The sequence below is a fragment of the Hordeum vulgare genome, chromosome 6H (genome assembly GCF_904849725.1).
Source record: "Hordeum vulgare subsp. vulgare chromosome 6H, MorexV3_pseudomolecules_assembly, whole genome shotgun sequence".
Classification (NCBI taxonomy): domain Eukaryota; kingdom Viridiplantae; phylum Streptophyta; class Magnoliopsida; order Poales; family Poaceae; genus Hordeum; species Hordeum vulgare.
Genome location: NC_058523.1, coordinates 219851321 through 219995499, shown reverse-complemented (window position 1 = coordinate 219995499; position 144179 = coordinate 219851321).

Below are 144179 nucleotides of genomic sequence, written 5' to 3'. Positions count from 1 at the left end.
TCTTTACTTCTTCTCCTTCTTATATTTTTTCTTCTCTTCTTCTTCTTCTTCTTCTTCTTCTTCTTCTTCTTCTTCTCCTTCTTATTTTTTTCTTCTCCTCTTCTTCTTCTTCTTCTTCTTCTTCTTCCTATTTTTCTTCTCCTCCTCCTCCTCCTCCTACTCCTCTGCTTCTTCTCCTCTTCTCGTCCTCCTCCTCCTCCTCTTCTCCTCTTCTCCTCCTCCACCGAACTAACCAAGCTAACTAACTAACCTAACTAATTTAACAAGCTACCACTAATTAACAAAACAAAATCTACCACTAAACTACCTAATAAATCTACCAACTAACTAAATCTACCACTAAAACTACTAACAATAACAACTACTAAAACTACTAAAAAAATAATGCGGGTGCGGGGTGGGGCTGGGGGTGGGGGTGTGGGGGCTCACCGGGAGGGGCGGTTGTTGTGGAGGGGCCGGGGTGTTGGGGGTGGCGGGGCGGCGCCGGGGCGCCAGGGGTGGCGGCGCGACGGTGGTGGGGCAGCGGTAGCGCGGGCGAGGTGGGGCAGCGGTGGGACGGTGGTGGTGGCGCGACGGTGGCGGCGAGGGCGAGAGGGGCGGTGGTTGGGGCGAGAGGGGTGACGGCGGGGGCGACCGTGGCGGCGGCGCGACGGTGGTGGTGGCGGCCGGTGGGCGTCGGGAATTGGGAGATAGAGAGAGGGGCGTGCGGGGTGCGCCGTTACAGAGAGAGAGGGGCAGGGTGGGGGGGAGGAGCCGTTAACGGAGTTAGCGCTTTGTCGTCTGCCGGCGGACGGCAAAGAGTCTAGACTCTTTGCCGTTTGCCTCTGGACACTTTTTCGTCCGCTAGCAGATGACAAAGAAGGGACTCCAGTTTGACCTAACCACCCCGCGGTCAGGTGGGCCCATATACACCTTTGCTATCTGCTAGCTGGCGGCAAAGATGTAACTGATGGCAAAACAGTCTATGCCATCAGCCAGTGCTCTGCCGTCTGCTTTGTTGAAGCTGACGGCAAAGACACTCTTTGCCATCAGCTAGCAAACGGCAAATACTAGGCGGATGGCAAAAACCTGTTTTCCAGTAGTGTGGTGATGTCGAGGGCCAGCGCACCGGGAGGATGGTTCTTTCCAAGGTGATGTGGTATGCTCCTATAATACCATGGTTGAAACGTATGTTCAAAAACAAAAAGGATGCCTTGTTGATGCAATGGCACATTAAAGACCGTAAGAAAGACGGTAAGTTGAGAGCACCCGTTACGTGTCGCACTTGAGAAAGATCGAGAGGAAGTGGAGCGACTTTACACGTGACCAAAGGAACATATGGTTTGGTTTAAGTGCAGATGGCGTTAATCCTTTTGTGGAGCAGAGCAGCAAGCATAGCACATGGCCTGTGACTCTATGTATGTATAACCTTCCTCCTTGGTTGTGCATGAAGCAGAAGTTCATTATGATGCTAGTGTTGTGCTACTTCTTGAGCTTGCGTTGGTTTTTCGCTTGAAGAAGAAAGGGTGATGCGGGAAAGTAGAGATAAGTATTTCCCTCGGTTTGAGAACCAAGGTATCAAGAGAAAGTAGAGATAAGTATTTCCCTCGGTTTGAGTACCAAGACACCTGCGCAAAAACAAACAATCTTGCACCCAACGCGATAAAGGGGTTGTTAATCCCTTTACGATTCCTTGCAAAGTGAGATCTGATAGTCATAATAGGTAAATATAAATAAATTAATAAAAGTGCAACAAGGTATTTTTGGTCTTTTTGTATGTAGATCTGAATATATAATGTGTAAAATAGACCCAGGGGCCATAGTGTTCACCAGAGGCTTCACTCATGATACCAAGTATTATGGTGACTGAACGAATTACTATCGAGCAATTTATAGAATCGCGCAAAGTCTCGATGATATCTAAGGCAATGATCAAACATATAGGCATCACGTCCGAGACAAGTAGACCGATACTTTCTGCATCTACTACTATTACTCCACACATCGAGCGCTATCCAGCATGCATCTAGTGCATTAAGTTCATAACAAACAGAGTAACGCCTTAAGCAAGATGACATGATGTAGAGGGATAAATTCATGCAATATGATTTAAACCCCATCTTTTTACCCTTGATGGCAACAACATGATGCATGCCTTGCTACCCGTTCTTTCACTAGGTGAGGACACCGCACGGTATGAACCCAAAACCAAGCACTTCTCCCATTGCAAGAATTATAGATCAAATTAGCCAAACGAAACCCATAACTCGAAGAGAATTACAAGGATACGAAATCATGCATATAAGAAATCAGAGGAGACTCAAATAATATGCATAGATAATCTAATCATTGATACATCCATTTTGCCTCATGCTTTTATGTTGATATTTTCCGATTGATCGGTTGTTATTACACTTCACGCTACAATACTTATGCCTTTTCTCTCTTATTTTATAAGGTTTACATGAAGACGGAGAATGCCGACAGCTGGAATTCTGGCCTCAAAAAGGAGCAAGTTTGAGATACCTATTCTTCGCAACTCCAAAAGCCGTGAAAATCAACGAGGAATTATTTTGGAATTTATAAAAAATATTGGGCGGAAGAAGTACCAAAGGGGAGTCACCAGGAGGCCACAATCCTGCTAGGCGCGGCCTACCCCCCTAGGTGTGCGTAGGTGGCTTGTGGGCTCCCTGTTAGCCCTCTAGCTCCCATCTTTCGCTATAAGGAGGGTTTCATTGTAGAAAAATTAGGATTAGTCTTTCTGGAGGAATCGTCGCCGCCACGAGGCGGAAGTTGAGCAGAACCAATCTAGAGGTCCGGCAGGGTCGTCCTGCCAGGGAAACTTCCCTCCCGGAGGGGGAAATCGTCGCCATCGTCATCACCAACACTACTCTCATCGGAGGGGACTCATCACCATCAACATCTTCATCAGCACCATCTCATCTCCAAACCCTAGTTGATCTCTTGTAACCAATCTCCGTCTCGCGACTCTGATTGGTACTTGTAAGGTTCCTAGTAGTGTTAATTACTCTCTGTAGTTGATGCTAGTTGGATTACTCGGTGGAAGATCATATGTCCATATCCTTGATGCTATTCAATACATATTTGGTCATGAACATAATTATGCTTTGTGAGTAGTCACTTTGTTCCTGAGGACATGGGATAAGTCTTTCTATAAGTAGTCATGTGAATTTGGTATTCGTTCGATTTTTTGATGCGTTGTATGGTGTTTTTCCTCTAGTGGTGTTATGTGAACGCCGACAACATAACACTTCACCATTATTTGGGCCTAGAGAAAGGCATTGGGAACTAGTAAGTAGATGATGGGTTGCTAGAGTGACAGAAGCTTAAACCCTAGTTTATGTGTTACTTCGTAAGGGGCTGATTTGGATCCACTAGTTTAATGCTATGGTTAGACTTTGTCTTAATTCTTCTTTCGTAGTTGCGGATGCTTGCGAGAGGGGTTAATCATAAGTGGTATGTTTGTCCAAGTAAGGGAAGCACCCAAGCACCGGTCCACACACATATCAAACTATCAAAGTAGCGAACGTGAATCATATGAACATGATGAAAACTAGCTTGACAGAAATTCCCATGTGTCCTCGGGAGCGCTTTACCGCCTATAAGAGTTTGTCCAGGCTTGTCCCTTGCTACAAAAGGAATTGGGCCACTTTTCTGCACCGTTGTTACTATTGTTACTTGCTACTTGTTGCGAATCATCTTATCACACAACTATCTGTTACCGATAATTTTAGTGCTTGCAGAGAATACCTTGCTGAAAACCATTTGTCAGATCCTTCTGCTCCTCGTTGGGTTCGACACTCTTAGTTATCAAAAGGACTACGATAGATCCCCTACACTCGTGGGTCGTCAAGACTCTTTTCTAGCGCCGTTGTCGGGGAGTGAAGCGCCTTTGGTAAGTGGAATTTGGTAAGGAAACATTTATATAGTGTGCTGAAATTTATTGTCACTTGTCACTATGGAAACTAATGCTTTGAGGAGCTTGTTCGGGGTATTTTCACCTCAAACGGAAGCACAAGGAGTTGCTCCTCAATTTTTTGTACCTACTAAAAATATTTGTTATGAAATTCCTTCGGATATGCTTAAGAAACTGCTGGCTAATCCTTTTACTGGAGATGGAACATCACATTCCGACTTGCATCTAATCTATGTAGATGAACTTTGTGGTTTATTTAAGCTTGCAGGTTTGCCCGAGGATGAGGTCAAGAAGAAGGTATTTCGCTTATCTTTGGGGGATAAAAGCATTGACATGGTATAGGCTATCTGATGATACTGGATCATGGAACTACAACCGATTGACATTGGAATTTCATCAAAAGTTTTATCCTATGCATCTAGTACATCATGATCGGAATTATATTTATAATTTTTGGCCTCGTGACAGGGAAATCATCACTCAAGCTTGGTGGAGGCTTAAATCAATGTTATATTCATGCCCCAACCATGAGCTCTCGAGAGAAATTATTATTCATAACTTTTATGGTTGGCTTTCTCATGATAATCGCACCATGCTTGACACTTCTTGTACTAGCTCTTTTATGAACAGAGATATGGACTTCAAATGGAATTTATTGGAAAGAATTAAACGCAACTCTAAAGATTGGGAGTTTTATGAAGGTAAGGTGTTAGGTATGAATCTCAAGTTTGATTGCGTTAAATCCTTTGTTGAAACAAATACTTTTTGTGATTTTAGCGCTAAATATGGACTTGACTCTGAGATAGTAGCTTCATTGTGTTAATCTTTTGCTGCTCATATTAATCTCCCTAAAGAGAAGTGGTTTAAATATCATCCTCCCTTAGAAGTCAATGTGGTTAAATCCAATCCAATTGAAGAGAAAGTCATTGCTTATAATGATCCTATTGGCTTACATTGAGAAACCACCTTTCCCTGTTACAATAAAGGATCATGCTAAAGCTCCAACTGTGATAGGTAAGGGCTACATTAGAACACCTACACCCCCTGAGGAAATTAAAGTTGAACCTAGCATTCCTATTATCAAAGATCTCCTGTCCGACAATGTTGATGGGCATGATATTCACTTCTGTGAAGATGCTGCTAGAATTGCTAAACCATATACTAGAGACAAAGGTAGGCCTGTTGTTGGCACGCCTGTTGTTTCTGTTAAGATAGGAGATCATTGTTATCATGGTTTATGTGACGTGGGTGCTAGTGTTAGTGCAATACCTCAATCTTTATATGATGAAATTAAAGACGAGATTGCACCTGTCGAGATGGAACCTATTGATGTCACTATTCAGCTTGCCAATAGAGATACTATCTGCCCTTTGGGAATTGTTAGAGATGTTGATGTCTTGTGTGGTAAAACTAAGTATCCTGCTGATTTTCTCGTTCTTGTTACCACCCAAGATCGCTTTTGTCCCATCATATTTGGCAGGCCGTTCCTCAATACTGTCAATGCTCATATTAACTGTGAGATGCAAACTGTGACTGTTGGCTTTGAAGGTCTGTCACATGAATTCAATTTCTCCATGTTTGGTAGACATAGTCATAAAAAAGAATTGTCTAGTAAGGATGAAATTATTTCCCTAGCTTCGATTGTTGTGCCTCCTACTGATCCTTTAGAGCAAAACTTGCTTGAGCATGAAAATGATATGCATATGGATGAAAGGAATGAGATAGATAGAGTTATATTTGAACAACATCCTATCCTTAAGAATAATTTGCCTGCTGAACTGCTTGGAGATCCACCCCCACCAAAGTTGATACTGTGTTTGAGCTTAAACAGTTACTTGATACTCTTAAGTATGCTTATCTTGATGAAAAAGAAATATATCCTGTTATTATTAGTGCTACCCTTTTAAAGTATGAAGAAAAGAAATTATTGAAAACTATGAGGAAGCACCGTGTTGCTATTGGATATACTCTTGATGATCTTCAGGGTATTAGTCCCATTCTATGCCAGCACAAAATTAAAACCAATCCTGATTCCAAACCAGTTTCCGATCATCAACGGAGATTAAATCCTAAGATGAAAGAGGTAGTAAGAAAATAACTTCTAAAGCTCCTGGATGCAGGTATTATCTATCATGTTGCTCATAGTGATTGGGTAAGTCCGGTGCATTGCTTCCCTAAGAAGGGAGGTATTACCGTTCTCCCTAATGATAAAGACGAATTCATCCCACACACGATTATTACGGGCTATAGGATGGTGATTGATTTTAGGAAATTGAAAAAAGCCACTAGGAAAGATCATTACTCTTTGCCTTTTATTGACCAAATGCTAGAAAGATTGTCTAAACACACACACTTCTGCTTTCTAGATGGTTATTCTTGTTTCTCCCAAATACTGTTGCACAATATGAGCAGGTGAAAACCACTTTTACCTGCCCTTTCGGTACCTTTGCATACAGACGTATGCCTTTTGGCTTATGTAATGCACCTGCTACCTTTCAAAGATGTATGATGGCTATATTCTCTGACTTTTGTGAAAAGATTGTTGAGGTTTTCATGGATGAATTCTCCGTTTACGGGTCTTCTTTTAATGATTACCTCAGCAACCTTGATCGAGTTTTGTAGAGATGTAAAGATACCAATCTTGTCTTGAATTGGGAGAAGTGCCACTTTATGGTTAATGAAGGCATCATCTTAGGACATAAAATTTCTGAAAAAGGTATTGAAGTCTATAAGACTAAGGTTGATGCGATCGAGAAAATGCCGTGCCCTACAGACATTAAAGGTATAAGAAGTTTCCTTGGTCATGTTGTTTCTATAGAAGGTTCATTAAGGAATTTTCTAAGATTTCTAGGCCTCTTACCAATCTCTTGTAAAAAGATATTCCTTATGTTTTTGACGATGATTGTGAGGAAGCCTTTGAAATACTTAAGAAGGCCTTGATAACTGCACCTATTGTTCAACCACCTGATTGGAACCTACCTTTTGAAACTATGTGTGATGCTAGCGATTATGTTGTTGGTGTTGTTCTAGGACAAAGAGTTGATAATAAATTGAATGTTATTCATTATGTTAGTAAAACTCTAGGCAGTGCCCAAATAAACTATGCTACTAGTGAAAAGGAATTTTTAGCAGTCGTGTTTGCATGTGAAATGTTCAGATCTTACATTGTTGATTCCAAGGTTACTATTCACAATGATCATGTTGCTATTAAGTATCACACGGAAAAGAAAGATGCTAAACCTAGACCTATCGGATGGGTTCTCTTGCTAGAAGAATTTGATTTGAATGTTGTTAATAGGAAGGGTGCTGAGAACCCCGTAGCAGATAACTTGTCTAGGTTGGAGAATGTTCTTGATAACCCACAACCTATTGATGATAGCTTTCCTCATGAGCAATCGAATGTCATCAATGCTTCACATAGTACACCATGGTATGCTGATCATGCAAACTATATTGTTGCCAAATATATACCATCTTGTTTCACATACCAGCAAAAGAACAAATTCTTCTTTGATTTGAGACATTACTTTTGGGATGATCCTCGCCTTTATAAGGAAGGAGTAGACGGTGTTATTAGACGTTGTGTACCTGAGCAGGAACAGTGACAGATCCTACAGAAGTGTCACTCCGAGGCTTACAAAGGAAACCATGCGGCAGATAGAACTGCACAGAAGGTATTGCAATCCGATTTCTATTGGCCTACGCTCTTCAAGGATGCACGTAAGTTTGTCTTGTCTTGTGATGAATGTCAAAGAATAGGTAATATTAGTAAACGTCAGGAAATGCCTATGAATTATTCACTTGTTATTGAACCATTTGATGTTTGGGGTTTTGATTATATGGGACCTTTTCCAAAGTCCAATGGGTATACTCATATCCTAGTTGTTGTTGATTACGTTACTAAGTGGGTAGAAGCTAGCCCAACTAGTAGTGCTGATCATAACACCTCTACTAGGATGCTTAAAGAAGTCATTTTCCCTAGATTTGGAGTCCCTAGATATCTAATGATTGATGGTGGTTCACATTTTATTCATGGTGCTTTCGGTAAAACGCTTGCTGAGTATGATGTCAACCATAGAATTGCATCTCCCTATCATCCTCAATCCAGTGGTCAAGTAGAGCTAAGTACTAGAGAAATTAAACTAATTCTGCAAAAGACTGTTAATAAGTCTAGAAAGAATTGGTCTAAGAAGCTTGATGATGCACTGTGGGCTTATAGAACTGCTTATAAGAATCCCATGGGCATGTCTCCGTACAAAATGGTTTACGGTAAAGCATGTCATTTACCTCTTGATCTAGAGCATAAGGCTTATTGGGCAATCAAAGAGATCAACTTTGATTTCAAACTTGCTGGTGAGAACAGGTTATTTGATATTAGCTCACTTGATCAATGTAGAACTCAGGCATATGAAAATGCCAAGTTGTTTAAATAAAAGGTTAAGAGGTGGCATGATAAAAGGATACAAAAACGTGAGATCAATGTAGGTGATTATGTCTTGCTATACAATTCTCGTTTAAGATTTTTTGCAGGCAAGCTTCTCTCTAAATGGGAAGGTCCTTACATTGTTGAGGAAGTATATCGTTCCGGTGCCATCAACATCAACAACACTGAAGGTAACTTTCCGAGAGTGGAAAATGGGAAAAGAATCAAGCATTATATCTCACGTACTCCCATAAATGTTGAAAGCAATATTATTAATACCATAACTCTGGAGGAGTACATAAGGGCTATTTATCACCATGTTTCACACTCCAAAAACGAAGAGGTATGTGATTCGGTAAGTAAACCGACTCCAAAACTTTTCCAGTAGCAATTTTTCCCCGTTTTGGAATTTTTAGAAAAATAGAATAATTTAAAGTAGTCCGGAAAGCGCACGAGGAGGCGACAAGCGTGCCAGGCGCGGCCTACCCCCTCGTCGCGCCTGGGTGGCTTGTGGGCACCTCGTGTGCCTCCCATACTCCGTTTTCTTGCGTACTTCTCCTTTTGGTTGCGAAACAATCATTATATATTCTCCCGAAAGGTCTGACCCTCGTATCACGCAATTATCCTCTATTTTCGTTTCGAGCTAATGTGCAGACAGATCTAGATTGCTATGGCGTCCCCAAAAGTTCCGAAGGACAAGTTCATCGAGAAGGTGATCAATCCCTACCTCGCGGGAGTGCTTCAACACCCTCATTCTACCGAGATGCATGAGGGGGTGTTGCACGTCCCTGATGTTGAGGGGCCCAAGAAGACCGAAAGCGTGGAGGCGAGGCACGAAGCAATGGAGCAGCAAGTCTTCGAGTGCCAAGGGATGGTGGAACGCGGACTCAATGCCAACCACATGATGATCACGGAGTTCACCAACAAGCACAAGATCGATGCCAATGACATTGGGAAGCACATCTCGAGGCTCTATGTGTCACATCCCTGACACCTTAATCAAGTTAGCACTGTGCAGATATCTTCTTTGCATTGCATCTAGGAAATTTTCAACAAGAACAAAGTAAGTGGTGAAGGAAAACTCAAAACCCCTAGCCACTTCTCAAATTAAAGGAAATTTCAAACTAGTTAAAATCAATGAACCCAAAATGGCCTTAAGAAAAGTTCAACTTTTCTGATAAATGATGGAAGCAAATAAGCAATGAAGAAAACCATGTTCATAACACTTTGGCATTTTAAATAAATGCAAAAAGCTACTGGTTTCATGTTTAAAATTTGAGTTCAAAAACTTTAAGTTTTCAAAAATATTGAAAACTTTAGGAAGGGTTGGATATATTCTAACAAATATTCTGGTGTGTTCAAAATAGTTTTTACAAACTATTTTGGAGCTGAAACAAATAGCAAATCAATTAGTTAGCAAATCAGAAAAAAACAAAACAGAAAAGAAATAAGAGAAAGAAGAGCATACCTCTATCTGTCGCCTGGCCCAGCCCACCAGGGGCTCAGGCGTCTTCTTCCTCCTGCCAGAAGGCAGAGCAGAAGCTCGCCACGGCGCATGGCCAGGGGCGCCACGCCTCCTGCCTGCCTGGCCTCCCCGCCGACCTGGTGGCTAGGATAAGCTCGGGAGAGCCGTCCCAATCCTCTCCTCCTCATTCCTTCCCCCGGATCTTTCTCTCACGTCTGTCTCCCCATGCCAAGACCACCGAAGGCCGCCGGAAGTCGACGTCGATCCGCCGGCCACAGGTCGTCCTTAAGCCATCCGCCTATCTCCCTGGATCCACCGTGATCTCTTCTTCCTTTCCCCCCTCTTTCCGTCGAGCCCCCTTCCTCTAGCCTCCTCCCGCCATGGAGCCCGAGCTCCTGCCATCGGCCATGGCGCCCCCGCGGCTACCCCCCCCCCCCCGAGCGTCGCTGCTGAGCACATCAGCGTGCTCAGGGAGCTCCCAGGAACCCGTAGCCACCCCCAATTCTTCCCCCTCGCATCCCTGGCCTCGACCCCCATCTTGCCGAGCACGGGCCGCCGCTTCGTCGCTGCTCCTGTCGTCTCCGGCGACCCCCTCGCCCTCAAACCCACGGGAATGGATGCGACCCAACGCGAGCTACCTCCTGGTGGTCTCCGCGCGTCCAACCGTTGCCCTTTGCCGATTCCGACGAGATGCTGCCGTCAGATGTGGTCGTCGCCGGGAGCTCTCCGGCAGGATGACGTGGCCGTCATTAGCGCTAACCTCCCTGTCTAACTAGCCTAATGAGGCACTGATATGAGGCCCCACGCGTTTAATTAGTAAGTTTTAAATCTGAAACAAAGTCAGTAACCCAGAGTCACTTACATGTGGGGCCCAGCCGCCAGGTTTGATCTGGGCTGGCGCCTTTGACCTGTTGAGGTCATGCTGACGTATGGCTAATGCAGTAAATGCATTTCTGGATTTTAAATAATTCCAGAAAATGCCTAAAACTTCTAAAAATCATAGAAAATAACCTGTAAGTCCAATGAAAATAATTTATATAAGAAAAAGTATCAGAAAAATTCAAGGAATCTGAATATGTCAATTTCAAACATGTTTGAAAATATTACTGAACCCAAACATGTAGATTAATGAATAAGTTAATTCTTATAAATACTTTGGATATGGAATTTGGAAAATAATTAAATTTCACTACAAACGATATGATCAAACACTGTCCAAATCACAAACCAGCAACCTAACATGTCATTGCATGCATGATAATAGCAAGTTGATCTGAGCATCAGGTCGAATCAATTAAAATGGTATCCGAGAATACCTCGTTGAAGTGATATTTGAATTTGATTCAAATCAACTTCAAACCTAATACATGTTAGTTACAATAGTATACCACCTTGCATCCTCAAGCCATGCTCATGCATCATCCTGTTGCACATGATTGTTATTGATTGTTGTCATTTCTTTCGGTAGGCTCCGATCCCCCGGATTCCCCGGAATATCCGTCTGACGGATATTGTCACTCCTCTGAGCAACAAGGCAAGCAACCATTTTGATCATCCCGATAAATCCCATGTTCCTGCTCCTGCACTTACTTATTGCATTAGGATCAAATGCTTCAAATGTATTTGCCACGTTAGTTGAACCCACTTCCTTTGCATGACCTATCCTTGTCACAGTAAATAGCTGAACCTTGCAACCTAGCATACCTGGTAGTTGCTTGAGCCATGATGTGCCCTATCCTGCTATGCTTAGAGTTGTGTATGGTCTGTCATCTGGGAGATGAACAGAATTGTGAGAATGTGTTCGGTAAGCAAAGGTTGTGTGTTGAACCTGAATTGGTAAACGTACCGGTCAAAGGCTGTGTAGGAGTACATGGCGGGTTGTTTCATTGGAACCGTCCTTAGGAACTGAATTCCGTGTATGTAATCCAAGACTAGATACTATCACACGCTGGGCCCTGAAATATGACCCTCCTCGACTTATTAATCGCTTAGTACTCGGTCCAAGAGTTGCAAGTAGTTTCTGGTGTTTATAGTCATGCTGGAGGCCATGCATGGTGCTGACCTAAGAGGTGGGCTGTGATGCGGTAGGCAGTGGCACGGTGTACCAAGTGGCACCTGGATGGTGGGCTTGGGAACCCTTCACACATCGTTTGGGGCCGTGGCGGAAACCTCGGCCGGACTTCCGTGCGGGTTACCCTCAGATAGGCGATAGACCTGGACTAGGTACTAATGTGGTTAACGGTCGTGGTCGACTCCCTCGCTGGGCTTCCGCTTGAAGGTTGCCGAGGTGCATGACGTGCACGTGGCGATAAGTGGCGAGAGCGTGTGTGACGAAGTACACCCCTGCAGGGTTATGATCTATTCGAATAGCCGCGTCCGCGGATATGGACTACTTGGAGACATATGTTGTTCATAGATAACATCAATGGCTACTCATAAAATTGTCAAGATAAGCGTGAGTGTCATGGATGGCATTTCCGTATGGAGACGGAATGATTCCACGATGGAGTATTGTTGAGGTGTTAGTGGACTCGTGTGCGAGAAATCAAGTTGTCAAAATTATTTAAAAATGCAAGTTTTCTAGCCACGAGTCAAATGCTGGCTTTCCGCATGAAACCCCACAATACCTTATTGATACATTGCATGAGTAGATAGTTATCCTAAAGTCTTGCTGAGTACCTCCGTACTCATGTTTGCTTAATAAATGTTGCAGAGGTGGCTAATCACCCTAATGGAGGGTTCTTCATAGACATCGACGACGAAGAGTAGCTGTTGTCCCAGTTACGATATGGCCCTAGGTTGGGTCTGTAGTATAGTCAGGCCATGTGCCTTCTAGTTTCTCCTGTCTGTACTCAGACAGTTTTAAACACTTCCGCTGGCTTGTAACTGAATGACTGCTTTGATGGGTCGTGAGACCCTTATCGTGTAATATTATGTGTGTGGCTCTTTCGAGCCTTTTAAGTAAAGCTTGTATGTTTATGGTTATGTTGTGGTGCCATCATGTATCTATACATATCGGTATGCCATGCGTACGTGTGTCATGCTTGATATGTATGGGGTTCGATTACCTAGCCGTAAACTTTAGTAGCACTCCTTACAGGGAAATGCCCCTTTGTGATCCAACGAGCCATGGTAGCTCGCTACTGCTCCGGACACATTGGTTGACCGGCGTGTGTCGTTCTTAGCTGCCGTGTCTGTCCCCTTTGGGGAAATGTCACGCGATGTAATGGAGTCCTTGTAGCTGGCTACGACTCGTCTACATTCGCTGGTGACCGACACCTGCTTTGCTGGGTCATGGATGCATGTCCCTATGCGGAATTGCCACTTTGGTTTATGACTAGACATGTCGATCCGGGTTCTTTGTCATTGGACTGCTAGCGACACAATTGCATACGTGAGTCAAAAGGCGCAAACGGTCCCGGCTAAGGTAAGGCTGTAGCCGTGGGGTTAACCGTCCGTGAGACCGCAAAGGGATGCGATGTGTTACAGGCTGGATTCCTATGGCTTAGGATCGGGGTCCCGACAGCGTTGGTATCAGAGCCTGACTGACTGTAGGACTACTAAGCCAAACTGGTCGAAGTTGAGTCTAGAATTTCTTTAGTTATACCTAAGAGAATTTTTTGTGGAAGGGAACGTAAGACTCTTGTTCTCTTCTCAGGTTATTCTATTCTGGTCATCCTCGTCTTTTCTGCGGGAATTAAGGACTAGGTTACTCATCTTCTTCTAGGTCGTGATTTTGATTGGTAGATTATAGGACTACGGGTCGAGATATTTGGGTTTCTTTCATTCCTAGGAAAAGGGAAGTAAGTTTGATGATCAGAGAATTGAACTTGATAGTTGAGTGGTTACGCTATTCCATTTTGGGTTATCTCAAAATTTGTTTTGAGCATTTACAGCCGTTATGCTGCCCAATTTTGCATTCAGAGCTCTAATGCTTTTGCATTACTCTCTATATCAGATGCCTGTCCGTCCTTCTCGTTAGGTGGTACGTCTGACCAGGTGCATTGATGTGTCGGGTCATACGGCCATGCTGGTCAGGGTGATGTCGGTGTGCGGTTACCGCTGGTACCCCGAGTACACAGTGGAGGAACAGTACCGAGACTTCAACCAGAGCCAGTATATCTGCACTGTTAGGGTATTTCCAGACTACCCTGGAGCTGAGAAGCCAATCCATTGGTCCTATGGGTTGGGAGTCACTGTTGACATGGCAGTACAAGATGCTCCCTATTAATTGCTGACCATTATGAGGGCGAGACATGCACTGCTGTAGAATTCAGAGTTCTGCTATGTTCCGGCCTATTAGCCTGGTGAAGAGGGATACCTCAGTAGAGTCTATTTTGATTCTTCTATGGAGGATCCACTACTTCAGTCCACTGTTGAGATGCTAGAGAACAGAGACAGGGATGCTCGTGCTCTCCGCATGGAGCTTTAGGCTACCCGTGCCCGTCTGTGGACGGCTTTGACGCAGATGGCACCGGTAGTCCAGACAGGGTACGGAGATATGGAGATGCTGAACCCTATTAGGACCCATCTTCCGGCCCACGTTGACTGGACAGCTATAGGAGGAGTCACCCCTCTTCGGGGACCCCTATTACCACCAGTCAGGGGACCAAGGCCACATCCGTGTCCTTATGGATCCCAGGGATCTCAGGCCAGAGTGTTTCCTGATCCACAGGTTGAGCTTCCAGGCCATGGAGGTAATCTCTGTGAGATGTTCTATGTAGATGCCCGAGCTGTGAGCGGAATGATAGTATGGTAGTAGCCGTACGTTCACAGTCCTGCGTGACTTGTGAAGTATGCCTGTGATGTGAAATGAATTCCGGAGGCCTATATAAATAATGTATAGGAAGCTTGTAAGCCTCTGATGTGTAGTTTCATAATTTTAGTAGTTTGCTCTTCGGTTAAGGTTGTACTGAACTATGTAACGGTGTGTATGAACCATGGTGTATATATAGCAGTTGCTTGTTACCATGTTGTTCGGATATTCATTTCCGCATTCCGTGTGTTCAGTACATTCTTAATCCGTAGCTAGTATTGATATGATGTTGGTCTAAGCTGTGAGTTTGTTTGTCAGGATGGTGTTCACCAGGTTGAACCATGCCCCCGCTCATGAGCAAGGCGAGGGTAGTCAAGCGTCGTAGGAAGACCTGCCTCACCCGCCCTCTCTGGCGGAAGTTATGCTTGAGACAGAGAGGAACAAAAGGGAGACCAACCGACTGTTAGAGCGTATTGAGGAGAATAGGACTCGTCAGCCTAGGAATGCTGCAGTGTCCCTCAACGACTTTGTGAAGCTGAATCCTCCAAAGTTTCAACACTCCGTCAATCCCCTCGACGTTGATGACTGGCTGTGCAGCATTTCATGCAAGATTCGCTCTGCGAATGTTTCTGAGGCCGACAAGGTGACCTTTGCGGCGTATTTCCTGGAAGGACCCGCCAATCTGTGGTGGGAGAACCTGGAAGTGTTGCGCCTGCTGAACCAGCAGCCACATGGGCAGACTTCAGTGCAGCTTTCTGTCTGCACCATATTCCAGAGGGCCTGATGGATAGAAAAAGAGAGGAGTTATGTGCTTTCACCCAGGGCAAGTTGACCGTGGATGCCTATAGCCGCGAGTTCCGTAACCTCGCCCGCTATGCAATAAAGGAGGTGTCTACTGACGCCAAGAAGCAAGCAAGATTCCGTAAGGGTCTGAGCCCTAAGCTTCATCGTGATTTGCGCCTCCACGAGCGTGCAAGTTTCCAAGCCCTGGTCAACAAGGCGATCAGTGCCGAGACTGGCCATACCGTCTTTGAAGCCACAAGGAAGCACTCCCGTGACTTTGGCTCGTCATCTGGTTCCGCGTTTCCAAAACACAGGCTGTGGGTTCCGAAAAGTTCTCTGCCGCCAAGATACACTCCGAGGCCATCCTACATGGCGCCTCAGACGAATCAGACCAACCCTCCAGCAAAAAATTATAGTGGTCCAGCTAGCAATGCTGCACCACGTGCCAACCAAGTGATATGCTACAAGTGTGGAGAACTAGGGCACTATTCCCGTGAGTGTCCACAAAATGTGGGTGCCAAGCAACCCGGTAAGTCCGTTGGGAAAGGCAAGTCGGGCAAAGCATTCTATGTGAAGCCAACTCCTGCACGTGGCCGTGTGAACTATGTATCAGCAGAAGAAGCTGTCGAGGATCCCGACGTCATACTGGGTACGCTTCTTGTTAATCATCACCCAGCGTCTGTTCTCTTTGACACTGGGTCTTCTCATTCCTTCATTTCAGAAAGTTATGCACAGTTGCATAACATGTCTTTTTGTGATATGCCAATTCCATTGGTTGTCCAAACTTCTGGTAGTAAATGGCAAACCTCTAGGATAACCTATGACAATGAAATTCTAGTAGACAGGCTAGTTTTTCTAGCCTCATTGATAGCCCGGAAATCTTCGGATATTAATATCATCTTGGGTATGGACTGGATGTCAGCTCACTATGCCAAGATTGATACTCATTCCAGAAATGTTCAGCTTACCCATCCCTCGGGTGAGATAGTCAATGTCTCTACTCGACTTGCCAAATGCCAACTCTATTCCCTAAATGCCAACCCTCTTCCGGAACTTGAAGACATCCCGATTGTCCGTGACTTGCCAGATGTTTTTCCAGACGAACTGCCAGGAATTCCACCTGACAAAGATGTAGAGTTCGTGATAGATCTTGTTCCGGGAACTGTTCCAATAGCCAGAAGACCATATAAGATGGCACCCCCGGAGCTAGCCGAACTTAAGAAGCAACTAGATGAGGCCTTTAATAAAGGTTTCATTCGTCCTAGCTCTTTTCCTTGGGCTTTCCCCGTCCTCTTCGTCAAGAAGAAAGACGGAACGGATCGGATGGTTGTAGATTACTGACCAGTTAATCTGCTCACCATAAAGAACAAGTATCCGCTCCCCAGGATCAATGGTCTGTACGATCTGCTCGCTAGATTCTCTGTCTTCTCCAAAATGGATTTGAGGTTGGGTTACCATCAAATCAAGTTCAAGAACGGGGACATTCCAAAAACGGCTTTTCTTACTCGTTATGGCCAATACGAGTACACCGTCATGTCCTTCGGTTTAACCAATACCCCAGCCACCTTCTCTCGTCTGATCAATTCAATCTTCATGGAGTATTTGGATAAATTCGTCGTGGTATACCTCGATGATATTCTCATCTACTCGAAGAAAGAACAAGAACATGCCGAGCATCTAAGGCTGGTATTGATGAAACTTCGAGAGCATCGCCTTTATGCCAAGTTTTCAAAATGTGAATTTTGGTTACCACAAGTGAGCTATCTAGGTCACGTAATCTCTGGTAAGGGTATTGTTGTCAATCCCGAGAGAGTTCAAGCCGTCCTTGATTGGACTCAGCCTGAATCGGTTAAGCAAGTTAGGAGTTTTCTTGGTCTAGCGAGCTATTGTCGCCTCTTTGTCGAGAATTTCCCCAAGGTTGCAAAGCCTCTAACTGAACTTCCCAAGAAGGATAAAAAGTTCGAGTGGACACCACAGTGTGAGCATAGTTTACAGGAACTGAAAAGACGCCCGACTTCCGCACCTGTATTGCTACCACCAGATTTTTCTAAGGACTTTGTTATCTATTGCGACGCCTCGCGGCAAGGATTAGGTTGCATTCTAATGCAAGATCGTCATGTGATCGCATACACATCTCGACAGTTGCGTCCACATGAGGATAATTATCCCACACATGACCTTGAGCTTGCAGCTGTGGTCTATGCACTAAAAACCCGGCGACATTACCTTCTGGGTAATCGTTGCGAAATATTCACTGATCACCAAAGTCTGAAATATATCTTCACCCAGCAAGATTTGAATCTCGGGCAAAGACGGTGGGTTGAGTTGATCTCGGATTATGACTTAGGGATAACTTACACCCCGGGGAAGGCCAATGTTATGGCTGATGCACTAAGTCGTAAATCTTATTGTAACAATTTGATGCTACAACAAGGTCAACCACATCTCTATGAGGACTTTCGGAAGTTGAATCTTCATATTGTTCCTCAAGGATTCCTTTCTACCCTGGTGGCGAAGCCTACCCTTAAGGATCAAATTATAGCTGGCCAGAAGCGTGACAAGGATATATCACGGATCAAGGAGAATATTTTTAGCGGAAACGCTAAAGAATTTTCCATGAATGATCAAGGGTTCGTGGTCTTCCAGAATCGTCTAGTGGTTCCTAAGAACCTACATCTAAGGCAGTTAATCCTTAAGGAGGCCCATGATTCTCCTCTCACCATTCATCCCGGTAGTACTAAGATGTATCAAGACCTACGCCAGAGGTTCTGGTGGACTAGGATGAAGAGAGAAATTGCTGAGTTCGTTGCTAACTGCGACGTTTGTCGTCGAGTTAAGGCAGAACATCAAAGGTCTGCTGGCACCCTCCAACCTTTCGCTATTCCTGAATGGAAATGGGATAAAGTTAGTATGGATTTCATTACCGGATTTCCCAAGACCAAGAAAGGAAATAATGCTAGCCTTGTGGTCATTGATCGACTCTCCAAAGTAGCTCATTTTCTTCCCGTTCGTGAGAGTATAACAGCTAGCCAGCTAGCGGAGTTATATATCTCTCGAATAGTGTCTTTTCATGGTGTTCCCCTGGAGATTAACTCGGAGCGTGGGAGTATCTTTACTTCTCTCTTCTGGGAAATTTTTCAGAATGCCATGGGGACTCACTTATCTTTTAGCATTGCTTTCCATCCTCAATCAAGTGGTCAAGTGGAAAGAGTGAATCAAATCCTAGAAGATATGCTCCGAGCTTGTGTTATATCGTTCGATATGAATTGCGAGAAGTGCCTTCCATTCGCCGAATTCTCTTATAACAATAGTTATAAATCAAGCTTGGGCAAAGCTCCTTTTGAAGTTCTCTATGGACGAAGATGTCGAACACCTCTTAATTGGTCAGAAACCGGAGAGAGGCAACTCTTTGGCCCGGATATGATCCAGGATGCAGAAGAGGAGGTTCGCATTATTCTTGAAAATTTGAAAACAGCCCAGTCTCGTCAAAAGAGCCAATATGATCGTCATCATAAGGATGTGACCTTTGAAGTTAACGAGAAGGCTTACCTTTGGGTTACACCTTTGAAGGGTACCCATCGCTTCGGTATCAAGGGCAAGTTGGCTCCTCGTTACATTGGTCCTTTTCGCATGCTTACCAAACGAGGAGAAGTTGCCTACCAGTTGGAACTTCCTCCGCATATTTCCAAGGTTCATGATGTCTTCCACGTCTCGCAACTCACGCGTTGCTTTCCGGATCCTATCCGTGAAGTGGACCATGAAACGCTTGATCTCCAAGATAACATTTCTTATCGAGAATACCCTGTTCGTATTCTCGACCAAGCTGAGCGGACTATTAGATGTCGGAACATTAAGTTTCTTAAAGTTCAATGGTCAAATCATTCTGAGAAAGACGCAACATGGGAAAGAGAGGATCGTCTTCGACAAGAGTATCCCGCGCTATTCCCGACGACTTCTAAATCTCGGGAGGATACTCTTTTGAGTGGGGTGAGTTGTCACATCCCTAGAACCCACCAAGCTGAGCGGACTATTGTGCTCATATCTTCTTTGCATTGCATCCAAGAAAATTGCAACAAGATCAAAGTAAGTGGTGAAGGAAAACTCAAAAAACCTAGCCACTTCTCAAATTCAAAGGAATTATAAACTTATTCAAATCAATGAACCCAAAATGGCCTCAAGAAAAGTTAAACTTTTCTGATAACTCTTGAAAACAAATAAGCAATGAAGGAAACTATTTCCTTAATACTTTTGGCATTTTAAATAAATGCAAAAGACTACTGGTTTCAAGTTTTAAATTTGAATTCAAAGATTTATAACTTTCAAAAATGCTGAAAACTTTATGGGTGATTGGAAATATTCCAACTAACACCCCAACATTTTTCAAACTATTTATAGTTTGTTTGTGAAGCCAAAATAGTCAGTAAATGAAACAGAAACAAAATAGAAGAAAAAGAGAAAAGAAAGGCTTACCTTCTATCTGTCGCCGGCCCAGCCCACGAGGGGCTCCCTGGTCATCTTCCTCCTCCTGCTAGTAGGCAGAGGGGAAGATGAGCACGGCGGCCAGCCCCGGCCACGTCCTACCTGCCTGCTCACCGCTGGAGGCCTCCAGGAGCGCCAGCGCGATGCCCTGTGCCTTCTTCTCCTCCTCTCTCCCTCTCGTTCCCCTCCCCCTCTCGGATCTCTCTCTCCCCGAAGCTCCAGTCGCCGCAGATTCATCGCCTCCCGGTCCTCCCCGACCCTGCCGTCAGCCTCAAAAGAACCGCCGTGAGCTCCTCTTCCCATTCCTCCTCTTCCCGATGCCATTCCCCTCCTCTAACCCCGTTAGCCGCCGGAGCCCGAAGGTCCTCGTCGCCGGCCATGTCGTTGCCGTCGTTGTGGTACCCCGTTCGCGAGACCGAGCTCAGAAATGAGCTCCTGGAGCTCTGTAGATGCCGTAGAGCCCCTCTCCCAGCTCGCTAGTGTCCCGCAACGCCACTCCCGACGATGCCCGAGCCGCAGCCGCCGCTGACCTCGTCGCAGGCGTGGATTCCGGTGACCACTTGGTCCAGCTCCTTCCCCTTTGGATGCGGTCCTTCGCTAGCTAGCCGTAGAACTAAACCACGCCCAAAACCGATGCCTATAGCGTCGTTTTGATCAACTCCGGCGAGTCCTCCGCCGCGCCCGTGGTCGCCGCCGGCCATATTCCGGTGGGGGCCGACGTGGTCAGTTAATTAACCCACTAAACACCCCCCTAGCCACTGACAGTGGGCCCCAGGGTGGGTCAAACCCTAGTTAGGGGCTGGTCAACTCGGGGATTAGCCCCTGGTCACTGACCAGTGGACCCCACTGGTCAGGTTTGACCTGGCCCGGCCCCTGTTGACCAGAGACGTCACTCTGACGCAATAAAGGATTTTCTAATATAAAAATAATTCCAGAAATGTCTAAAACTTCTAAAAATCATAGAAAATAATCTGTATGTCCAATGAAAATAATTTATATATGAAAAAGTATAAGAAAAATTCAAGGAATCTGAATATGTCATTTTCAAACATGTTTGAAAATGTTACTGAACCCAAACATATAGACTAATGAATAAGTTAACTCTTATAAATACTTTGGAGATGGAATTTGGAAATTATTTAAAATCCACTTCAAATGATATGATCAAACACTATACAAATCACAAACCAGCAACCTAACATGTCATTTGCATGCATGTTAAAAGCAAGTTGATCTGAGCATCAGGTCGAATCAAATAAAATGGTATCCGAGAATACCTCGTTTGAAGTGATATTGGAATTTGATTCAAATCAACTTCAAACCTAATAAATGTTAGCTATAATAGTATACCACTTTGCATCCTCATGCCATGCTCATGCATCATCTTTGTTGCATATGCTTGTTATTGATTGTTGTCACTCCTTTCGGTAGGCTCCGCTCCTCCGGATTCCACCGAATATCTGACTGACGGATATTGTCCCTCCTCTGAGCAACAAGGCAAGCAACCATTTTGATCATCCCGATAAATCCCATGTTCTCGCTCCTGCACTTACTTATTGCATTAGGATCAAATGCTTCAAATGCTTTTGCCACGTTAGTTGAACCCACTTCCTTTGCATGACCTATCCTTGTCACAGTAAATAGTTGAACCTTGCAACATAGCATACCTGGTAGCTGCTTGAGCCATGATGTGCCTTATCCTGCTATGCATGCTATGCTTAGAGTTGTGTGTGGTCTTTCTTCTGGGAGATGAACAGAATTGTGTGAATGTGTTCAGTAAGTAAAGGTTGTGTGTTGAACCTGATTTGGTAAAGGTACCGGTGAAAGGCTGTGTAGGAGTACATGGCGGGTTGTTTCATTGGAACCGTCCTTAGGAACTGAGTTCTGTGTATGTAATCCAAGACGAGATACTACCACATGCTGGGCCCTGAAATATGACCCCACTCGACTTATTAATCGCCTAGTACTCGGTCCAGGAGATGCAAGTCGTTTCTGGTGTTTATAGTCATGCTGGAGGCCGTGCATAGTGCTGACCTTAGAGGTGGGCTGTGATGCGGTAGGCGGTGGCACGGTGTACCAAGTGGCACCCGGATGGTGGGCTTGGGAACCCTGTGCACATCATTTGGGGCCGTGGCGGAAACCTCGGCCGGACTTCCGTGTGGGTTACCCTCACATAGGCGATAGACCTGGACTAGGTACTAGTGTGGTTAACGGTCGTGGCCGACTCCCTCGCTGGGCTTCCGCATGAAGGTTGCCGAGGTGCATGACGTGCACATGGCGATAAGCGGCGAGAGCGTGTGTGACGAAGTACACCCCTGCAGGGTTATGATCTATTTGAATAGCCGCGTCTGCGGATATGGACTACTTGGAGACATATGTTGTTCATAGATAATTTGAATGGCTACTCATAAAATTGTCAAGATAAGCGTGAGTGTCGTGGACGACATTTCCGTATGGAGATGGAATGATTCCACGATGGAGTATTGTTGTGGTTTTAGTGGACTCGTGTGCGAGAAATCAAATTGTTAAAAATTGTTTTAAAATGTAAGTTGTCTAACCACGAGTCAAATGCTGGCTTTCCGCATGAAACCCCACAATTCCTTATTGATACATTGCATGAGTAGATAGTTATCCTAAAGTCTTGCTGAGTACCTCCGTACTCATGTTTGCTTAATAATTGTTGCAGAGATTGTTAATGACCCTAACGGAGGGTTCTTCCTAGACATCGACGACGACGAGTAGCTTGTGTCCCAGCTACGATCTGGCCCTAGGATGGGTCTGTAGTATAGTCAGGCCATGTGCCTTCTAGTTTCACCTGTCTGTACTCAGACAGTTTTAAACACTTCCGCTGGCTTGTAACTGAATGACTGCTATGATGGGTCGTGAGACCTTTCTGTGTAATATTATGTGTGTGGCTCTTCCGAGCCTTTTAAATAAAGCTTGTTTGTTTATGGTTGTGTTGTGATGCCATCGATGTATCTATACATATCGGTATGCCATGCGTACGTGTGTCGTACTTGATATGTATGGGGTTCGATTACCTAGCCGTAAACTTTAGTAACACTCCTTACAGGGAAATGCCCCTTTGTGATCCAACGAGCCATTGTAGTTCGCTACTGCTCTGGACACATTGGTTGACCGGCGTGTGTCCTTCTTAGCTGTTGTGTCTGTCCCCTCTGGGGAAATGTCACGCGATGTAATGGAGTCCTTGTAGGTTGCTACGACTCGTCTACATTCACTGGTGACCGACACCTGCTTTGCTGGGTCATGTATGCATGTCCCTGTGCGGAACTGCCACTTTGGTTTATGACTAGACATGTCGATCCGGGTTCTTTGTCATTGGATTGCTAGCGACACAATTGCATACGTGAGTCAAAAGGCGCAAACGGTCCCGGCTAAGGTAAGGCTACAGCCGTGGGGTTAACCGTGCGTGAGACCGCAAAGGGATGCAGTGTGTTACAGGCTGGATTCCTATGGCTTAGGATCCGGGTCCCGACATAGTTCTTTCAGGGAAAAGATACATCGTGGGATTGGAGGGCAAGACAGACATGTGTGAAGATTATGAAAAGTTTCATGAAATTCCTCCCTTCAAAGTCAAGGCTGACCCAAGCACCCTGTTAAACGATGTAGATTATCCATGGTTACGGTGCAATAAGCACGGAACACAAGCGAAGAAGAAGTGAAGAAATGAAATGCCCTTTGTATGTGTTTTCGTATGAAATCCTCATACTTCAAAAGAGATTGTCCGTTTTGTACACGAAGTGCATCCAGTTTTTGCCGCAACCCTATCAACTTTTTAGCACATGTTATGTGGTTGAAATGATGATACCATGCGAAATTTCAACCATTTCGAAGTTCATTTCTAGTGCTTTTCAATTTAAGGTTCGTTTAGTTAAAAAACACTAAATACATGAAAAATACCAAATGAAGTTAGAAATAGTTAATAATTGATGATGTGTCTTTGAATGGTGCATTTTGAACACACAAAAAGTCTGGAGTACAGATAAGTTCAAAGAAATGAAATCTTATGTAAGAGGTGAGTTTTCGTATGAAACCTTGATACTTCGAAAGAGATTGTCCGTTTTGTACAGGAAGTGCATCGAGTTTTTTCTGCAACCCTCTCAACTTTTTAGCACTTGCTATGTGGGTGAAATGATGATACCATGCCAACTTTCAACCTTTTCAGAATTCATTTGTAGTGCTTTTCAATTTAAGGGTCATTTTGCTCAAACAAAATCAGTAAATGCATGAAAAATACCAAATGAAGTCAGAAATAGTTAAAAATTGATGATGTGTCATTGAATGGTGCACTTTGAACATACAAAATATCTGGAGATCAAATAAGTTCAAAAAAATGAAATCCCTTTGTAACAGATGAGTTTTCGTATGAAACCGTGATAAATCGAAAAAGATTGTCCGTTTTGTACACGAAGTGCATCAAGTTTTTGCCTCAATTCTCTCAACTTTTTAGCACATTCTATGTGGGCAAAATGATAATACCATGCCAACTTTCAACATTTTCAGAGTTCGTTTGTACTGCTTTTCAATTTAAGGGTCATTTAGCTAAAAAAAATAGTAAATGCATGAAAAATACCAAATGAAGTCAGAAATAGTTGAAAATTGATGGTGTGTCTTTGAATGGTGCATTTTGAACACACAAAAAGTCTGTAGTTCAAATAAGTTCAAAAAAAAAGGAAATCTCTTTATAACAGATAAGTTTTCGTACGAAACCCTAATACTTCGAAAATGATTGTCTGTTTTGTACACGATGTGCATCCCGTTTTTGCTGCAACCCTCTCAACTTTTTACCATATGCTATGTGCGTGAAATGATTATACCATGCCAACTTTCAACATTTTCAGAGTTCATTTGTAGTGATTTTCAATTTAAGCGTCATTTAGGTCAAAACAAAAATCAGTAAATGTATGAAAAATATCAAATGGGAGTCACACTTCGTCTCTGTCGCACCCGAGCCCGTCGCCGTCACCGTCGCTGTCGCCATCACCGTCGCCCCCGAGCCCATCGTCGTCCCCGATACCATCATCGACTCCGTCATCCCCGAGCCCATCACCGTCGCCCCCGAGCCCATCACCGTCGTCGTCATCGCCCGTCGTTCCCGTAGCCCCCGAGCCCATCACTTTTGTCGTCGTCGCCCGTCGCCCGTCGTCGTTCCGTAGCCCTCTGTCGTCGCCCATCGACGCACCGGTAGCACGTCCATCGATCTCTCCATCTCGCAATTTATGAATCCGTGTGTGTGAGAAGACGTAGTCTAACTTTGATTCCATGTGTGTGTATTACAGTCATATTAGAATATGTTGGGTACATTATTGAACTCCCCACAGTGACACAAGTTACAAAAATTATAAAAATATTTAGATTAGATTCAGTTTCAGTAGCAAATAAAGTTATAAAAATCATGAAAATATTTAGATTAGATTAAGTTACATACTCAGTTTTTTTGTTAATATTTGGGATTATGTATAAAGGGATTCCCCCACTTTGTAATATTTGCAGGAACAATGGATATTCCAAGAGACATGGAAAAAGAAGAAATTTTGGGGGATATAATCCACGACGATGGTAGTAATGTCGATTTTTTGCTCAGCGACATCGATGACTACCGAATCCCAGAGGAAGTACATTATCATGATGGCTTCGGTGATCGAATAATGCAGGAGGAAGGACATTATCATGATGTCTTCGGTGACTACCGAATCCCGGAGGATGGAGACCATGATGACGGCACCAGTGACCGAACGGAGGAAGGATCTATTGAAAAGTCCGGATCGAGCCAAACTTCGGTAACGAGACGAGGCCCGACGAGAAGGTTGGGCATGGATCAAAAGTTCACGGTCACAGAACTGTTGAACGATGGCCAACTGATTGAACCCAAGCGGACCAGGGACGCATTTTCTGCTCAGTGCGGAGCTATTGTGAGGGACAACATCCCGATCAGCATCAAGCAATGGAATAAGCCTAAGAGCGACAACGTCCCGGAAGGTGATTATGTCACCGATAGGCTGAAAGATGATCTTTGGACCGCGTTGAAGGAAACTTTCTCCCTACAGCCATAGGAGGATCCGAATAAGCCAGCTATTGAGCCACTGGTCAAGGCGTGTGCTCTTAAGAAGATGGCAGAACTATTCAGGAGGTGGAAGAAAGAGTTGAACCCAAAGTACGTCGACCAAGGGAAGACTCCAGAATTCGTCGGCCGATTTGAGAAGATTAGAGATCACTGGCCCGCATTTGTGGCCTACAAGTAATCGGACAAGAGTAAGGAAATGTTAGAGAGAAACAAGAACAATGTTGCAAAGAAGCAGTATCACCATCACACGGGGTCAGGTGGCTACCTCAAAGGCCGTCCGTTGTGGGACAAAGCTGAGAATGACCTGATTGCTAAAGGGGTCCAACCACAAACATTGAACCGGCCTGACAGTTCAAGGAATTGGTTCTCCGGAGTTGGCGAGCTATCGACCAACCATCTCAGCGGCACGAAACTACCCCAAAATTTACCCTGCCATCTGAGCGGAGAAGAAGTGTGGCTTCCACGGAGCTCGTTCAGCCTGACTTCACGGCTCCTAGCTACCCCGTGGACACTATCACAGAGTCTCAACCTTGCGAGCTTCTGACGAAATGCCGGAACCTCACTTTCAAGGCTGCTATCGGTGTTGTTTCACTACCGTATGATTCCACGTGGTTATAATGTTGTGATGGTGGATGAAGTAAAGAAGGATTTTGAGCAGCTCAAGCTTGACCACCCTACAGGTGAAGATGAGAATAAGTTGGTTCATGCTTTGAGGAGTACCTGTCTATGGCGAAACTGGACACCTCCTCCTCGTCCTCCGGCGAGTGATCTGGGCACTCCTCATCATCCTCCGGCGACTAATCAGGGTACTCCACATCCTCCTCCGACGAATGATGAGGGCACTCTGGCTCCTCCAACGCGTCGGGGCACTCCGCCTTCTTCTTCGGCTCCTCCTCCGGCGCGTGAGGGCACTCCGCCTCCTTATTCGACTCCTCCTCCGGCGCGTCGGAGGAGTCCGCCTCCTTCTTCGGCTCCTCCTCCGGAGCGTCGGAGCACTCCACCTCCTTCTTTGACTCCTCCTCCAGCGCGTCGGAGCAGTCCTCCTCCTTCGGCTCCTCCTTCGGTGCGTCTGAGCACTCCGCCTCCTTATTCGGCTCCTCCACCAGCGCGTCGGAGCAGTCCGCCTACTTCTGCGGCTCGTCCTCCGGTGCGTCGGAGCACTCGGCCTCCTTCTTCGGCTCCTCCTCCAACGTGTCGGTGTAGTCCTCCTCCTTCGAATCCTCCTCACGCGCGTCCGAGCAGCCCGCCTCCTCCGCAAAAGTGGAAGACAGACGTTGATGCCGCTCCACGGAAAATTACACAAGTAAGAAAGATATCGCCTCCTCCTCCTTCTCTCAAGCGGAAGATAGACTCCATCGCCGCTCTAGCGCTAGCAGTGATCCAATGTTAGCAAAACGAAGAAGTGGGAAAAAAAATCCCCAACTCGGCCAATAGAAGAAGCAGTCGTGCCCCCCGCTCAAGGTGTCTAGCGATATCGGCGTCGCTAATGATTCAGGGTTGCTGCCCGGTACCTATCCTGGTGATTACGTGAATGATTCAGTAATTTTTGAGATGGCTAAGGTAACAAAGGAAGAAAATATAATTACGTGCTCGGGAAGCCTCTCATCAAACCTGGTCATCCTCCTCTAACACCGAGGATGCACGAATTGCATGAGTGGTACATTAACATCTTCAGGGAGAAAACATCTGTGTATGTGAGAATGAAAAAGATAATGAATTTATTTGAGCTGAAGTGTTGTTTGTTGAATTTGAGGAGTTATTTCAGTTATACAATGACCTGGCCCTCAACAAACAACTCATGACTTCCTACTATTTGTAAGTATTACTTCTATAGTTAAGTCTCTAGCTCAGCTTGTTCATTGCATGTATCTATAATTATCCTCACTATAAATACTATGCAGATTGAAGATCATCGAATTAAAAAAAGGAGGAATCTTTGAAGTTGGGTTCATTAGCCCAGAATCGGCATGTCGGGACCGCGATCCTGAGTCATAAGAACCTAGCCTGTAACACATCACATCAATTTGCGGCCTCAGGCACGGTAAACTCCACGGCTGCCACCTTACCTTTGCCGGGACCGTTTGCGTCTTTTGGCTCACGTATATGAATATGTTGCTAGCGTTCAAACGACAAAGAACCCGGGTCGACATGACTAGTTATAAACCCCAGCGGTACAACCGTACAAGGATAGGCATACATAACCCAGCAAAGCAGGTGTCGGTCATCAGCGTGTGTAGACGAGTCGTAGTAAGCTACAAGGACTCCATTACACCGCGTGACATTTCCCCGAGGGGACAGACACAGTAGCAAAGAAGGATACATGCCGGTCAATCAATGTATTCCGAGCAGTAGCAAACTACCAAGGCTGGATGGAATCACAAAGAGGCATTTCCCTGTAAAGAGTACTACTAAGGGCAAACAACTAGGTGTCGAATCCCACACATATAATGCATTTCAAACATACACACATTATGCACGATATGTGTAGATACAACATGGCATCACAACATAACTCTATGACTCAAGCATTTATTTAAGACTCATAAGAGTCAACATAGTATGATATTACAAACATGGGTATCGTGACCAGACACTCAAGTCATACAAACCACAAGCGGAAGCAAATCATGTCTGGGTACAGACATCTACTAAAAGTGGCTGGAAGAGCCTGAAAAGCTACTACGACCCTACCAAAGGAGCCAGACATCTGTCTGGGATTCCCAAGCTATTCCGGTCAACATCGAACATATCGCGTAGAACCCTTTAATGAGTCTAAGTCTTCTCTGCAAAAACATAAATAAAGCAACCGTGAGTACAAAGGTACTCAACAAGTCTTTCATCAGAACTATCTACATATGCATCATGTTTCAATGAAATGATTGTGGGGTTTGATTGCAGCAAGCCAGCTTTGACTCTTGGCTAACCTGTACTACGACTACAAGTTCTTTCTTTGAGGTGGGATAACGCACACGAGTCCACATATTCACCAATTCAATACGCCACTATGGATCCACTCTCGTCTCCCTACGAGAAGGCCTTCCATAGCACTCACACTTATCTTGCATGTTTTAGAGTATCCATTTAAATTGTCTATGTACCACATAATGTTTCCAAGTAGCCCATAACCGAGGACGCGGCTATTCGAACAGATTGTATCACCCTACAGGGGTATACTTCTTCACACATGCTACCACCACTTAGCACCATATGCACGTCATGCATCTCCGCAACCTTCAAGCGGAAGCACTGGCGTGGGTGTCGGCCACGACCGTTAACCACACAAGACCCTAGTCCAGGTTTATCGCCTATCTGAGACTGAACCCGCAAGGAAGTCCGGCCAAGGTTTCCTCCACGGCCCCAAACAATGCGCACAGGGTTCCCAAGCCCACCATCCGGGTGCCACTTGGTACACCGTGCCACTGTGTATCTACCGTAGTGAAGCCTACCCTGTCGAGCAGAGCCAAACACGGCCGCCAACACTTTTCCTGCAAATACCAGAAACTAATTGCAACTCCTGGACAGAGATCTAGGCGATTAATAAGACGAGAGGGTCAATTAAGTATCCAAATGTGTGGTAGTATCTTATCTTGGATAACACACACAGAACTCAGTTCTTAAGGACGGTCCCAATGAGACAACCCGCCATGTACTCCTACATGGCCTCTCATCGCTACCTTTACTCTCACACTCTAGGACATGAACACAACCATTCCGATTCGTCATCCAATATGGATCAGACCCGACACGACTCTAAGCATAGCAGGCATTGTAAACAAGCATGGATGAGTAAGCACATAATGGCTCAAGCAGTTGCTACTCATGCTAAATGGTTTCAACTATTTACTGTGACAAAATCAGGTCATGCAGGGGAATGGGTTCAACATCCGATAACATGTACGGTTGAATCATGTTTGTCCTAATGCAGTAAAAGAGAGCAGGAGTGAGAGAGTGGGTTTATTTCAATATGCTCAAGCGGGGTTTGCTTGCCTGACACGTTTGAAGATAGCAATGAGTCTTCATCAACGTCAACGATCACATCGTCGGAAACATCGTTTACCGAGGGGGAACAACACCGGCAAACAAGAAGGAACAACATTACTTCATGGAAATGCAACACTATGATGCATGCTCAAGACATGAAATGAAAAGTGGCAGGGCTAATGTGGCTATCATTTCTTAAGTTGAAGTTAGTTTGAACTAGGATTCAGACATCACTTCAAGCCGGGTATCTTTCCAAGTACCCATATAATTGATTCGACACGATGCTCATAACAAATTGTTCGAACATGCATGGGGTTAGTAATTGGAGGTACTGATTTGCATTGACCAATGTTTGGTCATAACAATTGAAGTGGAATTCAAATAAGTATCAAATTCCATCTCCAAACTAATTATGAAATTTATCCTATTCACCATTTTGCCTATTTGGTGATGTTAACTTTTTCAAACATGCATGAAAATGCCATAATCAGATTCCTTGGATTTTTCTAATACTTGTTCATATATAAATTATTTTCATCCGAGTTATATTTTAATTTCTATGATTTTTACAAGTTTTAGCAATTTCCTGGATTTATTTTATAAACAGAAATACTATTATTGCATCAGGCTGATGTCATCCCTGCGTCAGCAGGTCAACCAGCCGGTTCAGGTCAAACCTGACCAGTGGGGCCCACTGGTCAGTGACCCAGAGGCTAACCCCGCGCTGACCAACCCCTAATTGGGGTTTGACCAGGCGTGGGGCCCTCTGGCAGTGGCACTAAGGCCTGATTAGAGGCGGGTTAAGGTGGCCACGTCGGCCCCCACCGGAGGGTGGTCGCCGGCGACCATAGCCACGGCGGAGGGCTCGCCGGAGATGACCTAAACGGCGCTACAGGGCACCAAATCGGGCGCGGTTGGGTTCTACAGGAAGATGGCAGAGCGCAGCATCCATTCCGACGGGTTTGAGGCACTGGGGTGGCCGGAGGTGACGACAACGATGACAGAGGCGGCGGCTGAAGCTCGGCCTTGTGTGGGTGGTGGCTGCAGGGCACGGGATGGGCATGTGAGGGGCTTGAAATCATCCACAGAGCTCCAGGAGCTCATTCCAGGGCTCAAATGCGTCGGTGGCGGACCACATCGACGGCAACGACGGTAACGGCAGCGAGGGGATCTCGGCCATGGTGGGGATGGAGGCTATGGGGCACGGAAGAGCGTGGGGTGAGAGGGGAAACGAAGACGAGCTCACGACGGTTCCGATGGTGTTGTAGGAGGGCTCGGGGGTGCGCCGGAGGGAGCGAATCGACGGGAGAGGTCCGGCGGCCGGAGGTGAAGACGACGACGGTGGCAACTCGATTATGGGGCTTCGGCTCGATTCTCTCGACGGGAAGGTCCGGGACGTCGCGGCTGATCTCCTGAGCTTCTCGGAGAGGCGAGGGGAGGTCGGGGCTGCGTGGACTGCGGCGGCCAGCTCGGGCCAAGCTCGGCCATGGCGAGACAGGGCGAGAGAGAGATGGAGGGGAGGAAGAAGATGAGGTAGAGGGGGCGGGGGCGGCTCAGCGGCGCGAAGATAAGGGAGAGGAGGCAAGGCAGGCACGCAGGGAGGAGGTGGAAGCACAAGGTTGCGAGGCACGATGGGGAGCTCGCCACGGCTCTGTCCGTCCTCCTCGCAGAGGAGGAAGATGACCTCCTCGCCCCTAGTGGACAGGGCATGGAGGGGCGAGAGGTTAGTTTCCTTTTTTTTTCTTTTCCTGTTTTGTTTTCTTTCTTTCATTTGTTTTTATTTTATTTTGGCTCCAAACTAAAACAAGAAAAAGTGAAAATATTGTTGGGGTTTTAGTTGTAATATTTTCTACCACATATAAAATATTCAACTTTTTTGAGAATCTGAATTATTTGAAATCAAATATATAGTTGATTTTAGTGACTTTTATGTTTAAAATAAAATGCCCAAAAGTATTTTGAAAATATATAGCACCCATGATATTTTCTTTCCAACATTTATCAATCATGATGGACTTTTATGAGAACCATTTTGTTTCATTAATTTGTCACCACTTTGAATTGTTTTTAAATATAGACTTGTTGGGGTTTTGCTTTGATTTCATTTCTTTCTTGGGTTTAATTCATTTCCTTAGAATGCAAATAAAGAAAAACCTGAGCTCAAACTTGCTAAGCTCTACTAGGGATTTCAGGGATGTGACACGGTAAATGTATTGTCGGTACGAAATGAAACCAAAGAGATCGAGGTTAAGTTGCTAAATTCGTTGCTTGTAAATCAAAACGAAAGGGAAATACTCTTTCCTTACCACTTCCAGTGAGTGTTGCCGTCTTCTCTCTATATACTGGGTTTCTCTTATTCGAGGTTAATTAGTAAATGTAATTGATGAGTTATATATGTGTGCGTAGTTACCACTGGATTCTGCTATATATTAAGCTTGACGCGGCAAAAGTAATTGTCTTAGACTCGAGACGTAAAGATCCCGAGGATTACGTGGACATGACTGCAATGCTCAAGAAGTAAGTTCACTCAATACCGGGACCATACCGGCATGCAACTTTCGTTAATTTCCTGATATCAAGTAATCATTTTCTTTCCGTGGCAGGATTTGGAAGAAGTTCATGAATAAGGTTCGCAGTATACCCAAAGAGTTGCAATTTACGCACCCCCTAGTAAGTAGTACTACCTAGTTCCACACATCTCTAATTGATTCATACTTTCATCAATATATCATTACGATGGTTGCTTATCAGTTTGATTGAACTCTATATACTCTCTTAAAGTGCTTGTACCAGGTTGTTGGGATTGAAAAATGTGCATACTACGTATGTGAGTTCATTCGTCTCTCGACGTTTGGGCGGGGCATCTCTGACGAACAATTTGAAGTACGTAATATATTATTTTATATATGCATGTATTAACCCCCTTCTTTAAATTAGATCTGGAAGAAGTGGGATGAACCCCTATTAGATGATGGCATATGAGCAATTAAAGAGGAATTGGCGGGATTCTTTCTTGACCACGTCATACCTAGTGACAAAGAATACCATGTGAGCTGTTTGGTATTGGATCTTAGGTAGATGATGTTTGGAATTGTAAAAGATATTATATTGTAAAATTTGTTAAGTATTGTAAATGGTTTCCTTCATTTTCCTATTAGCTAGCGTCATGTTCTCTATATATGTATAATAGCTAGCGTCGACCAAGCATGGAGAAAGAGAGGACACTTCTCTCTATTAGCTAGCTAACACAATATGAAACCACTAAATTAACCCTACACCCCCCCCCCCCCCCCCCCGCCCCCGTGTTAAAAAAAACAAAAACCCCAGCTCCGTCCATATGCTGATGTGTGGATGCCATGTTGGCCTGGTTGGTGTAACCTACCGGGACTAACGAACATCCTGCCCGGGCTCGCCGCAGCGGCCACGTGGAGACCATTCGGTCCTGGTTCATAAGCGAACCGGGACTAAAGGTTGTGGGCTTTAGTCCCGACCATTTAGTCCCAGTTCAAGAACCGGGGCTAATGGGCCTCTGGAACCGGGACAAATGGGCCATTTTCTACTAGTGCATGAAGTTTGGTTGATTTTTATGTAATTGAAGTTTTCATGTTTTGTGTATTATCCCAATGGACAAAGGATTGAGGAGAAGAAAAATCCTAAGCTTGTTGATTACCGACGAACCCCAAGGTAATATTCTAGGATGTCTCAAACGTCTGAGCCAGGGGATGCCCCGAAAGGCATCCCTCTTTTCGTCTCAATCCATCGGCATGTCACTTGGAGCTATATTTTTATTCATCACATGATATGAGTTTTTCTTGGAGCTTCATTTTATTTTACTTTCATTTTTCCACAATCATCATTTTCCGTACACACCTATTTGAGAGAGATACCACATGATCATAATTTCTTAGAATACTGCATGTGCTTCACTTATATCTTTTGAGCTTAGAAGTTGTTGTACTACTTCACTTATATCTTTTTGAGCATGGTGGTGGTGTGTAGATTTTATATAAATATTGTGCTCTCATTCTTCACTTATATTTGTTCGTGAGCTGGTAAAATAGTGATGCTAATTTTCATGGTTCATAAGACTAGATCAAAAATAATGGGTATTCAATCAGTGATAATTAAAATCATTATGTAGCACATATAGATAAATAGTTTGTTAATGATATTGATGTGGTGATATAAAAAAAGGTGTGAGTGCATTATTATTAATTGAGAGAGGTGTCGATATTAAGTGATGCTAAAGTTCTTCTTCATAAAAAAAGGGCATGGTGATGATGTGTGAGCATTTCTATTCCTCGTTGAAATCCTAGTGTTGTTTTGAGTCGGAGTCGCACGATGGTTAATTCATACCATCCCTCTCCGTCGCGGCATGGGAGTAGTACTTTGATTTTGGTTAAAACTAATAAAACTTTTTAATAAGTATATGAGTTCTTCATGACTCATGTGATATCGGGGATATACGCAAGCTCACCTCCTCATATTTGCTAGCCTCTTCGGTATATGCATCACCCATTCTCACCTTGAAGATCGGTGCAACTTTTGCCGGTGCATCCAAACACCATGACATGACACCCTGTATTGCACATAAAACTTTTTATATCCTCTTCAAAACAGACACCACACCTACCTAGCATGGCATTCCCACATCCATTCCGATATATATTGCCATGCAAATACTATCGCCACTTCACATGACTAGTTTGTTCATCGTCACAATGCTTTGCATGATAATATAGAGGTGAGATAGTATTTGTGGCAATGCCACCGCTCATCATATTTTTAATACTTGTCATATTGAGTTGTAAGTAAATAAAAATGTGATGATCATCATTATTAGAGCATTGTCCGAGTGAGCAAATAAAAATGGGGGAGGCCAAATGGGCGCACCACAAAAAAGAAAAAAATGAATGAGAGAAAAAGAGAGAAGGGACTTTGCAGCTATCATTTACCACACATGTGCCTCAAAGTGGCACCTTTTTCTTCATATAGAGAGTCTCATGTTATGTCATTTCTATGCTAGTGGGAACCACTTTTTTATAAACTTGGCTTGTATATTCCGATGATGGGCTTCCTGAAATGCCCAAGGTCTTCATGAGTAAGCAAGTTGGATACACACACAACTTAAATTCAGTGGAGCTTTAATACACTTATAGCTCTTGTGCATCATTTCCATGGAAATCCCTACTCCTTACATCGATATTATCGACAAGGATCTCCATAGCCCGTTGGTACGCCTAGTTGATGTGCGACTATCTTGTCCACTTTTACCCATTTGAAACCTACCACCATATTATATTCAACCATTATGCTATGTCCAATGGTTCTTTCTCATGTATTGCATGAAGAATAAAAAGTTGATGCATATTGAAAAACTACGATCCAATTGCTTGACTTGGACACCGTGGTGCTTGACATTTGTATTAATTTGGTGAAGGTGGAGCCATGCCTTGCTAATATAATAAGATGAATAGGGTATAACAATCTGTCAGGATCGTATGCTTTGAAAGATTAATGATTTTTCTGCTTATACTTATAAGTATTGCTATGTTAAAATTTATTATTTCATCATTTCTCAATGAGTATAGATGCATACGGTTAGAACATGGATAGCATGTCACATCCAAAATTATGTTTTTATCATTTACCTACTCGAGGACGAGTTGGAATTAAGCTTGTGTATGCTTCATATGTCTGCAATGTATCAATATATTTTTATTGTTCCATGCTGATATATTATCATTCTAGAATAGTTTTGGGCTATTTGTTTACCAACTTATATTATTTTTAGTAGTAACCTACTCACCAGTGCCCAGTACGAGTTATTATTGTCTGCATGTTTTTCACTTTTTAGGTTTTCCATGCCAAAATAAGACCGACTGACGTGAAACTTTTTGGTGATATTTTTTGGACCAAAAGAAAACCTAGGAGTATCGAAAGAAGGCTCGAGGTGCACGAGGGGCCCACAAGCCAACTAAGCATGGCCTGAGTGGGCCCTAATGACTTGTGCCTCCCTCATGGCCCACCCGACTCCATTCTCTGGCTTATAAAAAATCTTATACCCTAAAAACATCAAAAGGAGTCCCGAAACACTTTTTACTCCACCAGAAGTCCCTATTCCGACTGGGGGCTATCTACAGCTCTATTCCGGCACTCTGCCAGAGGGGGGATAGATCATGGAGGGCGTCTTCATCAACCTTTCTGACCTCACGATGATGTGTGAGGAGTTCACCATAGACCTACGGGTCCATGGCTAGTGCCTAGATGGCAATCTCTTTCTTTTTGTTCTTCACTACAATGATCATCGTATCTTTCCTCTGGTCCACACGATGTAATTCCTTTTCTGTAGCGTGCTTGTTGGAATATGATGAATTGTCGGTTTATGTCCAGATTATTCATGATAAATATTTGAGTCTGCTCTAAATACTTCTATGATTGTTATGTGCATGGTTATGATAGATTCATAATTCTCTCTGATCTATTAAACTAGTTTGGCCAACTCGATCGATATTTATTTGGTGGGAGAGGTGCATTGTGGTATGTTCAACCTGGCGAATTTCTATATCCTAGTGACAGAAGGGGACAAGATGCATCTTTTGGTTGTTGCTACTAAGGATAAAATGATGGGGTTTATTCATATTGCTTGAGTTTTCTTTGTTTACATCATGGCATTGTCCTCCATGCATTACTCTATTTCACTTAATACACTAGATGCATGCTGGATAGCGGTCGATGAGTGGAGTAATATTAATAGGTGCAGGCAGGAGTCACCCTATTTGTTTAAGGACATGATGCCTATATAAACATGATCATTGTCGTGAATATTGCATAACAATTCGGTTTTATGATGAGAAAACAATAAAAGAAAAAAGAATCGGGGTCAAGCACCACCGTCTCGAGGCGGAAACTTGGGCAGAGGCCCTTTTGCTCTCCGGCAGAGCGATTCTTCCAGGAAACTTCTCTTCTGGAGCGATTCTTCCAGGAAACTTCACTCGGAATGCGCTGGAACTCGGGGGCGGTGGCACTATGGCAAGGGCGGTCGCCCTCTGGTGCCTTGCCATGTCATCCCGGCAAGGGTGCTTGCCAGGGCCTTGCGTCTTCGCCCCGGCAAGGAAGCTTGCCAGGGGCTTTTGCTGTCTTGCCGACGAGGGAGGCTCGCCGGGCCTTGTGCTTGGTGCATTCAACACGTCCATTAAAAGGACGTGGCCTTGGGCGTCTTCTTGACAAGGCAGGCTTGCCGGGGCCTTGGATATCTTGGGGGTGCGTCTTGTCTGGACTCTGCCACGCCCTGCCGTCAGGGGCTCTTCGCACGCGTGCACAAGTCTGGGGCACTAGAGACCCCAGTCTTTAGTGCACTAACAGAGATACTATGAAAGAGATTGTCCGATTTGTACACGAAGTGCATCCACTTTTTGCCGCAACCCTCTCAACTTTTTAGCGCGTGTTATGTGCGTGAAATGATGATACCATGCCAACTTTCAACCTATTCAGAGTACATTTGTAGTGCTTTTCAATTTTTGGGCCATTTAGCTCACAAAATCAGTAAATGCATGAAAAATTCCAAATGAAGTCGGAAAGTGTTGAAAATTAATGATGTGGCCTGTATAGTGAATTTTGAACGCACCAAAAGTCTTGAGTTCAAATAAGTTCAAAAAAATGAAATCCCTTTTGCAACAGATAAGTTTTCATAAGAAACCCCTGATAGTTCGAAAGAGATTGTCCGATTTGTACACGAAGTGCATCCAGTTTTTGCCGCAACCCTCTCAACTTTTTAGCACATCGTATGTGGGTGAAATGATGATACCATGCCAATTCGACCTATTCAGATTTGATTTGTAGTGCTTATCAATTTCTGGGCCATTTAGATCAAACCAATCAGTAAATGCATGAAAAATACCAAATGAACTCGAAAAGTGTTGAAAATTGATGATGTGGCCTTGAATGGTGCATTTTGAACACACAAAAAGTCCCGAGTTTAAATAAGTTCAAAAAAATCCCTTTTGTAATAGATCAGTTTTCGTAAGAAACCCTGATACTTCGAAAGACATTGTCCGATTTGTACACAAAGTGGATCAAGTTTTTGCCGCAACCCTGATACTTCAAAAGAGATTGTCCGATTTGTACACGAAGTGGATCCAGTTTTGTCACAACCCTCTCAACTTTTTAGGACATGCTATGTGGGTGAAATGATGATATCATGCCAACTTTAAACCTATACAGAGTTCATTTTTAGTGCTGTTCAATTTCTGGGCCATTTTGCTCACAAAAATCAGTAAATCCATGAAAAATACCAAATGAACTCGGAAAGTGTTGCAAATTGATGATGTGACCTTAAATGGTGCAGTTTGAACACACAAAAAGCCTTGAGTTCAAATAAGTTCAAAAAAATGAAATCCCTTCAGTAACAGATGACTTTTCGTAAGAAACCGTGATACTTCGAAAGACATTGTCCGATTTGTACACGAAGTGCATCCAGTTTTTGCCGCACCCCTCTCAACAATTTAGCACATGCTATGTGGGTGAAATGCTGATACCATGCCAAATTTCAACCTATTCAAAGTTCATTTGTAGTGCTTTTCAATTTCTAGGCAAATTAGCTTAATAAAATTAGTAAATGCATGAAAAATACCAAATGAACTCGGAAAGTGTTGAAAATTGATGATGTGGCCTTGAATGGTGCATTTTGAACACACAAAAGGTCTTGAGTTCAAATAAGTTCAAAAAAGAGAGATCTATTTTGCAACAAACGAGTATTCGTAAGAAACCCTCATACTTCGAATGAGATTGTTCGATTCTTACACGAAGTGTATCCAGTTTTTGCCGCAACCCTCTCAACTTTTTAGCACATGCTATGTGGATGAAATGATGAGACCATGCCAACATTCAACCTAATCAGAGTTCATTTGTAGTACTTTTCAATTTATGGGCCATATAGCTCAAAAACAAATCAGTAAATGCATGAAAAATATCAAATGAACTCGGGAAGTGTTGAAAATTGATGATGTGTCCCTGAATGGTGCATTTTGAACACACAAAAGTATTGCGTTCAAATAATTTCAAAAAAATGAAATACCTTTTTTAACAGATGAGTATTTGTAAGAAACCCTCATAGTTCAAAAGAGATTGTCCGATTCGTACACGAAATGGATCCAGTTTTTGCCGCAACCCTGATACTTGGAAAGAGATTTTCCGATTTCTACACGAAGTGGATCCAGTTTTATCACAACCCTCTCAACTTTTTAGGACATGCTATACGCGTGAAATGATGATATCATGCCAACTTTAAACCTATTTAGAGTTCATTTGTAGTGCTTTTCAATTTCTGGGCCATTTAGCTCAAAAAATCAGTAAATGCATGAAAAATACCAAATGAACTCATGAATTGTTGAAAGTTGATGATGTGGCCTTGAATGGTGCATTTTGAACACACAAAAAGTCTCGAGTTTAAATAAGTTCGAACAAATGAAATCCCTTTTGTAGCAATTGAGTTTTCGTAAGAAACCCTAGTACTTCGAAAGAGATCGTCCGATTTGTACACGAAGTGCATCCTTTTTTTTCCGCAACCGTCTCAACTTTTTATCACATGCTATGTGGGTGAAATTATCCTACCATGCCAACTTTCAACCTATTCAGAGTTCATTTGTAGTGCTTTTCAATTTATGGGCCATTTAGCCCAAAACAATCAGTAAATGCATGAAAAATACCAAATGAACTCGGAAAGTGTTGAAAATTGATGATATGGCCTTAAATGGTTCATTTTGAACACACAAAAAGTCTTGAGTTCATATAAGTTCAAACAAATGAAATCCCTTCTGTAACAGATGAGTTCTCGTAAGAAACCCTCATACTTCGAAAGAGATTGTCTGATTTGTACATGAAGTGCGTCCGGTTTTTGCCGCAACCCTCTCAAATTTTTAGCACATGCTATGTGGGTGAAATGATGATACCATGCCAACTTTCAACCTATTTAGATTTCATTTGTAGTGCTTTTCAATTTCTGGGCCATTTAGCTCAAACCAATCAGTAAATGCATGAAAAATACCAAATGAACTCGGAAAGTGTTGAAAATTGATGATGTGGCCTTGAATGGTGCATTTTCAACACACAAAATGTCTCGAGTTTAAATGAGTTCAAAAATAAATAAATCCCTTTTGTAATAGATCAGTTTTCGTAAGAAACACTCATACTTCGAAAGAGATTGTCCGATTTGTACACGAAGTGGATCCAGTTTTTGCCGCAACCGTGATACTTCGAAAGAGATTGTCCAATTTGTACACGAAGTGGATCCAGTTTGGCCACAACCCTCTCAACTTTTCAGGACATGCTATGTGGGTGAAATGATGATATCATTCCAACTTCAAACCTATTTAAAGTTCATTTGTAGTGCTTTTCATTTTCTGGGCCATTTTGCTCAAAAAATCAGTAAATGCATGAAAAATACCAAATGAACTCAGACAGTGTTGCAAATTGATGATGTGGCCTTAAATGGTGTATTTTGAACACACAAAAAGTCTTGAGTTCAAATAAGTTCAAAAAAATGAAATCCCTTTTGTAACAAATGAGTTTTCGTAAGAAACCGTGATACTTCGGAAGAGATTGTCCGATTTGTACACGAAGTGCATCCAAATTTTGCCTCAACCCCCTCAACAATTTAGCACATGCTATTCGGGTGAAATGAATATACCATGCCAAATTTCAACCTATTCAAAGTTCATTTGTAGTGCTTTTCAATTTCTAGGCAAATTAGCTAAAAAAATCAGTAAATGCATGAAAAATACCAAATGAACTTGGAAAGTGTTGAAAATTGATGATGTGGCCTTTAATGGTGAATTTTGAACACACATAAAGTCTTGAGTTCAAAAAAGACAAATCCATTTTGCAACACACGAGTATTCGTAAGAAACCCTAATACTTCGAATGAGATTGTTCGATTCTTACACGAAGTGCATCCAGTTTTTGCCGCAACCCTCTCAACTTTTTAGCACATGCTATGTGGATGAAATGACGATACCATGCCAACATTCAACCTATTCAGAGTTCATTTGTAGTGTTTCTCAATTTATGGGCCATTTAGCTCAAAAAACTCAGTAAATGCATGAAAAATACCAAATGAACTCGGGAAGTGTTGAAAATTGATGATGTGTCCTTGAATGGTGCATTTTGAATACACAAAAGTATTGCGTTCAAATAATTCGAAAAAAATGAAATCCCTTTTGTAATAGATGAGTTTTTGTATGAAACCCGGATACTTCAAAAGAGATTGTCCGATTTGTACACGAAATGGGTACAGTTTTTGCCGGAACCCTGATACTTCGAAAGAGATTTTCCGATTTGTACACAAAGTGGATGCAGTTTTATTACAACCCTCTCAACTTTTTAGGACATGCTATATGTGTGAAATGTTGATATCATGCCAACTTTAAACCTATTTAGAGTTCATTTGTAGTGCTTTTCAATTTCTGGGCCATTTAGCTCAAAAAATGAGTAAATGAATGAAAAATACCAAATGAACTCAAAAAGTGTTGAAAGTTGATGATGTGGCCTTGAATGGTGCATTTTGAACACACAAAAAGTCTCGAGTTTAAATAAGTTCGAACAAATGAAATCCCTTTTGGAGCAATTGAGTTTTCGTAAGAAACCATGGTACGTCGAAAGAGATAGTCAGATTTGTACACGAAGTCCATCCATTTTTTCCGCAACCATCTCAACTTTTTATCACATGCTATGTCGGTGAAATTATACTACAACACCAACTTTCAACCTATTCAGAGTTCATTTGTAGTGTTTTTCAATTTATGGGCCATTTAGCTCAAAACAGTCAGTAAAAGCATGAAAAATACAAAATGAACTCGGAATGTGTTGAAAATTGATGATGTGGCCTTAAATGGTGCATTTTGAACACACGAAAAGTCTTGAGTTCAAATAAGTTCAAAAAAATGAAATCCCTTCTCTAACAGATGAGTTTTCGTAAGAAACCCTGATACTTCGAAAGAGATTGTCCGATTTGTACACGACGTGCATCCAGTTTTTGCCGCAACCCTCTCAGCTATGTAGCACATGCTATGTGGGTGAAATGATGATACCATGCCAAAATTCAACCTATTCAGAGTTCACTTGTAGTGCTTTTCAATTTCTGGGCCACTGAGCTAAGACAAATATTTAAATGCATGAAAAATACCAAATGAACTCGGAAAGTATTGAAAATTTATGATGTAGCCATGAATGGTGCATTTTGAACACACAATAAGTCTTGAGTTCAAATAAGTTCAAAAAAATGAAATCCCTTTTGTAACAGATGAGTTTTCTTAAGAAATCATGATACTTTGAAAGAGATTGTCTAATTAGTAAACGAAGTGCATCCAGGTTTTGCCGCAACCCTCTCAACTTTTTAGCACATGCTATGTGGGTGAAATGATGATATCATCCCAAATTTCAATCTATTCAGAGTTCATTTGTAGTGCTTTTCAATTTCTGGACCATTTAGCTCAAAAAATCAGTAAATGCATGAAAAATACCAAATGAACTCGGAAAGTGTAGAAAATTGATGATGTGGCCTTGAATGCTGCAGTTTGAACACATAAAAAGTCTTGAGTTCAAATAAGTTGAAAAAATTGAAATCCCTTTTGTAAGAGATGAGTTTTTGTAAGAAACCCTAATACTTCGAAAGAGATTGTCCGATTTGTACACGAAGTGAATCCAGTGTTTTCCGCAACCCTCTCAACTTTTAAGCACATGCTATGTGTGTTAAATGATGATATCATGCCCACTTTCAACCTATGCATACTTCATTTGTAGTGCTTTTCAGTTTCTGGGCAATTTAGGTCAAAAAATCGGTAAATGCATGAAAAATACCAAATGAACTCAGAATGTGTTGAAAATTGATGATCTGTCCTTGAATGGTGCATTTTGAACAAACAAAAAGTCTTGAGTTCAAATAAGTTAACAAAATGAAAACCCTTTTGTAACCGATGAGTTTTTGTAAGAAACCATGATACTTCGAAAGAGATTGTCAGATTTGTACACGAAGTGCATCCAGTTTTTGCCTCAACCCTCTCAACAATTTAGCACATGCTTTGTGGGGGAAATCATGATACCATACCAAATTTTAACCTATTGAGAGTTCATTTGTAGTGATTTTCAAGTTCTGGGCCATTTACTCAAAAAAATCAGTAAATGCATGAAAAATACCAAATGAACTCGGAAAGTGTTGAAAATTGATGATGTGGCCTTGAATGGTGCATTTTGAACACACAAAAAGTCTTGAGTTCAAATAAGTTCAAAAAAATGAAATCCCTTTTGTAACACATGACTTTTCGTAAGAAACCCTCATACTTCGAAAGAGATTGTCCGATTTGTACACGACGTGCATCCAGTTTTTGCCGCAACCCTCTCAACTATGTGGCACATGCTATGTGGGTGAAATGATGATACCATGCCAAATTTCAACCTATTCAGAGTTCATTTGTAGTGCTTTTCAATTTCTGGGCCATTGAGCTAAGACAAATATTTAAATGCATGAAAAATACCAAATGAACTCGGAAAGTATTGAAAATTTATGATGTAGCCATGAATGGTGCATTTTGAACACACAATAAGTCTTGAGTTCAAATAAGTTCAAAAAAATGAAATCCCTTTTGTAACAGATGAGTTTTCTTAAGAAATCATGATACTTTGAAAGAGATTGTCTAATTAGTAAAGGAAGTGCATCCAGGTTTTGCCGCAACCCTCTCAACTTTTTAGCACATGCTATGTGGGTGAAATAATGATATCGTGCCAAATTTCAATCTATTCAGAGTTCATTTGTAGTGTTTTTCAATTTCTGGACCATTTAGCTAAAAAAATGAGTAAATGCATGAAAAATACCAAATGAACTCGGAAAGTGTAGAAAATTGATGATGTGGCCTTGAATGGTGCAGTTTGAACACATAAAAAGTCTTTAGTTTAAATAAGTTGAAAAAATTGAAATCCCTTTTGTAAGAGCTGAGTTTTTGTAAGAAACCCTAATACTTCGAAAGAGATTGTCCGATTTGTACACGAAGTGAATCCAGTTTTTTCCACAACCCTCTCAACTTTTAAGCACATGCTATGTGGGTGAAATGATGATACCATGCCCACTTTCAACCTATGCATACTTCATTTGTAGTGCTTTTCAGTTTCTGGGCCATTTAGCTAAAAAAATCGGTAAATGCATGAAAAATACCAAATGAACTCAGAATGTGTTGAAAATTGATGATGTGGCCTTGAATGGTGCATTTTGAACAAACAAAAAGTCTTGAGTTCAAATACGTTAACAAAATGAAATCCCTTTTGTAACCGATGAGTTTTCGTAAGAAACCCTGATACTTCGAAAGAGATTGTCCGATTTGTACATGAAGTGCATCCAGTTTTTGCCACAACCCTGTCAACTTTTTAGCACATGCTATCTGGGTGAAATGATGATACCATGCCAACTTTCAACCTATTCATAGTTTATTCGTAGTGCTTTTCAATTTCTGGGCTCTCTAGCTCAAAAAAATCAATAAATGCATGAAAAATACCAAATGAACTCAGAAAGTGTTGAAAATTGATGATGTGGCTTTAAATGGTGCATTTTGAACACACAAAAAGTTTTGAGTTCAAATAAGTTCAAAAAAATGAAATCCCTTCTGTAACAGATGAGTTTTCATAAGAAACCGTGATAGTTTGAAATACATTGTCCGATTTGTACTTGAAGTGCATCCAGTTTTTGCCGCAACCCTCTCAAAAATTTAGCACATGCTATGTGTGTTAAATGATGATACCATGCCCACTTTCAACCTACGCATACTTCATTTGTAGTGCTTTTCAGTTTTTGGGCAATTTAGCTCAAAAAATCGGTAAATGCATGAAAAATACCAAATGAACTCAGAATGTGTTGAAAATTGATGATGTGGCCTCGAATGGTGCATTTTGAACAAACAAAAAGTCTTGAGTTCAAATAAGTTAACAAAATGAAATCCCTTTTGTAACCGATGAGTTTTCGTAAGAAACCCTAATACTTCGAAAGAGATTGTCAGATTTGTACACGAAGTGCATCCAGTTTTTGCCACAACCCTCTCAACAATTTAGCACATGCTTTGTGGGTGAAATCATGATACCATACCAAATTTTAACCTATTGAGAGTTCATTTGTAGTGATTTTCAAGTTATGGGCCATTTACTCAAAAAAATCAGTAAATGCATGAAAAATACCAAATGAACTCGGAAAGTGTTGAAAATTGATGATGTGGCCTTGAATGGTGCATTTTGAACACACAAAAAGTCTTGAGTTCAAATAAGTTCAAAAAAAAGAAATCCCTTTTGTAACTCATGACTTTTCGTAAGAAACCCTAGTACTTCGAAAGAGATTGTCCGATTTGTACACGAAGTGCATCCAGTTTTTGCCGCAACCCTGTCAACTTTTTAGCACATGCTATGTGGGTGAAATCATGATACCATGCCAACTTTCAACCTATTCAGAGTTCATTCGTAGTGCTTTTCAATTTCTGGGCTGTTTAGCTCAAAAAAATCAGTAAATGCATGAAAAATACCAAATGAACTCAGAAAGAGTTGAAAATTGATGATGTGGCCTTAAATGGTGCATTTTGAACACACAAAAAGTCTTGAGTTCAAAATAAGTTCAAAAAAATGAAATCCCTTTTGTAACACATGACTTTTCGTAAGAAACCCTCATACTTCGAAAGAGATTGTCCGATTTGTACACGACGTGCATCCAGTTTTTGCTGCAACCCTCTCAACTATGTAGCACATGCTATGTGGGTGAAATGGTGATACCATGCCAAATTTCAACCTATTCAGAGTTCATTTGTAGTGCTTTTCAATTTCTGGGCCAGTGAGCTAAGACAAATATTTAAATGCATGAAAAATACCAAATGAACTCGGAAAGTATTGAAAATTTATGATGTAGCCATGAATGGTGCATTTTGAACACACAATAAGTCTTGAGTTCAAATAAGTTCAAAAAAATGAAATCCCTTTTGTAACAGATGAGTTTTCTTAAGAAATCATGATACTTTGAAAGAGATTGTCTAATTAGTAAACGAAGTGCATCCAGGTTTTGCCGCAACCCTCTCAACTTTTTAGCACATGCTATGTGGGTGAAATGATGATATCGTGCCAAATTTCAATCTATTCAGAGTTCATTTGTAGTGTTTTTCAATTTCTGGACCATTTAGCTCAAAAAATGAGTAAATGCATGAAAAATACCAAATGAACTCGGAAAGTGTAGAAAATTGATGATGTGGCCTTGAATGGTGCAGTTTGAACACATAAAAAGTCTTGAGTTTAAATAAGTTGAAAAAATTGAAATCCCTTTTGTAAGAGCTGAGTTTTTGTAAGAAACCCTAATACTTCGAAAGAGATTGTCCGATTTGTACACGAAGTGAATCCAGTTTTTTCCACAACCCTCTCAACTTTTAAGCACATGCTATGTGGGTGAAATGATGATACCATGCCCACTTTCAACCTATGCATACTTCATTTGTAGCGCTTTTCAGTTTCTGGGCAATTTAGCTCAAAAAATCGGTAAATGCATGAAAAATACCAAATGAACTCAGAATGTGTTGAAAATTGATGATGTGGCCTCGAATGGTGCATTTTGAACAAAGAAAAAGTCTTGAGTTCAAATAAGTTAACAAAATGAAATCCCTTTTGTAACCGATGAGTTTTCGTAAGAAACCCTGATACTTCGAAAGAGATTGTCAGATTTGTACACGAAGTGCATCCAGTTTTTGCCACAACCCTCTCAACAATTTAGCACATGCTTTGTGGGTGAAATCATGATACCATACCAAATTTTAACCTATTGAGAGTTCATTTGTAGTGATTTTCAAGTTCTGGGCCATTTACTCAAAAAAATCAGTAAATGCAAGAAAAATACCAAATGAACTCGGAAAGTGTTGAAAATTGATGATGTCGCCTTGAATGCTGCATTTTGAACACACAAAAAGTGTTGAGTTCAAATAAGTACAAAAAAAAAGAAATCCCTTTTGTAACACATGACATTTCGTAAGAAACCCCAGTACTTCGAAAGAGATTGTCCGATTTGTACACGAAGTGCATCCAGTTTTTGCCGCAACCCTCTCAACTTTTTAGCACATGCTATCTGGGTGAAATGATGATACCATGCCAACTTTCAACCTATTCAGAGTTCATTCGTAGTGCTTTTCAATTTATGGGTTGTTTAGCTCAAAAAAATCAGTAAATGCATGAAAAATACCAAATGAACTCAGAAAGTGTTGAAAATTGATGATGTGGCCTTAAATGGTGCATTTTGAACACACAAAAAGTCTTGAGTTCAAATAAGTTCAAAAAAAATGAAATCCCTTGTGTAACAGATGAGTTTTCATAAGAAACCGTGATAGTTTGAAATACATTGTACGATTTGTGCATGAAGTGCATCCAGTTTTTGCCGCAACCCTCTCAAAAATTTAGCACATGCTATGTGGGTTAAATGATGATACCATGCCAAATTTCAACCTATTCAAAGTTCAATTGTAGTGCTTTTCAATTTCTAGGCAATTTAGCTAAAACAATCAGTAAATGCATGAAAAATACCAAATGAACTCGGAAAGTGTTGAAAATTGATGATGTGGCCTTGAATGGTGCCTTTTGAACATACAACTAGTCTTGAGTTCAAATAAGTTCAAAAAAGGAAATCCATTTTGCAAAGATGAGTATTCGTAAGAAACCCTCATACTTCGAAAGAGATTGTGCGATTCGTACACGAAGTGCATCCAGTTTTTGCCGCAACGCTCTCAACTTTTTAGCACGTGCTATGTGTACGAAATGATGATACCATGCCAACTTTCAACCTATTCATAGTTCATTTGTAGTGCTTTTCAATTTATGGGCCATTTAGCTGAAAAAACCCAGTAAATGCATGAAAAATACCAAATGAACTCAGGAAGTGTTGAAAATTGATGATGTGTCCTTGAATGGTGCATTTTGAACACACAAAAGTCTTGCGTTCAAATAAGTTCAAAAAATGAAATCCCTTTTGTAACAGATGAGTTTTTGTAAGAAACCCTGATACTTCGAAAGAGATTGTCCGATTTATACACGAAGTGGATCCAGTTTTCCCACAACCCTCTCAACTTTTTATGACATGCTATGGGGGTAAAATGATGATATCATGCCATCTTTAAACCTATTTAGAGTTCATTTGTAGTGCTTTTCAATTTCTGGACCATTTAGCTAAAAAAATCAGTAAATGCATGAAAAATACCAAATGAACTCGGAAAGTGTTGAAAATTGATGATGTGGCCTTGAATGGTGCAGTTTGAACACATAATAATTCTTGAGTTCAAATAAGTTGAAAAAATTGAAATCCCTTTTGTGATGAGTTTTTGTAAGAAACCCTGATACTTCGAAAGAGATTGTCCGATTTGTACACGAAGTGAATCCAGTTTTTTCCGCAACCTTCTCCACTTTTAAGCACATGCTATGTGGGTGAAATGATGATACCATGCCCACTTTCAACCTATGCATACTTCATTTGTAGTGCTTTTCTATTTCTGGGCCATTTATCTCAAAAAATCGGTAAATGCATGAAGAATACCAAATGAACTCAGAATGTGTTGAAAATTGATAATGTGGCCTTGAATGGTGCATTTTGAACGAACAAAAAGTCTTGAGTTCAAATAAGTTAACAAAATGAAATCCCTTTTGTAACCGATGAGTTTTCGTAAGAAACCCTGATACTTCGAAAGAGATTGTCAGATTTGTACACGAAGTGCATCCAGTTTTTGCCGCAACCCTCTCAACAATTTAGCACATGCTTTGTGGGTGAAATCATGATACCATACCAAATTTTAACCTATTGAGAGTTCATTTGTAGTGATTTTCAAGTTCTGGGCCATTTACTCAAAAAAATCAGTAAATGCATGAAAAATACCAAATGAACTCGGAAAGTGTTGAAAATTGATGATGTGGCCTTCAATGGTGCATTTTGAAAACACAAAAAGTCTTCAGTTCAAATAAGTTCAAAAAAAAAGAAATCCCTTTTGTAACACATGACTTTTCGTAAGAAACCCCAGTACTTCGAAAGAGATTGTCCGATTTGTACACGAAGTGCATCCAGTTTTTGCCGCAACCCTCTCAACTTTTTAGCACATGCTATTTGGGTGAAATGATGATACCATGCCAACTTTCAACCTATTCAGAGTTCATTCGTAGTGCTTTTCAATTTCTGGGCTGTTTAGCTCAAAAAAATCAGTAAATGCATGAAAAATACCAAATGAACTCAGAAAGTGTTGAAAATTGATGATGTGGCCTTAAATGGTGCATTTTGAACACACAAAAAGTCTTGAGTTCAAATAAGTTCAAAAAATGAAATCCCTTCTGTAACAGATGAGTTTTCATAAGAAACCATGATAGATTGAAATACATTGTTCGATTTGTACATGAAGTGCATTGTCGGGACCCCGATCCTAAGCCATAGGAATCTAGCCTGTAACCCATCGCATCCCTTTGTGGTCTCACGCACGGTTAACTCCACGGCTGCAGCCTTACCTTAGCCGGGACCGTTTGCGTCTTTTGACTCGCGTATGCGATAGTATCGCTAGCAATCCAATGTCAAAGAACCCGGATCGACATGTCTAGTCATAAACCAAAGTGGCAGTACCGCACAAGGACAGGCATACATGACCCAACAAAGCAGGTGTCGGTCACCGGCGAATGTAGACGAGTCATAGCAAGCTACAAGGACTCCATTACATCGCGTGACATTTCCCCAAAGGGGACAGACACAACAACTAAGAAGGACACATGCCGGTCAACCAATGTGTCCGGAGCAGTAGCGAACTACCAAGGCTCGTTGGACCACAAAGGGCCATTTCCTTGTAAGGAGTGCTACTAAAGTTCACGACTAGGTAATCGAACCCCATACATATCAAGTACGACACACGTACGCATGGCATACCGATATGTATAGATACATCGATGGCATCACAACATAACCATAAACATACAAGCTTTATTTAAGAGGCTCGGAAGAGCCACACACATAATATTACACATTAAGGGTCTCACGACCCATAATAGCAGTCATACAATACAAGCCAGCGGAAGAGTTATAAACTGTCTGAGTACAGATAGGGCAACTAGTAGGCACGTGGCCTGACTATACTACAGAGCCGACGTAGGGCCAGATCGTAGCTGGGACACCAGCTACTCGTCGTCGTCGATGTCTACGAAGAACCCTCCATTAGGGTCATTAGCAACCTCTGCAACATTTATTAAGCAAACATGAGTACGAAGGTAATCAGCAAGACTTTAGGAGAACTAACTACTCATGCAAGGTATTGTGGGGTTTCATGCGGGAAGCCAGCAGTTGACTCGTGGCTAGACAACTTGCTTTTTGAAATTAGTTTTGACAACTTGATTTCTCGCACCCGAGTCCACTAACACCACAACAATACACTATCATGGAATCATTCCGTCTCCATACGGAATGCCGTCCACGACACTCACGCTTATCTTGAGAATTTTATGAGTAGCCATTGAAGTTATCTATGAACAACATATGTCTCCAAGTAGTCCATATCCGCGGACGCGGCTATTCGAATAGATCATAACCCTGCAGGGGTGTACTTCGTCACACACGCTCCCGCCACTTATCGCCATGTGCACGTCATGCACCTCGGCAACCTTCAAGCGGAAGCCTAGCGAGGGAGTCGGCCACGACCGTTAACCACACTAGTACCTAGTCCAGGTTTATCGCCTATCTGAGAGGAACCCGTACGGAAGTCCGGCCGAGGTTTCTGCCACGGCCTCAAACGATGTGCGCAGGGTTCCCAAGCCCACCATCCGGGTGCCACTTGGTACACCGTGCCACTGCCTACCGCATCACGGTCCACCTCTCAGGTCAGCACCATGCACGGCCTCCAGCATTACTATAAACACCAGAAACTACTTGCAACTCCTGGACCGAGTACTACGCGATTAATAGGCCGAGCGGGGTCATATTTCAGGGCCCAGCATGTGGTAGTATCTAGTCTTGGATTACATACACGGAACTCAGTTCCTAAGGACGATTCCAATGAAACAACCTGCCATGTACTCCTACACAGCCTTTCACTGGTACCTTTACCAAATCAAGTTCAACACACAACCCTTTGCTCACCGAACACATTCCACATTTCTGTTCATCTCCCAGATGACAGACCATACACAACTCTAAGCATAGCATGCATAGCAGGATAAGGCACATCATAGCTCAAGCAACTACCAGGTATGCTAGGTTGCAAGGTTCGGCTATTTACTGTGACAAGGTTAAGTCATGCAAAGGAAGTGGGTCCAACTATCGTGGCAAAAGCAGTTGAAGCATTTGATCCTAATGCAATAAATAGGTGCAGGAGCAAGAACATAGGAGTTATCGGGATGATCAAAAGGGTTGCTTGCCTTGTTGCTCAGAGGAGGAACGATATCCGTCAGACGGATATTCAGTGGAATCCGGGGGTGCGGAGCCTACCGAAATGAATGGCAACATTCAATAACAATCGTATGCAATCAAAATGATGCATGAGCATGGCATGAGGATGCAAAGTGATAAGTTATTATAATCAAGATGTTTTAGGTTTAGAGTTGATTTGAATCACATTCGAATAGTAATTCAAACGGGTTTTCTCGGATACCGGTTTAATTGATTCGACCTGATGCTCAGATCAACCTAATGTTAACATGCAAGAAATTTCATGTTATGGTACTGATTTATATCTAGGGCAGTGTGTGATCATTGCATATATAATGATATTTGAATATTTTTGCAAATTCCATTTATAAAGTGATTAAAAGAATTCAATTATTCCTTATTTCACAATTTAGGGTTCTGTAGCTTTTTCAAACATAGTTGAAAATAGCATAATCAGAATCCTTGAATTTTTCTCATACTTTTTCATATATAAATTATTTTCATTGGAGTTACAGATTAATTTCTTTGATTTTTACAAATTTTAGCAATTTCCTGAATTAGTTTTAAACTGGAAATTCTATTTATTACATCAAGCTGACGTCAGCAGGTCAGCCGACCTGTTCAGGTCAAACCTGACAGGGGTGCCCCACTGGTCAGCCTCTCTGGGACTAATCCCGCGCTGACCAGCCCTAACTGAGGTTTGACTTGGCCTTGGGCCCACTTGTCAGCGAGTGATTAAGTCACTAATCGGCTGGGTTAGCTTGCCACGTCGACCTCCACCGGCGGCGAGGTCGTCCTCGCCGGCGGGGAGCCTCCGGCGACCACCAGCACGGCGGAGGGGCTCGGAAACGGCGCACAGGGGGCCAAATGCTGCGCGGAGAGCACCAGAGGAACGACACGTCTCCCGCAGCTTCATTTCTGCGCCTAGCCGGGGCTGATCTGGCCGGAGATGACGCCGGCGACGAGCTTGGCGGCGGCCAAGGCTCGGGCGTCATCGGGGTCTTTGAATCAGAGGGATCTACGCTCGGTTCTTAGCTGCTACGGCATCTACGCGTCGTCCTGGAGCTGTTGGTGCCCTCGGAAGGACGAGCTGGAAATAGGAGGGCTACCGGCGATGAGCGGCAGCGGCGGTCCTCGTCGGGCTCCGGTGAAACTAGGGCTAGAGGAGGGGATCGACGGGGAAAACTTAGGGGAAACGACCGCATGCTCACAGGGAGTGCAGAGCAGAACTTAGACGGCTCGGGGAAGGACTGGGGGCGACGAATCGACGGGAGAGGTCCGGCGGCCGGAGGTGGAGGACGACGGCGTTGCGGGCGTTGCAGGGCTCGAGGAGGCTTCGTCTTCTGCAGAGATGACCAGGGCGACGAGGCGGAGCTAATGGCGCTCTGGGAGGGGATCCTATGGCCAGGGGCACGGGCAGCTCGAGCTCGAGCTCGGCTCTAATGGCGGCAGCAGGGAGAAGGAAAGGATCCGGGAGGAGGGGAAGAACCGAGGTGGGGAATGGATGGGGGAAGCTCTGGGGAGCTTATCCCCATCGTCGCGAGCGCGAACCGGCGGCCAGGCAGGCACGCAGGTGCGTGGCCGCGCCGGAGGAGGCGGCGGCCACCTCCTGCTGCCTACTGGCGCGAGGGAGGGGACGAGCGGGGAGATGGGTCGGGCCAGGCTTGGGCGACAGGTAAGTCTTTTTCCATTTCCTCTATTTTTTTGTTTTTCTGTTTTGCTAATTATTGTATTGCTAATTAATTCAGCTCCAAAACAAAAAGTAAAAACTATTTTAGACCTCCTGAAATATTTGTTATAATATCCCCACTTATTTCCAAGGTTTTCAACATTTTTGGAAAATTATAGTTTCTGATTTCAATTTTTAAATTTGAAACCAGTAGCTTTTGCATTTATTTAAAAATGCTTAAAGTGTAAAGAAAATAGTTTTCTCCAATGCTCATTTACTTTCATGATTTATCAGAAAGTTTGAACATTTCTTGAGGCCATTTTGGGTTCATTGATTTTGAACTAGTTGAAATTTCCTTTAATTGAAATGGTGGCTAGGGTTTTGAGTTTTTCCTTTGCCACTTTGTTGTTTTTGTTGAAACTTCTTAGATGCAAATGCAAAGAAGAAATGAGCACAATGCTATCTTGCTTAAGGGTTAGGGATGTGACAACTCACCCCCACTCAAAAGAATCTCGTCCCGAGATTTAGAAGTCGTCGGGAATAACGCAGGATACTCTAGTGGGAGACGATCCTCTCTTTCCCAAGTTGCCTCCTTTTTAGAATGCTTTGACCATTGAACTTTAAGAAACTTGAGGTTTCGACGTCGAGTGGTACGCTCAGCTTGATCAAGAATACGCACGGGGTATTCTCGGTAAGAAAGGTTATCTTGTAGATCAAGCGTTTCGTGGTCCACTTCACGGATAGGATCCGAAAAGCAACGCCTGAGTTGCGAGACGTGGAAAACATCATGAACCTTGGAAAGATGCGGAGGAAGTTCCAACTGGTAGGCAACTTCTCCTCGTTTGGGAAGAATGCGAAAAGGACCAATGTAACGAGGAGCCAATTTGCCCTTGATACCGAATCGATGGGTACCCTTCAAAGGTGTAACCCGAAGGTAATCCTTCTCGTCAACTTCAAAGGTCACAGCCTTATGATGACGATCATATTGGCTATTTTGACGAGACTGGGCTGTTTTCAACTTTTCACGAATAATGCGAACCTGCTCTTCTGCATCCTGGATCATATCCGGACCAAAGAGTTGCCTCTCTCCGGTTTCTGACCAATTTAGAGGGGTTCGACATCTTCGTCCATAGAGAACTTCAAAAGGGCTTTGCCCAAGCTTGATTGATAACCATTGTTATAAGCGAATTCCGCGAATGGAAGGCACTTCTCCCAATTCATACCGAACGAAATAACACAAGCTCGGAGCATATCTTCTAGGATTTGATTCACTCTTTCTACTTGACCACTTGACTGAGGATGGAAAGCAGTGCTAAAAGATAGGTGAGTCCCCATGGCATTCTGAAAACTTTCCCAGAAGCGAGAAGTAAAGATACTCCCACGGTCCGAGTTAATTTCCAGTGGAACACCATGAAGAAACACTATTCGAGAGATATATAACTCTGCTAGCTGGCTAGCTGTTATACTCTCACGAACAGGAAGAAAATGAGCAACTTTGGAAAGACGGTCAATGACCACAAAGATAGCATTATTTCCTTTCTTGGTCTTGGGAAATCCGGTAATGAAATCCATGCTAACTTTATCCCATTTCCACTCAGGAATAGCTAAAGGTTGAAGGGTGCCAGCAGGCCTTTGATGTTCTACCTTAACTCGGCGACAAACGTCGCAGTTAGCAACGAACTCAGCAATTTCTCTCTTCATCCTAGTCCACCAGAACCTCTGGCGTAGGTCCTGATACATCTTAGTACTACCGGGATGAATGGTGAGAGGGGAATCATGAGCCTCCTTAAGGATTAACTGCCTTACATGTGGGTTCTTAGGAACCACTAAAGGATTCTGGAAGAACACCACACCTTGATCATTCATGGAAAATTCTTTAGCGTTTCTGCTAAAAATATTCTCCTTGATCCGTGATATACCCTTGTCACGCTTTTGGCGAGCTATAATTTGATCCTTAAGAGTAGGCTTCACCACCAGGGTAGAAAGAAATCCTTGAGGGACAATATGAAGATTCAACTTCCGAAAGTCCTCATGGAGAAGTGGTTGACCTTGTTGTAGCATCAAATTGTTACAATAAGATTTACGACTTAGTGCATCGGCCATAACATTGGCCTTCCCCGGGGTGTAAGTTCCTAAGTCGTAATCCGAGATCAACTCAACCCACCGTCTTTGCCTGAGATTCAAATCCGGCTGGGTGAAGATATATTTCAGACTTTGGTGATCAGTGAATATTTCGCAACGATTACCCAAAAGGTAATGTCGCCAGGTTTTTAGTGCATGGACCACAGCTGCAAGCTCAAGGTCATGTGTGGGATAATTATCCTCATGTGGACGCAACTGTCGAGATGCGTATGCGATCACATGACGATCTTGCATGAGAATGCAACCTAATCCTTGTCGCGAGGCGTCGCAATAGATAACAAAGTCCTTAGAAAAATCTGGTGGTAGCAACACAGGTGCGGAAGTCAGGCGTCTTTTCAGTTCCTGAAAACTATGCTCACACTGTGGTGTCCACTCGAACTTTTTATCCTTCTTGAGCAGTTCAGTCAGAGGCTTTGCAACCTTGGAGAAATTCTCGACGAAGCGGCGACAATAGCTCGCTAGACCAAGAAAACTCCTAACTTGCTTAACCGATTCAGGTTGAGTCCAATCAAGGACAGCTTGAACTCTCTCGGGATTGACAGCAATACCCTTACCAGAGATTACGTGGCCTAGATAGGTCACTTCTGGTAACCAGAATTCACATTTTGAAAATTTGGCATAAAGGCGATGCTCTCGAAGTTTCATCAATACCAGCCTTAGATGCTCGGCATGTTCTTGTTCATTCTTTGAGTAGATGAGAATATCATCTAGGTATACTACGACGAATTTATCCAAATACTCCATAAAGATTGAGTTCATCAGCCGAGAGAAGGTGGCCGGGGCATTGGTTAAATCGAAGGACATAACAGTGTACTCATATTGGCCATAACGAGTAACAAAAGCCGTTTTTGGAATGTCCCCGTTCTTAATCTTGATTTGATGGTATCCCAACCTCAAATCCATTTTGGAGAAGACTGAGGATCCAGCGAGCTGATCGTACAGATCGTTGATCCTGGGAAGCGGATACTTGTTCTTTATGGTGACCAGGTTAACTGGTCGGTAATCTACAACCATCCGATCCGTTCCGTCTTTCTTCTTGACGAAGAGGATGGGACAAGCCCAAGGAGAAGAGCTAGGACAAATGAAACCCTTGTTCAAGGCCTCATCTAATTGCTTCTTAAGTTCGGCTAGCTCCAGGGGTGCCATCTTATAAGGTCTTCTGGCTATTGGAACAGTTCCCGGAACAAGATCTATCACAAACTCTACATCTCTGTCAGGTGGAATTCCTGGCAGTTCCTCTGGAAAAACATCCGGGAAGTCATGGACTACCGGAATGTCTTCAAGTTCCGGAAGAGGGTTGGCATTTAGGGAATAGAGTTGGCATTTGGCAGCTCGGGTAGAGACATTTACTATCTCACCCGAGGAATGGGTAAGCTGGACATTTCTAGAGTGAGTATCAATCTTGGCATAGTGAGCTGACATCCAGTCCATGCCCAAGATGATATTAATATCTCAAGATTTCAATGCTATCAATGAGGCTAGAAAAACTAGCCTGTCTACTAGAATTTCATTGTCATAGGTTATCCTAGAGGTTTGCCATTTACTACTAGGGGTTTGGACAACCAATGGGATTGGCATATCACAAAATGACATGTTATGCAACTGTGCATAACTTTCTGAAATGAAGGAATGAGAAGACCCAGTGTCAAAGAGAACGGACGCTGGGTGATGATTAACAAGAAGCGTACCCAGCATGACGTCGGGATCCTCTGCAGCTTCTTTTGCTGACACATAGTTCACACGGCCACGTGCAGGAGTTGGCTTCACATAAAAAGCTTTTCCCGACTTGGCCTGCCCGACGGACTTTCTGGGTTGCTTGGCACCCACATTCTGAGGACACTCACGGGAATAATGCCCTGGTTCTCCACACTTATAGCATATCACCTGGTTGGCACGTGGTGCAGCATTGCTAGCTGGACCACCATAAGCTTTTGCTGGAGGTTTGGCCTGATTCGTCTGAGGCGCCACGTAGGATGGCCTCGGAGTGTATCTTGGCGGTAGAGAACTATTTGGAACCCACAGCCTGCGTTTTGGAAACGCGGAACCAGAAGGCGAGCCAAAGTCACGGGAGTGCTTCCTTGTGGCTTCGAAGTCAGAATGACCAGTCTCCGCACTGATCGCTTTGTTGACTAGGGATTGAAAACTTGCACACTCATGGAGGCGCAGATCACGACGGAGCTCAGGGCTCAGACCCTTACGGAATCTTGCTTGCTTCTTGGCGTCAGTAGACACCTCTTCTATTGCATAGCGGGCGAGGTTACCGAACTCGCGGCTATAGGCATCCACAGACAACTTGCCCTGAGTGAAGGCACATAACTCCTCTCTCTTTCTGTCCATCAGGCCCTATGGAATATGGTGCAGACGAAAAGCTGCACTGAAGTCTGCCCATGTGGCCACTGGTTCAGCGGGACGCATAGCTTCAAAATTCTCCCACCACAGATTGGCGGGTCCCTCCAGGAAATACGCTGCAAAGGTCACCTTGTCGTCCTCAGACACATTTGCAGAGCAAATCTTGCGTGAGATGCTGCACAACCAGTCATCAGCGTCGAGGGGATCGACGGAATGATGAAACTTTGGAGGATTCAGCTTCACAAAGTCATTGAGGGACACTGCAGCATTCCTAGGCTGTCGAGCCGTATTCTGCTCAATACGCTCTAGCAGTCGGTTGGTCTCCCTTTTGTTTCTTTCTGCCTCAAGCATCACTTCTACCAGAGAAGGTGGGTGAGGCAGGTCTTCCTGCGACGCTTGACTACCCTCACCTTGCTCATGAGCAGGGGCACGGTTCAACCTGGTGAACACCATCCTGACAAACAAACTCATAGCTTAGACCAATATCATATCAACACTAGCTATGGATTAAGAATGTACTGAACACACGGAATGCGGAAATGAATATCCGAACAACATAGTAACAAGCAACTGCTATATATACACCATGGTTCATACACACCCTTACATAGCTCAGTACAACCTTAACCGTAGAGCAACTGCTGAAATTGGGAAACTACTCATCAGAGGCGTACAAGCTTCCTATACATTATTTATCTAGGCCTCCGGAATTTGTTTCACATTACTACCATACTTCACAAGTCACGCAGGACTGTGAACGTACGGCTACTACCATACTATCCCTCCGCTCACAGCTCAGGCATCCGCATAGAACATCTCATAGAGATTACCTCCATGACCTGGAAGCTCAACCTGCGGATCAGGAAACACTCTAGCCTGAGATCCCTGGGATCCATAAGGACACGGATGTGGCCTTGGTCCCCTGACTGGTGGTAAGAGGGGTCCCCGAAGAGGTGTGACTCCTCCTATAGCTGTCCAGTCAACGTGAGCCGGAAGATGGGTCCTAACAGGGTTCAGCATCTCCATCTCTCCATACCCTGTCTGGACTACCGGTGCCAGCTCCGTCAAAGCTGTCCACAGACGGGCACGGGTAGCATAAAGCTCCATGCGGAGAGCACGAGCATCCTTGTCTCTGTTCTCTAGCATCTCAACAGTGGACTGCAGAAGTGGATCCTCCATAGAAGAATCAAAATAGACTCCACTGAGGTATCCCTCTTCACCAGACTGAGAGGCCGGAACATAGCAGAACTCTGAATTCTGCAGCAGTGCATGTCTCGCTCTCATAATAGTCATCATTGAATAGGCAGCATCTTGTACTGCCATGTCAACAGTGACTCCCAACCCATAGGACCAATGGATTGGCTTCTCCGCTCCAGGGTAGTCTGGAAATACCCTAACAGTGCAGATGTACTGGCTCTGGTTGAAGTCTCGGTACTGTTCCTCTACCGTGTACTCGGGGTACCAGCGGTAACCGCACACCGACATCACCCTGACCAGCATGGCCGTATGACCTGGTACATCAATGCACCTGGTCAAACGTACCACCTGACGAGAAGGACGGCCAGGCATCTGTAAATAGAGAGTAATGCAAAAGCATTAGAGCTCTGAATGCAAAATTGGGCAGCATAACGGCTGTAAATGCTCAAAACAATTTTGAGACAACCCAAAATAGAATAGCGTAACCACTCAACTATCAAGTTCAACTCTCTGATCATCAAACTTACTTCCTGCTTCCTAGGAAAATAAAAGAAACCCAATATCTCTCGACACGTAGTCCTATAAGCTACCGATCGGAAACACGAGCCTAGGAGAAGATGAGAAATCTAGTCCTTACTTCCCGCGGAAAAGACGAGGATGACCAGGATAGAATATCTTGAGAAGAGAACAAGAGTGTTACGTTCCCTTCCACAAACAATTCCCTTGTATATAACTAAAGCAATTCTAGACTCAACTTCGACCAGTTTGGCTTAGTAATCCTACAGTCAGTCAGGCTCTGATACCAACGCTGTCGGGACCCCGATCCTAAGCCATAGGAATCTAGCCTGTAACCCATCGCATCCCTTTGTGGTCTCACGCATGGTTAACTCCACGGCTGCAGCCTTACCTTAGCCGGGACCGTTTGCGTATTTTGACTCGCGTATGCGATAGTATCGCTAGCAATCCAATGTCAAAGAACCCGGATCGACATGTCTAGTCATAAACCAAAGTGGCAGTTCCGCACAAGGACAGGCATACATGACCCAACAAAGCAGGTGTCGGTCACCGGCCAATGTAGACGAGTCGTAGCAAGCTACAAGGACTCCATTACATCACGTGACATTTCCCCAAAGGGGACAGACACAGCAGCTAAGAAGGACACATGCCGGTCAACCAATGTTTCTGGAGCAGTAGCGAACTACCAAGGCTCGTTGGACCACAAAGGGGCATTTCTTTGTAAGGAGTGCTACTAAAGTTCACGACTAGGTAATCGAACCCCATACATATCAAGTACGACACACGTACGCATGGCATACCGATATGTATAGATACATCGATGGCATCACAACATAACCATAAACATACAAGCTTTATTTAAGAGGCTCGGAAGAGCCACACACATAATATTACACATTAAGGGTCTCACGACCCATAATAGCAGTCATACAATACAAGCCAGCGGAAGAGTTATAAACTGTCTGAGTACAGACAGGGCAACTAGTAGGCACGTGGCCTGACTATACTACAGAGCCGACGTAGGGCCGGATCGTAGGTGGGACACCAGCTACTCGTCGTCGTCGATGTCTACGAAGAACCCTCCATTAGGGTCATTAGCAACCTCTGCAACATTTATTAAGCAAACATGAGTACGAAGGTACTTAGCAAGACTTTAGGAGAACTAACTACTCATGCAAGGTATCAAAAGGTATTGTGGGGTTTCATGCGGGAAGCCAGCAGTTGACTCGTGGCTAGACAACTTGCTTTTTGAAATTAGTTTTGACAACTTGATTTCTCCCACCCGAGTCCACTAACACCACAACAATACACTATCATGGAATCATTCTGTCTCCATACGGAATGCCGTCCACGACACTCACGCTTATCTTGACAATTTTATGAGTAGCCATTGAAGTTATCTATGAACAACATATGTCTCCAAGTAGTCCATATCCGCGGACGCGGCTATTCGAATAGATCATAACCCTGCAGGGGTGTACTTCGTCACACATGCTCCCGCCACTTATCGCCATGTGCACGTCATGCACCTCGGCAACCTTCAAGCGGAAGCCCAGCGAGGGAGTCGGCCACGACCGTTAACCACACTAGTACCTAGTCCAGGTTTATCGCCTATCTGAGAGTAACCCGTACGGAAGTCCGGCCGAGGTTTCCGCCACGGCCTCAAACGATGTGCATAGGGTTCCCAAGCCCACCATCCGGGTGCCACTTGGTACACCGTGCCACTGCCTACCGCATCACGGTCCACCTCTCAGGTCAGCACCATGCACGGCCTCCAGCATTACTATAAACACCAAAAACTACTTGCAACTCCTGGACCGAGTACTACGCGATTAATAGGCCGAGCGGGGTCATATTTCAGGGCCCAGCATGTGGTAGTATCTAGTCTTGGATTACATACACGGAAGTCAGTTCCTAAGGACGATTCCAATGAAACAACCCGCCATGTACTCCTACACAGCCTTTCACCGGTACCTTTACCAAATCAAGTTCAACACACAACCCTTTGCTCACCGAACACATTCCACATTTCTGTTCATCTCCCAGATGACAGACCATACACAACTCTAAGCATAGCATGCATAGCAGGATAAGGCACATCATAGCTCAAGCAACTACCAGGTATGCTAGGTTGCAAGGTTCGGCTATTTACTGTGACAAGGTTAAGTCATGCAAAGGAAGTGGGTCCAACTATCGTGGCAAAAGCAGTTGAAGCATTTGATCCTAATGCAATAAATAGGTGCAGGAGCAAGAACATAGGAGTTATCGGGATGATCAAAAGGGTTGCTTGGCTTGTTTCTCAGAGGAGGAACGATATCCGTCAAACGGATATTCAGTGGAATCCGGGGGTGCGGAGCCTACCGAAATGAATGGCAACATTCAATAACAATCATATGCAATCAAAATGATGCATGAGCATGGCATGAGGATGCAAAGTGATAAGTTATTATAATCAAGATGTTTTAGGTTTAGAGTTGATTTGAATCACATTCGAATAGTAATTCAAACGGGTTTTCTCGGATACCGGTTTAATTGATTCGACCTGATGCTCAGATCAACCTAATGTTAACATGCATGAAATGTCATGTTATGGTACTGATTTATATCTAGGGCAGTGTGTGATCATTGCATATATAATGAAATTTGAATATTTTTGCAAATTCCATTTATAAAGTGATTAAAAGAATTGAATTATTCCTTATTTCACAATTTAGGGTTCTGTAACTTTTTCAAACATAGTTGAAAATAGCATAATCAGAATCCTTGAATTTTTCTGATACTTTTTCATATATAAATTATTTTCATTGGAGTTACAGATTAATTTCTATGATTTTTACAAATTTTATCAATTTCCTGAATTAGTTTTAAACTGGAAATTCTATTTATTGCATCAGGCTGACGTCAGCAGGTCAGCCGACCTGTTCAGGTCAAACCTGACAAGGGGGCCCCACTGGTCAGCCTCTCTGGGACTAATCCCGCGCTGACCAGCCCTAACTGAGGTTTGACTTGGCCTTGGGCCCACTTGTCAGCGAGTGATTAAGTCACTAATCGGCTGGGTTAGCTTGCCACGTCGACCTCCACCGGTGGCGAGGTCGTCCTCGCCGGCGGGGAGCCTCCGGTGACCACCAGCACGGCGGAGGGGCTCGGAAACGGCGCACAGGGGGCCAAATGCTGCGCGGAGAGCACCAGAGGAACGGCACGTCTCCCGCAGCTTCATTTCTGCACCTAGCCGGGGCTGATCTGGCCGGAGATGACGCCGGCGACGAGCTTGGTGGCGGCCAAGGCTCGGGCGTCATCGGGGTCTTTGAATCAGAGGGATCTACGCTCGGTTCTTAGCTGCTACGGCATCTACGCGTCGTCCTGGAGCTGTTGGTGCCCTCGGAAGGACGAGCTGGACATAGGAGGGCTACCGGCGACGAGCGGCAGCAGCGCTCCTCGTCGGGCTCCAATGAAACTAGGGCTAGAGGAGGGGATCGATGGGGAAAACTTAGGGGAAACGACCGCATGCTCACAGGGAGTGCAGAGCAGAGCTTAGACGGCTCGGGGAAGGCCTGGTGGAGACGAATCGACGGGAGAGGTCCGGCGGCCGGAGGTGGAGGACGACGGCGTTGTGGGCGTTGCAGGGCTCGAGGAGGCTTCGGCTTCTGCAGAGACGGCCAGGGCGACGAGGCGGAGCTAATGGCGTGCTCTGGGAGGGGATCCTATGGCCAGGGGCACGGGCAGCTCGAGCTCGAGCTCGGCTCTAATGGCGGCAGGAGGGAGAAGGAGGGGATCCGGGAGGAGGGGAAGAACCGAGGCGGGGAATTGATAGGGGAAGCTCTGGGGAGCTTATCCCCGTCGTCGCCAGCGCGAACCGGCGACCAGGCACGCACGTAGGTGCGTGGCCGCACCGGAGGAGGCGGCGGCCACCTCCTGCTGCCTACTGGCGCGAGGGAGGGGACGAGCGGGGAGATGGGCCGGGTCAGGCTTGGGCGACAGGTAAGTCTTTTTCCATTTCCTCTGTTTTTTTGTTTTTCTGTTTTGCTAATTATTGTATTGCTAATTAATTCAGCTCCAAAACAAAAAGTAAAAACTATTTTAGACCTCCTGAAATATTTGTTATAATATCCTCACTCATTTCCATGGTTTTCAACATTTTTGGAAAATTATAGTTTTTGATTTCAATTTTTAAATTTGAAACCAGTAGCTTTTGCATTTATTTAAAAATGCTTAAAGTGTCAAGAAAATATTTTTCTCCAATGCTCATTTACTTTCATGATTTATCAGAAAGTTTGAACATTTCTTGAGGCCATTTTGGGTTCATTGATTTTGAACTAGTTGAAATTTCCTTTAATTGAACTGGTGGCTAGGGTTTTAAGTTTTTCCTTTGCCACTTTGTTGTTTTGGTTGAAGCTTCTTAGATGCAAATGCAAAGAAGACATGAGCACAATGCTATCTTCCTTAAGGGTTAGGGATGTGACATGCATCCAGTTTTTGCCGCAACCCTCTCAAAAATTTAGCACATGCTATGTGGGTTAAATGATGATACCATGCCAAATTTCAACCTATTCAAAGTTCATTTGTAGTGCTTCTCAATTTCTAGGCAATTTAGCTAAAACAATCAGTAAATGCATGAAAAATACCAAATGAACTCGGAAAGTGTTGAAAATTGATGATGTGGCCTTGAATGGTGCATTTTGAACACACAAAAAGTCTTGAGTTCAAATAAGTTTTAAAAAAAAGAAATCCCTTTTGTAACACATGACTTTTCGTAAGAAACCCCAGTACTTCGAAAGAGATTGTCCGATTTGTACACGAAGTGCATCCAGTTTTTGCCGCAACCCTCTCAACTTTTTAGCACATGCTATCTGGGTGAAATGATGATACCATGCCAACTTTCAACCTATTCAGAGATCATTCGTAGTGCTTTTCAATTTATGGGCTGTTTAGCTCAAACAAATCAGTAAATGCATGAAAAATACCAAATGAACTCAGAAAGTGTTGAAAATTGATGATGTGGCCTTAAATGGTGCATTTTGAACACACAAAAAGTCTTGAGTTCAAATAAGTTCAAAAAAATGAAATCCCTTCTTTAACAGATGAGTTTTCATAAGAAACCGTGATAGTTTGAAATACATTGTCCGATTTGTACATGAAGTGCATCCAGTTTTTGCCGCAACCCTCTCAAAAATTTAGCACATGCTATGTGGGTGAAATGATGATACCATGCCAAATTTCAACCTATTCAAAGTTCATTTGTAGTGCTTTTCAATTTCTAGGCAATTTAGCTAAAACAATCAGTAAATGCATGAAAAATACCAAATGAACTCGGAAAGTGTTGAAAATTGATGATGTGGCCTTGAATGGTGCCTTTTGAACATACAACTAGTCTTGAGTTCAAATAAGTTCAAAAAAGGAAATCCATTTTGCAAAGATGAGTATTCATAAGAAACCCTCATACTTCGAAAGAGATTGTTCGATTCATACACGAAGTGCATCCAGTTTTTGCTGCAACGCTCTCAACTTTTTAGCACGTGCTATGTGTATGAAATGATGATACCATGCCAACTTTCAACCTATTCATAGTTCATTTGTAGTGCTTTTCAATTTATGGGCCATTTAGCTGAAAAAACCCAGTAAATGCATGAAAAATACCAAATGAACTCAGGAAGTGTTGAAAATTGATGATGTGTCCTTGAATGGTGCATTTTGAACACACAAAAGTCTTGCGTTCAAATAAGTTCAAAAAATGAAATCCCTTTTGTAACAGATGAGTTTTTGTAAGAAACCCTGATACTTCGAAAGAGATTGTCCGATTTATACACGAAGTGGATCCTGTTTTGCCACAACCCTCTCAACTTTGTATGACATGCTATGTGGGTAAAATGATGATATCATGCCAACTTTAAACCTATTTAGAGTTCATTTGTAGTGCTTTTCAATTTCTGGGCATTTAGCTCAAAAAATCAGTAAATGCATGAAAAATACCAAATGAACTCATTAAGTGTTGAAAGTTGATGATGTGGCCTTAAATGGTGCATTTTGAACACACAAAAAGTCTCGAGTTCAAATACGTTCAAAAAAATGAAATCCCTTTTGCAGCAATTCAGTTTTCGTAAGAAATCCTGGTACGTCGAAAGAGATTGTCCGAATTGTACACGAAGTGCATCCATTTTTTTCCGCAACCGTCTCAACTTTTTATCACATGCTATGTCGGTGAAATTATACTACAATGCCAACTTTCAACCTATTCAGAGTTCATTTGTAGTGCTTTTCAATTTATGGGCCATTTAGCTCAAAACAATCAGTAAAAGCTTGAAAAATACAAAATGAACTCGGAAAGTGTTGAAAATTGATGATGTGGCCTTGAATGGTGCAGTTTGAACACATAAAAAGTCTTGAGTTCAAATAAGTTGAGAAAATTGAAATCCCTTTTGTAACAGATGAGTTTTTGTAAGAAACCCTGATACTTCGAAAGAGATTGTCCGATTTGTACACGAAGTGGATCCAGTTTTTTCCGCAACCCTCTCAACTTTTAAGCACATGTTATGTGGGTGAATGATGATACCATGCCAACTTTCAACCTATGCATACTTCATTTGTAGTGCTTTTTAGTTTCTGGGCCATTTAGCTCAAAAAATCGGTAAATGCATGAAAAATACCAAATGAACTCAGAAATTGTTGAAAATTGATGATGTGGCCTTGAATGGTGCATTTTGAACACACAAAATGTCTTGAGTTCAAATAAGTTCAAAAAAAAAGAAATCCCTTTTGTAACACATGACTTTTCGTAAGAAACCCCAGTACTTCGAAAGAGATTGTGCGATTTGTACACGAAGTGCATCTAGTTTTTGCCGCAACCTCTCAACTTTTTAGCACATGCTATCTGGGTGAAACGATGATACCATGCCAACTTTCAACCTATTCCAAGTTCATTCGTAGTGCTTTTCAATTTCTGGGCTATTTAGCTCAAAAATATCAGTAAATGCATGAAAAATACCAAATGAACTCAGAAAGTGTTGAAAATTGATGAAGTGGCCTTAAATGGTGCATTTTGAACACACAAAAAGTCTTGAGTTCAAGTAAGTTGAAACAAATGAAATCCCTTCTATGACAGATGAGTTTTCATAAGAAATTTTTGAGAGGTTGTCCGATTTGTACATGAAGTGCATCCAGTTTTTGCCGCAACCCTCTCAAAAATTTAGCACATGCTATGTGGGTTAAATGATGATACCATGCCAAATTTCAAACTATTCAAAGTTCATTTGTAGTGCTTTTCAATTTCTACGCAATTTAGCTAAAACAATCAGTAACTGCATGAAAAATACCAAATGAACTCGGAAAGTGTTGAAAATTGATGATGTGGCCTTGAATGGTGCCTTTTGAACATACAACTAGTCTTGAGTTCAAATAAGTTCAAAAAAATGAAATCCATTTTGCAAAGATAAGTATTCGTAAGAAACCCTCATACTTCGAAAGAGATTGTTCGATTCTAACACGAAGTGCATCCAGTTTTTGCCGCAACCCTCTCAACTTATTAGCACGTGCTATCTGTATGAAATGATGATACCATGCCGACTTTCAACCTATTCATAGTTCATTTGTAGTTCTTTTCAATTTATGGGCCATTTAGCTGAAAAAACCCAGTAAATGCATGAAAAATACCAAATGAACTCAGGAAGTGTTGAAAATTGATGATGTGTCCTTGAATGGTGCATTTTGAACACACAAAAGTCTTGCGTTCAAATAAGTTTAAAAAATGAAATCCCTTTTGTAACAGATGAGTTTTTGTAAGAAGTCCTGATACTTCGAAAGAGATTGTCCGATTTGGATACGAAATGGATCCAGTTTTTGCCGCAACCCTGATACTTCGAAAGAGATCGTCCGATTTCTACACGAAGTGGATCCAGTTTTGCCACAATCCTCTCAACTTTTTATGACATGCTATGTGGGTAAAATGATGATATCATGCCAACTTTAAACCTATTTAGAGTTCATTTGTAGTGCTTTTCAATTTCTGGGCCATTTAGCTCAAAAAATCAGTAAATGTATGAAAAATACCAAATGAATTCAGAAAGTGTTGAAAGTTGATGATGTGGCCTTAAATGGTGCATTTTGAACATACAAAAAGTTTCGAGTTCAAATATGTTGAAAAAAATGAAATCCCTTTTGTAGCAAATGAGTTTTCGTAAGAAACCCTGGTACTTCGAAAGAGACTGTCGGATTTGTACACGAAGTGTATCCATTTTTTTCCGCAACCGTCTCAACTTTTTATCACATGGGTGAAATGATGATACCGTGCCAAATTTCAACCTATTCAGAGTTCATTTGTAGTGCTTTTCAATGTCTCTGCCATTGAGCTCAGAAAAATCAATAAATGCGTGAAAAATACCAAATGAACTCGGATTGTATTGAAATTTATGATGTGGTCTTGAATGGTGCATTTTGAACACACAATAAGTCTTGAGTTCAAATAAGTTCAAAAAAAATGAAATCCCTTTTGTAAGAGATAAGTTTTCTTAAGAAATCATGATACTTCGAAAGAGATTTTCCGATTTGTACACGAAGTGCATCCAGTTTTTTCCGCAACCCTCTCAACTTTTTAGCACATGCTATGTGGGTGAAATGATGATATCATCCCAAATTTCAACCTATTCATACTTCATTTGTAGTGCTTTTCAATTTCTGGGCCATTTAGCTCAAAAAATCGGTAAATGCATGAAAAATACCAAATGAACTCAAATTTGTTGAAAATTAATGATGTGGCCTTCAATGGTGCATTTTGAACAAAGAAAAAGTCTTGAGTTCAAATAAGTTCAAAAAAATGAAATCCCTTTTGTAACAAATGAGTTTTTGTAAGAAACCCTCATACTATGAAAGAGATTGTCCGATTTGTACACGAAGTACTTCCAGTTTTTCTACAACCCTCTCAACTTTTTAGCACATGCTATGTGGGTTAAATTATGAAACCATGCCAAATTTCAACCTATTCAGAGATCATTTGGAGTGCTTTTCAATTTCTGGGCCATTTAGCTCAAAAAAATCAGTAAATGCATGAAAAATAACAAATGAACTCGGTAAGTGTTGAAAATTTATGATGTGGCCTTGAATGGTGCATTTTGAACACACGAAAAGTCTTGAGTTCAAATAAGTTCAAAAAAATGAAATCCCTTTTGTAACAGATGACTTTTCGTAAGAAACCTTGATACTTCGAATGAGATTGTCCAATTTCTACACGAAGTGCATCCAGTTCTTGCCGCAACCCTCTCAACAATTTAGCACATGCTATGTGGGGTGAAATGATGATACCATGCCAAATTTCAACCTATTCAGATTTCATTTGTAGTGCTTTTTTAATTTCTGGACCATTTACTCAAAAAAATCAGTAAATGCATGAAAAATACCAAATGAACTCGGAAAGTGTTGAAAATTGATGATGTGGCCTTGAATGGTGCATATTGAACACACAAAAAGTCTTGAGTTCAAATAAGTTCAAACAAATGAAATCCCTTCTGTAACAGATGAGTTTTCATAAGAAACCGTGATAGTTTTCATAACAAATTTTTGAGAGGTTGTCCGATTTGTACATGAAGTGCATCCAGTTTTTGCCGCAACCCTCTCAAAAATTTAGCACATGCTATGTGGTTTAAATGATGATACCATGCCAAATTTCAAACTATTCAAAGTTCATTTGTAGTGCTTTTCAATTTCTAGGCAATTTAGCTAAAACAATCAGTAACTGCATGAAAAATACCAAATGAACTCGGAAAGTGTTGAAAATTGATGATGTGGCCTTGAATGGTGCCTTTTGAACATACAACTAGTCTTGAGTTCAAATAAGTTCAAAAAATTGAAATCCATTTTGCAAAGATAAGTATTCGTAAGAAACCCTCATACTTCGAAAGAGATTGTTCGATTCTAACACGAAGTGCATCCAGTTTTTGCCGCAACCCTCTCAACTTATTAGCACGTGCTATCTGTATGAAATGATGATACCATGCCGACTTTCAACCTATTCATACTTCATTTGTAGTGCTTTTCAATTTATGGGCCATTTAGCTGAAAAAACCCAGTAAATGCATGAAAAATACCAAATGAACTCAGGAAGTGTTGAAAATTGATGATGTGTCCTTGAATGGTGCATTTTGAACACACAAAAGTCTTGCGTTCAAATAAGTTTAAAAAATGAAATCCCTTTTGTAACAGATGAGTTTTTGTAAGAAGTCCTGATACTTCGAAAGAGATTGTCCGATTTGGATACGAAATGGATCCAGTTTTTGCCGCAACCCTGATACTTCGAAAGAGATTGTCCGATTTCTACACGAAGTATATCCAGTTTTGCCACAATCCTCTCAACTTTTTATGACATGCTATGTGGGTAAAATGATGATATCATGCCAACTTTCAACCTATTTAGAGTTCATTTGTAGTGCTTTTCAATTTCTGGGCCATTTAGCTCAAAAAATCAGTAAATGTATGAAAAATACCAAATGACCTCAAAAAGTGTTGAAAGTTGATGATGTGGCCTTAAATGGTGCATTTTGAACACACAAAAAGTTTCGAGTTCAAATATGTTCAAAAAAATGAAATCCCTTTTGTAGCAAATGAGTTTTCGTAAGAAACCCTAGTACTTCGAAAGAGACTGTCCGATTTGTACACGAAGTGTATCTATTTTTTTCCGCAACCGTCTCAACTTTTTATCACATGGGTGAAATGATGATACCGTGCCAAATTTCAAGCTATTCAGAGTTCATTTGTAGTGCTTTTCAATGTCTCTGAGATTGAGCTCAGAAAAATCAATAAATGCGTGAAAAATATCAAATGAACTCGGATTGTATTGAAATTTATGATGTGGTCTTGAATGGTGCATTTTGAACACAAAATAAGTCTTGAGTTCAAATAAGTTCAAAAAAAATGAAATCCCTTTTGTAAGAGATAAGTTTTCTTAAGAAATCATGATACTTCGAAAGAGATTTTCCGATTTGTACACGAAGTGCATCCAGTTTTTTCCGCAACCCTCTCAACTTTTTAGCACATGCTATGTGGGTGAAATGATGATATCATCCCAAATTTCAACCTATTCATAATTCATTTGTAGTGCTTTTCAATTTCTGGGCCATTTAGCTCAAAAAATCGGTAAATGCATGAAAAATACCAAATGAACTCAAATTTGTTGAAAATTAATGATGTGGCCTTCAATGGTGCATTTTGAACAAAGAAAAAGTCTTGAGTTCAAATAAGTTCAAAAAAATGAAATCCCTTTTGTAACAAATGAGTTTTCGTAAGAAACCCTCATACTACGAAAGAGATTGTCCGATTTGTACACGAAGTGCTTCCAGTTTTTCTACAACCGTCTCAACTTTTTAGCACATGCTATGTGGGTTAAATTATGAAACCATGCCAAATTTCAACCTATTCAGAGATCATTTGGAGTGCTTTTCAATTTCTGGGCCATTTAGCTCAAAAAAATCAGTAAATGCATGAAAAATAACAAATGAACTCGGTAAGTGTTGAAAATTTATGATGTGGCCTTGAATGGTGCATTTTGAACACACGAAAATTGTTGAGTTCAAATAAGTTCAAAAAAATGAAATCCATTTTGTAAGAGATGACTTTTCGTAAGAAACCTTGATACTTCGAAAGAGATTGTCCAATTTCTACACGAAGTGCATCCAGTTTTTGCCGCAACCCTCTCAACAATTTAGCACATGCTATGTGGGGTGAAATGATGATACCATGCCAAATTTCAACCTATTCAGATTTCATTTGCAGTACTTTTCAATTTCTGGACCATTTACTTAAAAAAAATCAGTAAATGCATGAAAAATACCAAATGAACTCGGAAAGTGTTGAAAATTGATGATGTGGCCTTGAATGGTGCATATTGAACACACAAAAAGTCTTGAGTTCAAATAAGTTCAAACAAATGAAATCCCTTCTGTAACAGATGAGTTTTCATAAGAAACCGTGATAGTTTTCATAACAAATTTTTGAGAGGTTGTCCGATTTGTACATGAAGTGCATCCAGTTTTTGTCGCAACCCTCTCAAAAATTTAGCACATCCTATGTGGTTTAAATGATGATACCATGCCAAATTCAAACTATTCAAAGTTCATTTGTATTGCTTTTCAATTTCTAGGCAATTTAGCTAAAACAATCAGTAACTGCATGAAAAATACCAAATGAACTCGGAAAGTGTTGAAAATTGATGATGTGGCCTTGAATGGTGCCTTTTGAACATACAACTAGTCTTGAGTTCAAATAAGTTCAAAAAATTGAAATCCATTTTGCAAAGATAAGTATTCGTAAGAAACCCTCATACTTCGAAAGAGATTGTTCGATTCTAACACGAAGTGCATCCAGTTTTTGCCGCAACCCTCTCAACTTATTAGCACGTGCTATCTGTATGAAATGATGATACCATGCCAACTTTCAATCTATTCATAGTTCATTTGTAGTGCTTTTCAATTTATGGGCCATTTAGCTCAAAAAACCCAGTAAATGCATGAAAAATACCAAATGAACTCAGGAAGTGTTGAAAATTGATGATGTGTCCTTGAATGGTGCATTTTGAACACACAAAAGTCTTGCGTTCAAATAAGTTTAAAAAATGAAATCCCTTTTGTAACAGATGAGTTTTTGTTAGAAGTCCTGATACTTCGAAAGAGATTGTCCGATTTGGATACGAAATGGATCCAGTTTTTGCCGCAACCCTGATACTTCGAAAGAGATTGTCCGATTTCTACACGAAGTGGATCCAGTTTTGCCACAATCCTCTCAACTTTTTATGACATGCTATGTGGGTAAAATGATGATATCATGCCAACTTTAAACCTATTTAGAGTTCATTTGTAGTGCTTTTCAATTTGTGGGCCATTTAGCTCAAAAAATCAGTAAATGTATGAAAAATACCAAATGAACTCAGAAAGTGTTGAAAGTTGATGATGTGGCCTTAAATGGTGCATTTTGAACACACAAAAAGTTTCGAGTTCAAATATGTTCAAAAAAATGAAATCCCTTTTGTAGCAAATGATTTTTCGTAAGAAACCCTGGTACTTCGAAAGAGACTGTCCGATTTGTACACGAAGTGTATCCATTTTTTTCCGCAACCGTCTCAACTTTTTATCACATGCTATGTGGGTGAAATGATGGTACCGTGCCAAATTTCAACCTATTCAGAGTTCATTTGTAGTGCTTTTCAATGTCTCTGCCATTGAGCTCAGAAAAATCAATAAATGCATGAAAAATACCAAATGAACTCGGATTTTATTGAAATTTATGATGTGGTTTTGAATGGTGCATTTTGAACATACAATAAGTCTTGAGTTCAAATAAGTTCAAAAAAAATGAAATCCCTTTTGTAAGAGATAAGTTTTCTTAAGAAATCATGATACTTCGAAAGAGATTTTCCGATTTGTGCACGAAGTGCATCCAGTTTTTTCCGCAACCCTCTCAACTTTTTAGCACATGCTATGTTGGTGAAATTATGATATCATCCCAAATTTCAACCTATTCATACTTCATTTGTAGTGCTTTTCAATTTCTGGGCCATTTAGCTCAAAAAATCGGTAAATGCATGAAAAATACCAAATGAACTCAAATTTGTTGAAAATTAATGATGTGGCCTTCAATGGTGCATTTTGAACAAAGAAAAACTCTTGAGTTCAAATAAGTTCAAAAAAATGAAATCCCTTTTGTAACAGATGAGTTTTCATAAGAAACCCTCATACTACGAAAGAGATTGTCCGATTTGTACACGAAGTGCTTCCAGTTTTTCTACAACCCTCTCAACTTTTTAGCACATGCTATGTGGGTTAAATTATGAAACCATGCCAAATTTCAACCTATTCAGAGATCATTTGGAGTGCTTTTCAATTTCTGGGCCATTTAGCTCAAAAAAATCAGTAAATGCATGAAAAATAACAAATGAACTCGGTAAGTGTTGAAAATTTATGATGTGGCCTTGAATGGTGCATTTTGAACACACAAAAAGTCTTGAGTTGAAATAAGTTCAAAAAAATGAAATCCCTTTTGTAACAGATGACTTTTCGTAAGAAACCTTGATACTTCGAAAGAGATTGTCCAATTTCTACACGAAGTGCATCCAGTTTTTGCCGCAACCCTCTCCACAAATTAGCACATGCTATGTGGGGTGAAATGATGATACCATGCCAAATTTCAACCTATTCAGATTTCATTTGTAGTGCTTTTCAATTTCTGGACCATTTACTCAAAAAAATCAGTAAATGCATGAAAAATACCAAATGAACTCGGAAAGTGTTGAATATTGATGATGTGGCCTTGAATGGTGCATATTGAACACACAAAAAGTCTTGAGTTCAAATAAGTTCAAACAAATGAAATCCCTTCTGTAACAGATGAGTTTTCATAAGAAACCGTGATAGTTTTCTTAACAAATTTTTGAGAGGTTGTCCGATTTGTACATGAAGTGCATCCAGTTTTTGCCGCAACCCTCTCAAAAATTTAGGACATGCTATGTGGCTTAAATGATGATACCATGCCAAATTTCAAACTATTCAAAGTTCATTTGTAGTGCTTTTCAATTTCTAGGCAATTTAGCTAAAACAATCAGTAACTGCATGAAAAATACCAAATGAACTCGGAAAGTGTTGAAAATTGATGATGTGGCCTTGAATGGTGCCTTTTGAACATACAACTAGTCTTGAGTTCAAATAAGTTCAAAAAAATGAAATCCATTTTGCAAAGATAAGTATTCGTAAGAAACCCTCATACTTCGAAAGAGATTGGTTCGATTCTAACACGAAGTGCATCCAGTTTTTGCCGCAACCCTCTCAACTTATTAGCACGTGCTATATGTATGAAATGATGATACCATGCCAACTTTCAACCTATTCATAGTTCATTTGTAGTGCTTTTCAGTTTATGGGCCATTTAGCTGAAAAAACCCAGTAAATGCATGAAAAATACCAAATGAACTCAGGAAGTGTTGAAAACTGATGATGTGTCCTTGAATGGTGCATTTTGAACACACAAAAGTCTTGCGTTCAAATAAGTTTAAAAAATGAAATCCCTTTTGTAACAGATGAGTTTTTGTAAGAAGTCCTGATACTTCGAAAGAGATTGTCCGATTTGGATACGAAATGGATCCAGTTTTTGCCGCAACCCTGATACTTCGAAAGAGATTGTCCGATTTCTACACGAAGTGGATCCAGTTTTGCCACAATCCTCTCAAATTTTTATGACATGCTATGTGGGTAAAATGATGATATCATGCCAACTTTAAACCTATTTAGAGTTAATTTGTAGTGCTTTTCAATTTCTGGGCCATTTAGCTCAAAAAATCAGTAAATGTATGAAAAATACCAAATGAACTTGTAAAGTGTTGAAAATTGATGACTTGGCCTTCAATGGTGCAATTTGAACAAATAAAATGTATTGAGTTCAAATATGTTAAAAAAAATGAAATCCCTTTTGTAGCAAATGAGTTTTCGTAAGAAACCCTCATACTACGAAAGAGATTGTCCCATTTGTACACGAAGTGCATCCAGTTTTTGCCGCAACCCTCTCAACTTTTTAGCACATGCTATATAGGTGAAATGGTGATACCGTGCCAACTTTCAACCTATTCAGAGTTCATTTGTACTTCTTTTCAATTTCTAGGCCATTTAGCTCAAAAAAATCAGTAAATGCATGAAAAATACCAAATGAACTCTGAAAGTATTGAAAATTGATAATGTGGCCTGGAATGGTGCATTTTGAACACACACAAAGTCTTGAATTCAAATAAGTTCAAAAAAACAAACTCCCTTTTCTAACAGATGAGTTTTCGTAAAAACCCTCATACTTCGAAAGAGATTGTCCGATTTGTACACGGAGTGCTTCCAGTTTTTCTGCAACCCTCTCGACTCTTTAGCACATGCTATGTGGGTGAAATGATGATACCATGCCAACTTTCAACCTATTTAGAGTTCATTTGTTGTGCTTTTCAATTTCTGGGCCATTTGGCTAAAAAAAATTATTAAATGCATGAAAAATACAAAATAAACTCGGAAAGTGTTGAAAATTGATGATGTGGCCTTGAATGGTGCATTTTGAACACACAAAAAGTTTTGAGTTCAAATAAGTAAAAAAATGAAATCCCTTTTGTAATAGATGAGTTTTCGTAAGAAACCCTGATACTTTGAAAGAGATTGTCCGATTTGTACACGAAGTGCATCGAGTTTTTCCCGCAACCCTCTCAACTGTTTAGCACATGCTGTGGGTGAAATGATGATACTATTTACCTCAAAAAATCAGTATATGCATGAAAAATACCAAATGAACTTGTAAAGTGTCGAAAATTAATGACTTGGCCTTCAATGGTGCAATTTGAACAAATAAAATGTATTGAGTTCAAATATGTTCAAAAAAATGAAATCCCTTTTGTAGCAAATGAGTTTTCGTAAGAAACCCTCGTACTTCGAAAGAGACTGTCCGATTTGTACACGAAGTGTATCCATTTTTTTTCCGCAACCGTCTCAACTTTTTATCACATGCTATGTGCGTGAAATGATGATACCGTGACAAATTTCAACCTATTCAGAGTTCATTTGTAGTGCTTTTCAATGTCTCTGCCATTGAGCTCAGAAAAATCAATAAATGCGTGAAAAATACCAAATGAACTCGGTTTGTGTTGAAATTTATGATGTGGTCTTGAATGGTGCATTTTGAACACACAATAAGTCTTGAGTTCAAATAAGTTCAAAAAAAATGAAATCCCTTTTGTAAGAGATAAGTTTTCTTAAGAAATCATGATACTTCGAAAGAGATTTTCCGATTTGTACACGAAGTGCATCCAGTTTTTTCCGCAACCCTCTCAACTTTTTAGCACATGCTATGTGGGTGAAATGATGATATCATCCCAAATTTCAACCTATTCATACTTCATTTGTAGTGCTTTTCAATTTCTGGGCCATTTAGCTCAAAAAATCAGTAAATGCATGAAAAATACCAAATGAACTCAAATTTGTTGAAAATTAATGATGTGGCCTTCAATGGTGCATTTTTAACAAAGAAAAAGTCTTGAGTTCAAATAAGTTCAAAAAAATGAAATCCCTTTGGTAACAGATGAGTTTTCGTAAGAAACCCTGATACTTCGAACAAGATTGTCCCATTTGTACACGAAGTGCATCCAGTTTTTGCCGCAACCCTCTCAACTTATTAGCACATGCTATATGGGTGAAATGGTGATACCGTGCCAACTTTCAACCTATTCAGAGTTCATTTGTACTTCTTCTCAATTTCTAGGCCATTTAGCTCAAAAAAATCAGTAAATGCATGAAAAATACCAAATGAACTCTGAAAGTATTGAAAATTGATAATGTGGCCTGGAATGGTGCATTTTGAACACACACAAAGTCTTGAATTCAAATAAGTTCAAAAAAACAAACTCCCTTTTGTAACAGATGATTTTCGTAAAAACCCTCATACTTCGAAAGAGATTGTCCGATTTGTACACGGAGTGCTTCCAGTTTTTCTGCAACCCTCTCGACTCTTTAGCACATGCTATGTGGGTGAAATGATGATACCATGCCAACTTTCAACCTATTTAGAGTTCATTTGTTGTGCTTTTCAATTTCTGGGCCATTTGGCTAAAAAAATTTATTAAATGCATGAAAAATACAAAATAAACTCGGAAAGTGTTGAAAATTGATGATGTGGCCTTGAATGGTGCATTTTGAACACACAAAAAGTTTTGAGTTCAAATAAGTAAAAAAATGAAATCCCTTTTGTAATAGATGAGTTTTCGTAAGAAACCCTGATACTTTGAAAGAGATTGTCCGATTTGTACACGAAGTGCATCGAGTTTTTCCCGCAACCCTCTCAACTGTTTAGCACATGCTGTGGGTGAAATGATGATACTATTTACCTCAAAAAATCAGTATATGCATGAAAAATACCAAATGAACTTGTAAAGTGTCGAAAATTAATGACTTGGCCTTCAATGGTGCAATTTGAACAAATAAAATGTATTGAGTTCAAATATGTTCAAAAAAATGAAATCCCTTTTGTAGCAAATGAGTTTTCGTAAGAAACCCTCGTACTTCGAAAGAGACTGTCCGATTTGTACACGAAGTGTATCCATTTTTTTTCCGCAACCGTCTCAACTTTTTATCACATGCTATGTGCGTGAAATGATGATACCGTGACAAATTTCAACCTATTCAGAGTTCATTTGTAGTGCTTTTCAATGTCTCTGCCATTGAGCTCAGAAAAATCAATAAATGCGTGAAAAATACCAAATGAACTCGGTTTGTGTTGAAATTTATGATGTGGTCTTGAATGGTGCATTTTGAACACACAATAAGTCTTGAGTTCAAATAAGTTCAAAAAAAATGAAATCCCTTTTGTAAGAGATAAGTTTTCTTAAGAAATCATGATACTTCGAAAGAGATTTTCCGATTTGTACACGAAGTGCATCCAGTTTTTTCCGCAACCCTCTCAACTTTTTAGCACATGCTATGTGGGTGAAATGATGATATCATCCCAAATTTCAACCTATTCATACTTCATTTGTAGTGCTTTTCAATTTCTGGGCCATTTAGCTCAAAAAATCAGTAAATGCATGAAAAATACCAAATGAACTCAAATTTGTTTAAAATTAATGATGTGGCCTTCAATGGTGCATTTTTAACAAAGAAAAAGTCTTGAGTTCAAATAAGTTCAAAAAAATGAAATCCCTTTGGTAACAGATGAGTTTTCGTAAGAAACCCTGATACTTCGAACAAGATTGTCCCATTTGTACACGAAGTGCATCCAGTTTTTGCCGCAACCCTCTCAACTTATTAGCACATGCTATATGGGTGAAATGGTGATACCGTGCCAACTTTCAACCTATTCAGAGTTCATTTGTAGTGCTTTTCAATGTCTCTGCCATTGAGCTCAGAAAAATCAATAAATGCGTGAAAAATACCAAATGAACTCGGATTGTGTTGAAATTTATGATGTGGTCTTGAATGGTGCATTTTGAACACACAATAAGTCTTGAGTTCAAATAAGTTCAAAAAAAATGAAATCCCTTTTGTAAGAGATAAGTTTTCTTAAGAAATCATGATACTTCGAAAGAGATTTTCCGATTTGTACACGAAGTGCATCCAGTTTTTTCCGCAACCCTCTCAACTTTTTAGCACATGCTATGTGGGTGAAATGATGATATCATCCCAAATTTCAACCTATTCATACTTCATTTGTAGTGCTTTTCAATTTCTGGGCCATTTAGCTCAAAAAATCAGTAAATGCATGAAAAATACCAAATGAACTCAAATTTGTTGAAAATTAATGATGTGGCCTTCAATGGTGCATTTTTAACAAAGAAAAAGTCTTGAGTTCAAATAAGTTCAAAAAAATGAAATCCCTTTGGTAACAGATGAGTTTTCGTAAGAAACCCTGATACTCCGAACAAGATTGTCCCATTTGTACACGAAGTGCATCCAGTTTTTGCCGCAACCCTCTCAACTTATTAGCACATGCTATATGGGTGAAATGGTGATACCGTGCCAACTTTCAACCTATTCAGAGTTCATTTGTACTTCTTTTCAATTTCTAGGCCATTTAGCTCAAAAAAATCAGTAAATGCATGAAAAATACCAAATGAACTCTGAAAGTATTGAAAATTGATAATGTGGCCTGGAATGGTGCATTTTGAACACACACAAAGTCTTGAATTCAAATAAGTTCAAAAAAACAAACTCCCTTTTGTAACAGATCAGTTTTCGTAAAAACCCTCATACTTCGAAAGAAATTGTCCGATTTGTACACGGAGTGCTTCCAGTTTTTATGCAACCCTCTCGACTCTTTAGCACATGCTATGTGGGTGAAATGATGATACCATGCCAACTTTCAACCTATTTAGAGTTCATTTGTTGTGCTTTTCAATTTCTGGGCCATTTGGCTAAAAAAATCATAAAATGCATGAAAAATACAAAATAAACTCGGAAAGTGTTGAAAATTGATGATGTGGCCTTGAATGGTGCATTTTGAACACACAAAAAGTTTTGAGTTCAAATAAGTAAAAAAATGAAATCCCTTTTGTAACAGATGAGTTTTCGTAAGAAACCCTGATACTTTGAAAGAGATTGTCCGATTTGTGCACGAAGTGCATCGAGTTTTTCCCGCAACACTCTCAACTGTTTAGCACATGCTGTGGGTGAAATGATGGTACTATTTACCTCAAAAAATCAGTATATGCATGAAAAATACCAAATGAACTTGTAAAGTGTTGAAAATTGATGACTTGGCCTTCAATGGTGCAATTTGAACAAATAAAATGTATTGAGTTCAAATAAGTTCAAAAAAATGAAATCCCTTTTGTAACAGTTGAGTTTTCGAAAGAAACCCTGATACTTCGAAAGAGATTGTCTTATTTGTACACGAAGTGAATCCAATTTTTTCCGCAACCCTCTCAACTTTTAAGCACATGCTATGTGGGTGAAATGATGATACCATGCCAACTTTCAACCTATTTGTAGTTCATTTGTAGTGCTTTTCAATTTCTGGGCCATTTAGCTCAAAAATCGGTAAATGCATGAAAAATACCAAATGAACTCAGAAAGTGTTGAAAATTGATGATGTGGCCTTGAATGGTGCATTTCGAACAAATAAAAAGTCTTGAGTTCAAATAAGTTCAAAAAAATGAAATCCCTTTTGTAACAAATGAGTTTTCGTAAGAAACCCTCATACTTCGAAAGAGATTGTCCGATTTGTACACGAAGTGCTAACAATTTTTCTACAACCCTCTCAACTTTTTAGCATATGCTATGTGGGTGAAATGATGATACCATGCCAAATTTCAACCTATTCAGAGTTCATTTGTAGTGCTTTTCAATTTCTGGCCCATTTAGCTCAAAAAATCAGTAAATGCATGAAAAATAACAAATGAACTCGGTAAGTGTTGAAAATTGATGATGTGGCCTTGAATGGTGCATTTTGAACACACAAAAAGTCTTGAGTTCAAATAAGTTAAAAAAATGAAATCCCTTTTGTAACAGATGAGTTTTCGTAAGAAACCCTGATACTTCGAAAGAGATTGTCCGATTTGTACACGAAGGGCATCCAGTTTTTGCCGCAACCCTCTCAACAATGTAGCACATGCTATGTGGGTTAATTGATGATACCATGCCAAATTTCAACCTATTCAGAGTTCATTTGTAGTGCTTTTCAATTTTTGGGCCATTTACTCAAAAAATCAGTAAATGCATGAAAAATACCAAATGAACTCGGAAAGTGTTGAAAATTGATGATGTGGCCTTGAATTGTGCATTTTGAACACACAAAAAGTCTTGAGTTCAAATAAGTTCAAAAAAATGAAATCCCTTTTGTTATAGATGAGTTTTCGTAAGCAACCCCGATACTTCGAAAGAGATTGTCTGATTTGTAAACGAAGTGCATGTAGTTTTTGCCGCAACCCTCTCAACTTTTTAGCACATTCTATGTGGGTGAAATGATGATACCATGCCAACTTTCAACCTATTCAGAGTTCATTTGTAGTGCTTTTCAATTTCTGGGCCATTTAGCTCAAAAAATCAGTAAATGCATGAAAAATCCCAAATGAACTCGGGAAGTGTTGAGAATTGATGATGTGGCCTTAAATGGTGCATTTTGAACACACAATAAGTCTTGAGTTTAAATAAGTTCAAAAAATTTAAATCCCTTTTGTAACAGATGAGTTTTCGTAAGAAACCCTGATACTTCGAAAGACATTTTTCCGATTTGTACATGAAGTGAATCTAGTTTTTTCCACAACCCTATCAACTTTTTATCATATGCTATGTGGGTGAAATGATGAAACCATGCCAAATTTCAACCTATTCAGAGTTCGTTTGTAGTGATTTTCAATTTCTGGGCCATTTAGATCAAAAAAACCGTAAATGCATGAAAAATACCAAATGACCTCGGAAAGTGTTCAAAATTGATGATGTGGCCTTGAGTGGTGCATTTTGAACACACAAAAAGTCTCGAGTTCAAATAAGTTCAAAAAATGAAATCCCTTTTGTTACAGATATGTTTTCGTAAGAAATCATGATACTTCGAAAGAGATTGTCCAATTTGTACACGAAGTGCATAAAGTTTTTGCCACAACCCTCTCAACTTTTTAGCACATGCTATGTGGGTGAAATGATGATACCATGCTTTTTAATTTCTGGGCCATTTAGCTCAAAAAAATGAGGAAATGCATGATAAATAGAACTCGGAAAGTGTTGAAAATTGATGATGTGGCCTTGAATGGTGCACTTTGAACACACAAAAACTCTTGAGTTCAAATAAGTTCAAAAAAATGAAATGTCTTTGGTAACAGATGAGTTTTCGTAAGAAACCCTAATACTTCGAAAGAGATTGTCCGATTTGTACACGAAGTGCATCCAATTTTTCTCGGAACCCTCTCAACCTTTTTGCACATGCTGTGTGGGTGATACGATAATACCATGCCAAATTTCAACCTATTCATAGTTCATTTGTAGTGCTTTTCAATTTCTGGGCCATTTAGCTCAAAAAAATCAGTAAATGCATGAAGAATACCAAATGAACTCGGGAAGTGTTGAGAATTGATGATGTGGCCTTAAATGGTGCATTTTGAACACACAATAAGTCTTGAGTTCAAATAAGTTCAAAAAATGAATTCCCTTTTGTAACAGATGAGTTTTCGTAAGAAACCCGGATACTTTGAAAGAGATTGTCCGATTTGTACACGAAGTGAATCCAGTTTTTTCCGCAACCCTATCAACTTTTTAGCACATGCTATGTGGGTGAAATGATGATACCATGCCAAATTTCAACCTATTCAGAGTTCGTTTGTAGTGATTTTCAATTTTTGGGCCATTTAGCTCAAAAAAATTAGTAAATGCATGAAAAATACCAAATGAACTCGGAAAGTGTTGAAAATTGATGATGTGGCCTTGAGTGGTGCATTTTGAACACACAAAAATTCTTGAGTTCAAATAAGTTCAAAAAAATTAAATCCCTTTTGTAACAAATCTCTTTTTGATTGAAAGAGTCATTTAAATTAACCTAAAACCTAGCAAATTGAATATAATCATAAAAACACAGTAATATTAAATAGCAGGAAAAAGAATCACTCAAAAATCTATTTTTTAGGATAGTTAGTAAGAAAATAAAACTAACTAAAAACAAAACAAAAAAACTAGATTTAAAAAAACCACCGACTGGGCCACCACGGCCTGAATACGACGAGAAACCCAACGAGAGAGTTGGGCCAGGATTCCGTCTCGCAGAAGGCCCATTAGGCCCACACGCAGTGACAAATTAGGCCCGGAAGCCAGTAGTTGAGAGGAGCTCGAGAGGGTCTGCGAACCAGCTCTTATAAACCACTCCCGGGCTCTCTTGGCTAGCGAGCTGGGACTAAACATCCAACGGCACCGCGACTGTGGCAGGCACATGCCTTTAGTTCCGGTTTATGCCACCAGCGGACACGAAAGACGTCATTTTGTGTCCGGATATTGGCACCAACCGGGACTAAAGGTCTCTTCTTCTCGGCCTTTGGAATGCTGGAAATCGGCCTTTAGACCCGGTTTGGGGCACCAACCAGGACGAAAGGGGTGCATTGGTCCCGGTTTGTGCCTCGAACCGGGACCAATGGTTTTCGCATATAGGAGGGAGTTGTCCAAATTTCCCCCAAACTCTCCTATTTGCCCCCCGAGCCCGTCCTCCTCGTCATCTCCGCCGTCTCGAGCCGATCGCCCTTCTCGTCGTCGCTGCCACCCCGAGCCCGTCCTCCTCCTCGTCGTCATCGCCACCCCCGATCCTGTCCTCCTCATCGTCGCCGCCGTCCTCGAGCGCATCATCGTCCCCGCCCCCGTGCATGTCGCCGTTGCCGCCCAGAGGCCGTCTTCATCGCCCCCGAGCCCGTTAACGCCGCCCCGAGCCCGTCGTCGTCACCCCCGAGCCCGTCGTCGTCGTCGCCGCCCCCCGAGCCCGTCGTCGTCGCCGCCCCGAGCCCATCGGCCTCGGTGAGTCAAAGATGAGTTTTAGATGTATTTTAGTTTTATATTTCATATTAAATTGGATGAGTCAAACATGAGTCAAAGCTTTTGCAAATTTAGTTTTAGATGTATTTTAGTTTTATATGTATTTTAGGTTTAGTTTTAGATTTATTTTTTTGCGGTAAAAGATGAGGGCTTTAAATATATTAATTCCATATTTATTCTTTGAATAGTAGGGCTTTAAATAATTGTAGAAATTGTTCTCAACATCGACAATGCCCATCACGCATCCTCGTCGTCGACTCGGTGGCGACCACCTGCTTGATAGGTGCCAGCATGTGCGGGACTAGGCACAGCCGGGCTGGCACTGGGAGGTGCTACCTTCTGGGGTACGCATTTTGGTGAGGAATCATGCTCCCGTTGTAGACCCGGAGCTTCTTTGTTGGCGGTTGCGTGGGCCACTATCGGTGCGGAGGCAGCCGGCCCCCGGGGAGGAGGTACTTCGCCGTGTGAGGGAGGAGGACGAGCACGTCCATCACTACTTGGTTGCGTTGGACGGCAGGTTCTCCAATACCTGGCACATTCTTCACGGATCTCACCCAAGCTATGATCCTATTATGGTTCCTTCTGTGTGGGTTTCCACCGCCCGTGCCTCAGTACAACGACAGCTCTTTGGGTGATCAGTTTGATGATGAACCGCGAGTGGAAGAGATTATACTAGAGATGTATTCGAGATTAAATTCAAGATATATTAAGTTGATGATTGGTTCTAACTGAAAGAAAACCTTTTTGCCTCTTGAGATCTATTGCATTATATATCATAACGTACATCTATGAACTATTCAACATTTGGTAATGAAATATAAAAAAATATGTGCATGTTTAAAACATAGAAGTTCGTGTAATTCGGTTATTCATACAAGGAGCTGAAATATTTGCAAAAACTATATGGATCAAAGAGAACAGTTGTTGGGGGAGATAATGCTTGGTGATTATTTGTCCTATCTCGACGACACCGATGGTCTAGAAGGAGAGGATGACGGCTCAGATGATCGAACAATGGAGGAGGAAGGACATGATCATGATGGCTCCGGCGACCGAAGGCCGGAGGAAGAAGGAGACCATGATGACGGCCCCGGTGACCGAACGGAGGAGGAATATGTTTCTAAGTCCGGTGATGTATATATATTAATTAAGCCCAAAGGTATGTACATATATTAACTCTTCTTTCTTCTTTTATAGCCCTCCTAATCGAGCCAAACTTCAGTAAAGAGACGAGGACCGAAGAGAAGGTTGCGCATGGATGAAAAGTTCACGATCACAGCACTAGCGGATGATGGCCTACCTATTCTACCCCTCCAGACCAAGGACACATTTTCTGCTCAATGCAGAGCTATTGCTAGGGATAACATCCCGATCAGCATCAAGCAATGGAATAAGCCAAAGGGCGATGACGACCATGAAGGTGATTATGTCACTGATAGGCAGAAAGATGATCTTTGGACTGCACTCAAGGCAAATTTCAGACTACCGCCAGAAGAGGATCCGAATAAGCCAGTTATAGAGCCACTGGTCAAGGCGTGTGCTCTTAAGAAGATGGCACATCTATTCCGGAGGGGGAATAATGATTTGAAATCAATGTTTGTCGACAAAGGGAAGACTCCAGAATTCACCGACCAATTTGAGGAGATAAGAGATCGTTGTCCCGCATTTGTGGCCTACGAGTCATCGGACAAGGGTATGAAAATGTCGGAGACAAACAAGAACAATGCCGCAAAGAATTAGTATCAAATCCCGGCCGTTGTGGGAAAATGCTGAGAATGACCTGATTCCAAAAGGGGTCCAACCACAGACATTGAGCTGGCCAGACCATTCAAGGACTTGGTTCTTCGGGGTTGGGGGATCTTTGGACCCTGAAACAGGGAAGTGCTGTTGGACGGACGAGCAACTTGCAATACCCATGATCAAGCTTCAGAAGTGTATCGCCGCAGCGCCGGAAGGGACATTCATTCCAGACAGAGAGAAAGACGAGCTGACTAAGGCCCTAGGGAATGCTGAGCACCCTGGAAAAACATGAGGTGCAGCAGGCTCCGTTCCGTGGAAGTTTGGGTTTCCTAACAGAAGCTGGCAGAGAAAGAGGAAAGCGGAGCTGAGCGACATGCAACAGATCAAGGGAAGACTACAAAAGCTTGAGAACTTGAGAGCCAGCAAGCTGCCGGCCAACGATCTCAGCGGCACGAAGCTACCCCAGAAGGTACCCCACCATCTCAGCGGAGAAGCAGCATGGCTTCCACGGAGCCCGTTCAGCATGACTTCACAGCTCCTAGCTACCCCGTGGATACTATCACGGAGGCTCAACGTTGCGAGCTTATGATGAATTGTTGGAACCTCGCTTTCAAGGCGGTTGTCGCCTGTGTTGAACCTCCTCAACCCAACGGAACTTGTGACAGCCTTTCGATTGCACATGGCTATGTTGTTGTGATAGTGGATCAAGTAATGGAGGAATTTGAGCAGCTCGAGCTTGACCACCCTACAGGTGAAGGGGAGATTCAGCTGGTTCGTGCTCTCGGGAGTACGTGTCTATGATAGAAGGAGTTCATCAAGCTTCCAAACTAGACGCCTCCGCCTCGTCCTCCTCCTCTGACGAGTCAGGGCACTCCGCCTCCTCCCCGTCCTCCTCCTACTCCAGTGAGTGATCAGGACACACCACCTCCTTCTCTAGCTCCTTCGACGCGTGAGGGAACTTCGCCTACTCCGGTGCATCAGAGTGGTCCGCCTCCTCCTTCGCCTCGTCGGCAACATTGGAAGACAAATCCGTCGCTCCGGCTCGTCCGGCGCATCACAGTAGCCTGCCTCCTTCTCTTAAGAGGAAGATAGACGCCTCCTTCGCTCCGGCGGCTAGCAGTACAAGCAGAGGCGGGAGGCAATTCAGATACGGTCCATCTCTCAAGCCTCTCGAAAAGTTACCATATTAGAGGACCAAGGAGGAAAACAAGGAGATATGTCATGCCGAATTGAGGACCCATTTTGCAAAGAAAACTCCACCTCCGAAGGAGAAGCTAGATCCGGTGAAAGTGGAGAGCACTATCCATCAACTGCGGCGACCACCAGCGCCTCCGTCGAATTCCAACTATGACCGCATTCTTAACAAGACATATGCACAAGCGGTGCGGTCGGGAACTACTTATAGCGATGCAAGGTTAGCAGAACAAAGAAGTGGGAAAACAATTCCCCAGCTCGATATCGTCGTTGCTAATCATCTGGAGATGGTGCCCGGTACCAATCCTGATGATTACTTGGCCGGTGATGTAACAAAATAACAATAAAATACGTGGACAGGAAATCTCTCGCCAAACCAGGTCATCCTCCTCTAAGAACCATGATGCACAGATTACATGAGTGGTATATGAAAACCAGCAGGGAGTCTGGATAAAACGCTATGTATGTGGCAGGGAAACCAGAGCACGAATTCATTTGAGTTCCCGTGATTACTATTCAATTTGAGGAGTTTTTTTCAGTTATACAATCAACTGGCCCTCGACAAAGAACTCATGACTTCCTACTATCTGTAGTATTACTTCTAAAGTTAAGTCTCTAGATCAGCTCATTCATTGCATGTATATATAATTATCCTCACTATATATATTATGGAGATTGAAGATCGTCGAATTAAAAAAAGCATGAATTGTCGATGTTGGGTTCATTAGCCGAGATGTCAATCAAAGAGGCTAAGGAGAACTTGGCAGCATGTTTAGGTGCCATGCAAAAAATGGGAATGTACTTAAAACATCCTCACATCTTGGCTCGGCCGCAAACATTGAGAAACTTGGTATTTAAATTCATGTAAATCCAAACCTAGTCTAAAATTCGTGAAAACTGGCATTGTGTCTTGACATGACATATCAAGGCGAGATTTGTCAAATTTTGTAGGAACAAAACCAATAGTACGGTGTAATTTTGCAACTCAGATTCACTAAACATTGATTTCATTCAGAGAGTAATTAGGCGATCATTGTACGGCATAGTTCAACTGGTTAGCTGAACCAACCAAACATTTTCTCCAATTGTCGCCAACCACGTATTGAATTAACTAGTTCAACTATATATACCAGCTAATTTAAAGTACATTGTCTAGATCAACCATATTTATAGTTTGATAAACTGAACAAAATAGCCGCTAAATACTACTACGGAGTGGCTTTGTACTACTTTCATAAGCCAATCTCTGTCGAGTGCGTTTAGTAAAAGGCAGAGGAGGAGTTGCCTACCGACAAGCTGGAGGAGTAGAATCTGTTGTGTGACGTTGCTGCCCTCCGCCTCTCCTAACACGCCTCCTCAAAGTGGCGTGACTCGGGATAGATCTCCTCATTCCGAGCAAATTATGTGGCTTCTTACTGCAACCATGATGGTGGTCAGTTTCTTTGCATGATCGACCTTGAGCTCCTCCTCCTCATCTAGGAAATTGATGTACAATGCAATGGAGCTATCACAAAAGCCGAGCGCCTAGCCTTTGACGGCCTCCTCCTTCCGCCTTCGGGTCGCGATGGCAGAGCGGGTGAGGACCCCAGTGGCTGATAGTGGGAGGGAAACCAACGAGACCGTTGGTAGGGTGGCGGCAAAAGTGGTCGGCAATGGGTTAGAGGCCACGATAGTCGCCAGCAACAGCTGGCTTCGGCCAATGGTGGCAGAGCGTGTGATGGGTGGCATGCGGACACCCAACAAGGACGCCACGTGCACTACATGCATCCATGGACTGCGCTGCCAATGCGGTGCAGCCTCCCAGCTAGACATGTCCTCTGGCGAAGTGGCGGGGCGATGAAGACGGGCCGGTACCATCGGGGAATGGGGGATAAGCAAACTACGAAAGCTATGGGAAGGAGCGGGTGACTGCGATGTGAGGTCGTCGGCCGTGAGGATTTTTATAGCATGCCGGCAAGCATTATGGGTTTGGGGGTTACACCGAGCCGGGAGGGAAGCTTGGCTTAATATGCGCGGGAACCTGCACGGTTGTGTCGGAATAGAATCACTATTGCCTCTTCGAGCCGACTCGTGGCCGAAAGAAACACATGTGCCTTGCTGAAGCATGCACCGCAATCCTGAGGCGGCAATGCAGTGAGAAGATGGGACCGAGGGGGAACAATTGATAATAACACAAACAATTAATAAGAATAATAACCTTTTCATTTTAGTACATAACAAACACCCGTTCTCTACGCACCATCGCAAACTACTCTATGCACGAGGTTCCTCGTGGTAAAAAGTAGCCACGACATGTTCTACAGATGTCCCTCCACGCGTGAACGATCACAGAAATGTGGGGTGCCCTAAGCATGAGGTTGCACCAAACTCCCAACGCCAGCATGTACTTAATTGCGCACCTTGTAGTTAAGCATTGCAAAAACTTCCATGCGGATGCACATATCTTCAACCTTCCGATTGTGCCAAATTCTGGTCTTTCCGATGGCCACCCATTTATTCCCGTGGTCATTGACCATAATCTCTTCAACCTTCCGATTGTGCCACACAACACAAGAATCTCACGCACGAAGACAAATACGGGATGCACATATCTTCATCTCTTCAACCTTTCTGCGCGGATCCAATGGCGGTGATCCTAGTGACTCTCGGCATAGAGCGGTAGTACACCATTATTGCCAAAGTGGACACCCATAGCAGGAAGACTCCATCAACTCTATCATGGCGGAGAACTCCATCAACACTATTGAGCAGGTCCTTGCTAGGGATGACAAGTGCAAATTGGTCGGCTTCAACCTCGAGTACACCGGCGGTCACGCCGGGCATGATCAAAATGTTGTCGTCACCTAGTTGTGTGTGCGCCATCACATCCTTTTATACCACTACTGCATGATCCCAAGGCCTTGCGAGTGTTTTGTCAGGTTTGTCAACAGCCTCGACTAGAGGTTCGCAATGGTGGACACCAGCAACGATCTAATGGTGTTCAAGACCTCGGGCTTGGCCTGCCAAAAGCTTGTTAACATCCAGGTCAGTACATGGTTTGGCACAAGGCCTACAATCCAGAGAGAAGAAGAACCAGAAGGACTCCCTAGTTGACCTCTCCATGGCCATAATCGACTCCTACTACAAAGACATGACGATGGAGTGCGATAAGGACAAGTTAGTCTGGCACAAGGCATGGGTGAACGAACTGGATGATTAACACATCAAGTACGTGAGCAAGGACACGCACACAAGCTACAAGATGTACAGGAGGATCGTTGACATGAGAAAGTGCTTTCTTCCTGCAGAAGGCGAGTGATAGCCACAAGCGGAGTAATAGCAGTCATCATCATCAGAAGAATCTGATTTGATGATCATCTAATAATTGTAAATTTTTATTGAGGAATACACATGTCCTGTGTAGTCACTTATGTAATTGGATGTTCAAGTATTTTATGAAGCTATGTTGTTGTTCTGTAAACAAAGCATATATGGACATATTGTAAATAGAGCAAATCACATCTCATACAATTGTTCACCAACAATGGTCTGCCAAACACACATGTAGCTTTTGAGGATGACCCGTCTGCTAAAAACACACACAACTTGTCATGATGACACGTCTGTGTTATTATTGGTCTTCCCACACAATCCTGATTAATTAAATATTTGTCGGGTATCACACACACCTTCTTACGCTTAATTGTTTTTGTTTTGGTGGTTCAACGCAAACCGTTATCCCAGTGAATTGTAGGTCGTACTTCGCAGACATATGTATTTCTTCAATCATTTGTGTTATCTTGGCTAATCAGAAACAGTTCATGAGTGTCAGGGTCAAACCCTACAAACCTCAGGTAGGGGGACCGAGCTATTAGATCGGATAGATGTTAACAAGAGACGAAGAACACGAGGATTTTACCCACGTTCGTGCCCTCTTCATGGAGGTAAAACCCTACGTCCTTCTCTTGTTGTATTGATATTGCAAGATTACAGAGTTGATCTACCTAGAGATCGTGGATTTACATGCTAAAACCTAGGGGCTCTGAAGTTTTACATGGATATCTCCTACAGATTATAACCCCATGGTTTATATAGGCACCCGGGGTATCTAGGATTACATCAATGTCGGTTATCACCTCTGCATTATATGCGAAACGAAATGCTTCTCCCTTGGAGAGCACGCCAAGTCTTCATAGTGTCTTGGATGCTCATTCCTCATTGTGAAGTCTCCAAAGTCCTTCCTCCAGGATGGGCCTTCAACCTGGCCCATGGATTAATTCACCTGGACAGGGACCCCCAAGTCCAGGACCCCCTTAGTAGCCCCCGAACTAGTCTTCGATGTTGAACTAAGCTTCATGTGAGTGGTCTTTGGAAGCATGACTTCGGATAATAGAGTCTTAGGTTCGATGGACAATTTCAAGAACTTTCAAAACACACACTCTCTCTCTAAGTTGCTTACCAGATCCTAAAAGACCGTCATGCAAACCAATGACATGGCGAGGTTCTTACAACTTTTGCCGAATTCTCATTTAGATGACATCATGCTTATCGGTCATAACTTACTCGACCGTGGTTCGAAGCACCCCTTTATATGTCACATCGAAGCATAGCTCATGCTTTGCATCTTAGGGGATATTATCAATCAAGGATTAGTCCCTATGAGTCCACAATGGCTCGATCCTACCAAAACATGGCGCTTTCATCGACACTATTATGGTGTCCGTTTTGTCTTTTACCTTGCCTATAAACGCCTGGAGTGGTTAATCCTTTCCCCCCATGCTTCATCGTTGCTCCTACCTTGAGAAATCTCTTGCTTCCTATGACCATAGTATCCTCTACTCCTTGCCACCGCAATTGCAGACGGAGATTTGAAGGGGCGGTGGAGTCCCACTACAGTGAACCTCTCCACGATCAAGGAGCTTTAGGGGGTAGGTTACATCCTTGCAGGCATAGCTTGCAGAGTGCGGAGCCTAATCAGCACATGCCCACTTCCCAAGCTGGGGAGATCGTTGCATTTGTCTCCCACCTCGTCAGAGGTATGGGTTCCCCATGCATCCCTTTGTACGGGGGATTATCTTCTTCTATGGGGTCGATTTTTACAATCTGGCCCCATAATCGATCCTTCACCTTGCCACCTTCATTATGGTGTGTGCGAAGCGTTCCTGCGAATCCATCCACATTTTAGCTTATGGCTAACCACTTTCTGTTGCAAGTCCAAGAGCAGTAGTGTGGCGACAGCGGCAGCGACCTCGTCGAATACAACTCAGCCATGATCAATAAATGCTCGAAAGCGGCCTGGTCGAAAGGAACTTATGATGAGATGGTGAAAAGTTGGAAGGAGGAGGGGTTCTACCTCACCGAACCCTGTACCAGTGGAAGTTAAATTCCTTGTAGTCGGAAGATGTGGAATGGGGTAACCCCAACGAGGTCTCCAACCCGCAGTCGAAGGTATACAAGCTCGTGACCCACGCCAAGCTCATGCACATCATCGATGTGATGCTACAGTGTCGGATTCTTCCACTTCAACAATGTTGCTCAACACCCCTGATAATCCACTGAAAATCTGTCAATTCTTCTGTGCCAATATGGACAACATGTGGAAATCGCTCTTATGGCAAAGGGAATCGACATCCTCGTGGATGGGGCAGAAAGCAGCTACTCCAAGGCACGCCCACCAAAGGAGATAACTTTTCTTTCCGCCGACCTCATTCGTTCAAATATAATGATTCCTAAATGCAGTATATTTCCAGTATGCAAAAGTGGCTGAACCAGGCAGCTAATATTGACTGCCTGACTCCTCTTCTCGAAGAGGCCATCTCCCCCAAGTTCGAGGCACTTCTAGCCCCGATACCTTCAAAGTGCCCGGCTAAGGCCACAAAGAAGATGGTGTAGAGAAGTAGGAGGATCAGTGGTCCTTCAGTTTTGGAGCCCTCGCAATCCAAATCCGAGGATGTCTAGTATGGCTCCTCGGAAGGAGGGGCCGAGGAGGGGGGATGAAGACAAGAACAACTCCTCTCCTACAAGGAAGAGTGTAGTGTTTGAAGACCCTTTTAGCATGGAGTCTCATGGAGGTTAGAAGTGTCTCTCAAGGGCGTTCAATGTCGTGCCTCCTAGGCACAAGGCCCACATAGTTATCTCCTCCTCGGAGAGCGAGGAGCAAGAGGCTGGAAAAGCGGGCCTCGCTCCAGCAGGTATCACTTTTTCTATTCATCCCTTATGTTTTACATAGTATTTATAATCTCTGTGGGCCTTCTAACCCTTCCCTTTCGCCTTCTATAGAACCAAAGGAGAGTCCCAAGAAACCGTGGGTCGAACGGGCTTCTCTCTCAGAACTCCTCGGAGGCCGTGTCTAAGGTGCAGGGGGAGGCAACACCACCAACTTCTCCGATGGTCACCACAGACAAAGAACCCAGCACGTCCCCGACTGGAATGGAGTTATCGGAATTCGATGACCCTTTAGCCAAGGTTCCTTCCTCTATAGAAGGGAGATAACTGGGCGAACTCACATCCTTGGTGCCTAAGGGCACCGAGATGAATCGGCCATCCTCCCCGGTAGTCCGTTCTACAACAAGGGAGAGGGATCAGCTGGTTCGCTCTCCTCCGCCTATCCGAGGACAAGCATCCAAAGGGTCGGCTAAGTGGTGGAAAAGGGCGTAGATAAATCTCCCATCCTTGCCGAGCACCGCACCATGATAAGTTTGGTGCTACAATGCTACTAGCCCATGGAGGTTGGCATGCGAGGGGGCTTCCAAGGCCTCTTGTGAGGTTTTGAGGTAAACCAGGCTACACTTACTTTTTTCTACATGACTAACGTATAAAATTGCTAGAAAAATTGTTAGTGTACTAAGAAATGGGGCTTTAGTACCCCAGACTTACGCACGGGCAACTATGGCACCCAGGCCATCGACTCCCTATCGGGCTCACTCCGAGCCCAGGGCAAACCAAGACCAAGGCCATGGTTGGATGACAAGACTCTCACAAGCCGATGCAGTGGTGTGCTCGTGGCACCCTACAAGATTCCATCCCGCCAAGCCGCCGTTTCACCTCCCGAGGGGGCTGATTCTCTGCACCAATCGAGGTGTCCAGCAGGCAGGCACGCGAGCAGAGCTGGCAAAGGCACGTGGCTGTGGCTGCGGGCGTGTTCCAGCTAAAATGACACTAGTTATGCGACGTGGTAGAAGAATAGGAAATAGCTTGGAGGATGGCACCGGGAGAGAGGCAATCCTTGCAGTGGAACATAGCGAGTGCGCCAACTCACGTCGCATTCAATGTGCCTGCCCCACTCCGTTAGAGTTTGGTATTTCCCACTACCTATCCTGATAAGCAGTCTCGTCATTGCAGTACACAGTGTAAACCTAGTAAAAAGACCATTATAGCCACATTGGTTACCCCTTAACCTATAAGAGGACGCTCCTGGCTTCCTTTGTAAGGGTAGGCATTATGTTCTATTGCACGCATAGTTGCACCTCTCGAGCATCCTTGCCGGGATTTTGTGCTCCTGTACTTGAACCGAACTATTCAACTACCACTAAAACAGGACTTAGGGTTTTACGCTCCCGAGCGGCCTGAACCTATACAAACCTTCATGCGTGATCTGGTCGACTGATGCTCTTCGCGCACCCAAACCTCCATGCAGAACATAAACGGGCCTCCCAGGTCCCATAGATCATTGTTTTTCTCGCTCACATCTTTGGCCTGCAAGGTAGGGGGATCTCCTGTGCACGTATCTTCACCGACTTTTCCGCATGCCTTCGTCAACGCCCATGGTGCCCAAGAAGACTAAGGGTGCCCAGTGGCCGCTCTTCAATGTCCCAGCTGCCCACACCAAGCGCTACGAGCGATGGAGATAGAGCGGGCAACAGGCCCGTCCCACTGGCAAACACAACCACAATACCGTGCGGAGCTCCATAAATCGCGTCCCGGACGCTCCCTTCATGCTATCGCATTATGCTCTGGGCACGATGTCACTCCCATGGCCACAGCGACAGAAGTGATGGCCGCAGCCAGACTTCCACCGCTCTCGCGGGATGATGACACGGGGCCGTGCGCAGGAGGCCCAAGGACAGGCTCAACCACCTCCCCGTAGTGGGGTCAACAGCAGATGACGACGCAGGAGAGTTCTCCTTCTAGCATTGCCAGGAGTAAGACCGCTACCCACAGGCCCATCTGGTCTCTAATACAACGGGGCAAGCTTGAGCACAGGCACAACTATTGGTGAACTTTCCGCCTGCGCTGGAGATGATGGAGGAGTGGAGGGTGACCATACAGAGCCTCTTGAGCTTCGCAAATAAAGACAAGACAAACGCGGCGGGCTCCTCACGTGCGCGGTGTGCATCTCCTGCAGGGCCCACCATCGGGCTCAACGCCGGCGGAGCACACACTGTGCAATCATCCCCACGACATCAGAGAGTTACCTACCGGACCGACATGCAAGACGATGTGTCTAAAGTCTCGATGGACACGTGGCTAAAGCAAGATCAATGCCAAGTCTTGCAGGACCGACACAAGGAGGACGCACATACCACAATTGAGAGGCGGCATGCTCCGATGGTCGTGCAGATCTAGTCATCGACATGCCCATTTCCGGGGCGCCTGGTAGCCTACGTTACAACGTGGGATGTCCAGCGTTCACCCGTTAGCTGTGGCAAGTCTGCTGGCCCTCCAGCAGGGCCTTCAAGCCAGAGTTGCTAGACAAGTACGATGGCAACATCACTCCTTCAGAGATCCTAGGTATTTTCTCCATCATGGTGCATGCTTACTAGGACGAGATGAGAAGGTGCTCGCCAACTACTTCCCGTTGGCGCTCAAGCCCAACGTGGGGAGTTGGCTGATGAATTTGCCGGAAGGGACCATCTCCTCGTGGGCGGATCTATGCAACCAGTTTGTTGGGGACTACCATGGGGGCCACAAGCTCCTAGGGCAGCCCAACGATCTGCATGTTCTCCCCGAGCAAGACGGCGAGATCCTCCACAAGTACATCAAGGGATTCAGCCACGTGCAACACAACATCCTCGGCATCCACTATGCTGCGGTGATCGCTGCGCTTCACACGAACGTAAGAAATCGCTACATGCGAGAGGAGATGAGCATCAACAAGGCGTGGCTGTCACCGAGCTTTACGGTCTTCTCAATAGGTGCACGTGGGCTAAAGAGGGAAGAAGGCTCCTGGGCGAGGATGGCACGGATGTTGCCGCGCCTTCCGCAGATGATGAGGCCGCGGCAGGGGAGAAGGCTGGCAAGCCGTACAGCAAGACCCACCTCACCAAAGGCTACAACTTCAATATGTGTCGCCAAGTAGAACAACTTGGTGAGAAGCAGAAGCAAGAGTATGAAAGGTGCAACAAGGAGAAGGGTTGAGATGGTGCTCGTGGATCTCACACAAAGGACTGCAATGGTCGAGGTGGCTAGCGTGGGAAGGCCAACCAGACAAAGAGAAGCCTACCACAAACCGATATGACCAATCTGATAGTGATGATGATAAGAATAGAGATGAATCGGACAGCAAGGAGTTTCAGAAATCTATAGATGCTATGTGTGTTGACGGAGGCGCATCTTTAGACTTCTCCCACATGCGGCAGAAGAAAGGAAGCCTCTCAAGTGGTATAACACTCCCATCATCTTTGACATTCAGGACCACCCTGATTGCATCAGCGTGGTCTGGAGCGTGCCATTGTTGGTCTCACCAACTGTTCGTGACCTCATGGTCACGAAGATGTTGGTCGACAGTGGGGCATCCTGAACCAGATATCGCCTAGTGTGATAAAAAAGATGCAAATCCCCGACTAAGATGTGAAACCCATGGGCTCCTTCCAAGGGGTGGACGAGGGATTTCATCGGAATAGCAAGATAACCCTTTCAATCACATTTGGTAGCAAGCTCTATTTCCAGACAGAGAAGGTCACCTTTGATGTTGCCAAGATGTCGCTGTCATACAAAAGAATCCTGGGCTATCCCACATTGTCTAACTTCATGATGGCGTCCCATCACGCCTACAACACACTCATGAAGTCGGGGCCGATGAGCATCATGAACATCCATGTAGATAAGAAAGACGCGGTCCTTGCTGGAAATATGCCCTAGAGGTAGTAATAAAATAGTTATTATCATATTTCCGTGCTCATAATAATCGTCTACTATCGATGCTATAATTGTATTGACTGGAAATTCATATACATGTGTGGATACATAGACAACAAAGTGTCCCTAGTAAGCCTCTGCTGGACTTGATTGTTGTTCAAATATGGCTAAGGTTTCCTAGCCATAGACATGAGTTGTCATTTGATAATGGGATAACATCGTTAGGAGAAGGATGTGATGGACAAGACCCAAACCTTAAGCATAGCGTTTGATCGTATCCAGTTTACTGCTATTGCTTTTTTGCATGTTAATGTATTTGTTCCTATGACCATGACATCATGCAACTCACTAACACCGAAGGAATTCTTTGTGTCCATAAAACATCACAACATAACTGGGTGACTATAAATATGCTTACAGGTATCTTCGAGGGTGTTTGTGGAGTTGGAATGGATCATGGCTGGGATTTGTCACTCCTTATGACAGAGAGGTATCTCGAGGCCCACTCGGTAATACAACATCACAATAAGCTTACAAGCAATGTGGCTACCGAGTTATTCACATGATCTTGTATTACAGAACGAGTAAAGAGACTTGCCGGTAACGAGATTGAACTAGGTATGGAGATACGAACGATCGAATCTCGGGAAAGTAATATACCGATGGACAAAGGTAACTTCATACATGATTAACTGAATCCTTGACATCGTTGATTTGACCGATATAAATCTAGGTACGGCTATTGGTTATTCACTGTAGAGGTGTCTCGGTAATGTCTATATAGTTTTCGAACCCGCAAGGTCTGCACATTTAACGTTCGGTGACGATATAGAGATAGTTGAGTTATTGTGTTGGTGACTGAATGATGTTCGGAGTCCCGGATGAGATCCCGGATGTCACGAGGATCTTCGGAAGTGGTTTGTAGGTAAAGATTTATATATGGGAAGTCATATTTTGGGTACTAAAAAGGTTTGAGAAGCTTTTAGAAGGTTCCGGAAACTTCGAGAGGAGTCCGGAATTCCACCAAGGGTTCCACGACCTCCCAAGGGTTTGCATGAGTTGAGGCGAGGCGCCTTGTCCTTATTGGGCCAGGCGCACAAGTCCCTCAAGACCCTTGCAGTTGGGAAAGGTGGAAAGTCCACCTTTGTATGGATGGGAAGGAGGACGACTAGAATTTCTCCTCCTTCCACCTTGTCTGCACCCTAGGGCTTGGAGTATATGTTCCCCATGCCCCTCCACCTATATATAGAGGGGGGCGACCCAAGAGGACACATCAAGACCTTGGCACCCCTCTCTCTCCCTAGATCATTTTGTCCCCCCATTCACGATTTCGGTAGAGCTCGGTGTAGCCCTACAAGAATAGAACCACCACCGCCGCCTCCACGCTATCGTGTTGCCGGAGAACTCAACTACTACCTCACCCACGATCGCTGGATCGAGGTGTTGAGCTGTATGATTATTGAATGTGGAGGTGTCGTTCGTTCTGCACTTGATGAGGATGTTCGTGATTGGATTACCGGACAGATCATCATTGGATCACAAAGACGCTCGACTACATCAACCACGTTTCTCAACTCTTCTACTTAGCGATCTACAAGGGTATGTAGATGCACTCCCCGTTTCGTAGCTGTTGATCTCTATAGATAGATCTTGGTGAGCATAGGAATTTTTTTGTTTCCAATGCGACGTTCCCCAACAGTGGCATCATGAGCTAGGTCTATGCGTAGATAGCATGCACGAGCAGAACACAAGGTGTTTGTGGGTGTTGATATTCACATTTCTTACTTCCTTAGTCTTATTTTGATTTGGCAGTATTATGGGATGAAGCGGCCCGGACCAACCTCACTAGTCCACATACGAGAGACCCGGTCCATCGACTGTCATGCAACTTGTTGCATAAATATGGCTGGTGGGTGTTTAACTCTCCCACTTTAGTTGAATCGGATTAAGTAGCAACTTGACTATCACCTTTGTGGCTTTACATAGTGTTGGGTATGTTATCCCGTTATAAGACCCACCCTAGGAAGCCGGGTCAGGATAATGGCGGATCTATCTCCATGTGCAAGATGGGACGTTATCTATAAAACTGAAGATGCAAGATGTACGCTGTGAGAGCCGGTTGGCCCAAGACTCGAAGAAGGCGACTTACGGCCCACATGGGAAAAGAGTTGCCTAGAGTTTCCTTGCGTGAGGGACAAGGCGAGTTAGAGATGTATCGACTCACGAATTGTAATGAGAGTTGCACTCTTGTAAACCTAGAACCTCGACCTATATATAAAGATGAGTCTCTAGGTTTGATAAGATAAGGTTAACATCAATCGAGAGCTAGGTCAGAGGAATTCGCACCCTTGTAATCGATTTCCAAAACAATATACTGTGACAGCCCGAGACCGGTAGTCCACAAGATTCCCCTTTTATTCCGTTTTCTTTACGTGACCTATTTGTCTGTCGCACTCATGATCGCATCCTTTGCATTATCATCTTTGCAACGGCACTCCATTGTCGCCGGTTTTCAAAATTGCATCCGTTAGTTGTTGTCGGTTCTCTTCGTTTTAGCCGTTGACCGTTTTGAGCCCAACCACACTCGCACGCGCCCGTGGCATCGTTTAAATTATTTTTTAAAGTGTCTGGTAAATATTCTTGGATTGGGTCGAAATTTGGTGTGCGGTCTTATTATTATGTAGATAGGCCGCCTATCAAATTTCGTCGCAATCGGAGTCCGTTTAATAGCCGAACGACCGACCGTAGCGGCACCGTCTTTCGTTTATCATCGAATGTTTTTGGTTTATAAAACTCTGTCACGACCGCACAATTATTCCCACTCTTCACCACTATCCCCTCTATCACATCCACCTAACCCTAGGATGCAACAGGAACCGTCCAATAGAGATCGGATGGTCCGAAAACGCCCCATTTGGCAAACCCTAGCTACCCATATATAAAAGGAAGGGCCTCCCCTTCCATTTTTGTCTCTCCCTCCCTGCCTCAGATTCTGTGCCGCCCCCAAACCGTTAGCCAGCTCCTGTCTCCTACCTCAGCCTCCACTAGTGGGCCCGCCAGACCCAGATCCAGCCCGCCTCGGGCCCGATCTGGGCCGAGTAGCCGGAGCTCGCCGCTGCCAGCCAACAGCTCGAGGGGAGGAGCCCCCGAGCCAGCCGCGCCTCGTCGCCAGAGCCTCACGCCTCAGGACCCGTCGGCCGAAGCTGCTGAGCCGCAGCTCCTTCCATGGCCGCCGGAGTCTTGCTGCAGCATGTGTCGCTACTGTCGTCCAGATCCGGGCCGGCAACCCCCGGATCCGACGCCCCCAAGTCCGGCCAGTCCCTCACCGGAGCAGCCCTCCCATCGCGTCCGTTCCATTCCATGCCAGCGAGAGGCCTCCGTAGCCGCCTCGTGCCTCGCCATCGCTCGTGGAACCGGCGCCGCCTGTGCTCGTCTAAGTTGAGCGGGAGGAGCTCGACGCTGGCCTCGCCATGTAAAACCCCTCCAGCGCCGAGCCAGCGACCTCGGCCATGTCGCCTTGGCCCAGCTGCAGCGCACCGAGCGGCCCAGCTCGCCTAGCCGCCATGCCAGCCTCCCGCGGCCCAGGGAGTTCCTTCGGCCAAGCTCCAACCAAGCTAGCCCATTCCCGCACCGACCTAGGCCAGGCTAGCGAGCTGAGCCTCCCCCTGCTGTCCTATCTAGCGACGTAGGCGCAATATACTATACTGCGCCCACCGTGTTTCAGCCCGTTAGATTTGTTTACGTTTTGGATTTATTTAATTTCAGGAAAAAAACGTATATTTTCAAATGCACGTATCTATTATTCCGTGTGTCATATTGTGACAAGTTATATATGAAACTTGGCTAGAATTTTGTGTAGATTAGTAATTTCCAACTCTCCTGCATACTAAGAGCTGTTTAGCATGCTGTTTGCATCGGTTTGCATGTCGATGTGTTCAAAACTGTTTAGGTCGTAATTATTTAACCGTAGCTCCGTTGGACATGAGCCATATATGTAAATGGACCACAACGACGTGTAGTTTCACGTGAACCAATTTGTTTTGCTGTCTAACAAACATAAAAGGTGATTAGGACAAATCTGGACAGATTTAGAATTTAATGAGTGGGGTCATTTCGGAGACGCTATATGTCGTTTCCGACCTCATTTAAAATGCCTAGACAGGTAGTTTAATTTGTACCTCACCCCTTGCCATATTAACAACATTTTAATATTATTCTGTTAATAAACAAGAGTGAACTAAATAATTAAACGTGGAGTTTCGTCAATATGCAACTTGTTACATATTGAGCTTCACTTAATGTGTAGCATTTGACTGTGTGAATTGTCATGCTATGCCTTGCATATTTGAAACTAAACATGCATCATATGTGATTGCATCATGTCGTGCCTGTGCCGTCGTGAATATTGTGTGTTGATTCTCGTTTCCGGTTTGCTTCGCCTCGATAGAGTTCCGCAAGTGTGTCGGAATGTGAGGATCCGTTCGATTAAGTGGGTTCGTCTGCTTCACGGAGTTGTTCTTCTTCGAAGCTGGATATCAGGCAAGATGATCATTTCCCTAGATGACAATACTATCATCGGCATGCTAGTTGTTTCATTTCTATCGTTATGTCTTGCTGCCTACCACCTGTTAAATATCAGCCTCCCAACATTGCCATAAAAACCTTCAACCTAATCACAACCTAGCAAACCACTGATTGGCTTTGTTACCGCTTGCTTAACCATTGGATAGCGTTCCTAGTTGCATGTGCAATTGCTTCCATGTGATACCATGGGTTTCTTGTTATATCACCATATTATTGCTAATTAATTTAGTGCACATATATACTTGGTAAAAGGTGGAAGGCTTGGCCTTCTAGCCTGGTGTTTTTTCCACCTTTGCCGACTTAGTTTCGGCTACTGGTGTTATGTTCCATAAATGAGTGTTCCTAACATGCTTGGGGTTGTTATGGGGACCCCCTAGATTCTCGTTTTGGGATAAAGCTCGTCTGACAAGGCCCAACATTGGTACTATATTTTCCCAACATAATAATTTTGTTAATACTGAAAAACATAGGGCGTCATGAACCTGAGAGTAATTGAACATAATATAGGGAGGGCTAGTGCTGATGGTGCTAGTCCAAAGCAGTGCCACTTGCGGGGCCACCCGAGAACCTCGGGGGTTGTCTATCCGGCCACCGTACGTACTGCTCATCCGTCGTGTCCTGAAAACGAGATAAGCGGCTCCTATCGGGATTGTCCACACGCCGGGCGGCCTTGCTGCACTTGTTTTTCCTGTCTCGAGCGTGTTGTGCAAGGGATTCTGAGGATGCCTTGGGTTATCTCGAGGTTGAGGTTTGCTAATAGGAACCCGAGGAGATTCCCTTATCGAGGTCATTCCGTCGCAGCGTGTGGTAGTTTTTGATGGACTAGTTGGAGCACCCCTGCAGGGTTAAATCTTTTGGAAAGTCGTGCACGCAGTTATGTGGCAACGTGGAAACTTTGTTTAACATCCGGTTCTAGATAACTTGAAGTAAGCTTAATTAAAATATGTTGACTGAGTACTTAACCGTGACTCTCTCTTTTGTGAGCTCCTTCTCCTATCGAGGACACGGTGGGTTATGTAATGCCCCAAGAGTGCATCTTTCCCTTTTTGGAACCTTGTCTATGTGGGTCCACCTTGTCAATGATATAAGAGATTCTATGTGTTATGATTTCATGTGTCACCTTGTTTATTCTTTGTTTGCATGCATGCATTCCATATCATTCCATCTGTTATGTGTGATGCCTGGTGATGCCTTGTGATCTTATGTGTTGGTGTGATCCATGATGGTGTGGTGATGTGATGTGTTAGCTTGTGTGGACTATGGATGTGATAGTAGGAAACCATGTTGGTTTGCACTAGGGTTTGGAAAACTTCCCCCACTCTCTATTTCATCTCAAGGTCAAGTTTCACTTGATCCTTTTCTATTTTAAAAATGCCCAAGGTTTACCATATTTTTGTGGTGGATTTGTAGATGTGAAGTTGTTGTTTTGATCCAAGTATATAAGGTGTAAATATTCACAAAACAGAGTAAACATATTCTATTTTGTAAATATTTAGTTGCTCCAAATAACTCTTTTCCAATTTATTCAAATAGGTCATAATTTATAATGACCAGGGGCATTTTAGTTTTGTTTTTATCCCAAACAGATTTGTCTTTACTTTATTTTATTTCTCTGTTTATTTTTGTATTGGAAAGCCCCCAAGGATTTAATTCCTATCTATCTGTCGCCACTAGTGGGCTCCCTCCCACTAGAAGGCCCCTCTCCCCCCTCCTCTCTTTCCCTTCGCAGCCCAGCTGCCTCCTTCTCGTGTAGACGTCGTGTACTGTTCTCCTTCCTCCGTCAGTATTTCTTCAGAGGCAGAGATAGAGCAACGGCAGCTGACGCAGTCACGGACGTCGAGGCACGTCCCTTGCCCCTCCTCCTCCATGAAAAGGCCCCCTTGGCGTCCGTTCAGGATAGTGTTTTCCTCTCACGCCGCCATCTCCATTCCATCCCCATCTCCCTGTGTGTCGACGGCTCCAGGTAAGAGGATCAGATCCTCTGCCATGATCGCGACAAGAGGAGCTCCTCGACGTCGCTCACGTACGTTTTCTTCCCCTCCGACGCCTCGGAGAGCATACGGGACCCTCCAGGAATCCATTCTCGCGGCTAGGACGTCAAGATCTTCTACGCTTCCTCTCCTCCACGACGGCGGCTTTCTTCCCCGACGAGCTTCCCCGAGCGGCTACTTCCTCCTTCTTCCTCTACTTCCTCTCCGGCCGAACCTTCCACCTCGTCCCGTAGGTGAGGTAGAGCCATCTCCCCTTCCTCCCTGTCCCAAATCTCGAGCAGCAGGACATAGGATCGTCGGCATTTCTTCTCTACGCCGGAGCCGCCGCGTTACGTAGAGCCGTCGATGCAGATCCACTCGGGCAGAGCTAGGAGTAGAAATGGAACCATGGTAACTCGTTTTCCCTTCCATCTAGGAGCTGTAGTTGGATTTGCAGTATATCGCCGGCAAACACGTCCCCTGTTCCGGCCACCGTCGGGTAGAGGATTTGCTTAGAGGGGTTACTCAAAAGAGTAAAGTCCCCTTTCCTGTTAAGCACCGAAGTAGTAGCGCAGTGGTAGGGTGGTTTTGGTGCTAGTTGGAGGTCGTGGGTTCGATTCCCCCCTCGGCACCCGTTTTGTATTTTATTTCTTTCGTCATAGTAGCTTAGCAGAGAGAAGTTCCTACTCTCTTCTCTGTATCTGTCGAACCAGAGCACCTCAGCCCAGTGGCATTGTTGTAGTGTTGGATCCAGGAGGTCTAGGCTTCGAATCCTATCCCCTCCAGTTATTTTTTTTCTTTTGCTTTGTTGTATAGTTTTCCCTTTGTCTTGTTGTAGATGTTGCCGTGGTGTAATGAACACCATGAGGGTATTGTTTTGTCTCCCCTCAGAATAGCATGTGGACCATAATGTGTTTGCTAGTTGGAATAGTTGATGGTGTAGGCTTGTGTGTGTGTGAGTAGGTATATACCTTGTAGAAGAGCATGTGTAGGTTATTTTGCATACATGTAAGTGTCTTGTCATGTGTGTGTGTGTGCACCTTGTGGATTTGCACTAGCCTAGTGTGGTGCATGTTTGTGAGCAGCTCATCCTCATGGTGATGATGATTGCACTAGTGAGTGCAAGTGTGGTGATGTGTGTGTGTGTGTGGGTTCCCCCACGTACCTTGTGAGTGTGATGTGTAGGTGCCCTTGTCTGTGTGTGTGTGTAGATAGTTGATCATATCTCTTCGGTGTTTGTGTGTGTGTGTGTGTTTCACGCATTCCCAAGGCATGAAGTGCCCTGGAGAGCACATGAGCAGATTATATGTGTAGATGTAGAAGTGCTATATGTGAGTGCAATGTAGAAGTGAATTCTATTTAGCATGTGTAGGTGTTGTGATATTTGTGCTTGTGGTATTTGTGTGGGAATGGTGATGTGCTATGGAACACATGCATGAGGTCTAAACCCTCATGTCACCATTGGCCTTGTGAGAGTGTGCAATAACATATGGTAGAATCGTCCCAGGAATCCATGAGATGTTTTTGGGGTTGACATATTTCACATTTGTTCTATGTTTGGAGCTTGGTTCCATGAGATGTGGTGTGCACAAGAGGTTGATTCCTTGTTGTGGCATTAGATGGTAACCCCCTCTATGGCATGTTGGTTTTATTTCATGCTTAGGAACTCATATGTGCAAGTTGTGCCCAATCAAAGTAGGCATGTGGCTGAAATTCCTGATTAGTGAAAATCTGTGATTTTCACTAAGTCTGAGGATCTGCTTATATTTTCTTCTCCTGTTGTTGAGCTTGTGCAGGTCCATGTGTTGTGATTCAGCCTTACCTTTCAACTGGGAAGTTGTAGCTTTTGTGTTTGTCTAGCTCTCTGTAAATTTTCATTCCATTTGGAGTCCTGCAGATATTGTTTTGGGTGCTGTCAAAATGCTTTAGCGCATAAACGGATAGTGAAAATCTGGAATTTTCACGAAGTCCCTGAAAACTGATATTTTTGGCCAAGTTAGCAGCTGTGTAACATTTTGTGTGAAACTCCTTTGCATTATCTTTTTGCTTGTGCTTGTAGTAGTCTTGGATAGATACTGCCACATATCTTATTTGGCATGTTTGGGTGGCTGTAGGTGCTTTGCATGTAGCTCTCAAAAGGCTATGATGTTGTTTATGGCAGATTGTATAGTTTTGATGTTTTGATGCTTGTGAGTGCTTACATGATGGTGTGGTGATATTCCTTGCACCACCCCATCCATGTTGGTTTGTTTTATGTCTTGGAAACCTGGAAACATCAGAGTTATGCCATTGGAGTGTGTTGTGATGTATTTGACAAGTAGCACTTTTTTCTTGTTTCCTTGTTTCCCGTTGATCCGTAGCTCCGTTTGTAATGTTCTTTATATGCTTTTGCATCGTTTTCACGAGACGCATCTGTTCATGACATCCACATGCATGTCAAGATAGCTTAGAGTGAAGTTCTGTCCAGGAACTTGTATTTTCTTCTCATGCTTGTGCTAGTGAGTAGAATAGAGATGCATGTTCATATTCATCTCATGCATCATGTGCTTGTTGCATCTTGAGGTGCTGTTGTTCATTGGATGTTATTTTTATGTTGGGTAGAACCGAGATCAGAGAACAAATACGTTGATCCGGGAGAGTACGTGCAGGACGAACAAGAGCAATTACAAGCTGAGGACATCGCAGGCAAGATGATATGACCTTGATTCCATCTCTAGTCTTGTTATGCTAGATTATGTTTCGTCCATCATATGCTCTCTGCCCACCACTGAAATAATTGCCTCCTGATATTGCCATAAAACCCAAACACTTATCCCTTCCTAGCAAATCTTGAAAGGCTAAGTAGGCTTTCCTAAGCTTCTAATGTTAGCGTTGCTAGTTCCAGGTGCTTTTGTCTCATGTGTTAACATGAGCTTGATATCATTATGTTATATCTATTATTTAATTAATGCACATATATACTTGGTAAATAACGGAAGGCCTAGGCTTTTGCCGGCAGTTTTGTTCCGTTATTGCCGTCATAGTTACCGGCTACCGGTGTTTGATTCCATAATGATCGATCCTAACACGTTCGGGGTTGTTATCAGGACCCCCTTGATAAATCGCGTAGTGTTAAGACTTGTCCGGCAGGACCCAACATTGGTGTTAATTTGCTAATCACTTAATAATAATCTGCATAGGGCATAGCTATCCCTAGGAATTTAATTAACAACCCGGGCCAGTGCTCCTCATGAGTGTTGGTCCAACCCAGAGCAGCTTATTACGCTCCCCGGGGCAACTCGGTGTTTTGGCATGGTAACCATCGCTCATCCGCCATGTCCTGAGACTGAGATACGCGACTCTTCTCAGGGTCGTCTACACATCGGGAGGTCTTGCTAGTCTTGTCTTACCTTAGCGATATATCTTGCGAATAGGAATCCCGGTGAAGCTTTGGTTTTCCCCAGAGTTGAGGTTTTCCTCTAAGGAATCCGACGAGATCACGAGATTCGTGATAGAGGATTACTTTGCGGACTGTGTATGTTTGTGATGGACTAGTTGGGGCACCCCTGCAGGGTTAAATCTTTTGGAAAGCCGTGCCCGCGGTTATGTGGCAACTTGGAATATTTGTTAACATCCGGTTATAGATAACTTAAACGTAACTCTAATAAAACGGCCAACTGTGTGCGTAATAGTGACTGTCCCCTTCGAAGACCTCTCTTCGATCGGGAACATGGTGGGGTTATGATTGACGTAAGTAGGTGTTCAGGATCACTTAGTGATCAGCTAATCATTCGACTGCAAGTATAGACCACCTTCAATACTTGTTCTACGTAAGTTAGCCACCATATAAGGCTTAGGATGCTGCAACCAAAATACCCCACCTTCCTCACCTAATAACTTGAGTACTTTTGGCACCGAGGTCATAGACTGGTGAGTCCCCGTGGCTCACAGATTCCTACACAATACCAGCAGGTTCAGGTACCCCCGAGACAGCTGATCCCGACGGCATGCATCTGGCATGGCAATACGAAGAGGAGAACGACCGCCCGTACGTGAACTATCCAGAAGACTGAGGCGTGGTCGTGATCGTGGGCAAGCATGCAGGGTAGCATAGTCATTTCTCATGTTTTGTAGTCCGTAGCGGAACTACCTTGTTCGGATGCGTGATGTAACTCTGATATATTTATGAGATGGCAGTTGATCCCTTATTGTCATTCTACTATATTTATGTATGTGATATGTTATCGTGCTTGCGAAACGCTTAGATGCGCTTCTTTACAATTCGGGGCCTCGTTCCCCAAATCGGAAAGGACCGCATATTAGTCATTACAGGTTATGTCTGACGTAAGTCCGTGTTCAGCATCATTCATTTGATTATCAGTTGTTCACGTCCGCTATGCGTAGGTCACCCCCCTCTTTTTTTATTGTACTCATAAGTTAGCCATCTCAAATAAATGCTTAGTCGCATGATGCAGCCTCACCACTTAACCATACCTCACCCATTAAGCTTTGCTAGTACTGATACCTTTGGAAATGACATTGCTGAGTCTATGTGGCTCACAGATTACTACAACACCAGTTGCAGGCACACGTAAAAGGTTACTTGACGCGAGCGCGTTGATTGTTCATTTGGAGTTTCTTCTTCTTCTTCATCGATCTATGATGGGTTCCAGGCCGGTAGCCTTGGATAGCAAGGATGGATGTTGTTCTTTTATTGTTTGTTTTCGTCCGTAGTCAGACCCTGGTCTTCTTCATGATGATTGTATGTATTGTATTGATGTGACTCTGATATAGCATGTGGCAAGTGTAAGCCAATTCCATATACTCATCTTTCCAGTACATGTACTTGTAACGATATCCATTCTTGCAAAAAAAAGATGTGTCTCTATCCTTGTCGAGGCCCTCGTGCCAAAATAAGGATAGGACCACATCTTGGGCGTTACATATACACATAGTAGGACGTAGGCTTTTACGTCAATCTGAGGGGCCGAACCTGGGTAAACTCGTCTCCGGTTGCCCGGTCAACCCCTTTGAGTCGCCTCAAAGTTCTGATGGCTTCAACACTAAGTACTTTGACGAGGACATTTGCCATGACAAATCCACGACATGTAGGTAAGAATGGTTCTTGCTAATTACCCGTAGCAGCCACGCAAAACACGCAACAACAAAGTAGAGGACGTCTAACTTGATTTTGCAGGGTATGTTGTGATATGATATGGCCAAGGACATGATGAGATATATTGAGGTATGAGATGATCAAGTTTTGTATAGATTATCATGACTTGCATGTCGATGAGTATGGCTACCAGCATGAGCCATAGAGTTGTCTTTAATTATTCATGCATTTTCCTTTATTTGAGCACTATGAGATAGCAATAGTGGTAGAAGAATAGTTGGCATTATAACCCCAATGGTGACACGATGATGGACATCATGATGATCGAGATCATGGTGTCATGCCAGTTACGATGGAGATCATGGCCATATTAAAAGCACAAGATCATTTTATGCATATTATTTTACTTAGGACGATGGTAGCATTATAAGATGACCCCTCACTAAAATTTTAAGATTAAATTGTGTTCTTCGCAAGTGTGGATCATTGTGAAGGTTCATCGTTTCGAAGCACCACACGATAATCGGGTATGATAGACTCTACGTTCGCATACAATGGGTGTAAGCCAATTTTGCACATGCGGAACACTTGGGTTAAACTTGACGAGCCTAGCATGTACACAGATGGTATCGGAACACAGGAGACCCAAAAGTCGAACATGAGTCCTATAGTAGATATGATCAACATGGAGATGTCTACCATTGAAACCACCTCATCTCACGTGATGATTGGACTTGGGTTGGTGGATTTGGATCATGTAACACTTGAGCAACCTCAGGGATGTTGAGTTGAGTGAGAGTTGTTAAGTAATATGATTAATTGAACTCGTTATCATGAACATAGTCTAAGTTGTATTTGCAAAATATGTTGTAGAATAATAGAGTATGATGTAGCTCCCCTTATTTTTTACGTTCCTAGAGAGAACTAAGTTGCAAAATGATAATAGCAATTACGCGGACTGGGTCCATAAACTCAGGATTGTCCTCATTTCTACACAGAAGGCTTATGTCCTTGATAAACCATGTCAAGCGTCATATGTGGACGGTGTGAACATCTGACAAACATGTTTTTAGGACTACTTGATAGTTCAATGCGTTATGCTTTACGACTTTGAATTAAGGCTTCAAAGACGTTTTGGACGTGATGGAGCACATGAGATGTTCCAAGAACTGAAATGGGATTTCAGTCTCATGCCCAAGTTGAGAGGTGGGAGACCTCCGACAAGATTCTTTGCCTGAAAGATGAAGGACAATAGCTCAATAGGTGAGCATGTGCTCAGATTGTGTGGGTGTTACAATTGCTTGAAGCAAGTGGGGGTTGAACTTCGAGATAATATAGTGATTGGCATAGTTATCCAAGTCACTACCACCAAGATATTAGGGCTTCATGATGAACTATAACATGCCAGGGATGGAAATGATGATCCGTGAGATATTCGTGATATTTTACACCACGTAGGAAGAATCAAGAAGGAGAATCAAGTGTTGATGGTTAGTAAAACCACTAATTCCAAAAAGGGCAAGGGCAAGAAGGGAACCTCGAGAATGGCAAGAAAGTTGTCGCTTCAGTGATGAAACCCAAGGTTGATCCCCAAACCCAAGATTGAGTGCTTCTAATGTGAGGGGAAGGTCACTGAAAGCAGAACTGCCCGAGATACTTGGCAGATAAGAAGGATGGAAATGTCAACAAAAGTATATTTTATATACATGTTATTGATGGGTGCCTTACTAGTGCTTGTTGTAGCCTCTAGGTATTTGATACCGGTTCAGTTGCTAATATTAAGTAACTCGAAACAGGAGTTGCAGAATAAAACAGAGACTAGCTAAAGGTGAGGTGTAGATGTGTATTGGAAGTGTATCCAAGGTTGATGTGATAACCATCACACGCTCCATCTACCTTCGGGATTAGTGATAAACTTAAGTAAATGTTACTTGGTGTCTGCATTGAGCATGGAGATTATATTGAAATATTTATCGCAAGACAATTATTTATGTGAGTTAGAGAATAATGGGTTATTGTGTTTACATCAATAATGTCTTTTATGGTCATGCACCCAAGATAATTGGTTTATTGAATCTCAATCATAGTGATACACATGTTCATAGTGTTGATGCCAAAAGATGTCAAGATAGTAATGATAGTACCACTTACTTGTGGCACTACCCCATAGGTCATATTGGTGTAAAACACATGAAGAAACTCCATGTTCATGGATCTTTGGACTCACTCGAATTTTGAATCGCTTGAGACATGCGAACCATGACTATTGGTGTAAACGCATGAAGAAACTCCATGCTAATTGATCTTTTGGACTCACTTGATTTTGAATCGATTGAGACACGCAACCCATGCCACATGGGCAAGATGACCGAATGCCTCGTTTTCCAGTGAGATGGAATGGGCGAGTGACTTATTGGAAATAATACATTTTGATGTATGCAGTCCAATGAGTGCTGAAACACGTAGTGGATACTATTATTTTCTTACTTCATAGATAATTTGAGTAGATACGGGCATATTTACTTGATGAATCACAAGTCTAAAATGTTGAAAAGTTCAAGTAATTTCGAAGTCAAATTGAATATCATCATGACAGGAGGATAAAATGTCTATAATGTGAACGTGGCGGTGAATAGAGTTACAAGTTTGGTATACATTTAAGACAATGTGGAAAATGTTTCACAACTCATTCCACCTGGAACACCATAGTGTGATGGTGTGTCCGTACATCATAGTTGTGCCCTATTATATATGCTGCATACTATGATGTCTCTTACCGATTTGCCACTATTGTTTGGAGGTTGTGCATTAGAGACAACCACATTCATTTTAAATAGGGCACCACATAATTACGTTGAGATGACACCATATGAACTATGGTTTGTCAAGAAACCTAAGATGACATTCTTAAAGAGTGGGGATGTGATGCTTATGTCAAAAGGCTTTGGCCTGTTAAGCTCGAACCCAAGGCGGGTGAATGTGTCTTCATGGGATACCCAACAGAAAAAGTTGGGTATATCTCCAATATGAGATCCGAAGGCAAAGTGTTTGTTGTTGAGAATGGGTCATTTCTCGAGAAAGAGTTTCCCTCAAAAGAATTGAGTGGGAGGATGGTGGAACTTGATAAGGTTATTAAAACATTGATACTCATAATCTACGTTGGGTTTTTCCGTGAAGAGGAACAGGTTATAGCAACACAAAGTTGGTAAGTATTTCCCCAAGTTATGAAACCAAGGTTAATCGGACCAATCGGAATATCAACCACAATCTTCTTCAGCGGATGCACACAAAAAACAAATAGCTTGCACCCAATGCAGGCAAGACGGTTGTCAATGCCCTAGGTCTCGTTATTTGCAAGCGAATGAAGTGTGTAGATAATTCTAAAATGCAAAATAAAATAAAATAATATAAATGGCTGTAAGGTATTGGAGGTTGTAGCAATATGTTGTGAATAGACCCGGGGGCAATAGCTCACCCTAATGGCATCTCTCATAAAAATAGCACACGGTGGGTAAACAAAGTAATGATGGATAATTGATAGAAGACCAGATAGTTATGCAATTTTCACGGCAATGATCATGTAAATATAGGCATCACGTCCATAAACAAATAGGCTAACTCCTTCCTGGAACTATTACTATTACTTCAGTTCAAGAGTGCTTCTATGCGTGCCTCTCTACGTATTAAGTTCATGACGAATGAAGTAATGCTTGGAGTAATATGACATGGTGTAGACAAAGTAAACTCAACCAATATGAATAAACCCCATCATTTTACACTTCGTAGAAGCAACACAAAGACGCAACTTGTCCCTTTCTGTCACTTGGATATAGAAAGTCGATAAGTTGAACCTACTACAACGCACCTCTCTCACCGAAGAAATATCAGTCTAGTTTGATAAACTATTTCAATACCTCGAATATAATTACGAAGTTGTCATAATCATGCACGTAAAAATCATAATATACATCAGAGGAGACTCAAATATTTATCATGAATAATCTCATCATAAACCCACAATTCATTGGATCCCAACAAACGCATGACACAAAAGAGTTACATCATATGGATCAAAGCAAAGATCAAAGAGAGAGAGAGAGAGAATACCATGAGGGCAACTAGGTACTGCTATGGAACCATAGGTCTATGGTGAACAACTCACACATCATGATGAGGGAAGCAAGGTTGATGAAGAAGACCTCTGTGGTTGATCCCCCTATGGCAGAGTGCCGGAACGAAGCTCTAGATGGCCTTCCGTCAGAACAGAGACATGACGAGGTGTAAAAAGTGTTTCAGGACCTCCCGTGAAGTTTTTAGGGTAAATAATAATTTATTGGCTAGTGAACAAGGTCGGGATAGTTATGAGGCAGCCACAAGCCATCAGCCCCCCAGGTCGCGCCGTGATGGTTTGTCGGGCCCCCGTGAGACCTCCGGCGTTCTTCCGATGCTCCACGGTCCTCTTTAGGTCAAGAAAAATTCACAAAAAAATTCAGCTCAAATGGGCTTCATTTGGTACTAGAACTTGAAAAGTGGAAAACATGCACAAAACAACAACTCGTACTCGACACTAGGCCACGAAGGGTGGGGTGTGCATCCAACTTGCTTGCTCATGTAGACCTCATCCATTTGAGGAAGGCTGTTATTGGAATATACATGCCAAGTTTATAATTTTTTTGATTCCCACTAGCATATGAATTTTATAACATGAGACTCTCTACATGATTAACACGGTGCTACTTTGAGGCACATGTATGGTCAAGCATAGTAGCAAAGTACCTTCTCTCTTTTTCTCTCATTATTTTTTTTTATAAATGGTGGGATCATTTGGACTCCCCCATCTTTAGGTCCTCACTGGGAAAATGCTGTAATAATGAAGATTATCACAATTTTATTTACTTACAACTCTGGATAACTCGATATGATGAATGAAGCAACATCACTCCAATATGAATGCCTCTGGCAGTGTACCAGGATGTGCAATGATCTAGCGTGACATGTATTCAACATATGATATTTGGTTGCTTTGCCACAAATGCTTTTATGAATGGTGGCTTTGCCACGAATACTATGTCAACTCTATATGATCATGCAAAGCAATATGATCATGAACGAACTAGTGTTGTGAAGTGATGATGGAAATTGCATGGCAATATATCTCGGAATGGTATGGAAATGCCATAATAGGTAGGTATGGTGTCTGTTTTGAGGAGGATATAATAAGGCCTATGTGCATCAGAGCGTATCATGTCACGGGGTTTGTATGCACCAGCAAAAGGGCTATGCGCGGTACTGGTCATAAAGAACTCATATACTTATTGCAATGTTTTATTAGTCTTATCCATGCTGTCACATTGGTCATAAAGAACTAATATACTTATTGCAAAGTTTTATTAGTCTTATCCTGAATCAAAGTACTACTCACATGCCCCGAGGGAGAGGGTTGGTAGGAAGACACCATCGTGCGAATCTGACTCGTAAGGACACTATATTTTCAACAAGGAACGGAAATGCTCACACATCATCACCATACCCATTTAATTTTTCATATATTCAAGAAGTTTTAACATCTCTTAATATAAACATGTGTCTGAACTAATGATTATTCACTCACACCTTTTCATGTCACCACATCAATATTATTAACCACAATTTCTCTATATATGCTACATGATGGTTTAAATTATCACTTATTGAACACTCAATATTTTTTATCTTGTCTTATGACCCATGCAAATTACCGTCACTATTTACTAACTCTCAAAAATAACAAGTGAGGATAGACAGCATTGTCAGGACCCCGTGCATAAGCCATAAGAATATAGCATGTACCATATGACATCACTTTGCGACCTCACCCATGGTAATCCCCACAGTTGTCACCTTAGCTTGGTTGGGACCATTTGCGTCTTCTGGATCACATATATGAATATGTCGCTAGCATTCAAATGCCAGATAACTCGGTCGACATCACTAATTATAAACCCAAGTGGCATATCCATACAAGAACACGCATATGTAACCCTACAATGGACGTGTCTGTCATCAACTGCGTATAGACGAGTCATAGCAAGCTACATAGAATCCATTACACCGTGTGACATTTCTGTCATCAAGTGCATGTACACCAGTCATAGCAGGCTACATGGACTCCATTACACGGTGTGACATTTCCCCATGGGGACACACACGACAACAAAGAAGGATACACGTCGGTCAATCAATGTGTCTGGTGCAGTAGCAAGCTACCATGGCTGGGTGGAAACACAAAGAGGCATTTTTCCAGTAAAGAGGATTACTGAAGGCACACAACTAGGTGTCAAATCCCACACATACAATGCATTCCAAAGCATACACGCAATCTGCACGATATATGTAGATACAAAATGCATCACAACACAACTCTACGACTCAAGCATTTATTAAAGACTCATAAGAGTCAGCATAGTGTGATATTACAAACAGGGGTCACATGACCCAACACTCAAGCCATAGAAGCAACAAGCGGAAGCACAACATGTTTGAGTACAAACATCTACTAAAAGTGGCTGGACGAGCCTGAAAATCTGCAACGGCCCTGCCAAAGGAGCCAAACCACTCTCTCGGATTCCCAAGCTATTTCGGTCAACATCGAACACATTGCATAAAACCAACAGTGAGACTAATGTCTCCTTTGCAAAAACATAATTAAGAAACCATAAGTACAAAAGACTCACAAGACTTACCTCAGAGCTAACTACATATGCATCATTATCAAAAAGGAGTTGGAGTGAGAGCTTCTCTCAGAGTGGTGATCAGACTCGGAGCCAGAAACCCATTCACCAACATCAGCTTGATGTATTATTCTTGAGCTGCTCTTGGTGTATTTGTCCTTCTTCTCCGATTCCTTGACTCTCCGTGAGTGTCTTCGTTCATAGTGATCTTCTCTACTACTTATCTATCTGCGAGGTGACTCATCTCTTGAGCTTCGTCTTTGAGATGAATCTTCTTTTCTTTTGAAGGGAGTCAAGAACTCATTGGAGTAGTGTCACGACTGGAGGAACGCTTCTCATCATGTCTTGAGCTTGAGCTTCTCTCTTTACCTCTACACTTGTAGAACTTGCTGAATTTTGTGACCATGAAGCTTATCTCTTCATTAGTGACAAGATTGTCCTTTGAAGTAGCGAGAGCATCACATGAAGCTTTGTAAGCACCGCTTGACTTGTTGTGCAGCTCATCTTGGTCCTTGAGTGACATCTCAAGAGAAACAATCATACCAATGACTTCAGTTGGCTTGAGATCTTTGTAGTTTGGCATCATTTGGATCAATGTGCACACAGTGTCATTCTTGCCATCGAGAGATCTAAGTATCTTCTTAATGATGAATTTCTCAGTCATCTCTTCACTTCCTAAGCCGACAATCTCATTAGTGATGGGAGCTAGCCTACGGTACATTTCAGCGACACCTTCACCATCCTTCATCTTCAACTTGTCAAGTTGACTTTGAAGCACATACAACTTAGATTCTCTCACAGAATCACTACCTTCGTGCATATCAACCAAAGTATCCCAAATTTATTTTGCATCTCAGGACGACTGGTTTTGTTGAATTCTTTGGGGCATAAATAGTTGAAGATGATGTCGTAGGCTTGAGCATTAAGTTGTAACATCTTCAGTTCATCAGTTGTCTCATCACGATTAGGTTCATGCCCTTCTCCAAATAAGTTACCTTGCACACCAACACGAATAACAGCCCAAACATGAGGATTAAAACCAAGAATATGCATTTTCGTCTTATGCTTCCAACTAGCAAAATTAGTGCCATCGAAATATGGACCTCTATGGTGATAATTTCCCTCACCAGAGCAATACTCTCCTAGGTTGTTAAACCAATTAAATGGAGACCAAAGCTCTGATACCATTTGTATGATCAAAAGTATGTCTTGAGGGGGGTGATTAGACTACTTGACTAGATAATTTTTTTGCCTTTTCACAATTTTAGTTGAGAGGCACCAATGCAAGTTATAGCAAGTCAAGTACACACTACACACGCAGTTCTAAGAGTATAGCAGCGGAATGTAAAACATGCAAGTGTAAAGTAGACGAGCAAGGTAGGGAGATCAAACGCATGAGGTTGACACGAGGATTTTTGGCATGGTTCTGATAGGTGGAGCTATCATATGTCCATGTTAATGGATACTTCAACCCATGGATGGTAATGGATGCAAGAATCCACAGAGGGCTCCACCCACAGAGGGTCTACAAAGAAGCGGCAAACTTGGTGACACCAAAGTGAAAAACTCGTGTTACTGATTAGCACAAAGGTAGCAACTTTTGAATCTCGGTGAGACCAATATATGAAACTCGGTGGCACCAAGAAGGTGGCTAACATTCAGATGGCCAAACTCGGTGGCATCGATACTCAAACTCGGAAATTCCGATTTTGTGTACTGAGGCACCCGAAAGTTGGTCACCCAAACTTGGTAGCGCCGATATGGATTCGGTTACACCGGTTTGGTGGGAATGGCTAGGGTTTGTGTATGAGATCAAACTCGGTGGGTCCGAAATGTGAAAGTTGGTGACACTGAATTTGTGGTAAAATAACAGAGTATTTTGGTGGCTAACTTTGAGCATTTCGAGAAATGAGTTCATTTTACTACGTCACCCCCTTTTAATAGTATTTGCTTTCCTATGGACTCAAAAGTGATTTCTCACAAATATAAAATGAATATTCTTCAAGCTTGAAGATTTAGCAAATATTATTCGTTTCTTGCATCATGGGGCATCTCCACATAAGCCTTTAGCCATTGCATATTTTGAACTTTTCTGAAATATACTTGGAAAACATATTAGTCCAATGATGCATATGTTGTGATCAATTATCAAAACCACCCTAGGGTGCAATTGTGCTTTCACTATGACCACGATACCATGCAACTCACTTACACTGGAGGAATGCCTTGTGTGTATCAAATGTCACAACTACTGGTTGAATATAAAAATGTTCTATAGGTACCTCCATGGGTGTTTGTGGAGTTAGCATGGATCAAGAGTGGGATTTCTCACTCTGTATGACGAAGAGGTATCTCGAGGCCTACTCGGTAATACAACATCACAATAGGCTGGCAAGAATGTGGCTAAGCAGTTAGTCATGGGATCTTGTATTACAGAACGAGTAAAGAGACTTGCCGGTAACGAGATTGAACTAGGTATGGAGATACCGACGATCGAATCTTGGGAAAGTAATATACTGATGGACAAAGGGAACTGCATACATGATTAATTGAATCCTTGACATCGTTGGTTTGACCAATATATATTTCCATATAATGTGTGGGAACGAATATGAGAATTAAGGTCCCGCTATTGTTTATTGACTGTAGAGGTGTCTCGGACTTCTGTGCATAGCTTTCGAAGCCGTAGGGTGTGCACACTTAACATTCGGCGATGATATAGACATAGTTGACTTCTTGTGTTGGTGACCGAATGTTGTTCAGAGTCCCGGATGAGATCGCGAAAGTCGAGGAGCTCCAAAATGGTCCAGAGTTAAAGATTTATATATGGGAAGTCATATTTTGGCTACCGGAAAAATTTCAAGTTTTTTCGGTATCGTACTAGAAGCTTGTAGTAGGTTCTAGAAACTTCCGGAGGAGTCCGGAAGTCCACCAAGGGTTTCACCACGGCCTAAGTTTTTGCATGGGCTTAGGGGAGGCGCCTTGGCCTTATTGGGCGAGGCGCACAACTCCCTCAAGGCCCATGTAGTTGGGAAAGGTGGAAAGTCCACCTTTGTATGGATGGGAAGGAGGAGGACTAGGATTCCACCTCATCCCACCTTGGCTCCACCCTATGGCTTGGAGGGTCTCTTCCCCATGCCCTACACCTATATATAGAGGGGAGGGGTACCCCGACAGGACACACCAAGCCTTTGGCGCACCTGCCTCTCCATAGATTATTTTCTCGTCCTTTGTGGTTTCGGTAACGCTCAGTGTAGCCCTGCCTGAATAGCACCACCGCCGCCGCCACCATGCTGTTCTGTTTCCGTAGAAGTCGGGTACTACTTCACCCATACTCGTAAGATCGAGGTGGTGAAGGCGTCATTGAGTTGTACGTGTGCTAAATGCATAGGTATCATCTGATCGGCACTTGACCGGGACGTTCGTGATTAGATTGCGGGACGAATCGTGATTGGATCGCGAAGATGTTCGACTACATCAACCATGTTTCTCAATGTTTCCTCTTAGCGATGTACGAGGCTATGTAGGTGCACTCCCCCTCTCATAGTTGTTGATATCCATGATAGATCTACTAATGATGTGATCCCAGCGACATTCCCTAACAGTCCTTTGCATCGAGAAGATCTATAGATAGGCAGTCACAACATCCGCCAACAAGGCACCCGCTTCTGCCAAGATCAAGTCCAAGACGTCCGACAAGACTCGTGATGAATCCGCTCAGTGCACCGCTCAGTGCACAATGCCCGTCGATGACTCACCCGAGACCTCTCCCGCTGGGGGCAAGAGAAACAAAGTGACCATCCCAAGAATTAGAAAGTGGGTGCGCGAGAGGACCGGAAGGGACGTAATTTCACTATAAGTGCAACCCTCCACTTCAAATAGGAAAGCGCGCTCATGTCCTTCCTGCGTGCGAATGTTGACGTGTTTGCCTGGCGTATGTCTTGTTGGATTTCGGGCTACGCAAAACCCTTAAGAACCGAACTCATGGGTGTGTACGAAGATCTCTCCCAGCCTAACCTCGCCTAGCTCTCTACTCGATGGACAACACAAGGATCTCACTCAAAGGTGAGGAAGACACATAATACGGTAGTTTACCCAGGGTCGGGCCGTTGGGAAGCGTAATACCCTGCTCCTGCTTTGGTGGATTGCCTCTCTTGGAGGTGGGTGAATGAACTATTACATTGTTCTTGAGGGCCTTCGGAGGCTTGGTGGCTTTGTGCGGAGCTAGTGCATGAACGAATGAATCCCGACCCCTCTCTACGAAGCAACCTATCCTCTATATATATTGGTGGCCCGGGTTCTTTTCCGTTATCATTTCGGCGGGAAGGGATCCCACAATGGCCAATTTTGAAGGGGGATACGGGAACATGCTTCCCCTGCCCAAAAGTGGTCTTCGCGTGCAAAAGTGGCTACCAGAACTGCACGTCGGGTTCAGGGATGACGTCAGCCCCGCCGGCAGGCGGCCATGGTCTTGTTGCCCCATGAGGGAAATATTTTGGAGATGCCTTGGGAACCTCTCGTACGTCCTTGGCTCCTTTGCACTAAAGGGGAAACTGAGCCACTCCGCTGTCTGCTGCTCGCCTGTCCTTCCCTTGCGTCATCCTTAACTCCTGAGGTCGGGTCTTGCCTTGGAATACTCGCTGCTCCGGAGGATTCATGGGGAGGTACCCTGCGGTTCTTGATGTTGTTCCTCCTCGTGAGGCTTGGCCCTTCACGAGGGTCTTGCCTTGAGTGATGTCGCGCCCGTTAGTTTGCTTGATGAAGTGTGCCAGCCCTGGGCCGTAGGCAGGCGGGTCTGGGTACCCCCATTCCCAGAACGCCGACATTAGCCTCTAGGCCCAAGGTGCGCCTGGGTTGGCTTCTCGGCAAAGCCTTGAGGGCGTCCCGAAGTGTCGTGGGCCCTAATTGCTTGCGGGCCAGGCGGCACACGTGTCTAGCGACTATGTGGTGATGCGCTCCCTCCTCGAGGCGTCCGGGGTGCGCCAGGCTGTCGGATTTTAGGCTCCGCAAAACCCTTAAGATTCGAACTCAGGGGCGTGTATGAAGGTCTCTCACGGCCAAACCTCGCCTAGCACGGTACTCCATGGGGACGACGAAGAACTCACTCGAAGGTGAGGGAAACACATAATACACCAGTTTACCCAGGTTCGGGCCACTTCGAAGCGCCAAACCCTACTCGCAAGATAAGGCTTCAAAGGATTGAACGCAGATGGTCAAAGGAGTGGAAGGAATAAGAGGGATTTTTGGTATGTGATGGGAGCTCCCACCTCCCACCTACTGCACCGGCGACTCCATGGCGATCTGGATTTCTAGCCGGCGTGCATCTCTCTACCTCCGCTCATCAACTCAGGTGCACTCCCACGATCCCATACGTGCTTTTTCATGGCCTGCATGGGTGGCTCCACGTTGGATTTGGATTTTTCACCTAGCACGACTTTTGCGGATGAGGTTTTCTATCATTCTGGTTTCTCTGTGCATCCGATGAATCATCGTTGACATTTCATCATGGTAGTATCTTTCGGTCGTCATGTTTTCCGTCTCTCGAAGGATTCAGTCAATGCGGCAACTAGAGTCTTCTATTGGAGGTTCGGCCATTGATCTTATGGTCACTAAAGTCACAAACTCGGTTTTCTCCTTCATGGTTTCTTGCAAGCAAGTTGGTTTTAATATTCTGGATTTGCGTTCTTATAAGTGTTCCTGTTTTAAGTGTTTCTTTCATCTATGGGGTAATGGTGGTCCGAATTGGCGTTGGGAATTTTGTCTGTGGAAGAAACAGTTTGATGCTGAATGGATCTTGATTAGCCCATCTAAGAGAAGAGCAGCACTAGGTCTGGTGGCAATGCATTCCAGGCCTGCAAAATCGTCTTTTAAATCTAGATCATCTACACGGAAGAAGCTATATTTCGCAACCCTCCAGCAGTATGAGGTTTGCGAAGGTTATAGGTGCCCTGTCACACATGATGAGCTTATGAAGCTGCAAAATGTTGGCTATTCTGTTCCTCGGCAAGAGCGTGTCATTATCAGTGCACCACCGCTGGTTGAAGTCCGGTGGACGTTGGCGACGCGGCACATTACTTTCGGGAAAGTTTGTCGGTCGGTGTCACCTTCCGTGTTGCCCGGCATTCATAATCCTATCAGCAAAATCAACGGGATTTCTTCCTCTCTTTGTGTTGATTCGGTGCCACCCTCCCCTTCGGGCAGGATTTCAAATTCTTTCAAACCGTCGACGACTGAGGGCTTGGACTATGGGCCTCTCCCTGGTCACCCTAATGGGCCATCGGTGGCCTCATCCTCGAATGGACCGGATATTCCTTCCTCGGAAGAAGCCCATTAGCTATTTGACGATTTTATTAACGGCATGGTTTAGGAGATATTTTCTTGCATGATTTGCTCGAATCGTGGGCATCTAGCTCCAAACTGCACGGCTTCGCCAATATGCTTTTCCTGCGGCAGGGTGGGCCATACCAAATCTAATTGTGCTTCTTTTATGCGTGATAATTGTCTTACTTGGAAACGTAAGATCCCCACCACCTCCCTTGTCGCCGATTTATCAGGAACCTTTGCTGATCTTGGGGAAACCGCGCAGCCTGCGAAACAGTTCGTCCCTGATCCGTCGCACTCATCACCTCCCAGGACTCCATCTGAGCCACCTCCATTGACGCCAACTCCTCCTGCTACACTCCCAGACATGGCCAACTTTGAGCTAGAGCCCGAGCGGTATGTCCCGCCGGGCCATCACACCATCGATGGCGGCGCTGACCACCTCCCAAGGACGTTCATCAGGCCGGCGATCCCCATTGCCCATAGACATGAACAGTTTGACATCGGAGAGGTGATGCCTACCCCGCCTGCCAATCAAGTTCGTCAGGTACGACAGGAGGTTGTTGATCTTCTACACAACTTTGGCTTTCATGTCCGTTCTGCTCAACCCTGGATTGAGGTGGTAGGTTTTCTTGAGCTTAGAGATGCTGGTGAGAGTTTTGCTACTGTCCAGATGGTACCCCGGGACTTGGGGAACGCTTCTTTTGTTAGATGCATGAGGCACAATGGGGGCGCAGGTTTTAGAGGCGTTGTTGGTTTCCGTGAGGGCTGCTTAATGTTTTTGGGTGTACCATTGGATTTCCGCAACACCAATGATCTTCCTGCTGCGGTAAACACATTTGGTGTATTCCACCTATTGGGTCAGTGATGATCCATACCTAGTCCGCTCCATTGCTTTTGCATCTTTCCCGGACAATTTTCTGGTTCCTAGAAGTGTCACTTTTTCTAAATATGTTGTTTGGGGTGGAGCTAGGGTTTCTTGGTCTGCACCTCTGTTCATCGGGGGTGCATGCTTTGCAGAACAGATGCCCAACGATGAGGACCACATGCCACTCGATGGCAGCCCCCACCCATTGCTAGGTCAACTCGAGCAAGGTAATCTTCTCTTTGCTCTGCCGCCATACCCTGCTCTGGGGTGGAACATTGTGCCGCCGTCACCACCACCACCAATGCCAGAGCCTCTAATTCAACAATATTACGGCGTTTGGGGATGGCAACCTGAAGTTCCTGCTGGTGAACCCGGTGCATTTGAGCAAGACCAGGACTCTATGGTCATCGACCAACCAGCATCTTCTGATTCTGTTCAGGAGATTGTGGTTGTTGACCCCCAGCAAGATGATGCTGAAGCGGCTGCCGAGGATGATGCTGCAGCTGAACATGCTGATGATGCTGCTGATGATGCTGCCACTGCTGATCATGCCCCTCCCAATGGGGGTAGTCCTGCTGAGGAGGAGGATGCTGATGAAGAGGCTCCTCAAGAATTCAATCCTCTGGCGATTGTCCCTTATGAGCAGCCCCTAGCTACCTCTTGAGCTTCGGTTTGTTTTTCCTTCGAAGAGGAAAGGGTGATGCAGCACAGTAGCAGTAAGTATTTCCCTAAGTTTGAGAACCAAGGTATCAATCAAGTAGGAGTATCAAGGCAAGTCTCCAAAGTATCTACGCAAAAACAAACAAACTTGCACCCAACGCTATGAAGGGGTTGTCAATCCCTTCATGATTGATTGCAAGGTGAGATCTGAAGGCGGAAAGTGCAACAAAGTGAAAGTGTAGAGCTGAAAATATGAAGTGAAGTAGACCCAGGGGCCATAGTGTTCACTAGAGGCTTCTCTCATGATAGCAAATATTATGGTGCGTGAACAAATTACTGTCGAGCAATTGATAGAACCGCGCAAAGTCATGATGATATCTAAGGCCATGATCATACATATAGGCATCACGTCTGAGACAAGTAGACCGATACTGTCTGCATTTTGAACAAACAAAAAGTCTTGAGTTCAAATAAGTTCAAAAAAATGAAATCCCTTTTGTAAGAGATGAGTTTTCGTAAGAAACCCTCATACTACGAAAGAGATTGTCTGATTTGTACACGAAGTACTTACAGTTTTTCTACAACCCTCTCAACTTTTTAGCACATGCTATGTGGGTGAAATGATGAAACCATGCCAAATTTCAACCTATTCACAGTTCATTTGTAGTGCTTTTCAATTTATGGGCCATTTTGCTCAAAAAATCAGTAAATGCACGAAAAATAACAAATGAACTCGGTAAGTGTTGAAAATTTATGATGTGGCCTTGAATGGTGCATTTTGAACACACGAAAAGTCTTGAGTTCAAATAAGTTCAAAAAAATGAAATCCCTTTTGTAACAGAAGAGTTTTCGTAAGAAACCCGGATACTTCGAAAGAGATTGTCTGATTTGTACATGAAGTGCATGCAGTTTTTGCCGCAACCCTCTTAACTTTTTAGCACATGCTATGTGGGTGAAATGATGATACCTTGCCAACTTTCAACCTATTCATAGTTCATTTGTAGTGATTTTCAATTTTTGGGCCATTTAGCTCAAAAAAATTAGTAAATGCATGAAAAATACCAAATGAAGTCCGAAAGTATTGAAAATTGATAATGTCGCCTGGAAAGGTGCATTTTGAACAAACACAAAGTCTTGAGTTCAAATAAGTTAAAAAAAACAAACTCCCAGTAACAGATGAGTTTTCGTAAAAACCCTCATACTTCGAATGATATTGTACGATTTGTACACGAAGTGCTTCCAGTTTTTCTGCAACCCTCTCAACTTCTTAGCACATGCTATGTGGGTGAAATGATGATACCATGCCAACTTTCAACCTATTTAGAGTTCATTTGTTGTGCTTTTCAATTTCTGGGCCATTTGGCTAAAAAAGTCAGTAAATGCATGAAAAATACAAATTAAACTCGGAAAGTGTTGAAAATTCATGATGTGGCCTTGAATGGTGCATTTTGAACACACAAAAAGTCTTGAGTTCAAATAAGTAAAAAAATGAAATCCCTTTTGTAACCGATGAGTTTTCGTAAGAAACCCGGATACTTTGAAAGAGATTGTCCGATTTGAACACGAAGTGCATCCAGTTTTTGCCGCAACCCTCTCAACTGTTTAGCACATGTTGTGGGTGAAATGATGATACCATGCCAAATTTCAACCTATTCAGAGTTCGTTTGTAGTGCTTTTGAATTTATGGGCTATTTACCTCAAAAAATTAGTAAATGCATGAAAAATACCAAATGAACTTGTAAAGTGTTGAAAATTGATAACTTGGCCTTGAATGGTGCATTTTGAACAAATAAAATGTCTTGAGTTCAAATAAGTTCAAAAAATGAAATCCCTTTTGTAACAGTTGAGTTTTCGAAAGAAACCCTGATACTTCGAAAGAGATTGTCCGATTTGTACACGAAGTGAATCCAATTTTTTCCGCAACCCTCTCAACTTTTAAGCACATGCCATGTGGGTGAAATGATGATACCATGCCAACTTTCAACCTATTCATAGTTCATTTTTAGTGCTTTTCAATTTCTGGGCCATTTAGCTCAAAAATCGGTAAATGCATGAAAAATACCAAATGAACTCAGAAAGTCTTGAAAATTGATGATGTGGCCTTGAATGGTGCATTTTGAACAAATAAAAAGTCTTGAGTTCAAAATAAGTTCAAAAAATGAAATCCCTTTTGTAACAGATGAGTTTTCGTAAGAAACCCTGATACTTCGAAAGAGATTGTCCGATTTGTACACGAAGTGCTTCCAGTTTTTCTACAACCCTCTCAACTTTTTAGCACATGCTATGTGGGTGAAATGATGATACCATGCCAAATTTCAACCTATTCAGAGTTCGTTTGTAGTGATTTTCAATTTTTGGGCCATTTAGCTCAAAAAAATCAGTAAATGCATGAAAAATACGAAATGAACTCGGTAAGTGTTGAAAATTGATGATGTGGCCTTGAATGGTGCAATTTGAACACACAAAAAGTCTTGAGTTCAAATAAGTTAAAAAAGATGAAATCCCTTTTGTAGCAGATGAGTTTTCGTAAGAAACCTTGATACTTCGAAAGAGATTGTCCGATTTGTACACGAAGGGCATCCAGTTATTGCCGCAACCCTCTCAACAATTTAGCACATTCTATGTGGGTTAAATGATGATACCATGCCAAATTTCAACCTATTCAGAGTTCATTTGTAGTGCTTTTCAATTTTTGGGCCATTTACTCAAAAAAATCAGTAAATGCATGAAAAATACCGAATGAACTCGGAAAGTGTTGAAAATTGATGATGTGGCCTTGAATGGTGCATTTTGAACACACAAAAAGTCTTGAGTTCAATAAGTTCAAAAAAATGAAACCCTTTTGTTACAGAAGAGTTTTCGTAAGAAACCCGGATACTTCGAAAGAGATTGTCTGATTTGTACATGAAGTGCATGCAGTTTTTGCCGCAACCCTCTCAACTTTTTAGCACATGCTATGTGGGTGAAATGATGATACCTTGCCAACTTTCAACCTATTCAGAGTTCATTTGTAGTGATTTTCAATTTTTGGGCCATTTAGCTCAAAAAAATCAGTAAATGCATGAAAAATCCCAAATGAACTCGGGAAGTGTTGAGAATTGATGATGTGGCCTTAAATGGTGCATTTTGAACACACAAAAAGTCTTGAGTTCAAATAAGTTCAAAAAATGAAATCCCTTTTGTAGCAGATGAGTTTTCGTAAGAAACCTTGATACTTCGAAAGAGATTGTCCGACTTGTACACGAAGGGCATCGAGTTATTGCCGCAGCCCTCTCAACAATTTAGCACATTCTATGTGGGTTAAATGAGGATACCATGCCAAATTTCAACCTATTCAGAGTTCATTTGTAGTGCTTTTCAATTTTTGGGCCATTTACTCAAAAAAAATCAGTAAATGCATGAAAAATACCGAATGAACTCGGCAAGTGTTGAAAATTGATGATGTGGCCTTGAATGGTGCATTTTGAACACACAAAAAGTCTTCAGTTCAATAAGTTCAAAAAAATGAAATCCCTTTTGTAACAGAAGAGTTTTCGTAAGAGACCCTGATACTTCGAAAGAGACTGTCCGATTTGTACATGAAACGAATCCATTTTTTTCCACAACCCTATCAACTTTTTAGCACATACTATGTGGGTGAAATGATGAAACCATGCCAAATTTAAACCTATTCAGAGTTCGTTTGTAGTGATTTTCAATTTCTGGGCCATTTAGCTCAAAAAATCAATAAATGCATGCAAAATACCAAATGAACTCGGAAAGTGTTGAAAATTGATGATGTGGCCTTGAGTGGTGCATTTTGAACACACAAAAAGTCTTGAGTTTAAATAAGTTCAAAAAATGAAATCCCTTTTGTTACAGATATGTTTTCGTAAGAATCCCCGATACTTCGAAAGAGATTGTCCGATTTGTACACGAAGTGCATAAAGTTTTTGCCGCAACCCTCTCAACTTTTTAGCACATGCTATGTGGGTGAAATGATGATACCATGCCAACTTTCAACCTATTCACAGTTCATTTGTAGTGCTTTTTAATTTCTGGGCCATTTAGCTCAAAAAAATCAGTAAATGCATGATAAATAGAACTCAGAAAGTTTTGAAAATTGATGATGTGGCCTTGAATGGTGCACTTTGAACACACAAAAACTCTTGAGTTCAAATAAGTTCAAAAAAATGAAATGTCTTTGGTAACAGATGAGTTTTCGTAAGAAACCCTAATACTTCGAAAGAGATTGTCCGATTTGTACACGAAGTGCATCCAATTTTTCTCGCAACCCTCTCAACCTTTTAGCACATCCTGTGTGGGTGATATGATGATACCATGCCAAATTTCAACCTATTCATAGTTCATTTGTAGTGCTTTTCAATTTCTGGGCCATTTAGCTCAAAAATAGGTAAATGCATGAAAAATACCAAATGAACTCAGAAAGTCTTTAAAATTGATGATGTGGCCTTGAATGGTGCATTTTGAACAAATAAAAAGTCTTGAGTTCAAAATAAGTTCAAAAAATGAAATCCCTTTTGTAACAGATGAGTTTTCGTAAGAAACCCTGATACTTCGAAAGAGATTGTCCGATTTGTACACGAAGTGCTTCCAGTTTTTCTACAACCCTCTCAACTTTTTAGCACATGCTATGTGGGTGAAATGATGATACCATGCCAAATTTCAACCTATTCAGAGTTCGTTTGTAGTGATTTTCAATTTTTGGGCCATTTAGCTCAAAAAAATCAGTAAATGCATGAAAAATACGAAATGAACTCGGTAAGTGTTGAAAATTGATGATGTGGCCTTGAATGGTGCATTTTGAACACACAAAAAGTCTTGAGTTCAAATAAGTTAAAAAAAATGAAATCCCTTTTGTAGCAGATGAGTTTTCGTAAGAAACCTTGATACTTCGAAAGAGATTGTCCGATTTGTACACGAAGGGCATCCAGTTATTGCCGCAACCCTCTCAACAATTTAGCACATTCTATGTGGGTTAAATGATGATACCATGCCAAATTTCAACCTATTCAGAGTTCATTTGTAGTGCTTTTCAATTTTTGGGCCATTTACTCAAAAAAATCAGTAAATGCATGAAAAATACCGAATGAACTCGGAAAGTGTTGAAAATTGATGATGTGGCCTTGAATGGTGCATTTTGAACACACAAAAAGTCTTGAGTTCAATAAGTTCAAAAAAATGAAACCCTTTTGTTACAGAAGAGTTTTCGTAAGAAACCCGGATACTTCGAAAGAGATTGTCTGATTTGTACATGAAGTGCATGCAGTTTTTGCCGCAACCCTCTCAACTTTTTAGCACATGCTATGTGGGTGAAATGATGATACCTTGCCAACTTTCAACCTATTCAGAGTTCATTTGTAGTGATTTTCAATTTTTGGGCCATTTAGCTCAAAAAAATCAGTAAATGCATGAAAAATACGAAATGAACTCGGTAAGTGTTGAAAATTGATGATGTGGCCTTGAATGGTGCAATTTGAACACACAAAAAGTCTTGAGTTCAAATAAGTTAAAAAAAATGAAATCCCTTTTGTAGCAGATGAGTTTTCGTAAGAAACCTTGATACTTCGAAAGAGATTGTCCGATTTGTACACGAAGGGCATCCAGTTATTGCCGCAACCCTCTCAACAATTTAGCACATTCTATGTGGGTTAAATGATGATACCATGCCAAATTTCAACCTATTCAGAGTTCATTTGTAGTGCTTTTCAATTTTTGGGCCATTTACTCAAAAAAATCAGTAAATGCATGAAAAATACCGAATGAACTCGGAAAGTGTTGAAAATTGATGATGTGGCCTTGAATGGTGCATTTTGAACACACAAAAAGTCTTGAGTTCAATAAGTTCAAGAAAATGAAACCCTTTTGTTACAGAAGAGTTTTCATAAGAAACCCGGATACTTCGAAAGAGATTGTCTGATTTGTACATGAAGTGCATGCAGTTTTTGCCGCAACCCTCTCAACTTTTTAGCACATGCTATGTGGGTGAAATGATGATACCTTGCCAACTTTCAACCTATTCAGAGTTCATTTGTAGTGATTTTCAATTTTTGGGCCATTTAGCTCAAAAAAATCAGTAAATGCATGAAAAATCCCAAATGAACTCGGGAAGTGTTGAGAATTGATGATGTGGCCTTAAATGGTGCATTTTGAACACACAAAAAGTCTTGAATTCAAATAAGTTCAAAAAAATGAAATCCCTTTTGTAGCAGATGAGTTTTCGTAAGAAACCTTGATACTTCGAAAGAGATTGTCCGACTTGTACACGAAGGGCATCGAGTTATTGCCGCAGCCCTCTCAACAATTTAGCACATTCTATGTGGGTTAAATGAGGATACCATGCCAAATTTCAACCTATTCAGAGTTCATTTGTAGTGCTTTTCAATTTTTGGGCCATTTACTCAAAAAAAATAAGTAAATGCATGAAAAATACCGAATGAACTCGGCAAGTGTTGAAAATTGATGATGTGGCCTTGAATTGTGCATTTTGAACACACAAAAAGTCTTGAGTTCAATAAGTTCAAAAAAATGAAATCCCTTTTGTAACAGAAGAGTTTTCGTAAGAAACCCTGATACTTCGAAAGAGACTGTCCGATTTGTACATGAAACGAATCCATTTTTTTCCACAACCCTATCAAGTTTTTAGCACATACTATGTGGGTGAAATGATGAAACCATGCCAAATTTAAACCTATTCAGAGTTCGTTTGTAGTGATTTTCAATTTCTGGGCCATTTAGCTCAAAAAATCAATAAATGCATGAAAAATACCAAATGAACTCGGAAAGTGTTGAAAATTGATGATGTGGCCTTGAGTGGTGCATTTTGAACACACAAAAAGTCTTGAGTTTAAATAAGTTCAAAAAATGAAATCCCTTTTGTTACAGATATGTTTTCGTAAGAATCCCCGATACTTCGAAAGAGATTGTCCGATTTGTACACGAAGTGCATAAAGTTTTTGCCGCAACCCTCTCAACTTTTTAGCACATGCTATGTGGGTGAAATGATGATACCATGCCAACTTTCAACCTATTCACAGTTCATTTGTAGTGCTTTTTAATTTCTGGGCCATTTAGCTCAAAAAAATCAGTAAATGCATGATAAATAGAACTCGGAAAGTTTTGAAAATTGATGATGTGGCCTTGAATGGTGCACTTTGAACACACAAAAACTCTTGAGTTCAAATAAGTTCAAAAAAATGAAATGTCTTTGGTAACAGATGAGTTTTCGTAAGAAACCCTAATACTTCGAAAGAGATTGTCCGATTTGTACACGAAGTGCATCCAATTTTTCTCGCAACCCTCTCAACCTTTTAGCACATGCTGTGTGGGTGATATGATGATACCATGCCAAATTTCAACCTATTCATAGTTCATTTGTAGTGCTTTTCAATTTCGAGGCCATTTAGCTCAAAAAAATTAGTAAACGCATGAAAAATACCAAATGAACTCGGGAAGTGTTGAGAATTGATGATGTGGCCTTAAATGGTGCATTTTGAACACACAATAAGTATTGAGTTCAAATAAGTTCAAAAAATCAATTCCCTATTGTAACACATGAGTTTTCGTAAGAAACCCTGATACTTCGAAAGAGATTGTCCGATTTGTACACGAAGTGAATCCAGTTTTTTCCGCAGCCCTATCAACTTTTTAGCACATGCTATGTGGGTGAAATGATGATACCATGCCAAATTTGAACCTATTAAGAGTTCGTTTGTAGTGCTTTTCAATTTCTGGGCCATTTAGCACAAAAAATCAGTAAATGCATGAAAAATGACAAATGAACTCGGTAAGTGTTGAAAATTGATGATGTGGCCCTGAGTGGTGCATTTGGAACACACAAAAAGTCTTGAGTTCAAAAAAGTTCAAAAAAATGAAATCCCTTTTGTAGCAGATGAGTTTTCGTAAGAAACCTTGATACTTCGAAAGAGATTGTCCGACTTGTACACGAAGGGCATCCAGTTATTGCCGCAACCCTCTCAACAATTTAGCACATTCTATGTGGGTTAAATGATGATTCCATGCCAAATTTCAACCTATTCAGAGTTCATTTGTAGTGCTTTTCAATTTTTGGGCCATTTACTCAACAAAAATCAGTAAATGCATGAAAAATACCGAATGAACTCAGAAAGTGTTGAAAATTGATGATGTGGCCTTGAATGGTGCATTTTGAACACACAAAAAGTCTTGAGTTCAATAAGTTCAAAAAAATGAAATCCCTTTTGTAACAGAAGAGTTTTCGTAAGAAACCCTGATACTTCGAAAGAGACTGTCCGATTTGTACATGAAACGAATCCATTTTTTTCCACAACCCTATCAACTTTTTAGCACATACTATGTGGGTGAAATGATGAAACCCTGCCAAATTTAAACCTATTCAGAGTTCGTTTGTAGTGATTTTCAATTTCTGGGCCATTTAGCTCAAAAAATCAATAAATGCATGAAAAATACCAAATGAACTCGGAAAGTGTTGAAAATTGATGATGTGGCCTTGAGTGGTGCATTTTGAACACACAAAAAGTCTTGAGTTTAAATAAGTTCAAAAAATGAAATCCCTTTTGTTACAGATATGTTTTCGTAAGAATCCCCGATACTTCGAAAGAGATTGTCCGATTTGTACACGAAGTGCATAAAGTTTTTGCCGCAACCCTCTCAACTTTTTAGCACATGCTATGTGGGTGAAATGATGATACCATGCCAACTTTCAACCTATTCACAGTTCATTTGTAGTGCTTTTTAATTTCTGGGCCATTTAGCTCAAAAAAATCAGTAAATGCATGATAAATAGAACTCGGAAAGTTTTGAAAATTGATGATGTGGCCTTGAATGGTGCACTTTGAACACACAAAAACTCTTGAGTTCAAATAAGTTCAAAAAAATGAAATGTCTTTGGTAACAGATGAGTTTTCGTAAGAAACCCTAATACTTCGAAAGAGATTGTCCGATTTGTACACGAAGTGCATCCAATTTTTCTCGCAACCCTCTCAACCTTTTAGCACATGCTGTGTGGGTGATATGATGATACCATGCCAAATTTCAACCTATTCATAGTTCATTTGTAGTGCTTTTCAATTTCGAGGCCATTTAGCTCAAAAAAATCAGTAAACGCATGAAAAATACCAAATGAACTCGGGAAGTGTTGAGAATTGATGATGTGGCCTTAAATGGTGCATTTTGAACACAAAATAAGTATTGAGTTCAAATAAGTTCAAAAAATCAATTCCCTTTTGTAACACATGAGTTTTCGTAAGAAACCCTGATACTTCGAAAGAGATTGTCCGATTTGTACACGAAGTGAATCCAGTTTTTTCCGCAGCCCTATCAACTTTTTAGCACATGCTATGTGGGTGAAATGATGATACCATGCCAAATTTGAACCTATTAAGAGTTCGTTTGTAGTGCTTTTCAATTTCTGGGCCATTTAGCACAAAAAATCAGTAAATGCATGAAAAATAACAAATGAACTCGGTAAGTGTTGAAAATTGATGATGTGGCCCTGAGTGGTGCATTTTGAACACACAAAAAGTCTTGAGTTCAAATAAGTTCAAAAAAATGAAATCCCTTTTGTAGCAGATGAGTTTTCGTAAGAAACCTTGATACTTCGAAAGAGATTGTCCGATTTGTACACGAAGGGCATCCAGTTATTGCCGCAACCCTCTCAACAATTTAGCACATTCTATGTGGGTTAAATGATGATTCCATGCCAAATTTCAACCTATTCAGAGTTCATTTGTAGTGCTTTTCAATTTTTGGGCCATTTACTCAAAAAAAATCAGTAAATGCATGAAAAATACCGAATGAACTCGGAAAGTGTTGAAAATTGATGATGTGGCCTTGAATGGTGCATTTTGAACAAACAAAAAGTCTTGAGTTCAATAAGTTCAAAAAAACGAAATCCCTTTTGTTACCGAAGAGTTTTCGTATGAAACCCCGATACTTCGAAAGAGATTGTCTGATTTGTACATGAAGTGCATGCAGTTTTTGCCGCAACCCTCTCAACTTTTTAGCACATGCTATGTGGGTGAAATGATGATACCTTGCCAACTTTCAACCTATTCAGAGTTCATTTGTAGTCATTTTCTATTTCTGGGCCATTTAGCTCAAAAAAATCAGTAAATGCATGAAAAATCCCAAATGAACTCGGGAAGTGTTGAGAATTGATGATGTGGCCTTAAATGGTGCATTTTGAACACACAATAAGTCTTGAGTTTAAAGAAGTTCAAAAAAATGAAATCTCTTTTGTAACAGATGAGTTTTTGTAAGAAACCCTGATACTTCGAAAGAGATTGTCCGATTTGTACATGAAGCGAATCCATTTTTTTCCACAACCCTATCAACTTTTTATCACATACTATGTGGCTGAAATGATGAAACCATGCCAAATTTAAACCTATTCAGAGTTCGTTTGTAGTGATTTTCAATTTCTGGGCCATTTAGCTCAAAAAATCAATAAATGCATGAAAAATACCTCTTGAACTCGGAAAGTGTTGAAAACTGATGATGTGGCCTTGGGTGGTGCATTTTGAACACACAAAAAGTCTTGAGTTTAAATAAGTTCAAAAAATGAAATCCCTTTTTTTAAAGATATGTTTTCGTAAGAATCCCCGATACTTCGAAAGAGATTGTCCGATTTGTACACGAAGTGCATAAAGTTTTTGCCGCAACCCTCTCAACTTTTTAGAACATGCTATGTGGGTGAAATGATGATACCATGCCAACTTTCAACCTATTCACAGTTCATTTGTACTGCTTTTTCATTTCTGGGCCATTTAGCTCAAAAAAAATCAGTAAATGCATGATAAATAGAACTCAGAAAGTTTTGAAAATTGATGATGTGGCCTTGAATGGTGCACTTTGAACACACAAAAACTCTTAAGTTCAAATAAGTTCAAAAAAATGAAATGTCTTTGGTAACAGATGAGTTTTCGTAAGAAACCCTAATACTTCGAAAGAGATTGTCCGATTTGTACACGAAGTGCATCCAATTTTTCTCGCAACCCTCTCAACCTTTTAGCACATGTTGTGTGGGTGATATGATGATACCATGCCAAATTTCAACCTATTCATAGTTCATTTGTAGTGCTTTTCAATTTCGAGGCCATTTAGCTCAAAAAATCAGTAAACGCATGAAAAATACCAAATGAACTCGGGAAGTGTTGAGAATTGATGATGTGGCCTTAAATGGTGCATTTTGAACACACAATAAGTATTGAGTTCAAATAAGTTCAAAAAATGAATTCCCTTTTGTAATAGATGAGTTTTCGTAAGAAACCCTGATACTTCGAAAGAGATTGTGCGATTTGTACACGAAGTGAATCCAGTTTTTTCCGCAACCCTATCAACTTTTTAGCACATACTATGTGGGTGAAATGATGATACCATGCCAAATTTCAACATATTCAGAGTTCGTTTGTAGTGATTTTCAATTTTTGGGCCATTTAGCTCAAAAAAATCAGTAAATGCATGAAAAATACGAAATGAACTCGGTAAGTGTTGAAAATTGATGATGTGGCCTTGAATGGTGCATTTTGAACACACAAAAAGCCTTGAGTTCAAATAAGTTCAAAAAAATGAAATCCCTTTTGTAGCAGATGAGTTTTCGTAAGAAACCTTGATACTTCGAAAGAGATTGTCCGATTTGTACACGAAGGGCATCCAGTTATTGCCGCAACCCTCTCAACAATTTAGCACATTCTATGTGGGTTAAATGATGATACCATGCCAAATTTCAACCTATTCAGAGTTCATTTGTAGTGCTTTTCAATTTTTGGGCCATTTACTCAAACAAAATCAGTAAATGCATGAAAAATACCAAATGAACTTGGAAAGTGTTGAAAATTGATGATCTGGCCTTGAATGGTGCATTTTGAACAAACAAAAAGTCTTGAGTTCAATAAGTTCAAAAAAATGAAATCCCTTTTGTTACAGAAGAGTTTTCGTAAGAAACCCCTATACTTCGAAAGAGATTGTTTGATTTGTACATGAAGTGCATGCAGTTTTTGCCGCAACCCTCTCAACTTTTTAGCACATGCTATGTGGGTGAAATGATGATACCTTGCCAACTTTCAACCTATTCAGAGTTCATTTGTAGTCCTTTTCAATTTCTGGGCCATTTAGCTCAAAAAAATCAGTAAATGCATGAAAAATCCCAAATGAACTCGGGAAGTGTTGAGAATTGATGATGTGGCCTTAAATGGTGCATTTTGAACACACAATAAGTCTTGAGTTTAAATAAGTTCAAAAAAATGAAATCCCTTTTGTAACAGATGAGTTTTTGTAAGAAACCCTGATACTTCGAAAGAGATTGTCCGATTTGTACATGAAGCGAATCCATTTTTTTCCACAACCCTATCAACATTTTAGCACATACTATGTGGGTGAAATGATGAAACCATGCCAAATTTAAACCTATTCAGAGTTCGCTTGTAGTGATTTTCAATTTCTGGGCCATTTAGCTCAAAGAATCAATAAATGCATGAAAAATACCAAATGAACTCAGAAAGTGTTGAAAATTGATGATGTGGCCTTGAGTGGTGCATTTTGAACACACAAAAAGTCTTGAGTTTAAATAAGTTCAAAAAATGAAATCCCTTTTGTTACAGATGTGTTTTCGTAAGAATCCCCGATACTTCGAAAGAGATTGTCCGATTTGTACACGAAGTGCATAAAGTTTTTGCCGCAACCCTCTCAACTTTTTATCACATGCTATGTGGGTGAAATGATGATACCATGCCAACTTTCAACCTATTCACAGTTTATTTGTAGTGCTTTTTAATTTATGGGCCATTTAGCTCAAAAAAATCAGCAAATGCATGATAAATAGAACTCGGAAAGTTTTGAAAATTGATGATGTGGCCTTGAATGGTAAACTTTGAACACACAAAAACTCTTGAGTTCAAATAAGTTCAAAAAAATGAAATGTCTTTGGTAAGAAACCCTAATAATTCGAAAGAGATTGTCCGATTTGTACACGAAGTGCATCCAACTTTTCTCGCAACCCTCTCAACCTTTTAGCACATGTTGTGTGGGTGATATGATGATACCATGCCAAATTTCAACCTATTCATAGTTCATTTGTAGTGCTTTTCAATTTCGAGGCCATTTAGCTCAAAAAAATCAGTAAACGCATGAAAAATACCAAATGAACTCGGCAAGTGTTGAGAATTGATGGTGTGGCCTTAAATGGTGCATTTTGAACACACAATAAGTATTGAGTTCAAATAAGTTCAAAAAATCAATTCCCTTTTGTAACACATGAGTTTTCGTAAGAAACCCTGATACTTCGAAAGAGATTGTCCGATTTGTACACGAAGTGAATCCAGTTTTTTCCGCAACCCTATCAACTTTTTAGCACATGCTATGTGGGTGAAATGATGATACCATGCCAAATTTCAACCTATTCAGAGTTCGTTTGTAGTGATTTTCAATTTTTGGGCCATTTAGCTCAAAAAAATCAGTAAATGCATGAAAAGTATGAAATGAACTCGGAAAGTGTTGAAAATTGATGATGTGGCCCTGAGTAGTGCATTTTGAACACAAAAAAAGTCTTGAGTTCAAATAAGTTCTAAAAAATTAAATCCCTTTTCCAACAGATCTGTTTTTGATTAAAAGAGTCATTTAAAATAACCTAAAACCTAGCAAATTGAATATAATCATAAAAACAGAGTAATATTAAATAGCAGGAAAAAGAATCACTCAAAAATCTATTTTTTAGGAAAGTTAGTAACAAAATAAAACTAACTAATTAAAAACAAAACAAAAAAACTAGATTTAAAAAAAATACAACCTACTGGGCCACCACGGCCTGCATACGACGAGAAACCCAACGAGAGAGTTGGGCCAGGATTCCGTCTCGCAGAAGGCCCATTAGGCCCACACGCAGTGACAAATTAGGCCCGGAAGCCAGAAGTTGAGAGGAGCTCGAGAGGGTCTGCGAACCAGCTCTTATAAGCCACTCCCGGGCTCTCTCGGCTATCGAGCGGGGAGTAAACATCCAACGACACCGCGACTGTGGCAGGCACATGCCTTTAGTTCCGGTTTATGCCACCAGCGGACACGAAAGACGCCATTTCGTGTCGGTTATTGGCACCAACCGGGACTAAAGGTCTCTTCCTCTCGCCCTTTGGAATGCTGGAAATTGGCCTTTAGACCCGGTTTGGGGCACCAACCAGGACGAAAGCGGTGCATTGGTCCCGGTTTGTGCCTCGAACTGGCACCAATGGTTTTCGCATATAGGAGGGAGTTATCCAAATTTCCCCCAAACTCTCCTATTTACCCCGAGCCCGTCCTCCTCGTCATCTCCGCCGTCCCGAGCCCATCGCCCTTCTCGTCGTCGCCGCCACCCCGAGCCCGTCCTCCTCGTCGTCGTCATCGCCGGCCCCGATCCTGTCCTCCTCATCGTCGCCGCCGTCCCCGAGCGCATCATCGTCCCCGCCCCCGAGCACGTCGCCGTCGCCGCCCAGAGGCCATCTTCATCGCCCCCGAGCCCGTTAACGTCGCCCCGAGCCCGTCATCGTCGTCGCCGCCCCCCGAGGCCGTCGTCATCGCCGCCCCGAGCCCATCGGCCTCGGTGAGTCAAAGATGAGTTTTAGATGTATTTTAGTTTTATATTTCATATTAAATTGGATGAGTCAAACATCAGTCAAAGCTTTTGCAAATTTAGTTTTAGATGTCTTTTAGTTTTATATGTATTTTAGGTTTAGTTTTAGATTTATTTTTTTGCGGTAAAAGATGAGGGCTTTAAATATATTAATTCCATATTTCTTCTTTGAGTAGTAGGGCTTTAAATAATTGTAGAAATTGTTCTCAACATCGACAATGCCCATCACGCATCCTCGTCGTCGACTCGGTGGCGACCACCTGCTTGATAGGTGCCAGCATGTGCGGGACTAGGCACAGCCGGGCTGGCACTGGGAGGTGCTACCTTCTGGGGTACGCATTTTGGCGAGGAATCATGCTCCCATTGTAGACCCGGAGCTTCTTTGTTGGCGGTTGCGTGGGCCACTTTCGGTGCGGAGCCAACCGACCCCCGAGGAGGAGGTACTTCGCCGTGTGAGGGAGGAGGACGAGCACGTCCGTCGCTACTTGGTTGCGTTGGACGCCAGGTTCTGCAATACCTGGCACGTTCTTCACGGATCCCACCCAAGCTATGATCCTATTATGGTTCCTTCTGTGTGGGTTTCCACGGCCCGTGCCTCAGTACAACGACAGCTCTTTGGGTGATCAGTTTGATGATGAACCGCGAGTGGAAGAGATTATACTAGAGATGTATTCGAGATTAAATTCAAAATATATTAAGTTGATGATTGGTTCTAACTGAAAGAAAACCTTTTTTCCTCTTGAGATCTATTGCATTATATATCATAACGTACATCTATGAACTATTCAACATTTGGAAATGAAATATAAAAAAGTCTGTGCATGTTTAAAACATAGAAGTTCGTGTAATTCGGTTATTCATACAAGGAGCTGAAATATTTGCAGAAACTATATGGATCAAAGAGAACAGCTGTTGGGGGAGATAATGCATGGTGATTATTTGTCCTATCTCGACGACACCGATGGTCTAGAAGGAGAGGATGACGGCTCAGATGATCGAACAAAGGAGGAGGAAGGACATGATCACGATGGCTCCCGCGACCGAAGGCCGGAGGAAGGAGACCATGATGACGGCCCCGGTGACCGAACGGAGGAGGAATATGTTGCTAAGTCCGGTGAGGTATATATATTAATTAAGCCCGAAGGTATGTACATATATTAACTCTTCTTTCTTCTTTTATAGCCCTCCTAATCGAGCCAAATTTCGGTAAAGAGACGAGGACCGAAGAGAAGGTTGCGCATGGATGAAAAGTGTTGGAATTATGCCCTAGAAGCAATAATATATATAGTTATTATTATAATTCATGTATCAAGATAATCGTTTATTATCCAAGCTATGATTGTATTGAATGAAGACTTATATACATGTCTGGATACAGAGACAAAACACTGTCCCTAGCAAGCCTCTAGTTGGCTAGCCAGTTGATCAAAGATAGTCAGGTTCTTCTGATTATGAACAAGGTGTTGTTGCTTGATAACTGGATCACGTCATTAGGAGAATCACGTGATGGACTAGACCCAAACTAATAGACGTAGCATATTGATCGTGTCATTTTGTTGCTAGTGTTTTCTGCGTGTCAAGTATTTATTCCTATGACCATGAGATCTTATAACTCACAGACACCGGAGGAATGCTTTGTGTGTATCAAACGTCGCAACGTAACTGGGTGACTATAAAGATGCTCTACAGGTATCTCCGAAGGTGTTCGTTGAGTTAGTATGGATCGAGACTGGGATTTGTCACTCCATGTGACGGAGAGGTATCTCGGGGCCCACTCGGTAATACAACATCACACACAAGCCTTGCAAGCAATGTGACTTAGTGTAAGTTGCGAGATCTTGTATTACGGAACGAGTAAAGAGACTTGCTGGTAAACAAGATTGAAATAGGTATGTGGATACTGACGATCGAATCTCGGGCAAGTAACATACCAAAGGACAAAGAGAATGACATACGAGATTATATGAATCCTTGGCACTGAGGTTCGAACGATAAGATCTTCGTACAATATGTGGGATCCAATATGGGCATCCAGGTCCCGCTATTGTATATTGACCGAGGAGTCACTTGGGTCATGTCTACATAGTTCTCGAACCCGCAGGGTCTGCACACTTAAGGTTCGACGTTGTTTTATGCGTATTTGAGTTATATGGTTGGTTACCGAATGTTGTTCGGAGTCCCGGATGAGATCACGGACGTCACGAGGGTTTCCGGAATGCTCCGGAAACGAAGATTGATATATAGGATGACCTCATTTGATTACCGGAAGGTTTTCGGAGTTCCCGGGAATGTACTGGGAATGACGAATGGGTTCCGAGTGTTCACCGGGGGGGCAACCCACCCCGGGGAAGCCCATAGGCCTTGGGGTGGCGCACCAGCCCTTAGTGGGTTGGTGGGACAGCCCAAGAAGGCCCTATGCGCCATACGAAGAAAATCAAAGAGAAAAGAAAAAAAAAGAGGTGGTGGGAAAAGGGGGAAGGACTCCTCCTTTCAAACCAAGTTGGATTCGGTTTGGAAGGGGGGGACTCCCCCCTTGGCTCGGCCGACCCCCTTGAGGATCCTTGGACCCCAAGGCAAGGCTCCCCCTCTTCCCCCTATATATACGGAGGTTTTAGGGCTGATTTGAGACAACTTTGCCACGGCAGCCCGACCACATATCTCCACTGTTTTACCTCTAGATCTCGTTTCTGCGGAGCTCGGGCGGAGCCCTGCTGAGATTAGATCACCACCAACCTCCGGAGTGCCATCATGCTGCCGAAGAACTCATCTACCTCTTCGTCTCTCTTACTGGATCAAGAAGGCCGAGATCATCGTCGAGCTGTACGTGTGCTGAACGCGGAGGTGCCGTCCGTTCGGCACTAGATCGTGGGACTGATCGCGGGACGGTTCGCGGGGCGGATCGAGGTACGTGAGGAGGTTCCACTACATCAACCGTGTTCACTAACGCTTCTGCTATGCGATCTACAAGGGTACGTAGATCGAATATCCCCTCTCGTAGATGGACATCACCATTATAGGTCTTCGTGCGCGTAGGAAATTTTTTGTTTCCCATGCGACGTTCCCCAACAAAAAGTTCACGATCACAACACTCGCGGATGATGGCCTACCGATTCTACCCCTCCAGACCAAGGACACATTTTCTGCTCAATGCAGAGCTATTGCTAGGGATAACATCCCGATAAGCATCAAGCAATGGAATAAGCGAAAGGGCGATGACGACCATGAAGGTGATTATGTCACTGATAGGCAGAAAGATGATCTTTAGACCGCACTGAAGGCAAATTTCAGACTACCGCCAGAAGAGGATCCAAATAAGCCAGTTATAGAGCCACTGGTCAAGGCATGTGCTCTTAAGAAGATGGCACATCTATTCCGGAGGTGGAAGAATGATTTGAAATCAATGTTTGTCGACAAAGGGAAGACTCCAGAATTCACCGACCAATTTGAGAAGATAAGAGATCGTTGTCCCGCATTTGTGGCCTACGAGTCATCGGACAAGGGTAAGAAAATATCGTAGACAAACAAGAACAACGCCGCAAAGAATAAGTATCAAAGCCCGGCCGTTGTGGGAAAATGCTGAGAATGACCTGATTCCAAAAGGGGTCCAACCACAGACATTGAGCTGGCCAGACCATTCAAGGACTTGGTTCTACGGGGTTGGGGGATCTTTGGACCCTGAAATAGGGAAGTGCCGTTGGATGGACGAGCAACTTGCAATACCCATGATCAAGCTTCAGAAGTGTATCGCCGCAGCGCTGGAAGGGACATTCATTCCAGACAGAGAGAAGCACGAGCTAACTAAGGCCCTAGGGAATGCTGAGCACCCTGGACAAACATGAGGCGCACCAGGCTCCGTTCTGTGGAAGTTTGGGTTTCCTAACGGAAGCTGTTACAGAAGCTGGGAGAGAAAGAGGAAAGTGGAGTTGAGCGACATGCAACAGATCAAGGGAAGACTACAAAAGCTTGAGAACTTGAGAGCGAGTGAGCTGCCGGCCAACCATCTCAGCGGCACGAAGCTACCCCAGAAGGTATCCCGCCATCTCAGCGGAGAAGCAGCATGGCTTCCACGGAGCCCGTTCAACATGACTTCACGGCTCCTAGCTACCACGTGGATACTATCACGGAGGCTCAACATTGCAATCTTATGATGAAATGTTGGAACCTCGCTTTCAAGGCGGTTGTCGCCTGTGTTGAACCTATTCAACCCAACGGAACTTTTGACAGCCTTTCGATTCGAGATGGCTATGTTGTTGTGATGGTGGATCAAGTAATGGAGGAATTTGAGCAGCTCGAGCTTGACCACCCTATAGGTGAAGGGGAGATTCAGCTGGTTTGTGCTCTGGGAAGTACATGTCTATGATAGAAGGAGTTCATCAAGCTTCCAAACTGGACGCCTCCGCCTCGTCCTCCTCCTCCGACCAGTCAGGGCACTCCGCCTCCTCCCCATCCTCCTCCTACTCCGGTGAGTGATCAGGACACTCCACCTCCTTCTCCAGCTCCTTCGACGCGTGAGGCCACTTCGCCTACTCCGGTGCATCAGAGCAGTCCGCCTCCTCCTTCGTCTCGTCGGCAACATTGGAAGACAAATGCCGCCACTCCGGCTCGTCCGGCGCATCACAGTAGTCTGCCTCCTTCTCTCAAGAGGAAGATAGACGCCTCCTTCTCTCCGGCGGCTAGCAGTACAAGCAGAGGCGGGAGGCAATTCAGATATGGCCCATCTCTCAAGCCTCTCGAAAAGTTACCATATTAGAGAACCACGGAGGAAAACAAGGAGATATGTCGTGCCGAATTGAGGACCCATTTTGCAAAGAAAACTCCACCTCCGAAGGAGAAGCTAGATCCGGTGAAAGTGGAGAGCACTATCCATCAACTACGGCGACCACCAGCACCTCCGTCAAATTCCAACTATGACCGCATTCTTAAAAAGACATATGCACAAGCGGTGCGGTCGGGAACTACTTATAGCGATGCAAGGTTAGCAGAACGAAGAAGTGGGAAAACAATTCCCCAGCTCGATATCGTCGTTGCTAATCATCCGGAGATGGTGCCCGGTACCAATCCTGATGATTACTTGGCTGGTGATGTAACAAAATAACAATATAAATACGTGCACAGGAAATCTCTCGCCAAACCAGGTCATTCTCCTCTAAGAACCATGATGCACAGATTACATGAGTGGTATATGAAAACCAGCAGGGAGTCTGGATAAAACGCTATGTATGTGGCAGTGAAACCAGAGCACGAATTCATTTGAGTTCCCGTGATTACTATTCAATTTGAGGAGTTTTTTTCAGTTATACAATCAACTGGCCCTCGACAAAGAACTCATGACTTCCTACTATCTGTAGTATTACTTCTAAAGTTAAGTCTCTATCTTAGCTCATCCATTGCATGTATATATAATTATCCTCACTATATATATTATGCAGATTGAAGATCGTCGAATTAAAAAAAGCATGAATTGTCGATGTTGGGTTCATTAGCCGAGATGTCAATCAAAGAGGCCGAGGAGAACTTGGCAGCATGTTTAGGTGCCATGCAAAAAATGGGAATGTATTTAAAACATCCTGACATCTTGGCTCGGCCGCAAACATTGAGAAACTTGGTATTTAAATTCATTTAAATCCGAACCTAGTCTGAAATTCGTGAAAACTCGCATTGTGTCTTGACATGACATATCAAGGCGACATTTGTCAAATTTTGTAGGAACAAAACCAATAGTACGGTGTAATTTTGCAACTCAAATTCACTAAACATTGATTTCATTCAGAGAGTAAGTAGGCGATCATTGTACGGCATAGTTCAACTGGTTAGCTGAACCAACCAAACGTTTTCCCCAATTGTCGCCAACCACGTATTGAATTAACTAGTTCAACTATATATAGCAGCTAATTTAAAGTACATTGTATAGATCAACCATATTTATAGTTTGATAAACTGAACAAAATAGCCGCTAAATACTACTACAGAGTGGCTTTGTACTACTTCCAGAAGCCAATCTCTGTCGAGTGCGTTTAGTAAAAGGCACAGGAGGAGTTGCCTACAGACAAGCTGGAGGAGTAGAATCTGTCGTGTGATGTTGCTGCCCTCCGCCTCTCCTAACACGCCTCCTCAAAGTGGCGTGACTCGGGATAGATCTCCTCATTTCGAGCAAATTATGTGGCTTCTTACTGCAACCATGATGGTGGTGAGTTTCTTTGCATGATCGACCTGGAGCTCCTCCTCCTCATCTAGGAAATTGATGTACAATCCAATGGAGCTGTCACAAAAGCCGAGCGGCTAGCCTTTGACGGCCTCCTCCTTCCGCCTTCGGGCCGCGATGGCGGAGCAGGTGAGGACCCCGGTGGCTGATAGTGGGAGGGAGGCCAAGGAGACCGTTTGTAGGGTGGCGACAAAAATGGTCGTCAATGGGTTAGAGGCCACGATAGTCGCCAGGAGCAGCTGGCTTCGGCCAATGGTGGCAGAGCGTGTGATGGGTGGCATGCGGACACCCAGCAAGGACACCACGTGCACTACATGCTTCCATGGACTGCGCTGCCGATGCGGTGTAGCCTCCCAGCTAGACATGTCCTCTGGCAAAGTGGCGGGGCGATGATGACGGGCCGGTACCATCGGGGAATGGCGGATAAGCAAACTTCAAAATCTATGGGAAGGAGCGGGTGACTGCGATGTGGGGTCGTCGGCCGTGAGGATTTTTATAGCATGCCGGCAAGCATTATGGGTTTGGTGGTTACACCGAGCCGGGAGGGAAGCTTGGCTTAATATGCGCGGGAACCTGCACGGTTGTGTCGGAATATAATCATTATTGCCTCTTCGAGCCGGCTCCTGTCCAAAAGAAACACATGTGCCTTGCTGAAGCATGCACTGCAATCCCGAGGCGGCAATGCGGTGAGAAGATGGGACAGAGGGGGAACAATTGATAATAACACAAACAATTACTAATAAAAAACCTTTTCATTTTAGTACATAACAAACACCCGTTCTCTACGCACCATCGCAAACTACTCTATGCATGAGGTTCCTCGTGGTAAAAAGTAGCCACGACATGTTCTACAGATGTCCCTCCACACGTGAACGATCACATAAATGTGGGGTGCCGTAAGCATGAGGTTGCACCAAACTCCCAACGCCACCATGTAGTTAATTGTGCCACCTTGTAGTTAAGCATTGCAAAAACTTCCATGCGGACGTGCCAAATTTCTGGTCTTTC